This window comes from Cervus canadensis, chromosome 13 (assembly GCF_019320065.1).
Source record: "Cervus canadensis isolate Bull #8, Minnesota chromosome 13, ASM1932006v1, whole genome shotgun sequence".
NCBI lineage: Eukaryota > Metazoa > Chordata > Mammalia > Artiodactyla > Cervidae > Cervus > Cervus canadensis.
This window is the reverse complement of record NC_057398.1, coordinates 72,252,856-72,381,075: the sequence shown is the minus strand read 5'-3', so window position 1 is coordinate 72,381,075 and position 128,220 is coordinate 72,252,856. Positions and strand designations below refer to the sequence as shown.

The 128,220-nt window shown below is 40.7% G+C and overlaps 4 protein-coding genes across 16 annotated transcripts; 3 read left to right on the top strand and 1 right to left on the bottom strand.

Annotated features, from left to right (window-relative positions):
• Positions 1–20,099: 20,099 nt before the first annotated feature.
• YOD1 (YOD1 deubiquitinase) lies at positions 20,100–29,156 on the bottom strand. 2 transcript variants are annotated; one of them, XM_043484921.1, is made up of 3 exons: positions 28,742–29,156; positions 27,290–27,449; positions 20,100–26,124 (listed from the first exon to the last, which is right to left on the bottom strand). In XM_043484921.1, the coding sequence occupies exons 1-3, from the start codon at positions 28,790–28,792 to the stop codon at positions 25,421–25,423; spliced, it is 915 nt and encodes a 304-aa protein (XP_043340856.1). In that variant the 5' UTR covers positions 28,793–29,156; the 3' UTR covers positions 20,100–25,420. The 2 variants fall into 2 exon arrangements, with proteins under 2 accessions (XP_043340856.1, XP_043340855.1); XM_043484920.1 differs by lacking the exon at positions 28,742–29,156 and having other exon boundaries at positions 27,290–27,730.
• On the top strand, positions 28,795–56,085 carry PFKFB2 (6-phosphofructo-2-kinase/fructose-2,6-biphosphatase 2). Of its 9 annotated transcripts, none has more exons than XM_043484915.1 (16): positions 28,795–28,908; positions 30,688–30,795; positions 36,868–36,993; positions 37,499–37,595; positions 38,021–38,087; positions 38,219–38,293; positions 38,661–38,717; positions 39,598–39,722; positions 42,313–42,520; positions 43,057–43,203; positions 43,931–44,035; positions 45,024–45,153; positions 45,884–45,946; positions 46,194–46,258; positions 46,889–47,080; positions 54,071–56,085. In XM_043484915.1, exons 2-16 carry the CDS (start codon positions 30,708–30,710, stop codon positions 54,131–54,133), a joined length of 1,608 nt encoding a protein of 535 aa, XP_043340850.1. In that variant the 5' UTR covers positions 28,795–28,908; positions 30,688–30,707; the 3' UTR covers positions 54,134–56,085. The 9 variants fall into 9 exon arrangements, 8 of the variants coding, with proteins under 8 accessions (XP_043340850.1, XP_043340848.1, XP_043340851.1 ...); XM_043484913.1 differs by lacking the exon at positions 28,795–28,908 and adding an exon at positions 29,199–29,466; XR_006272527.1 differs by lacking the exon at positions 28,795–28,908 and adding an exon at positions 29,507–29,596 and having other exon boundaries at positions 46,889–49,431.
• Positions 56,086–66,535: 10,450 nt separating this feature from the next.
• On the top strand, positions 66,536–78,277 carry C4BPB (complement component 4 binding protein beta). 2 transcript variants are annotated; one of them, XM_043486357.1, is made up of 5 exons: positions 66,536–66,948; positions 70,525–70,610; positions 75,764–75,857; positions 77,014–77,137; positions 78,068–78,277. In XM_043486357.1, the coding sequence occupies exons 1-5, from the start codon at positions 66,812–66,814 to the stop codon at positions 78,209–78,211; spliced, it is 585 nt and encodes a 194-aa protein (XP_043342292.1). In that variant the 5' UTR covers positions 66,536–66,811; the 3' UTR covers positions 78,212–78,277. The 2 variants fall into 2 exon arrangements, with proteins under 2 accessions (XP_043342292.1, XP_043342291.1); XM_043486356.1 differs by lacking the exon at positions 66,536–66,948 and adding an exon at positions 67,273–67,601 and having other exon boundaries at positions 70,434–70,610.
• Positions 78,278–84,155: 5,878 nt separating this feature from the next.
• On the top strand, positions 84,156–127,861 carry C4BPA (complement component 4 binding protein alpha). Of its 3 annotated transcripts, none has more exons than XM_043486354.1 (12): positions 84,156–84,355; positions 92,088–92,242; positions 93,231–93,413; positions 94,066–94,165; positions 110,438–110,523; positions 110,701–110,895; positions 111,138–111,320; positions 112,797–112,997; positions 114,440–114,631; positions 125,604–125,768; positions 126,764–126,939; positions 127,454–127,861. In XM_043486354.1, the coding sequence occupies exons 1-12, from the start codon at positions 84,324–84,326 to the stop codon at positions 127,661–127,663; spliced, it is 1,878 nt and encodes a 625-aa protein (XP_043342289.1). In that variant the 5' UTR covers positions 84,156–84,323; the 3' UTR covers positions 127,664–127,861. The 3 variants fall into 3 exon arrangements, with proteins under 3 accessions (XP_043342289.1, XP_043342288.1, XP_043342290.1); XM_043486353.1 differs by having other exon boundaries at positions 92,079–92,242; XM_043486355.1 differs by having other exon boundaries at positions 84,157–84,355; positions 92,091–92,242.
• Positions 127,862–128,220: the final 359 nt, after the last annotated feature.

The window sequence follows — 128,220 nt, the reverse complement described above, 5'->3', positions numbered from 1 at the left end:
GAAGCTACCAATCAGTTCTGCAACTCGTATCTCCTTCCAATGGCAGATTTCTGGCACCTGTAGTTAAAACATCCGGAAGAAAGTAGGGCGAAGACACTAGGCGAAAGAATCCAAAGCTTTCAGGAAGGAATCTTCCTCCAGAAATGGCGATCACTTTCACCAGATATACCTTTTGCGTGCAAACTGGATTTTCCTGAATATATGTTATCTTCGATACCAAAGGGCAGGAAGAAAAATTAAAATCAACGCACATAGTAATTGCCAACATTTTGTTAAGCTCTTGCTATGCATTGGGAATTGTGCTGTGCTAAGCATTTTCATACATCATTTCATTTATTCTTTATTTGAAAAGTAGGCACTACTAATATACTAATTTTTACAAAAAGGAGAAATGACTTGCTCAAGATTATGTAGCTACGGCATGGCAGAGCACGGATTTCAACTTAGGCAGTATGGCGTCGTTTGCCTTGTATCAATACGATGCCAATCAGTCTGTATTTTGGAGAAAAATCCTAAGTAGGAAACGTGAAGTACACAGATAATGTGCAGGTCTAATTCTAATAACTAGATTCACCCTTCTTGCCTCATTTCTGTCTTGCAGCTGTTCCTGTCCTTTAGAACAAGAATGACACACGGCTTTCATCTTTTCCCTGTGTGATTTCTGCGGTTGTGATCATTGCAGAAGGGCAGTGATCATGGGGCTAACTTACAGAAAAGGCAGGCGGGACTAGTGAGGAGAAAGGAGGTTTGCGGAAGCCTGGAATAACTCAGCACCTGTCAGTGCATGTGAATAGCAGAGCTGACCGAGCATTTAGTCAGCTGACCGATGATCTCTCCTCCTGATGTGTCATTCAAATATGTATGATGTCATAATACTAACAAAACAGGAAGGACATCTCCAACTCAGAAGTTCAATGCAACCAGAGTAACACCCAAGGATTCAGTCACTGAAGCTGATCCAGCTTCATAGATGTGTGGTTTGAACATTTGCTAAAAAAAAAATGAATTGACTTATGAGCATTAACCTCAAAGATAAGAGGAGGCACAGTCTTGTTTGTGAACAGTTTTTCAGTTTATAGTAAAATTAGAATAATTAGGAAGAGCCCCTATCTTTTCCCAGGTAGAAGTAGGGACATAGACAAAGTGATCTTACTATTGCTCTCTTTCCTTTTTTAAAAAAATTTCTTTTTGAAAATTATGAAATATTTCAGATACTTTGGCATAACAGACAGCACTGTACCTAATACCCAGTTCAAGAAATAGAACATTAACATTACAGTTGAGGTTGCTTACAAACTTTGCTCCTCCTTCCTGCCTCCTCAAAACAGACATACACTCCAGCTGAAACAAATCGCTATTCTGATTGTGGTGTTTTTCATTCTCCATATCTTTAAATGTTTTCCTTGGAATCTTGCTTGATTTTTCTTTGCTTTCTTTACTTTGGTGCAGGAGAAATATCAGGTCTCTGAGTTTCCAAGAGAATGGGGAAGGAGGCCTGGACTATGGGAAAGAGAGGATTTCCAAAGTTAGAAGCACCTGAGAGACTTAAGGCTCCATGGTTGATGTAGGTCATCACTTGAGAGGAGCGCATGCTGTTTATTTGTATGTGAATTCCTGTTTGATGACCTGACTGTGGAATCTAATTACAGTCCAGCTCACCTGACTCATCGGTCTCCTCACTCCTCCGTCCTTGCGTGTTGATGCAGTACAGTCATCTTCTCGACTGTCAGAAACTTGTTTATTTCCTTTTTCAGTATAACCTCCTCTTTGAGGAAAATCACTCTTTCCTCTTTGGGCTCATTATAAAGTTGGGCTTTCTGTAAAACACAATGGACCTCCATCTAACCATTCATGATACTTACCTATTCACATTACAGCCACATCCTAGCAATGCCTTTCTTCTCCTTTTCTCTCCAAAGGAAAAAAAAAAAAATGAAGTCACTTTGAGCTTGTGTTATCACCTACCCTAGGAAACACTGGGTGCCCACTATGTTCACAGTATAGGGCACAGTACTACATGCCAGGTCTCTGAAAGAACTTCTGTTGGGGAGAGGGAAGGTTTTATTCCTCAAGTAGTAGCTAGAATTTGCTTTCAAGAGAAAATAGTTGGGAAAGGATTCAGATGAGGATGATTATAATTTGGCTATGAGCCAAGGACTTGATAGCAAATTCCATGTGGAATTAAGGGATCAAGTAGATCACCAAGTTCTCACCAAACTGATATTAGTGTTAAGCCTGAAATAATTAGATGGGAGCTAAAAGGCATAATTAAGTGGATTCGGATGAAGTTTTGAAATGACTTAGTTGTTAAGTAATTGCTCATAGTAACTTTTTTCCCGCTTGGCCCACCTACTATGAAAACTTAGAGGATTCAGTAGTCCTTTTCTTCCCAGGACTAATAAAAGTTTGGGGGCTGAGATCATCCAGTAGCATCAGTGAGTTTTGTAAGGAATGTCAAATCTTAACATGTTCGAAATGGAACCTGTCTTAGCTCTGGCCTCTCTACTCTATCCCCACGCCAGCTCATTGCCTCACCCAGACTCAGTACTTCAAACCGTCCCCCATATCTCCTGTGAGATCACTCTCATAGCTGCCTGTGGCGCTTCTCCACTCTGACCAGGACTTGGCTCTCTGTAGGATCACAGACCACTACAGATGGAGAAACTGCAGAAGCTCCTTGTTTCCTGTCTCTCATTTTATAAAGGCACATTTGAACGGTCATTCCTCTGATTAAGATACTTTGGGGTATGGTTCATAGCTTTCAGAATGAAATTCAAGGTCCCTGTTGGGCATAAAAAGACCCTCATAAGCTGGGCCTGCATGCTTTTCCCACCACATATTCATCCATTTTCTTTATTATAGTCGCATCTAATTTTTCTGAAACTGTCCTCCTTTCAAGGCTGCTGGCCTGCACCCTTTGCTTGGACGCATTCCCACCCTGTTCTCCTGGGTTACTCTCAGCCTTCCTTCAGGGTTCAGCCCAAGCACCATCTTTTGGAATAGAATGTTGGGTGCTGCTTCATTGTAATCTGTTAACAAAATGAACATTATCTCTTGATTTAACCCTCTAGGATGTAATTGTCCTCTTTCTCTCGATGAAAAATTTGAATTGATGATATTTTACATTGCAATAATTTAAAACATATCTGGCAATGGGCTGACCGATTTCCATTATCTTTCTTAAAATGCTTCTAACTTTCTTTATGTTCTTCATTTATTATTATAGATATCTATATTGAAAAATTGTTTAATAAATAAGAGATATCAGGTTTATCAGTATTTACAAAGAACTGTAGCTTAAAGCCATATTCAACCTTGGACAGTGTTAGGGAGCATAAATTGATAATATTTGGATCTCCCAGCAAGCTCTTAATAGCTCTACACAAAATCATTTGTTGAAATTGTCAATTTAAGAATTTATTTTGCTTCTCAAACTTATTATTCTTGGAATACTTTTCACAGAATTTGCATTAAGTATATTATAACTGTAATACAGTAATATTTATTTTTTTCATTGTTAGCAGTACACAGGGCCATGGAATACATACTTATATTATGGTGACAGTTATCAGACAGATAGATGGATTAGACTGTAACCATTTCCCTCTGATCTGCTAGTGTCTAGGTACTCAGAAATGTAAACTTTAACTTTCTACTCCACATGTTAGAATTTTCTGCTCTTGCTTTTTTTTTTTTTTTTTTAATCATTGGATTCCTTGAAGTCACTAACATCTCTTCACAAGAAGGTCAGCGTTGCGGATCAATCAACATGGTAGAGTAGGAGGATGGGGAACCTCCCTCCCCTTGTGAACACATCAAAAATAAATGTACATGTGAAGCACTTCTCTCTGAAAACTGACTGGGAGCTGGCAGAAAGATTTCTGTAAACCAAAGCTGTAAGAGAGATACACCCATAATCAGATAGGAAGGAAGAAAAAGTGATCATGTTGGAACTTGTGCCCCTGGAAAGGGACTCAGGGGGAGAGGGAGATTATGCAGGCAGAGACCCACCTTGGGGAGTAAGCGGTTTGGGCCACAGACTGGGCACCCCAGTCCTGGGGTCCTCCCCAGGGGAGACGAGACCCCTTGGCTGGTCATAGTAACAGTGGGACTAACAGGAGGGCTGAGGAAAGCCTGAACCCTACTCTTGAGGAGTGCATGCATGCTGGCTTGTCCTCAAGGCAGAGTTAATAGGATGGAATGAAGACTGTCCTAGTGATTGCTGGGTTTCCTCTGACCACTTCAGCACTTGCTCCAGCCTGAGTCAAGTGAATGGTTCAGTCCTGCTTACTCAATGTTGCAGCTTGGCACAGTCACAGAAAGAAGAAGAAAAGCACAAGCACATGGATACTAAATAACTTGCTACTTAAAAACTAGTGGATCAATGAATATATCAAAGAGGAATCAGAGAATCGTTTAAGATAAGTGAAAATGGAAGCAAAGCTTTCCAAGATCCATGAGATGCAGCAAAAACGTTCTAAAAGGGAGGTTTATGATGATATAGGCCTTTCTCAAGAAACAAGAGAAAATCTCAAAGAAACCTACCATCTAAAGGAATTAGAAAAAGAACAAGAAGCCCAGAGTCAACAGAAGAAAAGAAATAATACAGATTAGAGAAGAAATAAATAGAGATCCCAAAACAATCGAAAAGATCAGTGAAATTGAGCTGTTTTTTTTTTTAAGATACCATTGATAAACCTCTAGCCAGAGTCATCAATAAGAAAAGAGAGAAGACTCAAAATCAGAAATATTGGAAGACTATTGGAACAAAATGAATTGTTATATACTGATGAATTGGACAACCTAGAAGAAATGGACAAATTTCTAGAAACATATAACCTGCCATGACTGAATCAAGAAGAAACCGACAATTTGAACAGACTGATTATTAGTAGTAAAATTGAATTTGTAGCCAAAAACAAACAAGCAAACAAACAAAAACCTCCTAGCAAACAAAAGTCCAGGACTGAATGGCTTCACAGGGGGAATTCTACCAAACATATAAAGAAGAGTTAATACCTATCCTTCTCAAACTACTCAAAAAAAAAAAAAAAAAAAAAAAAAAATTTGAGGAGAATGGAACACTCCCAAATTCATTCCATGAGATCAAATCTAGTTTCTGACACCAAAACCAGACAAAGACAGTATAAAAAAGAAAATTACAGGCCAATATCTCTGATGAATATAGATGCTGAAATCATCATAAAAATATTAGCAAACCAAATCCAACAATATATGAAAGGATCATACACCCTGATCTACTGGGATTTATTCCAGGGTCACAAGAATGGACAATATTCACAAATCAATCAGTGTAATTCATTACATTAACAAAAGGAAGAATAAAAATTACATGATCATCCCAATAGATGCAGATAAAGCATTTGACAAAAGTCAACACCCATTAATGATAAAAATGCTCATCAAAGTTGGTATAGAGGGAATATAGGTCATCATCTAACACCATATTCAACAGTGAAAAGTTGACAGCTTTTCTTCTAAATTCAGGAACAAAACAAAGATGCCCATTCTCACCACTTTTATTGGAAGTCCTAGCCACAGAAATCAGACAAGAAAAAGAAATAAAAGGAATCCAAACTGGGAGGGAAGAAATAACACTGTCACTATTTGCTGGTGGCATGACACTATATATTTGAACAGTTCTGTGAAGACCTACAAGACCTCCTAGAACTAACACCAAAAAAAGATGTCTTTTCATCATAGGGGATTGGAATGCAAAAGTAGGAAGTCAAGAGATACCTGGAGTAACAGGCAAGTTTGGCGTTGAAGTACAAAATGAAGCAGGACCAAGGCTAACAGAGTTTTGCCAAGAGAATGCATTGGTCATAGCAAACACCCTCTTCCAACAACACAAGAGAAGGCTCTACACATGGACATCACCAGATGATCAATACCCAAATCAGATTGATTATATTCTTTGCAGCCAAAGATGGTGAAGCTCTATATAGTCAGCAAAAACAAGACCGAGAGCTGACTATGGCTCAGATCACGAACTCCTTATTGCTAAATTCAGACTTAAATTGAAGAAAGTAGGGAAAATAACCAGATCATACAGGTCTGACCTAAAGCAAATCTCTTATGATTATACAGTGGAAGTGACAAATAGCATCTGACAGACAGAATGCCTGAAGAACTATGGACGGAGGTTCATAACATTGTACAGGTCACAGTGATCAAAACCATCCCCAAGAAAAAAAAAAAACACGCAAAAAGGCAAAATGGTTGTCTGAGGAGGTCTTACAAATAGCTGAGAAAAGAAGAGAAGCAAAAGGCAAAGGAGAAAAGGAAAGGACACGCCCATCTGAATGCAGAGTTCCAAAGAATAGCAAGGAGAGATACGAAAGCCTTTCTCAGTGATCAATGCAAAGAAATACAGGAAAACAATAGAATGGGAAAGACTAGAGATCTCTTCAAGAAAATTCAAGATACCAAGGGAACATTTCATGCAAAGATGGGCACAATAAAAGACACAAATGGTATGGACCTAACAGAAGCGGAAGATATTAAGAACAGGTGGCAAGAATACACAGAAAAGCTGTACAAAAAAGATCTTCATGACCCAGATAATCATGATGGCGTGATCACTCACCTAGAGCCAGACATCCTGGAGTGCAAAGTCAAGTGGGCCTTAGGAAGCATCACTGTGAACAAAGCTAGCAGAGGTGATGGAATTCCAGTCGAGCTATTTCAAATCCTAAAAGATGATGCTGTGAAAGTGCTGCACTCAATATGCCAGCAAATTGGGAAAGCTCAGCAGTGGCCACAGGACTGGAAAATGTCAGTTTTCTTTCCAATTCCAAAGAAAGGCAATGCCAAAGAATGCTCAAACTACTGCACAATTGAACTCATCTCACACACTAGCAAAGTAATGCTCAAAATTCTCCAAGCTAGGCTTCAACAGTATGTGAACTGAGAACTTCCAGATATTCAAACTGGCTTGAGAAAAGGCAGAGGAACCAGAGACCAAATTGCCAACATTCATTGGGCCATAGAAGAAGAAAGAGAATTCCAGAAAAACATCTACTTCTGCTTCATTGACTGTGCTAAAGCCTTTGACTGTGTGGATCACAATAAATGGTGGAAAATTCTTAAACAGATGGAAATACCAGACCACCTTACCTGCCTCCTGAGAAGTCTGTAGGCAGGTTAAGAGGTAACAGTTAGAACTGGACATGGAACAACAGACTGGTTCCAAATTGGGAAAAGAGTATGTAAAGGCTATATATTGTCACCTTGCTTATTTAATTTATATGCACAGTACTTCATGCAAAATGCTGAGCTGGATGAAGCACTAGCTGGAATCAAGATTGCAGGGAGAAATATCAATAACCTCAGATATGTAGATGACACCACCCTTATGGCAGAAAGCAAAAAGGAACTAAAGAGCCTTTGATGAAAGTGAAAGAGGAGAGTAGAAAAGCTGGCTTATAACTTAACATTCAGAAAACCAAGATCATGGCATCTGGTCCCATCACTTCATGGCAAATAGATGGGGAAACAATGGAAACAGTGACAGACTTTATTTTCTTGGACTCCAGAATCATTGCAGATGGTCTCTGCAGCCATGAAATGAAAAGATGCTTGTTTCTTGGAAGAAAAACTATGACAAACTTAGACAGCACATTAAAAAGCAGAGACATTACTTTGCCAACAAAGTTCCATCTAGTCAAAGCTATGGTTTCTCCAGTAGTCATGTGTGAATGTGAGAGTTGGACCATAATGACTGAGAGCTGAAAAACTGGTGCTTTTGAACTGTGGTTTGGAGAAGACTCTTGAGAGTCCCTTGGACGGCTAGAAGATCCAACCAGTCCATCCTAAAGGAAATCAGTCCTGAAAATTTATTGGAAGGACTGATGCTGAAACTGAAGCTCGAATACTTCAGCCACATGATGCCAAGAAGTGACTCACTGGAAAAGACCCTGATGCTGTGAAAGGTTGAAGGCAGGAGAAGAAGGGGATGAGAGCGAATGAGATGATTGAATGGCATCACCAACTCTATGGACATGAGTTTGAGCAATCTCCAGGAGCTGGTGATGGACAGGGAAGTTTAGTGTGCTGCAGTCTATGGGGCCACAGAGTCAGACATGACTGAGTGACTGAACTGAACTGATACTATACATAGAAAACCTTAAAGAATTCACATACATAAAAACTATTAGAATTAAAAAATGAATTCAGTAAAGTTTCATGATACAAAATTAATATGCAGAAATCTGTTGCATTTCTATACCCTAACAGCAGACTATCAGAAAGAGAAATTAATAAAACAGTTCCATTTATAACTGCATCAAAAAAGAATAAAATACCAAGGAATAAATTTAACCAAGGAGTTGAAAGACCTGTGCTCTGAAAAGTGCAAAACATTGATGAAAGAAATTGAAGATGCCACAAAGAAATGGGGACATATAGTGTGCTCCTGGATTGGAAGAGTAATATTATTAATTACTATGCAAAGCAACCTACAGATTCAATGCAATCCCTATCAAAATACTCACAGCATTTTTTTCCATAGAACTAGAACAAATGCTCCTAAAATTTGTGTGAAAGCAGAAAAGACCTCAAATAGACAAAACAATTTTGAGACAGAACAAAGAAATAGTTATTGTGCTCCTTCATTTCAAATTGTCCTACAAAGCTTTAGTAATCAAAACAGCATTGTACTGGCACAAAATAGACACATAGATCAATGGAACAGAATAGAGAGATCAGAAACAAAACCAAATGTGGTCAATTATTCTAAGATAAAAGAACTAAGTGCTGGAAAAACTGGACAACTACATGTAAAAGAATAAGATTAGAACATTTCCTTACACTGTAAACAAAAATAAAATGGATTAAAGACTTAAATGTAAATCTGAACCATAGAAACCCAGAAGAGAAAATAAGTAAAACACTCTTTGGCATAAATCTCAGCAATTAAAACAAAAAATTTTGTCCTAAGCCCAAAGAAATAAAAGCAAAAAGAAGCAAATGAGACCTAAGTAAACTTAAAAACTTTTAAAAAAAGAAATTGAAATATAGTGATGTACAGTATTATATATGACAGGTATATGGCACAGTGATTCCCAATTTCTAAAGCTTCCTTAGGGTTATTAAAATATTAGCTATATTCCCTGTGTCATGCAATATACCCTCATAGCTTATTTATTTCATATGTAATAGTTTGTGCCTCTTAATCCCCAACCCCTCTTGCCCCTCCCCTCTTCTCTCTCCACTAGCTTATTTTCCATATTTGTGAATCTGTTCCTTTTAATAGCAAAGGAAACCACAGCCAAAATGAAAGACAACCTACAAGATGAGAGAAAACATTTGTAAATGATATGACTGACAAGGGGTTAATATAAAAAGAACTAGCTCATACAACTCAATATCAAAAATACAAACAACTCAATTAAAGAATGTGCAGGATCTGAAGAGATATTTTCCCAAAGAAGACATAGTGACTAACAGGCACATGAACAGATGTTCAAATCATTTATTATTAGAGAAATGCAAGTCAAAACAATGAAATACCACCTCACATCTGTTAGAATGGCTATTGTCAAAAAAACCACAAATAAGAAATATTGTCAAGGTTATAGAGAAAATGAAACCCTTGTACATTGTTGGTGGGAATGTAAATTATTGTAGCTACTGTGGGAAACGGTATGGAAATTCCTCAAAAAACTATAAATAGAATATTTTTTATGCTATGATCTGGCAATTTCTCTCTTGGGTATATATCTTGGAAAAAAAAAACAACAACACAACAGTTTGAAAAGATCATATGTACCCCAGTGTTCATATGTTCATAGTCATTTACAATTGCCAAAATATGGAAGCAACCCCAGTGTCCATCATATATATATATATATGTATACACATTTATATACCCACATTTCAAGCGGATTCTTTACCAGCTGAGCCACCTCAGCTGGTGTATATATATAGATATACACACATATATATATGAAAGGGAAAAGTGAGAGTCAGTCTTGTCCGACTCTTTGTGACCCCATGGACCATGCAGCCCATGGAATTCTCCAGGCCAGAATACTGGAGTGGGTAGCCTTTACCTTCTCCAGGGTATCTTCCCAACCCAGGGATCGAACCCAGATCTTCTGCATTGCAGGCAGATTGTTTACCAGTTGAGCCAGCAGGGAAGCCTATTATATATACTTTTATATATATAATTATATATATATTGTGTAAAATACATATTAAATATATTAATATTTTAATTTTAAATTAAAATTTAATTTAATATTAATTAATTTTTAAATTTATTAATATTAATATATATTAAATATATATTAAATTATATAAAAATATATATAATTTCATTCTCTTTTATGGCTGAGCTATAAGTGAAGAAGAACTAAAGAGCCTCCTGGTGAAAGTGAAAGAGGAGAGTGAAAACATTGGCTTAAAGCTCAACATTCAGAAAACTAAGATCATGGCATCTGGTCCCATCATTTCATGGCAAATAGATGGGGAAGGAGTGGAAACAGTGGCTGACTTTATTTTCTTGGGCTCCAAAATCACTGCAGATGATGATTGCAGCCATGAAATTAAAAGACGCTTACTCCTTGGAAGGAAAGTTATGACCAACCTAGACAGCATATTAAAAAGCAGAGACATTACTTTGTCAACAAAGGTCCGTCTAGTCAAGGCTATGGTTTTTCCAGTGGTCATGTATGGATGTGAGAGCTGGGCTGTGAAGAAAGCTGAGAGCCAAAGAATTGATGCTTTTGAACTGTGGTGTTGGAGAAGACTCTTGAGAGTCCCTTGGACTGCAAGGAGATCCAGCCAGTCCATCCTAAAGGAGATCAGTCCTGGGTGTTCATTGGAAGGACTGACGCTGAAGCTAAGACTCCAATACTTTGGCCACCTGATGCGAAGAGTTGACTCATTGGAAAAGACCCTGATGCTGGGAGGGATTGGGGGCAGGAGGAGAAGGGGATGACAGAGAATGAGATGGCTGGACGGCATCACCGACTCTATGGACATGAGTTTGAGTAAACTCCGGGAGTTGGTGATGGACAGGGAGGCCTGCCTGCTGCGGTTCATGGGGTCACAAAGAGTCGGACATGACTGAGTGACTGAACTGAACTGAACTGAATATATTTTTGGGCTTCCCTTGTGGCTCAGCTGGTAAAGAATCCGCTTGAAATGTGGGAGACCTGGGTTTGATCCATGGGTTGGGAAGATGCCCTGGAGAAGGGAAAGGCTACCCACTCCAGGATTCTGGCCTGGAGAATTCCATGGACTGTATAGTCCATGGGGTCACAAAGAGTCAGACATGACAGAGCAACTTTGAATTTCATACTTTCATATATATCATTGGTTGTTGTTTAGTCACTAAGTCGTGTCTGACTCTTTTGTGACTCCATGGACTGTAGCCCCCCAGGCTCCTCTGTCCATGGGATTTGCCTGCCCCAGGCAAGAATACTGGAGCAGGTTGTCGTTTCCTTCTCCAGGGGATCTTCCTGACCTTTGGATCAAACCCACATTTCCTGCATTGGCAGGTAGATTATTTACCACTGAGCCTACTTTTGCACCAAGGTGGATGGATCAGAGAATATCATACTTAGTAAAGTAAGTCAGACAGAGAAAAACAAATATTGTGTGATATCATTTATATTATTATTATATATCATTTATAGTATTAAATCATCATACTATATCATTTATAGTATTAAAAAATAAAACCAATGAATGTATATAGCAAAACAAAAATACACTCAGAGATATAAAAAAACAAACTTGTGGTTACTAGTGGGGAGAGGGAAGGTGGGGCAAGATAGAGGTATGGGATTAAGAGATGTATAAAATAAATAAGCAACAAGGATATATTGTACAGCACAGGGAATCATAGCCATTATTTTGTAATAACTTTTACTGGAGTAAGCCTATAGAAATACTGAATTCTATGCTGCACACTTGAAACTAATATAATATTGTAAATTATACTTCAGTTTAAAAAATGCAAAGAAAAGAGGATTGGCACTATTAGAAGATTGGTACTGCTATAAACTCAAGAATAACAACCTCAAATGGATACTCTATACTCCCAGGCAATTACCACATTTCGCTAGGAAGCTTGATTTCCCATTTTTTCCAAGGCCACTCTTTCTTCTCTTTCCTCACACTTTCTATTCTTCTTTTGTTTATGTTCAGATAACTTTGCCATGAAGTTAGAAAAATTTGGTAAGAAAACAGCAGCCAATGGGCAGGAACTCCACATTTCTATCACCAAATTTGTGAACCTACCTTCCTTTGCAACTGTTTTCTTCTTTTTTTGTTACAACCAAAGAAGTATTATTCCTATAGAATCCCATCATGTACTCTGGATCTCATCTTATGAACTCCATCCCTGTGATTCTATCTTATACATCATCATTTTGACCTTCCTACTAATATAATTCCCGTCAGCATTCAAATATATAATACTATAGTATAGCATCTCTGAAGCCAAACTGCCTAATTTTCTTCCCTGCTTTTGCATAAATAAATGCTATGGGGAGTTAATGCCTTGAAATATACTATGTTTACTCTTCCTTTTCTATACATCTTTTTTGTCGGTCCACCCCACCCATTATGTAAATCTCCTCTCAAAACATTCAGATATAGTAGTATTCTATGCATTTCATCCTTAAGAAATGTTTCCCAGGGCTTTCTGATCTACTTGTATTTGGATAGCCTGTTGCATGCCTGTCACTTTAATATCTGCCTTTATCATCCTACTGGGAAAAGTCCTTTCACCTCTTTCTTTTGTTGTATTACCTAGATCTCATATATTCCTCTTTCTTGAGTTAGCTCTCTAATTTTGGCAAAATACATTCTCCAGTATCTTCCTGAGAAAGAGTGCATAGGATCTTACATGTCTGAAGATACCTCTATTTGGTTGCTAATTTGTTTGGGTATAAATTTTAGATTGATGTCTGCTAGCTTTCAGTGTGTTGCTGTTGAAAAGCCCGAAGGATTTATGTTTCTAAATTTAGGGCTTTCTCTTTGTTTCCAGAATTCTTAAGTTTTCATGATGATGTGGTTTGGAATGGATCTACATTGTATGTTGGGTACTCAGTCAATCCTTCCAATCTAAAATCTCATGACCTGCAGTCCTGGGATATTTTGTTGAATTATTTTTCTGATGAATTCCTTCCATCCGTTTTCTCTGTTCTTTCTTTTAGGAACTTCTACTGTTTGGATGTCGAATCTCCTAGACCTCTATCTCTCTTTGCTACTGGGAGCTTTCTTAAAATTTACCTATGGCTTTTTGTTGCACTTTCTTTCCACTATTGTATTTTTATTTTCTAAGAACTATTGTTTGTTTTTGAATTTTTATCATGTTTTTCTCTATCTTCATCGATGCAAAATCTTCTTACTACTTTAAGAATTGATATGTAAATATAATGTTAGTATTTTTCTGCCTCCACAGACTCTGCTTTCTCCAAGTTACTTTTTTCCCATTTGTTTTCACTTTTGTGTTTCTTTTTAAAGAATATCTTCAGATGTCTGATGATTCTTGACTATCCAAGAAATAGATTCTTATAAAATTTAAGAATCTCGCAAAAACTGACTAAATTTTGTGGTGCAGAGAGGGCTGGTTTATTGTGAAGTTTACTATAGAGTGACCATGTAGGGCCATCTAATCGGAAAATCTTTGATGTCAATACCACTAGTCTTTTTTGTTGGTGTGGTTCCTCAGAGAAGAGTTTTCCAAAATCATGCCTGAAGGGCTTAATTCTAGCAGGTAGCATTCCTGGAGCCTAGTGGCAGAAGGTTGTCGGTCCCAACATTTACATATAATAACACTGCATCATCCTCTTCATTTTAGTACAGAGACCCCAAGGGCTTCCCTGGTGGCTCAGACCGTAAAGAGTCTGCCTGCAGTGCAGACTTCCCTGGGTTGGGAAGATCCCCTGGAGGAGGGCATGGCAACCCACTCCATTATTCTTGCCTGGAAAATCCCATGGATAGAGGAGCCTGGCGGACTACAGTCCACGGGGTCGCAAAGAGTCAGATACGACTGAGCAACTTTGCGTTACCCCAGCATCAGAGGGGATATAGCAAGCTCTTAGTTGCTCAGAGTGAAAGAGACCTGAAAGGTCTGTTTTTTAACCAGATTCTCCATTTTCACGATTTCCGCCCCCACTCCTATGTCTAGCAGTATTAGCATCACCAGTTTTTGAACTGGCTGGGGGGAGGGAGCTCTATGGGAAAAATGAGGTCTTAATATGCAATTTTTAACAATCTGCTATGTCAGTTTTGTTCAAAGAATGTTCAAACTACTGGACAATTGCACTCATTTCCCATGCCAGCAAGGGTGTGCTCAAAATCCTTCAAGCTAGGCTTTAACAGTACTTAAGCAGAGAACTTCCAGATGTACAAGCTAGGTTTAGAAAAGGCAGAGGAACCAGAGATCAAATTGCCAACATTTGTTGGATCATAGAGAATGCAAAGGAATTCCAGAAAAACATCTACTTCTGCTTCATTGGCTCTGCAAAAGCCTTTGACTATGTGGATCACAATGAACTGTGGAAAATTTTTAAAGAGATGGGAATGCCAGACTATCTTACCTGTCTCCCGAGAAACCTGTATACGGATCGGTCAAGAAGCTACAGTTAAAACCGGACATGGAACAACTGACTGGTTCAAAGTTGGGAAAAGAATACAACAAGGCTGTATATTGTCACCCTGTTTATTTAACTTATGTGCAGAGTACATCATGAGAAACGCCAGGCTGGATGAGTCACATGCTGGAATCAAGATTTCTGGGAGAAGCATCGACAAGCTCAGGTGTGCAGATCATACCACTCTAACGGCAGGAAGCAAAGAGGAACTAAAGAGCCTCTTGATGAGAGTGAAAGAGGAGAGTGGAGAAGCGGGTTTAAAACTTAACCTTCAAAAACTAAGATCATGTCATCCGGTCCCATCACTTCATGACAAATAGAAGGGGAAAAAGTGGAAGTGGTGACAGATTTTCTCTTCTTGGGCACCAAAATCACTGTAGATGGTGACTGCAGCCATGAAATCAGAAGACATTTGCTTCTTGGATGGAAAGCTATGACAAACCTCGATAGCATATGAAAAAGGTCCATCTAGTCAAAGCTATGGTCTTTGCAGTAGTCATATACAGATGTAAAGTTGGACCATAAAGAAGGCTGAGTGCTGAAGAAATTGATGCTTTTGAACTGTGGTGCTGGAGAAGATTCTTGAGAGCCCCTTGGTCAGCAAGGAGATCAAGCCAGTTCATCCTAAAGGAAACTAACCCTGAACACTCATTGGAAGGACTGATGCTGAAGCTGAAGCTCCAGTACTTTGGCCACTTGATGCAAACAGCTGACTCACTGGATAAGACCCTGATGCTGGGGAAGACTGAAGGCAAAAGGAGAAGGGGGCAGCGGAGGATGAGGTGGTTGGATGGCATCACCGACTCAATGGACGTGAACTTGGGCAAACTTCAGGAGAGTGAGGGACAGGGAGGCCTGGTGTGCTGCAGTCCATGGGGTCATGGACAGTTGGACACAACTTCATGACTGAACAGCAACAGGTCAGTTATCACTTATCCAACCTCTGGCTAGCTTCCATAATTTTGTTGCTAATATTTACTTCACCATCTGTTTGTCCTTGAGAGTTTATGTCTTTTAAAACCCCATAATTATCATTTAATGCTGTTTTGTCTTCTTTGATTTCTTTCAAAAGCATCTTATAGTTTTCAGAGTACAGGTCTATTGTCTCCTTAGATAGGTTTATTCCTAGGTATTTTATTCTTTTTGATGCAATGGTTAATGGAATTGCTTATTGAATTTCTCTTTCTGATATTTCATTGTTAGCATGTAGAAATGCAACAGACTTCTGTGTATTAATTTTGTAACCTGCAACTTTACCAAATTCATTGATGAGTTCTAGTAGTTTTCTGATAGCATCTTTAGAATCGTTTATGTATAGTATCATGTCATCTGCAAACAGCTGATAGTTTAATTTCTTTTCCAATTTGGATTCCCTTTGCTTCTTTTTCTTCGATTGCTATAGTTAGGACTTCCAAAACTATGTTGAATAAAAGTGGTGAGAGTGGACATCCTTGTCTTGTTCTTGATCCTAAAGGGAATGCTTTCAGCTTTTTGCCATTGAGTATGATGCTAGCTGTAGGTTTGTCATATACAGACTTTATTATATTGAGGTATATTCCCTCTATGCCCACTTTCTGGAGGGTTTTTTTAAAAATCATAAATGGGTGCTGATTTTGTCAAAAGCCTTTTCTGCATCTACTGAGATGATCATATGGTTTATATTCTTCAATTTGTTGATATGGTGTATCACATTGATTGATTTGTGAATATTAAAAAATACTCCCTTATTCTCTTCATAGCACCATTCCTTTATAGCATTATGTTTCCCCTACCCCCACCTCATGTATTACTAGCATCTAATGCATTTCCTAGAATATTAACATTAAAAAATGTTTATTGAATGAATGACTATCTTTGTAGTCCTAATATGAGTCAAAGTCACTCAGTCGTGTCTGACTCTTGTGACCCCGTGGATTGTAGCCCTCCAGGCTCCTCTGTCCGTAGAACTTTCCAGGCAAGAATACTGGAGTGGGTTGCCATTAGGTAGTCAATATCATATCATACAAGATGTAGAACTAGAGAAAATTGCTTAACAATTTACTTTAGGTGTTTCTTGCCAAATTTAAGATCATTTTCTCAGTCTTCATTGTTTAAGAGTAAAAAAAAAAAAAATTCGCTGAATGTTAAAGGAATGTTTAGGGGCTTCCCTGGTGGCTCAGGCAGTAAAGAATCTGCCTGCAATGCAGGAGATCTGGGTTTGATTCCTGAGTCAGGAAGACCCCTTGGAGAAGGGAATGGCAACCCACTCCAGTATGCTTGCCTGGACAATCCCATGGACAGAGAAGCCTATCCCCTCTCCTCCATTGTTGATGTTAAAATTGTTATCAAATCATTTGCCTCATATATGGTATTTTCATTTCCAACATTGTCTTTTTTTAAAACAAATTTTATGGTATTTGTTCTTTGATTATTATAAAAAGATGTTGCTGAGGACTTCCATCTCCAGTGATGTTGGACTAGGGAATTCACACAAAGCCTTCTTGCTGAAGCAGTGTGAGCCAGAGATATGGTGAAGAATTTGAAGAACTGCCAGGCCTGTATCAGGATGAGGATAGAAGTCAGGTGTGATGCAATCAACACCTGGGACCGCTTTTCTTCTGGAGACATTCCTCTATTCGAGAATGGGTGGTTGAGATGCTGAGGGATGCTTCTGTTCCACAGAAGCAAGGGATCAGAGACTGGAGTCTGGGGTCCACTAATGGTTGGGGCCAAGTGAGCCAGACTCACTGCACGTTGGGACCTCAAAGTTGTATCCTGGAAGTGAGCATGAATTCTCCCAACACTGGGATGAGGACTAGCTGCGTTGAACTTACTAAGTCATGGTTATGTCTATATACTCTACGAGCCAGTTAAGAGGTTATCAGGAGTGATTTTTCCTATGTCTTGTATTTAATCTCAGCATTGATTTTGAACTTGACTCCTGAGTAAGCTTCAACTTCAAATTAACAGCTTTCAGCCTACTGTAATTATTCCAGGGGTTTGTTAGGGTTTTAGGCCTGGCCAAGTCACTATGACACCTACTGTAATGATTAACAAGATTAAGTAATGAAGCCCTTCAATTAAATACAGAGAAATGCCATGAAAGATCAGAAAACTCTTCTTGGTGTACAGAAGAAATTTTAGGAGGATAGAATGGCAGAGAAGCAGTTATAAGGGAGGCAGTTACTAAAGCAAAGATAAAAGACTATTCTCAAAGCTGGTTCCTCACGGATTCTTGATTTTTTAAAACTCACACATATGGAAATCATGCAAGTTTTAATGAGCTTAGGAAAAGATATTCATGATACCTTGGCACTTGATTCATCTGATAAATATCATCAAAATCTATAAACACAATGGAGACAAAGACAATCCAAGTCAGAACAAATTTTAGTGAAAAGTATTTGAGAGGCTTGCTTTTTCATTCTTGAGTCTCTCATTTTATATTTAGATATAATAAGCACAATATATACTACTCCCAATTATGGAAGCCCTACTTTGTAGCCTGCATCTTATTACTGAATAAGAGTGAGAACCACTCCTTTCCAAACACTAATGGGATGGTAAAGGGAGAAAAAGAAAACATGAATGTTTTCTAGGGAAGAAGCTATTTTGCAATTCATTTCATAACTGGCATTTTCAAGATGTCATAATTTTTCAAGGAACAGAATTTTCAGGATGTCAGGGGCCTAGTGACATTTTTCACTATGCAGGCGATTGCATCCCAATTCTTGACCTTAATATCGAAGCATTCCTTTCTATTTGTGTTAGGTGTTTTTTCAATTTTTTCTTTTTTTGACGTGGACCATTTTTAAAGTCTTTATTGACTTAGTTACTATATGGCTTCTGTTTTGTTTTTATTTTTTGCCACGGGGCATGTGGGATCTTTGCTCCCCAACCAGGAATTGAACCCATACACCCTGCATTGGAAGGCAAAGTCTTAGCCACTGGACCACCAGGGAAGTCCCTTTGAGTTAGGTTTTTAAGGTAAATTTTACATTGTCATATTCACCCCTTCCTGGTCTGAGTCAGAAAATAAGTGTACTTCATTGTTAACACAGTACTTTCCCAGATTTGACGTTAGCCATCACATCAACCTGAGACACCTTTTCTCTTAAACAGGCAATCGTCTGCAGTTCTTTCAGTTATCACAAGACAGTTGTCAAACCTTGGATTTTCATGTTTTAAAGGTAAAAACCCTCGTCAAAACTAATGCAATATGACTAAAGCAGGACACATTAATACTATTGCTTCCTTTTTTCTAGATCTTTTAACTATTAAAATGCAACTATTTCTGCAACCGAAATCGTATCACCCTGTTGGGATCAGAACAATAGTTAAGTACTATTGCTGATTTTTCATCAACTCAACTATGCCAGGTTTTACTCATGCCAGACTCACATAATGGGGTGCATTAGAACTCAAGGGCTGGACTTCCCATTTAGAGTATTCAACCTTAGGATTTTTCGGCCTGTTGAGATTTTTGAATGGTCATCTATTGCACCATTTTGCTCTCTGGATTTGTATTATTTTATTTGTAACTGTATTATTTGCAACTTCATCCACTGTCTTTAGTGGATGAAGATGGTCTGCATGAAGCCAAGGATGTAGAACAGGGAAGCCTGGCATGCTGCAGTCCACGGAGTTGCAGTCAAACATGGCTGGATGACTGAACAAAAGGACGTAGGATTGACAGTCATCAGAGGTCTCTGGGAGTTGACATTGATACATTATATAACCATGGTCATAGCTGTGGTTCTCAAATTTTTATTCTCATCAAAATCACTTGGAGGGCTTGTTGAAACAGACTACTGGTCTCATTTATTTCTGACTTCTGAGAATTTGCACTTCTAAAAAGCTCCCAGGCAATGTGATGAACACACTTTGAGAAGCACTACTTTACGGGTGCAGTTGTTTTAACAAACTACCACCACGTATCCTAGGAGACTTCTCACAAACCTTTTAATATGATGCTTGGCTTGTCTTATTTTAATGTTGGATTTATGCTGACCCCCAAAGATATTTTGCCCTGGTGCACAAATTGGTAAAATTGCATTATGGTTCCACTGCCATAGTTTTTATGCTTTCAATAAAAAGTATAAAAATGCAAAGGATACACAGTCCAATTTAGAGAGATGAAACTCTGGCCAGTTCTATTTCAAGTAAATGTTTACCTGTTGACATTATCAAAGATTAAATAAGTTCTCCCCAAGAGATGCTGCAGTTTCCACACAGATCTAAGTTCACAGAGACCTCAGTCTATTATAAATGAAAGGGAACATTCAGCCTTTCCTCTTGGACAATTTGTCAGCAACAGACATTAAATTACAACTTTGAGGAGCTGATTTATTAAGACTCCACCCACAGAAAGAGATTTGGCAGACATTGGTACAGGAAGTCAAAGCAGTGATGATAAATACATAACTTGAGTGTAGCAGCTGTTCACTAGCCCTCTTTCCTCCCCCAAACATGCTCAGACAACAATATTTTCACTTCATTTATTTCTTCAAAACAAGTCATTTCATACAGCATTTAGGTATTTAAAATCATACACCTCACAAATAAAATCAATGCATCTTAATGACAATGGTAAAATCGCGTAAGTTACATAAAACAAAATTAGGCATCTCTCAGGTAGTAGCAATAGTGCATTAACTTGAAAAAATGCTGGCAAATGGACAAAATGTTTTTAAACCAAGGAAGCACTGTCCATCTTCATTAAGAAAAAAATATTTTATGCCAAGAGAAACAGAACTTTGTTCTATTTGTCCTTCTCTATTACTTTTCAAGTCATATTTTAAAGCTCTAAGTTTGACAGTTTTGTAGGTTCCTCATTGCTTCAGGAATTTCAACCTGTTGCATTAATACAGGAAATATAGGACTACTGCCATTCTCTATTCGACAAATTATATTTATTCTTTAAACTTAATACTCTTTTAAAGGAAAAATGTTACTTTTTGCTAGGGAAATTATATTTCCTGTAAACAGTTTATGTGATAAATGGCACCGAGGTAAACTGGAAAACAGACAAGATCAAGAGCCCTGGTCCTTTAAGTAACTTATGGGCAACAGCTAACTACGTCTCCTATTCCAGGCAGGCTCATGGAATCTGAGAGGAAACTGTAAACCTCTCCTAGGTTAACCTGTTTGCCCACAATGTAACTAAATCATAATTTCACTATCTCCAAACTCTTTAGATGTAGGTGTGCATTTTAAAAAACAAGTATAAAAAGGCATCATAGCAAAATGCTTATAGTCATGTTTCAATGCTTTACTGACAAGCCTTTCTTTCTGTTATGGCCTTGCTATAGTCTATGCCAAGAAACGTGAACGGGTTAAGATGACACAAAGGCATTGCCTGAAACATTTTCTGAAAAGCATAATTCAAGAGTAGGAATGCATTCATTTGAGCAGCTCTTCTGTTTATGTGGCACTTTATCTTCCTGCCCCTTTCTTCCTTTATTCTAAAGCAGCATGGGAGGGTTATTAATCTCCTCTAAATTCTACCAACCAAGACTTAAACCAGCACTCCACAATTCAGTATCAATGTGATTTTTTCAAATATTCAAAGCACTGTAAACAAAACGCAAGCTAAGTTTTGGAGATGGAAAATTAAAGAAATTTTTCCTACAATCAGGGAAGTTTTATAATCTTTTTAAGCTGGGTGAAATGTGCTAAATGCTAAATATCATAACTCCTAGTAAGAAAACATCCTTAGTTAATAAACTAGCTTATTCAAACCAAGTGTTTCACTTTAGACTTAATGATGTTGCTTATATATGACTTTTAAGGCCTCTGACTCAAAAATCAGCTCAAAATCATAAGTCTGCTTAGAAACAAATGAAGGGTTTTAAGAATCTAACATTTTCCAAAAAAAAAAAAAAAATCTAACATTTTCAAAAGTTGCAGTAGTCATCTTTGAGCTACAAGGACAAATTTGAATACTGCATTGTACAATGAATAAAGAACAATCACATTATAGAAATAAGTAACATTTTGAATGCTAGGGCACAGAGCATGCTCCTAATAGTTACTGAAACGGAGTTTTACTATTAGAGAATTACCAGAATGTTGTACCACTGGATACACTATTCACTGATGGTAACTTTTAATTAAGAAGAGCTGATTGTTGGCAGCTCAAGAACTATATTTTAATGTCTGACAAGATCGTCAGAGAGGGCTAACACGTAAACTTTTCATATTTTTAAAGTGCTGCAATAACAACAGATTTGTGTTCTCAATACATGAAAAAACATGAAAATCCTAATATATGAAAGGCCACCTGACACATAAAAGAAAAAAAAAAAAATCACTGTGCTGCTAATCTTGTATATTCCCCATTCAATTTTTTTCACCAAAGACATAGAAAAGTATGTTCAGCTAGAAGGGAACTTACAACTTTCCTGTTTTAATGCCTATACAAGATAGAAAGAGTAAGCTTAACATGCAAATTAGGCACGGGCATTTACAGGAATGTATAAATATATTAATTCATTCCTGATTAAGATTTCACTGGGACTTGAACTTCATGGAATAATCAAGTGGTATGTCAATATTTGTTTTTGCCAACAGGGTCAAGCTGACCAGCCCCCAAACTTGCAAGGCTATCACTTGACTGTGCCCATGATCCATTCATGAGAAACAAGAAAGCAGCCATGAACTACTAACAGTAGCTGTACCACATTGATGTCTTCACATGGCTATCACATCACAAATTCCCGGGACATTAATTTTAATTTCTGAAATCACTCTATCCAGAAGTGCATTCATAGCCCTACATCTAATCTTTAAATCCAAAGAAGAGTAAGGGAAAGAAGAGTCAGGAAAGGAGGAGTAGGGGACAGGAAAGCACAACCTTGGTTCATCTAACCTCATTTTAATAAAAAAAATTCTTGCAAGGCAGTCAAAACCTGAATGAATAGGAAGAAAGGTTTCGCTCTGCTCAAGTGCAAATGTAAGAAAAAGTTTCTTTTCATCTTGGTGCAATGTGTTAAATTTCTCAAGACTAGAATTTACGTACATTAACTAACTTCAAGTGTATAGTGTTAGGCGCTCAGTCATGTCCGACTCTGCGACCCCATGGGAGCCTGCCAGGCTCCCCTTTCCATGGGATTCTCTAGGCAAGAATACTGAAATGGGTTGCCATTCCCTTCTCCATTCAGAGTACAAGTGCAATTTAAAAAATCTTATAGCTTCTGTGAGGCTTACCAGCTTGAATTCTGAGTAAGTACAAGTTTAGGTTTTTAATCCTCCACAATTAAATTAAAATGTTCTGCAAACAGTGCTTCATCTTGAATATCCCATGATCAGAACATTACTTAAAAAAGTCCTATTGCTGAATTTCAGCAGCTGATTAAATAAGTCATTACTGAGAGTGACCTTTCAGTGTCCAACTGAGGAATGCACAAACTAGTTAACAGGTATAATAAAATAGAATAAGATCCCCTAAATAAATAGTTGACACTTGTTATAAAAGCATAAGCTTAAATATGCAAACAAAAACATTTAAAATAAGCTTAATTTTATAAAATATCCAGTTCTATATCCCTCCCTTGTTAAAATTAAAATCAAATGTAGATAAAAGTATACTCAATTTTAAAGCAACAAAATTTATGTTTGGAAACATCAATATACGCCTGGTATATAATAAATTACTCAATAAATATTTGTTGGATGAATAAACTTCTCTAAAATTCCAGTAAGCAAGTATCAAGTTTGGCCCTTGAAATACTTAGGAAAGGAAGGCAAGGTTTATGAATAATAATGCATAAAGCTCAACTGGATTGGTGTTACCCAGTGGTATACTCTTAACTTACAGCTTTAAATTTGTCTGGGGGAATTAAGAGATACAAAATCCTTTTAGACCAGATGACATACAGGTACAAAGAGATTTTCAATCATATTCATTTGTACACATTATGACTGCCAAACATCAAATTTCACAAGCTCATAAGCGCTATTTTAAGGCTCAGTAAAATAGAAAATTAAACACTTTTGAGTTAAACTGATGATAATAACTTATTGTTATTATCCTAAAAGTCCTATTCACACAAAACATACTCAAGAAATGTCATATAACGATTTAAAGTATATTTTGTGATTTGCTCCTTAAAGATACTTTTCTCCTAAATTGTTTACATACTCCTTAATTTTATACGATCACTTCTACCAAGCGAAAGCCCTAAGAGGAAATCTCAATTCTGAAACATTTGCCAAGAAGACATGCTAAAAAAGATATAAGTGCTTTAAGGTATACCATTAGGTTGTTTTTTTTTTTGGTCACTCCATGAAGCTTGTGGGACTTAGCTCCCCAACAAGGGAGTGAACTGTGCCCTTGGCAATGAAAGGGTAGAGTTCTTACCACTGGACTGCCAGGGAATTCCCATACCATTGGTTTTCTAAGTAAGATAATAAAAAACGAGACCAAGATAACAAAACTTCACAACATTAAGCCTCTTTACATTATGTAAGATAATGCATAACAAATTATAATTTAGCATCCCTGATCTTCAGAAGAATTAAGAGGTAGAACACTTATCTGGAAGATCTCATAGTGAAGCTAAGTTTTAGAGGGTATGCCTCGTGGATTAGCCCACCAAGCAAATGGCTACAGATCTAATACTAGTAAGAAGCAGAATTCTGAGAAGGCTGAATAAGGCAAAGATTTAAAAACTGGCATATTTTGTAAGTGAAACAAATTCATTCAATGTTATTATCCCAGTTACTTTAAAACTCTGCAAAAGTCAACGTAAAAGATGGTGAATAAACAAAGTATTAATTTTCAGAAACATGAAATCATTTAAGAGTGGTTTGACACAGCTAGCATGAAAACAAATACTGTTTAGGTAAGCAAAAGATCTCTCAAAAACCAAATGAAAGCATGCTGTTATTATTTTAGATGAAAAGTTATTTTAGGACTTGGAGGAAATGCTCTTAACAAAAAGCTGAGGAAATTAAATCCCTCCAAACAAATCTTTAGTTAAAAAGGCAAAAATTGAGCACTCAAGTTTCAAGGAAGTTCAATTAAAAAAAAAAATCCTGCTTAATTTTAACGTTTTATCCAACTTGACAGATGAATAAATGAGTTGCATTAAAACATGAGGCCCATGGTCTTTTAAAGCTTCAGTAAGCTGCTCAGGCACCTCTTCCCTTGTACATTCTCTTTTATATACTAGAAATTCTTAACTGAGCATATAAGTTCTTGATTTTAGGTAATATTCTCAAGGAGTAGACTCATCTCTGTAAAAATTGCATGTTATCTACTTATAACAACTGGTGAAGTACACATTTATAAAGTCTACCAAATTGCGATATGAAATCAGTTTTAACAATTCTGAGTATCTTCATTTGAGGAATCAATTCATAACATAGAAACTATTAATCCACTCAGAGTTTCTAAAAAGACCCAATTACTGGAGACACTGTGGTTTATGTCCAGTGGCCTCACCTGAAGCCTTCCGCATTACCCTAAATAGGAAGTTGTTTTCTTCTACAAGTTAATGCTGCTGGGTGCTAGTTTATAATACTAAAACTCAATCTTCAGGTCAGTGTCAGTAGGTAGCAAGGACTACCTATGCTGTCACCCAAGCAGGAGGAGGGCTGTATCACCGCTGTAGACACACATCTGTAAACTTGCACACTAATTTTAATCTTAACAAGGAATTCAGTGTCTTAGTGGTTTAAGGTTAAAAGGATGGTTCAAGCATTGTGTTCTTTTGTTCTTAAGGGTAACAAATAGCTTATTGGAAAACCCAGAGCCTTCTGGATCTGTGAGGTAGTAGGCTTCAATCCTCATCATGCATGGATCACACTTCTCCGAAGTTGGTATGGCCTGTCTCCTTGGCATGGTCCCTTGCTTCTGCTTGTCCAGTTAATCCCTTCTGACATACCATGCATCTCAGGGTGAAGCGGTTTACATCAGTAAACTGTCTCTTCTTTCTAGCTTCATCTGCTAATTCCAGTGCTTGCACAAGAACAATATCATCATAAGAGGAGAAAATAGTCAGAGGAGGGGTGTCTGGGTCAGGGAAGACACGCTGAAGTGGATCATAGTGGATGCCATCGTAAATGAGAAGGACCCTTTTGGTATATCCTGCATCTTCCCCAAAACGGTCAATTCGTACAGTCTGTGTATCCACTACACATATTTCACATTGGTAAAATTTAGACAAAATGGATATCTCAATGGCTCCGCCCCAAGTATCATCCCTTTTGATCCAGTCACAGTACTCTTCATTTGTTTTTCCCAGTATTGCCTCACTATAGAAGTCTGGATCACTTCCTACAATTTGTGCTATGAGGCGTCTCATCTCAGGGGCACAAGCTGGATTCAAGACTCCTCCTTCAACAACATAGTACACACTGGTAAAGAGACAAGAGTTGTCTGCTGGGACCGCCATCCTGGTAAGTACAGGCAAAGTTTCCCTGACGTAACTAGGAGCACCATATTTTGTAAATGTAGGTGACGTTTTGGGCCTACTTTGGTCTTCTTCAACGATCAGCATGTCACCTGTCAAAAACAAAGCAAATTTAGAACTGCAGAGAAAGTATAGATGAAACTGCTACTGCTACTGCTAAGTCGCTTCAGTCGTGTCTGACTCTGTGTGACCCCATAGACAGCAGCCCACCAGGCTCCCCCGTCCCTGGGATTCTCCAGGCAAGAACACTGGAGTGGGTTGCCATTTCCTTCTCCAATGCATGAAAGCGAAAACTGGGTGTTCACTAACCAAGTCTGTAAATTACAAACAGGGGGAGTTAAAGTATAAACTGGGGTTACTAGAGAGAATACAACTTTGCAAACATGTGATCAGCAATAGTTCTTGTTCCCTGAATCTTCATAAAGATGAAAACGGAACAAAGAGAAAGACATTGTACCTCATTTAGTAAAGAGGCCTGAGTTATACACTTTTATACTTACCTAAAAAGATACATTTCAAGAACAAAATTTTCTTATCCTTGCTCTCTCTGCAGTTTAAAAGCACTTCCAAAAGGTGTTTACGAAGGACTCGGCCACTAGGGGGTGCTCTCGATCTGAAATATCATATCTACCCTGTTCAAGTGTTTACAGGATCCTTGAGGCTACAGAGGAAAGCTTTTAAATACCAATATTGCTGTTCAAGTTTTAATATTGGACAGAAATAACTGCTTTCGTCTAGAACTTGAAAGCGCCTTCAGTGGATGTGTCAAAGCAAACTCTAAAATGAGTACAACTGTCAGAGAAAGTACCAATGAAGGCGATTGTAAAAATGAACCAGGAAAGAAAAAAAAAAGTATCTTACATTCTTCAGACATACTGTCTTCTTTCACTGATACAGGGAAAAAGAACAATCAGGACAGAGAAAACATCGCATTTTAAAAATACTTCTGTGGACGCAGAGGGAAACAAAATGAATGAGATGTTTTCAAGGCAGACCAGAAAGCAGCCAGGAAAGAGGACTCCACGGTTTTTGAGCTTCTCATAGAGATCAGGCCCTCCCTGTCTCTTTCAAACTATATGTGAAGTCAGGGAGTTGCTGGACACTAGTCCTGGCCTCCGTCAGAATTCTCGGTTCTTTAATTTCTCCTATTCTCGTCCCCCAAGCCGACCCCTAGAGACCTGGCCCTGACAGCGTCCGTTCTTTCTGCCCCTCTAGGTCCTCCCAGGACCTTGCCTGGCCCAGCCTCGATTCCCGTACCTGACTGGATGGGCAAATCCCCCAGTATGGTATCCCCGTTACTGAGATCCAGGCACTCGGGCGGGTATCCGACGAGGATTCGCTGACAGCCGGGGGAGATCCCGGTGATGGCGGCAATCTGGCCCTGGAGTTCCCGCACCCGGGTCCGGCTGGACAACCCCTGCAAAACATGGGTGCCCTCCTTGGCCTTGCAGCGGAGCCGCCACATCGCGTTGGTGCGGCCGCCCACAGGGCAGACACCGGTGGGGCCAGCTTTGGTCCCGGCAGCAGGCTGGCAGACGCCGCCGGGGCAACCAGCCGCCGGGTGGACTCCAAAATGGCCACCCTTTGCCGGTGTAAACATCGCGAGAAGTCGTTGGTTGTACGGTTCTCGCGATACTCTTCGGCTTCTGTTCTAGCACGCTCTTAAAGAGACAACTAACTCCTGCCACTTCCTCGTCAGGAGGCAGAGGATGAAGGTTTATCCGTATTCCCAAAGTACGACTGGTCTTGCCACCTGTAGGGCTAGTGAGGTACCCTCCGCGTCGGAAGCATATATGCTCAAGGGAAGAGGGCGGGGGAAGGAGTTCCTGAATCGAAGCCGTTGGAATGTAACCTTGCATTTAGTTCGGAAATTATTAAATTGGGGCTTCCAAACTACGCCGGGAGAAACAAGAATCATAGTTCGGAATGCAGACGAATGCCAAGAATGGCCTGTGAGTCAAATAACCAGTTAAAGACAAATAAGTACTCGTGACTATAGACTCGGCTGCAGCAAACATTGACTCATTGAGGTTAAGGGGCTTTTCCACCACCAAGAGACTGTAACTTGAAAACGTCCATTGGCCACATCAGAAAGCGCAGTATGAGGTCAGCATCTGGGCAGAGGGCAATTGCTACCTTCAGGAGGTGGTGGCGGTATAAGGAGGAGGAATGAAGACCAACGTGTGTCATTCAGATTCCGGTTCAGGCCCTAGACACACACATACCAAAAGGACTCCATTCCTGCCTTCAAAATAGCAAAGTACTCACGTAATCAGGAGAGAGGGTGGGGTGTAAAGGACACATAACCACGGAATTTCATAGCAACGTGATAATGCTAGATTATGTGACCTTTTCCAAACCTATATCCCGAGAACAAAGGACGGTGCCTCGCAAATAAGTGCTCAGTAAATACTTGCTGAATGGATGAAACAGAGCTGTATAGGCACAGAAGGGACAGCTGGGAGTTGTAAAAAGTTTCAGAGGAGATACTATTTGAGGTGTTTTGAAGGATGAATTTAATCCCCAGGTGAAAGAGGAATAAAAACATCTCTGAATTGACCTCTCTTCCAAGAAATACGTACGTATTGTTCTTTTTCCATCCTGGACGCAGAGCGGCAAAGCCTACACTGCGTAGAGGGGATTTATAACTACAGTCAAGCATCGAATGGGCCCTGGGGGCAACCGTGCACTTGAAATGTGCAAACTCACTAACACTGTGAAAGTTTCTGCCTCTGAATAAATTATATGGAAACAAAGCATCTTTTCAAACCTTTCAGGACCCAATTTTCTCCTGGAGCAATTTTCCTCTTTGGTTCTTCAAGATGATCATAACAACCGGTACAGCGTGGGTGGTAAACGGTAGAGTAAATAAGATGGTAAGTCCGCTGGAGTAGAGCACGGGTTCAGGGAAGACCCTGGTTCGGCGAGGAGAGTAGTTGATTTTCTTAGTTTACAGTGTTTGACCGAAGGGACTATGCAAACATCCTAAAATGGGATCCGCTTAAGTCCTTTGGTGGTTTACTTTAGCACGTGTTAATCGCTCAGTCGAGTCCGACTCTCTGTGACCTGAAGCAAAGCACCTTCTAAAGCGTATGCTCCAGTGCTTGGATTTAACGAGATCCCGCCGGGATTCAGGAAGAACAGCGTTAATCTTCACAGCATTTTTTTTCCAGTCAGCAAAAAGCCACACCCCCTCAAGACGTCCACTAGTTCACTCTCGCGATAGTACGGAAAAAATAGTCCGGCTTTTTATTAACCCCGCCCCCAGCCGTGCTAGTTGCCAAGCAACGGTGTAGCCAACCTCCACGGCGCCGGGAGACTCGCGAGCTCGCGCTAGTTCACCTTCACAGGTCCCTCCTCCTGACCTAGCGAGCGACTGCGAGCCCCGCCCCCCGGAGCCCGCGGGCGCTCGATTGGCCGAGGAACCTCTCCAGGTGAGGGTTGAGGCCGGGGTGGGCGGGACCAGGCTTGGTGGGCGGGGCCGGGCCGGGCACGTGACCCGCCGGCTGCTGGTGCCCCGGACCCCGGCCCCAGAGTCGGCTCACGCCTGTTAAGCCTCAAAGGGTAGGTACTGGGGCCGCAGGCGGGAGGGGTCTTTGGGTGGACGGAGGCTGTGCAGCACCTTGAAGGGGCTTGGCAGGCGACAGGAGGGTGGCTGCCTGGACCTTGATGAGGTGCGGGAAGATGAAGCCTCGCTGTTTCGGGCAAGTCCGGGTTCCCCCCGCCCCCACCCCAGGCATTACCTGGAGGGTGTACGTTTAGGGACCCAGAGCCGCAGCTGGTGGGTGAGTTCAGAGGATGTGCGTGGTCAGTGAAAGAACTGCAGGGTCCCTGCAGCACTGGGGGTCTTTCTCACGAGTCCCTTGTCTGGGATTGCGGAGTGGACTCGGGGTTCTCCCACTCCAGTTAAGAGTCAGGACTTACCCCTTATGCTGCAAGTGACCTTGGGAAAGTTATTTACCACATCTAGTTACCCGGTGATTCGACTGATTCCCAGGAGATGTATGGGGAGGGGGTGCGGACCGGGGGTTGAGAGAAAGAACACCATAAGGGAAAGTGGTGACGTCCGGGGGCTGTCCCGGGTCCAGCTGCGGTTTTTCCTTTAGGGGACATGTTTGAGATGTTCCCAATTCTCTCCTTCTCCCCCGCCCCCCCGAACTGAATCCTACCATTGGACTGCAGTTGCTTTATGTTAATGAACTTGATCTATTCACAATCCACCCCACCCTCACCTGATGCCACTACTCTCCCCAGATTTTTAACCTGGAATCTGAGGTTAGGAAGGGACTTGGATAAGCCATTTAATTTGATTAACCTCAGTTTTTCGGTCTAAAATGGGGAGAAGTAGCAATGGTAGCAAAATCTGTTTTATTACATGATTCTTGGAAGGATTGAAGGAGATAATTTATGTGAATGTAAACTCCTAAGTCAGCATTATAAATGCAAGGATCTGGTGCAACTGTTCATAGATAAGGAAACAGGGCTGGAGATATTCATGACTTATCCTAGGGCATGTAGCTATTAACTGGGAGAAGGAGGGCTGGCTTTGACACTTGATCCAGGGTTCTTTCACTTGTACCTCAGTGGTCCTCTTTTGAGTGTTCTGAGGGTTCTTTTCTTCCTTCCCTTCTTTACATTCCTTTTGTTCCTTCCAGACATCTCCTGAAGAGTTGCCATGTCTGGGAATCCTGCCTCTTCCTCAGAACAGAACAACAATAGCTATGAAACCAAAGCAAATCTCCGATTGTCAGAGAAGAAATGTTGTGAGTGTTGGGAAAGAGGAGGGGCTGCTCTGTCCCATGATTTTATTTTGGGAATATTGTTGTAATTCTAGATTTTGCTGCTGAGTGGGAGTGAGAAATAATTCTTTGACATGAGAATTTAAAACAAAGTATAGCAGGGGAATTTCCTTTCTGAAACAAGTAGACTCAGTGAAATGTCTGTCCTTGGCTAGACTGCTGGTGTAGCCCAGCATTTTCTTCCTGCTTTCTTTAACTGAATCTTTATCTCCTCCATCCTGGGAGTATTTGCCCAGTCAATTGATGCCGAAAGTTTGAGTAAGTATTGTACACGCAGTGAGTAAGGCAGAGTGGTAGGGTGCAGGAATTCCTTGGGGCTGATACTGTTAAGAGTTTCCCTTAATCTCTTGGGCTAAGTTTTGTGAGGGTGCTGCTCACAGCAGAAATTGCAGGTAGGAACCAGCTGCTCATTTCTATAGGCCTAAGGGAAATTGACCATGACATTTCACTTTTTGCCATGTCTGGGGCACTTTACTGCCTCACAAGTTTAGTCTTTATATTTTGCAAACTATTTTCCTCTGGGGATGGGTTTCACAGGAGCATTTCCATGCTCATATTTTAGACAGAGACAACAGGTGGGTTTGCAGAGAGATGAAGTGGTGTTTCCTGTCCCCGTGATCTGCATGCCTAAGCATCCTTCAGGCTGCAAGACTATATCACCCAGGTCAAAAGTTCCTGAGCAGTTGGTCCCCAGATGTTTTGGGGAAACTCAAGGAAAGCTCACTCTGTCCCTGCTTCCAAGTTCCCTTGGAACCCTACCAGGCAGTCCTGCTCACTTCAGTGGTTATATTTATCAGCAGGTGGAAATAGTCAACCAGCATGAGACTTGGGATCATCTCATGTTCCAAACTTTCCCCAGAGTCTCAACCTTGATGTCACGCCCTTGTCAGTCTCATGATTAATGATGATCATCTTTTTTCACCTATCACTGATGAGGCTTGTTGGGGTTTGGCTGCAGCAGAGGCGGCTTGTTTGGGTGTGATCCTGGGGTCGGTGCACCTGTATGATTAGGGTCTTCTTTCTCTGCCAGGGCAGGAAGCCAGGTACCGAGGGCAAGAACCTTGTGGAAGATACCTACTGTATCACAACGTTTGGGTGTAGCCTCTGGAGTCAGACTGCCTGAGTCCAAATCTTCTTGTTACTACTTCCTAGCTAGCTGCTTTTAACTAAGTTGCTTGTCTGCCCCATGCCTCAGTTTACTTTTTGATAAAATGGGGATACCAATAATAGCTATCTGAGTGATATGAGAATTGAATGCGTATATATAGGAGAGCACTTAGAAGAATGTTAGGCATATGGCTAAAATGTGTTATTTTTCACCGGTGACAATTTGCATGTTGTGTCTGTTCCTGAAGCATTATATATAGATTGAATTATGCAGTAAATGCTGTGCTGGAATCTCACTATTTAAAAGAGCCCTGTAAAGAATGATATTTTCAGTAACAAGTGTTTTCTCCTCTCGTTTGACAATATGGTAGCCCAGATTTGGGGGTATGGAATGCATATCTTAAAGAGAGGTGCCCTCATGTTGCTGGGACACTTGAGTCCAGAAAGAGCGGAGAACAGGTGGTGGTTGGGGGTGGGGAGTTGATAACTGGGGGTCACGGGCCCTGCCCAGTGCCCAGCGCCAGCCCTTCTAGCTCTGCCTTTTCTCCAAAGGACTCTCCTACCTGCCTTCCTCACTTTTTTGTAGTTTTTTTGCCTTGAGGTCTTTTGATTAGTCAAGGAAACAATAATCCCAGGTATCTTTCCATCCTCTAGACTCTAGTTCTTGATCTCTCCTTTCCAAGTTCTACCCCTGTCTTCCCCGTCAGAGGCATCTGGGTTCTCCTGAAGCTGCTGCCATTCATTTACTCCACTTTGTTCTCCTTTTGTGTTTGGACTCAGATTTTGAAAGCCACAGTCCAAGGAGAAATACAGTTGTGAGAGTATGTGTTTATTTCCCTTTTCTCGGTTACTTGTCTGTATCTTGCAACAGGCTTCCCAGACTGCTGAGTGTTCATACACAGGAGTCGCTTTATTAATAGCTCGTACATTATCCCATTACTGCTAATTACACCTGTTTGTTGGCTGACTTCGACTCTGGGAAGTGCCTGAACTGGAGGGCTGTAGAATGTCCTTAGAGAGCCAAAGCCTCCAAAAGAGCATTACTGAAATTTCAGCTGCTCCCGGGATGGGGGAGAAGGGGGGTGGTGCTGGCTGAGGTGCCCTTAAGGTGCTGAGACAGCTGGTTTCAGAGCTCAGTGAAAGCACGAATTAGGGGTAGACGGGGAGGTCCACCTGGTTTTCTTTCTTTGTTTCTTTTATTTTTTGATATTTTGAGCAGGTCTGGAACAGACAGCTTCTCATATGGAATCTTCCCCTAATTACAACACAGAAAGAAAGTGAAAAGCAAGAAGTTTCTCACCATTTCTCCTGTCCCTGTTAAGTTTGATTCTTTCTAAAATCTTATTCTGGTGTATCCTGTTAGTGAAAATAGGTTCACAGTGTACATTTTTTGTTCTGCCGCCATCTCTCCCCTGCTCCTTTTAAAAACTATATTCTGGACATTTTTTATGTGTTGACAAGTTCAAATTTACTTCATTCTTCAGTCAGCCTTGTGTGAATATTGCCTCTCGCTGATGGACATTCCCATTGTTTCCAGTTTTCCACCATCACCAACAACAGTGTAAGAAGCACCCTTGCATGTTTGTGCCAGCAGCTTTCCTGTAGAAACACTCAGAGGAAAGGCAGACACTTTGAAACACTCATCAGCATTCCTCAAAAGCTCTGTGTTGTTAGCAGTTTTTAATATTCCAAAGTACTTGATAGAAATTGGGCATTAAACTATAGCTGCACTGGTTAACTAAAACATTAACTTTCTTAGTGTTTGGCTGCAGAACTTGGATATATTAGGCTTATCAGTAAAACGGCAGGACATAATTGGCAGTTTTATGACTTCTGATGAACACAGAGAAGGTATTACTAATGAATCACATAGGGCAGTATATATTCAAAATATTTTGTTGAGAACAAAAAGTGGAAGATGACCTTGGTCCTGAGAGAGCTAGGGACTGTGGGTCTTCTAGACTACCCTTCAGTTTAGATTAGAGATCAGGGTTGTGCTGGCCGCTTGGTTCCCTCTGTCAGGTGCTGCCAAGAGCTAGTGACTGGGACTAATTGGACGGTCGTGAAACTGGGAGTCTGGTCAGGGCCCTGACCTTGACTTTCTACTGCAGGACTGTGGGCCAAGCTCTTCCCTTTTCTGGGCCGCAGGTTTTCTGTCTACAGGAGGGAAGTTTTCACACACTCATTTCCTCTAAGTGTGTTTGTGAAAGAAAAGAAGTCTAAGATTGAGAAAGTGAGTTCAACCTTGCGTACAGAAGGCAGAAGAGAATTTCAGCTTTGAAACAGCTTTCCAAACTTTGTCAAGGGATATGTTATAATATGGGCTTCCCTGGTAGCTCAGCTGGTAAAGAATCCACCTGTAATGCAGGCGACCCCAATTTGATTCCTGGGTCAGGAAGTTCCCCTGGAGAGGTGATAGGTTACCCAGTCCAGTATTCATGGGCTTCGCTGGTGGCTCAGATGGTAAAAAATCCACCTGCAATGTGGGAGACCTGGGTTTGATCCCTGGGTTGGGAAGATCCCCTGGAGGAGGGTATGGCAACCCACTGCAGTATTCTTGCCTGGAGAGTCCCCATGGACAGAGGAGCTACAGTCCGTGGGGTCAAAAAGAGTTGGACATGACTCAGTGACTAAGCACAGCACGTGTTATAATATATTGTGTCTGAAATTAATCAGCGTGAAGTGTCTACTATTCAGATTAAGGTGGTGATAGTTTTGCTTTTTAACAGGCAAGACAGAGTGTTCCCAGTACTGCCGATGGGGCAATTTGAGGTAGACAGTATGGTTTAGTTTTGTCCTCGGGTAAATGAGCAGCCCTGTTGCAGCAGGTATGTGTGGGCGTGTCGTGGGCCGACAGGGAGCTGCGCTGGGGGCCGCCAAGCCGAGTCCTTAGTGCCCCGTGCTTCCTTTTGTTCTTAGCACTCTCTGTCCTGTTTGGTAAACATGGAGCAGCTGGCTCCCTGGCTGGCTTCAGAGCATCTCCCAGGGATCATCAGTTCATTTTCAGCTTCAGGGAGGGTAAGAGGACGTTTGGGGGAAGTGCGTAATGGGCTGGAAGGTGCGGGCCGGGCAGTACTGGAGGTGCGGGTAATGAGCCAAGCCACGGGGATTGGAAAGGGAGCGGCGCTGAGCTGGAGAAAGTGAAGACTCGGGAGGATTTCACTTCTGAAACCTGAGGCAACCGATCTGCCTGTTGGCGGTCAAAAGGTCAGGGATTAACATCAGCCGAGGCTGCAGCATAGGCATTTGCTTGCCCTTGTGCTCCCCATTGGGACAGAGATGAAAATTGCTTGTGTTGCTCATCCCCTACCTTGGAGGGGCTCCTGCTCAGGCCTGGGAGTTTTCCATGTCCCCAGTGGGTGAAGGGCTAAAAGCCAACCCCTCTGACCCCAAGTCTGGGCATCCACCCCTCGCTCACTGCCAGGGCCCTGTTTGGCTACTGGGTGCTTCTTGCCAAACACTCCTAGGAAACTCTCTTCCTTCCAAGGTCCATTCTCTACCCACGCCCCTCTGCCCACTTCTCCACTGAGACCTTTTTACCTTCCCTTCTCTAACAATGAAAGATGACATTCCCATCCAGGTACCACCGGTTTGCTGAATTGTTTATTAGCCTTCCAGGGTCGCCTTGTCCCAGGGAAGTGAAGCAGCAGCTATCTGCTGGACGCCTCTGGAAGATGAAGGTGCACGTGACTATCTCCCGTGTGGTCTGTGCACAGGGCCCCCCTCGTGGGCGACGCAGAGCCTGAGTCCCTCCTGATGACCTGTGTTTGGGTCTTGGCCCCAGGGCTGTGACTGGCAGCGGGCAGGGCCCTCTTCCACCACTCCTTGGCAGTGTGGGCAGGGAGGGGCCATGAGTAAGCCGATCCTCATCATAGGCTCTTTTTATGGGGAAAAGCTGATTCTGTGACTCAGTGTCTATCCTCAGGCAAGTCACCTGGCCTCTGAGCATCTGGTTTGCCCCTGCCTGCCCAGTGAGAGCTGTCTGTGTAAATGAGCATTCTTGAAATCCGTTTTCTAAGGAAGGGCAGACCAGTGGCTCTTCTGCTTCTAAACTGTCTTGCTTTTGTCTGGGCCTTTCAGGCAGCCTGGCCGTAATGCCCTTGTGGGCCAGCTTTACCAGGACGTTTCCTGCGGTCTGGTCAGATCCTGGTCACACAGGCTTTGTGCTGTGCGTGCTGAGTTGCTTTAGTCGTGTTTCTTTGTGACCCTGTGGACCATAGCCTGCCAGGCTTCTCTGTCCATGGGATTCTGCAGGCAGGAACACTGGAGTGGGTTGCCACTGTCTTCTCCAAAGGATCTTCCTGACCCAGGGATCGAATCTGGGTCTCCTGTGTCCGCAGGCAGATTCTTTACCATCTGAGCCACCCAGGTAGGCTTTGACACCATCTAAATCATTTAGAAGTTCTGGCTTAAACTCGTGGCCTGAGCACAAACGCCCAAACAAGTTGAGGGCAGGATCTTCTTTCGATGTTCAAGGTAAGTCTTGCCTGTGGCTCTGAAGGGGTAGATGGGACCCTCAGGACAGACAGTTTGTTGGATGAGTTCTTGGAGCCAGCTCAGCGCTGCACTGGTAGAATCTCCAGGCCCAAGGCCTTCCTTCATGGCGCCGTCACTTCCGAGTTACTGAATGTTCTCAGTGCCGAGGAGGGTGCTGTGGCTACTGTCTTTCTAGTCCTGGCCACTTTTTCTTTCTCTTTCACCTTGTGCAACTCTGTGAAGACCTTGGACATGTGGGAAAGGCACATCTTAGGTTGGGTACTTTGTCTTTTAGGACGTTCACCTTGGTTTGCCTTTCCAGTCCTCTTGGACCCTGGCCTCACTGAGGTGAATGAGAATCAAACCAGGTTCTGATCATGAAGGCTTAGCCTCCTGCACACTCTTTACTTGGCCTCTCATTATTTACTTCTGTTCCGTTCCATTTCCCTTTAGCATGGGCATCTTACATGACAAACTCTCCAACCCTCATCGTTATGATTGGCTTACCAGCCCGTGGCAAAACCTACGTGTCCAAGAAGCTTACACGCTACCTCAACTGGATTGGCGTGCCCACCAAAGGTAGGTGCGGCTGTGCATTCTCTGGGAAAGCTCTGGGCCTCCCAGGCCTCTGGGAGACTTTGTGTCCCTGGCATCAAGGGTACAGGGTGCTCCTGGCAGCAACTGTGGTTTTTCCTGGTTTACCGGCTTTATTCTCTAGCTATACACTTGTTCCTCCTGGCCTTGTCTGTATTGGCCTAATTTGGGAGGAATGCCTTTGATAGGAGTATTAAGAATTAAATGAGTATAGGGCTTTACATTTCCAGAGCCCTTACGTCTGCGTTATTTAGCAGTATCCCTGTGGAACAGCCAAAGTGGCTGAGAAAATTGAAAGTCAGATAATTTAAGACTTGTCCAGAGTCTGTTAAGTCAGAGCTTGAACTTAACCTGATTCTTAGTCTTGTGTTGTGGCCAGCATACCATGGTGCTGTTTTCAGTCCCCTTGGCCACTCTGACATTAGATCGAGAAGTCCGCTTTGGGGCATTGTATTGTTTCACTGCTAAAGGTTGTGGGTGTCTTCTGCAGTGTTTAATCTTGGGGTGTATCGGCGGCAAGCAGTCAAGTCCTATAAGTCCTATGACTTCTTCCGGCACGACAACGAGGAGGCCATGAAGATTCGCAAGTGAGTCCTCTAGGCCTGACCACCAGGCCATCCCTTCCTTGGCCATCGTGAGACTGGATGTCACGGGGCTTGGTTTCCTTCTTAGTAAACACCTGGTGGGAATTTTAGTGGGAAGGTACCCACTGGGCGGATCACTGTGGACTTGGGTGGGTAGAAGAACAGGACTCAGAAAGTTGTGAGTGTTGTTGTAGGCTAAGCCTCCAGAGGGTGAGACATGTATGTGGGCAGGGGAACACAGAAGATCCAAGAAGGTAGAAGAGTAATGGGGAAGTTGAAAGGTCAGATTGGAGAAAATTTTTGATCTGCGGGGAAGCTGAACGGAAGGGACGCGACCCCTGTGGCGCCCCAGCGGTTCCCGTCTCTGACTGTGCCTGAGCTTGGCCTTCGCTCCGTCCTCTGGCTGATTTCCTCTGCTGTCTTGGCAGACAGTGTGCCCTGGTGGCGCTGGAAGACGTGAAGGCGTATCTCACGGAGGAGAGCGGGCAGATTGCGGTAAGCCTTACCTGCCTCTTCCCCGTCTCCACCCCCGAAGCAGCCTCGCTGCGCCGCTCCGCCCTGGGCCCAGCTCGGGGGGACTGTATTTCCCGGTTCCCATTCCTCTGCCCCATGGGCTCTCTTCCTAGGTGTTTGATGCCACCAATACCACTCGGGAGAGGAGGGACTTGATTTTGAACTTTGCCGAGGAGAATTCCTTCAAGGTAGGGCCTGCCTCCAAGCTGGAGGAAGAGGAGGGTCGGTGGAGGTGGGGAGTTAGGTGTCAGTGTGGACCTGCTTGACTCTGGTGGGTAAGGTCAGGACTGGATGCCCAATTCTCTCGTCTTGCTGCCTTACCCCCAAACTTGAGTGTTTTCTTTCAGGTCATTTCTCAGATCCTTAGCATGTATGTATGAGGCCCTGGGGATGTGGTAAGAGCTATTTTTAAATGAAGAGCGATCGAAGGCCACTTTCGTGAAGGAAAATCTCTGGGGGATGTGGTGGCTGGGGTGGGGCAAGTGTGAACGTGTGCTCTTAATGGGCAGCCTGGCTATTTCTGACTCATTGATCACTGCCTTCTCCCCTGGGCAGGTGTTCTTTGTGGAGTCCGTCTGCGATGATCCTGACGTCATTGCTGCTAACATCCTGGTAGGTGAGCCCCCTGCACACACCTGTCTATGCCTTGCGTGTGTTTGTGGGTGGGGGTGGGTGGAGGGTCAGCTTGGTAATGAAAGCGAGAGAGACATGTTCAGCCGCACAGGGTGAGCTCTTAGATCTGCCCGGACCGCATTTTATACTTCTAGCCTCTTTCCTTGGGAGAAGAAGCAGGCTTTGAGGAATAAAGTAAGAATTAGCTGTTGAATGTAGAGGCTCGTCTTAAACTGTAGGAGTCCTGGCTCTGTATTCTGAGTGTTAGCTAAGTGCTGAAGCCTAGGTATGTTCTTGGAATGGATCAGACTCTTCATGATCTGTCTGGGGCACCTTCCAGGAAGGTCGTCTGCCCAGCAGTTATGCGACGTTCAGGTCAGCGGTCTGGGGCCCGTGCGGCATGGTCACAGCTCATGCCTGTGCCCATTCGATGGTTGTGCCGTGCCCTGCTGGTGGACGCCCACGCATCGTGTCGTGGTGGAGGTCTCCCAGCAGTGTGGGGACTTGCCCAAGAGGTGTCTGGCCCGAGTCAGCCAGGCGTCAGATCATGCAGCTTATTCTAAGTGCCCGTGGGAGAAATTGAACCCCATTCTGTTTTCCCAGGAAGGTACATGAAGGGACCGGAGCCCGCGAGCTGCTTCGGTTGTGTGGCTGCCTCTGTCCTGCAGCCAAGGGCAGGCGCCTGACTCCCAGTTGTCTGTCCCTTCTTGGCTGCCAGGCTCCCAGGACGGGGGGCGGGCGCTGCTCAGTGAATGGGATCGCCAGTGCCCGTGAAAGGCCTCTCCTCCGGCCTGCCTTTGCCTTATTTAGCAGCGGCTGTTTGCAGGAGTACTGTTGCGGGCAGACCTGTGAGCGGGCCCTGCTCTTCCTGTGATTCCAGGAGGTGAAGGTGTCGAGTCCTGACTACCCTGAAAGGAACAGGGAGAATGTGATGGATGACTTCCTGAAGAGGATCGAGTGCTACAAAGTCACCTATCAGCCCCTCGACCCAGACAGCCATGACAAGTAAGGTCTGAGGCCAAGGTCTGAGGGTCGCAGCAGAGAGGAGCCTTTCTCACCCTGTCTGTAGACTTCCCTCTGACCATCCAGACCTGTGTTTACATCATTCCAGGGAGAAAAGATAAGGCTCTGTGGCCTCTGAATGGATTGAGTCTTATACTTGAACACTGCAGTGTTTTTTTATCATAAGTTCTTCAGTTGTGTGCTCTAGACTATCATTTCTCAATCTCAGCATGATGGATATTTTGAACTGGATAATTTCTGCCGTGGGGAGCTGTCTTGGGCACTCTAGGAGCTTTCGCAGTATTCCTGCCCTCTGCCGCTAGATACCCATAGCTGTTCCAAGCTGTGACAATCAAACAGGTTTCCAGACTTAACCAGATGTCCCCTGGGGAGCTAGCTCACCCCTGGTTGAGAACCACTGCTCTAGATCAGTAGTGTTGAATTGGGGTGTTGTACGGCACCCTTTAAGGTGTGCAGTCAGTTTTTGATCAGTTTTTAAAGTTTATTGTGTATGTGTATGTGTGTATATGTGTATGTGTGTATATATTACATATGTAAATAACATAAATGTCAATTTATTTTGCGTAAAATGTTATTATACACGTGTAGGAGGCTTCCCTGGTGGCTCAGTGGTAAAGAATCCTCCTGCCAGTGCAGGAGACCTGGGTTTGTTCCCTGGGTTGGGAAGATCCCCTGGAGGAGGGCATGGCAACCCACTTCAGTTGTCTTGCCTGGCGAATCCCATGGACAGAGGAGCCTGGCGGGCTACAGTCCATGGGGTCACAAAGACTCAGACACGACTGAGCGACTAAGCACTCCACCCCCCCCCCCCCAACACACACACATATGCATGTTGTTGTTGTCTAGTTGCTCAATTGTTTCCGACCCTTTGTGACCCCATGGGCTGTAGCCCGCCAGGTTCCTCTCCATGGAGGTTCTCCAGGTAAGAATACTGGAGTGGGTTGCCATGCCCTCCTGCAGGGGATCTCCCCGACCCAGGGATGGAACACAGGTGTCCTGCATTGCGGGTGGTTTCTTTACCATCTCAGCCACCAGGGAAGCTCAAGAACACTGGAGTGGGCAGCCTTTCCCTTCTCCAGGGGATCCTCCCGACCCGGAGTCAAAGCGGGGTCTCCTGCATTGCAGGCGCATTCTTCACCAGCTGAGCCACCAGGGAAGGCTATACATATATATATATATGGCTTTTATATATTACTTAGCATGGCAGTACCTATCGGCAGTGTGGCCTGGAATGCAGGTTAAGTTGATGTGTGAGAGCAATAAGACTTGTAGCAAAATGCCAAGTCCATGTTGAAGAATGCTATGAGCACAGGGAGACCCATGAGAAGGTGGTCTTCATAAAAGCGTGTAGTCAGAGCAGCTCTATTCAGATGAGAATACAGCTCTCCAGCCCAGCAAATGATGAGTGTGCATAGCCCACTGTTAAATTGCTTCAGCAGTCTGCTTCATGTTTTTAGTCTTTCAGTTTCTTCCAGTGTGTTGCCCACAATTTTACTGTTTGGAGATGTTACTTAATACAGAAATTGAAAACTACTGCTCTAGATATGGCATAATAGTATATTCTTTAGTTAGCCCAAAGTCCTACATTGAACAATATTCAAGAAGAATATGTGTGTGTGTTTATAGATGTTACCTCTGGTGGTAGGGTTATGGGTGATTTTTATTTGCATCTTTCTTTAAAAAAATTTTTTCTGGAATAAGCAGCTACTATTTTTTAGGTAGTTTTATTTATTTTCAACTGTGCTGGGTCTTCGTTGCAGTGCACGCTTTTTTCTGGCTGTGGCGAGCGGGGGCTACTCTAGTTTCGGTGTGTGGGCTTCTCACTGTGGCGGCTTCTCTTGTTGCCGAACACGGGCTCTGGGGGGGCGCAGGCTTCAGTGGTTGTCGTGTGAGGGCTCAGCAGCTGTGGGCTTTAAACCACAGGCTCAGTGGTTGGGGCACACAGGTTTAGCTGCTTTGAGGCTTGCGAGGTCTTCCCAGACCAGGGATCAAACCTGTGTCTCCTGGCCTGGCAGGTGGGTTCTTTAGTGCTGAGCCACAAGGGAAGCCCCACCCTTGTTGTTTCTGTTGTGAGAAAAACTCCATGATGTAGCCCCAAAGCGGGCTTTGTGAGTGCCTTTGAGAGAAGCTTGACTGACAGGTGGGCGGAGGGAGCGCGCAGAGACGTCTGTCTGTGGTTTTGCTCCCTCCTCCCTGCCCCTCCCCTCGGGGGGATGCCTACTCTGACTCCGTCTTGACCACCTGAGTTGGACGCTGTGCTTCTCAGCAAACTTCAGGGTTACCAAAATCACCAGGTCATCTAGTCTCGCCCCAGAGGGGAGGCCTGAGTTCTGCTCAGCACACTTAGCCACGGTGCCTGGCTCTGCCCGATGAGAAGCTCAGGACATTTTGCTGCACCTTGGTTCTGAGGAGTGAGCGACTCATCTCTTTCCACTTGGCTCCTTCCACGTGGGTGGGGGTATCACGGGAGAGACGGAAAAGCCTCTAGGGGCCTCACGTCACTCTGCAGTTGCCCTCCTGTTATCCTCAGATTTTCATACCCAGGGGATTTTTTCCCCCTGCTTTGTCCCAGGGATCTTTCTTTCATCAAGGTGATAAACGTGGGCCAGCGATTTCTTGTGAACAAAGTCCAGGACTACATCCAGAGCAAGATCGTCTACTACCTCATGAATATCCACGTCCACCCTCGTACCATCTACCTCTGCCGGCACGGCGAGAGCGAGTTCAACCTCATGGGGAAGATTGGGGGCGACTCAGGCCTCTCGGCGCGAGGGAAGCAGGTGAGTAGGCAGCCAGCGAGCTGGGTGTCCCAGGCTCAGGGTGAGCGGGACGTGCTGGAGGTCATCTCTTTGATCCCCTTAACTTCTTACTGAATCCTATTAGGCTTAAGTTGCGATTTCAGTGAAGAGACGTGTTCTTGTTCATGGATTCTAGCTTGGCACTGGATGGTGCATAACTTGGAACCATTTCTGCTGTGATCATTCAGCCATCAGACATTTATTGGGCTCAGCTTGTATGCCCTGCACAGTACAGGGTGCTCTGGTTGAAGTTCATTTCCTCCTGGGTCTATTATAACTATGTAGCACCTTTCAGAGTTTGATTGGGGTCATGCACATTGTCCTTTTTAGGCTGAATTAGCAGTCCTGTGTGTGTGTGTTTTCTTTTCGATTTCACCATGCCTGGCGTGCAGGATCTTAATTCCTCAACCAGGGATCAGACCTGTGCCCCGTGCAGTGGAAGCGTGGAGTCCTAACCACTGAGCACCAGGGAAGTCCGCTTCTGTGTTTTTTTTTACATCTTTTGTTTCATGCCCCAGTTTGCCCAGGCTCTAAGGAAGTTCCTGGAGGAACAGGAGATAGCAGACCTCAAAGTGTGGACAAGCCAGTTGAAGAGGACGATCCAGACCGCTGAATCTCTGGGGGTGACCTACGAGCAGTGGAAGATTCTGAACGAGATTGATGCTGTGAGTAGGAAGCTCTGATGGCTAAAACGCCAGTTAGGGCTCCTGTTCAGGCTGGAACTCTCAGAAGTCACCACGTGGGCTGTGCTATCTAGAAAACTAGAATTGCCAAGTAGAGACGTTGAGGAAGCTGAATCTGTGGCTGATCTGAGGAGGAAGTGAGGACAGCTGTGTCCCCAGTCGGGGCTTCCTGCCTGCCTGATGTACCTGTGCCAACACCCAAACCAATTTTTGACATGGCCTCTGGCACCTGGGAGCGTGAAGCTCCAGTTGCTTCCTTCATATATTTTCCTCCTAGGGAAAGGAAATAACTGACAACTCAACATCTTGTCTGATTTCTGCTTAGGTAACTTGGTCAGCTCTTCTAGAAAAGTCCTTTCCAAATTTGTTTTTGAGTTTCTCTGTCCTTGAGGTCAGAAGTAGACACTTCCTTTTCTTTCGGTTCTCTGTATCCTTTTATGCCTCCTGTAGGAATTCAGCAGGGCCTGGAGTTTCCCTCCATCCCCATCTCCCCACCTTCTTCCTGCTGACTTTTCTTGACCCCTCAGTCCCCAGCCGCAGGAGAAAGCGGCAGCTCAAGCTTGAGCCCTCGCTCTGCGCATCAGTCAGTTACAGTGTGTGAGGGAGCCGGCCCCGTGCCTGGCGCTGACGACTGACACTCCTCAGGGTCACCTCTTCCTCTGGGGGGCTGTGTGTCCGATCGCCTCTCCGAGCTGTGTGGTTCCTGCAGGGCGTGTGCGAGGAGATGACTTACGCAGAGATTCAGGAGCGGTACCCGGACGAGTTTGCGCTTCGAGATGAAGAGAAATATCTGTACCGATATCCTGGAGGGGAGGTGAGATCCCCTTCCCGTGGGCTGACTGTTCCATCCTTTGCTTGGGGTTTAGCTTTAATTTGGGGGAAGGATTGAATGTGAGTTTGGGGACCTTCCAGGGGTGCTTAAGGTATCACTTAGTTTTTCTTCCTACTTTTGGGTCCTACTGTGTTTAATTCAGCTCAGGCAGTTCAATCTGTTAAGATCCCCAGGTAAGGGATGACAAGATAGCCTCTGTTGTTGAGTACATTTTAGAATCAGCAGAATTTTTTAACTTTTTAAAAAAAAATACTTCTTTCTTATTTATTTGACGGCGTTTGGTCTCAGTCGCAGCACGTGGGATCTCACAGTGCGGCAAGCGTTGTTTGCACAGCCTTCTCTCTAGTTGTGGCCGTGAGTGTAAGCTTCCCGTGGCATGTGTGATCTTATTTCACTTCAATGACCAGCGATCAAACCTGCGTCCCCTACATTGCAAGGCTAGTTCTTAACCATTGGACCACCAGGGAAGTCCCCATCAGTTCTTTTTTTTTATTCCATCCCCACCCAAGCAGGTATAGGCACGAAGTAAATATATGGGGTATGAAGGATTTTCCTGTCATCTGCGGTGTTTACGACAGCTTGCTGGTCTAAGTGGCTTCATAGTCTGGGGATGTGTGAGGCAAAGGGAAACAAAATAAATTTACAGGGTCTAGGATATCCCTAGGAACCTCTGTTGCCTTACACTCTGCCTACACTGTAGGGAGAAAAAAAATTCAAAACACACTTTGCGTTCAGATTTTTCTTTCTTGACATACAGTTTTCTTGGTCTGCATATAGCTCTTGAAGGGTCTGAAGATTCTCAGGAGATACCGGGGATGGGGGTGGTTAGCAGGCGACACGAAGCTGCTGAACCTCCAGGAGGAAAGCCATCTGGGGAGAAAGAAGCAGCCTCTGAGCTCTGGACACGGCCACTGACTTGGCTGCCAGCTCGCGCCTGGCCTCCGACCAGCCCGCCCCGTTTCCCCCGCAGTCGTACCAGGACCTGGTGCAGCGGTTGGAGCCGGTCATCATGGAGCTGGAGCGCCAGGGCAACGTCCTCGTCATCTCCCACCAGGCTGTCATGCGCTGCCTCCTGGCCTACTTCTTGGACAAGGGCGCAGGTGCCATGGGGGGGGGTGGGGAGGCTGGACTTGGGGTGGCACTGGGATACCTGGCAGCCAGACCTCCCCCCTTGCACTGAGACTGGAGTGCATTCTTCAGTTGGCAGTGCGGGGCTCCCAGCAGCCTCGGGGCCAACCCCTCTGCTGGTGCAAAAGCCCCCAGTGGAGAGGGGCTGCTGCTGGGGCTCTGTCCTGCTTGGCTGGAGGGGCAGCATTGAGCTCACAGGCCTGGCAGCAGTAGAAAAGTGGTTGGACATTCCCGGCGTGTTACTTGAGCTCCAGGGAGGGTGGTGTCTTAGAAGCATCTTTATCCTTGGGATTCGGGGTAGACAGGTTTCTGGGGTAGCAGTAAGGAAGTGCTCCTCTGTCTTCTTTGGTACGCCCCTTCCTTCCCTTCCTGATCTTCCTACACTGCTGAGAAACCTGCACAGTGGCCTCTGGTGTACCCACCTGAGCCCCAGTCTTCCCTTCGTGGGTCCCCTGGACACAGCACTTACTCCTGTTTTGCTGCAAGGAAGGATCTGCAGTGGGCTTATTTCCTTTCTGAGACACCCAGTAGTCTGGGTGGCTTTCTTGGCGGCCGTGTTGATAATTATCGGGTTTAGAGGAGGAGTTGTCCAACTCAGGTCAGGGTAAAGAAAACTCATGAGCCCCTTAGATGCTCTCTTCCACTAACTTGACCTTGTTTCATGACACTGAGATTTCCTCCACCTGGACTTTCCACTTTCAGATGAGCTGCCGTACCTGAGGTGTCCTCTGCACACCATCTTCAGACTTACTCCTGTGGCCTACGGTAACCATGAGCCTAGGAACGGGCAGGAGGTGGGGCTTGGGGAAGGTCAGGATTTTAAATTTTCTGTAAGTTCGCCTAGAAGTTCTCCTCATCGCTTCTGTATACAGGGGAGGTTCCCTCAGTCCTTCGGTTTTTGAAAGGATGTATGTATGTATTTGGGTATATCTGTGTTCTTTAATTACCAAACTGAAACATAAGGGCTTTTTCTTGAAGCTTTTTTTTCCTGAAGTTCTCTCTGTTTTCTCAGGGTGCAAAGTGGAAACAATTAAGCTCAACGTGGAGGCTGTGAACACTCACCGTGACAAGCCAACTGTAAGTATTTTTCCATGGATGACATGCAGGTTCCCTGCCACCTTGAGTCTTGAACCTTTGACATCGAGAGACGAGGGTTTCTTTTATGTCCAGAAGGAAAAACAGATCCAGAACTCATGTCCCACATAGTCTGCTTACTTCCCAAAGGAAGAGATGTTGGAATCACTATTTTTGAAAATTAGTATCTCTTTCATGAGTCTTAACCTTGACAGTTGGCTCTTGGAAATCCAATGAAATATGGAAAGTGTTTGGCAGAAGTGAAATGCAAATATCACCTCTTCCCCCCAAGAAAGCGCTCCTTTTGGAAAGTAGGTTCCTGGAAGGTGGGGTCAGGAAGTGTAGGTTAGTTCCTAGGTCTGCCCTGGTAATCTGAGTGATCTTAAATAAGCCCATTCCTTTCTTTGAGCGTCTCTCTTGCTTCAAAGTGTGATGCTCAAGGAACTTCTCCCCCCTATAACCCTTTAGCTTCCCGGGGCTGGGGGACTAGGCCATGGCCCAGGTCTTACGAGAGAGCCTGTCTGCGGAGGAGCAGGAGTGGAGGAGGCTGTTTGGTTACAAGCGTTGTTTAACCTTGATGAGTGAGCTTTTGGCTTGGCTTTCATTTGTGTGGTGTCCCTCGTTTCCAATCAGAACAACTTTCCCAAGAGCCAAACCCCTGTAAGGATGAGAAGGAACAGCTTTACGCCTCTATCCAGTTCGAATACAATCAGGCGTCCAAGAAATTACAGTGTTGGGAGCCGGCCCCTCCAGCCCCTCAGCCCGCTCCGTGCCCTGGACACGCAAGAAGGGGCCGACCAGCCGAAGACCCAAGTCAGCATTCCGGTGGTGTAACCGTGTGTCTCCCTCCCATCCTGGCCCCCTGCCCTTGTCACTAATCTCCGAGGAGTCGTGTCACCTCCAGCCCCCATGCCCCCTCCCGGCCCCACACCGTGAATCTCAGCCAAGAACGCGAGGTCACGTGTTTCCAGACCAACCTTAGCTAGTCCGCGATGTGAGCTGTCTCCCTGCCCGGGGGCAAGCTGGCGAGCTGGGTGTTTCAGGACAGGTTGGGGCGGTTTGGAGGAGGAGGAGAAGGGCTCCCCTCTCCTGGGGTGACTGGCACAGCTGGGGCTGAGGCTGAGCATGCCATGCTCCTGTCCGTCCACGGTGTCTGTAAACTCAGTCACGTCCTTGTGCTGGTGGAGGTGGGGCGGGGTGGAGGGGACCCGGAAGCCCCTGTCCCCTCCGCCTTTGTCTCCCCGAGGTGTGCCCCCTCCCCGTCTGTGCCCGCCTGCTCTCTTCCCCGTCTCACGTCCCCTTTGGGTTGTCCGGTGTGGTGCGTTCCTCGTGTGTGTCTGCTGAGGACGGGAGGGGTGGTGGGTGCGAGGGGAGTCCGGCCCCTGTTGCGTTCTCTGCAGTGGGCCTCGGTGGATCTGGCCTGGGGGAGCCTTCCTTTTCCCTTCTCCCTTCCTCTGAAGTCAGGTCCTGCGGGGGTCAGCCCAGGCCTGACAGAACATCCACAGATTCTCTGAAGCCTGCAGGGAGACACAGGATGAGAATTCTTGTCGCCTTTCATGGGAAACAGTCTTGAAGGCTCCAGTGCCCTGAGGGAGGCTGGCTCTCAGTCTGTGAGAAGTGCCTTGGTTTGTCCTTTTCAGACGTAGGTTTCCAGGCTGCAGCGGGGTGAGGTGTGGGCGAGCAGGCTGGTCTCTAGCTCTTGTAGGGCCCTCGGAGGGCAGGCATCTCTTTTCTCCAGTGGCTCCCAGCTTCTCTGCCAACCACAGGAACTTCCCTGCCAAAGCCCGTGACCTCTGTCTGGGACTGTTCGGAAGGACAGAGTTAGATTCAGGAGTCATTGCTGAGGTTTGAATTGCTCAAGGGAAAGGCAGAGAAGGGTTCATGCTGTTTCCTAGTAACATTCAACACTATTCCTTTATTTAACTTAAAAAGGAATATTCAATATTGAATATTGGTTTTTAAGTTAAAAAATTTTTTATATGAACAAATTTTTCCCCAAATGTTGTGAAAACCTAGTGTTAAATTTAATCTCCCTCACTAAAGGTACTGTTCTATTTCATCTTGATGTCCAGAGGAGTCTTGGAATCCAGTGGGATCTAGCTCTTAACTATTTACTTGTATCATTTTATCTTCTCTGCAGAGTTAACCTGGAAATGCTTAGAGTAGCAATTCTTAGCTCCTTGGTGGCCCTCGATGGCATACCCCCCCCCCCACCAATTTTGAACACAAAATATATGAATACATGTATCTGCATTTTTCTGAGAGGCAAGTCTAGGTTTCTCATGAGATTTTTAAGAGAGAGAGGGCTCCCCACCTCAGAGTTATCAATCTGTCTCTTAGAGGTAACCAGTAGTTAGCTAGTGGTTAGTTAGTAGCTAACTAACCAAATAGTTAGCCATTTGCCAGGGATGTTTTTATTTGGTAATAGGAGACCTTTGATAGCATCACCAACTCAATAGACATGAATTTGTGCAAACTCCAGGACACGGTGAAGGACAGGGAAACCTGTTATGCTGAAGTCCCTGGGGTTGCAGTCGGACATGCCTGAGCGAGTGGACAGCAAGAGACCTTTTGTTGTGCTTCTCATCTCGGAGTATTCGTGAGAGTCCCTCACAGAACCCGTGAGACGCACTCCCACCTAGATCCACTCTAGGCTTAATTCTGACTCTGTCTCAAGGTCTAGGGTCTTTAAATAGCTTCCCTGATGATTCTGAATCACACTCCAAGTCAGAACTCCATTTTATGATGTTGGTTGGAGAAACACTGGGGCCATAGTTCCTTGGACAAAGCGTCAGCCGAGGAATTCTGAATTTCTCATAGTTCTGAAAGAACAGTTCCCTGGAGTTAGCTGTGTGAGCTGATCACAGTAATAAATGAAGTCACCCCTTCATTGTTACTTCAGGCAGCAGCCTGTTCAGCTTTTACCCTTTACATCGCAGGGCGATGTGGAACAGATCTCTGCATCATATAGGTGACCTATGATAGCAGCTGAGAGCTTTAAGCACACTGGAGAGAAGTACTGAGATGAAACGTGGGATGATAAGGCTTATCATCACAGGCAGCTGGCTTGTGACCTTGAGTCCTTTATTCCTACATCCTAAGTAGGTCGGACATCACAGCCAGTTTTCAAAGGTCACTTGCCTAGATTCTGCTCGAGATTGCCTTCCGGACATAAGGTAACCTGCTGTTCCTGTTGAGGCATTATATAATGTGTGGCTGGTGTCCGTGTTTGTGGAGCTTTGGGCTGGGTGGCTGGTGGTGGCGGAAGGAGGCGCAAACAGGAGAAAAGGTCCTTGCCCTGAAGAAGGTTGTTTTAGAGAAGGGGCATGTGATTTATAATAAACGAACAGTGGTGAAAGAGCAACACACTGCGTCTATGAACGTGGGTGTTGAAGTGGAGCAGAGAGTTCCTTCTGCCTTTTCTCTTGTCCTCCACTTATGAGACAGAGGGTTGGGAGGTGGGACTGTCCCCCAGGATGATGTGGTCTGGGAGATGCATGTGGCACTTTTGCAAGGCTGCCTTGTCTAGCTTTGCTTGGCTGGTGGCATCTTTAGCCCAAATGGGCATTCGGCCTTGTCTGTTGCTGTGAGGTGAGAGTGATTCAGAGTTAATGCGTGAGAAAGAACATTTTGATCCCCAGCTGGCTTTGGGCTGTTTGTACTCTTAATGAGAAGAGAACTCTCTAACTAACCAGCATCGTGTTACCCTGTTAAAACCCCTGCATTAGACGCAGGGCACTGGGGCGTTCACTGTGGCCCTCGGCCTGCTGATATTTCGCCACTCCCCCCATATGCCAGTTTGCTTCCGCAAGAAGAGAAGCCAGAGGTGGGCTCAATTTCATAATGGACACCAGAAATTAGATTTCTGGCACCAGAAATCTGGCAAGGATTTCAGCATCCTTTGGTTTTTAGAGCAAGATCCCTCCAGAGAAGCTTCAGCAGGAAGTCAGGAGGGCCTAGAATGGAATAGAGCTTTTACTCGACATATTAAGAGGAAATCTGTTCCCTATCTGTTCTCTCCTGTCCTCTCCCCTTCTCACCTGAGTGTGTACTATGCTGGGCTTAGTCGCTCAGTTGTGTCCGACTCTTTGTGACCCCATGGACTGTAGCCTACCAGGCTGCTCTGTCCATGGGGATTCTCCAGGCAAGAATACTGCCATGCCTTCCTCCAGGGATCTTTCCATCCCAGGGGTCGAACCCAGATCGCCCACATTGCAGGCGGATTCTTTACTGCCTGAGCCAGCAGGGAAGCCCATGTGCGCGTGTGTCGGTAATATATACACGTTACTATGATTCTGTCTCCATCACAAAGCCTAATGAAGGACAAACTCCAGAGCACCTTTTGTTGAGGCTTTCAGTTATGCTGGGCTTACCTTGTGGCTCTGCTGGTAAAGAAGCCGCCTGCCATGCGGGAGACCTGGGGTTCAGTCCCTGCGTTGGGAAGATCCCCTGGAGAAGGGAAAGGCTCCTCACTCCAGTATTCTGGCCTGGAGAATTCCGTGGACTGTATAGTCCATGGGGTCACAAAGAGTTGGACACGACTGAGTGACTTTCACTTCAGCTATGTTATGGGATAAATAGGAGAAGTCTTTAACATTTAATCTATTGTTAGAAAATGGGGAAAGGAAAAATCACTGTCTATTCAATTATCTTTTTTTCTGCTTTAAAACTGAATGAGGGATTCTGTGACAGATTTGAAGAGGAAACTAAAACAGATTAGAGAGCTTTTTTTTTTTTCCTGTATCTTAATCCTTAAATGGAATTTAGCTCTTATTTATTATTTGTATTGTCTTTGCTTTGGTTTTGATAAGGAGATTGTTTTGCATTCAATTAGAAAGTGCAGTAAGAAAATCTTTTAAAAGATACATTGTGCTAGGTGTCTGCTCCATATCCATGTCTCTGGTTTTTGTTTTTTGTGTGTTTTTTTGTCCTCCCTCCCTGGTCGGGAAGACCCCCTGGAGAAGGAAGTGGCAACCCACTCCGGTACTCTTGCCTGGGAAATCCCAAGAATGGAGGAGCGTGGTAGGCTACAGTCCATGCGGTCGCAAAGAGTTGGATATGACTGAGCGACTTCGCTTTCACTTTACGTGAACCCTCAAGAAGTTAGGGTTAGGAGAACAAAATATTTGTACTCTACTAAATGGTTGAGTGTTTCCTGTGAGGTTCTGGGTGTTCCTCATTACAACCCACATTTGATCTTCAAAGCCACTGGCAGTTTGAAGAAACAGGATGTAGCTGTTTGGAAATAAATCCACCTTACGATGTCTCTGCGGGTAGGAGCTCTGCATACCAGAGAAACTCACTGATGCTCGGCATGGCCCAGGGACAGGGGAGCCCGTGTCTCATCACTGAGGGAGCTCTGTCTGGGTTGTGTAGTCTTGTGCACGTTCCATCGTCTTTGCTAAGCCTGGAAGCCATGTTGTGTTTGTTTTCCAGAAATTTCATAACTTTACACGGGTTTTCAGTATACATTTTAAAATGTTTCAATTTGAATTAGGTATTTTAATTTTCTTGGAATTAAGTATTTTAGTTTTAATTTGATTTACAGTTGATTCAGATTGCAGCATTGGCAGGGTTGAGCTCTGACTTGCGATCGAGGTGACACAAATATCAGAAGTATGTCCAGGGGTTTAATTTAGACTCATGTTCAGAACACTGTATCTAGAAGTATTTATATGCTAACTGCCTGACAGACTGTGGTAGAGTCCCTAGCTGACTAACTAGCTCTGCTAAGATCTGTAATATGACAGTCTGACTGTTTTCTAATTGTACTGGTTGACACTGTATGCATGTTACTGTAATTCTCTATTGCACATGTCCTACAAAGAAAGGGAAGTTTCTTCAGGGGGAAGTTCTGTACTATGATTTTCAGTAGACATTTTCTTTTAGAGTAGCAGCCAAACTCTATAATCATTTTATAGAAAGTGAATGTTGAACATCACTTGTAAGGTATTTCTTAAACTGAGCTAAGGAGGTATGATCTCAAAGCCTGATATCACTGCCTTTGCTGAAGTCATCCTATCCATTCCCCCATTTCTAGGGGAAAGTTCACTTTCTGAACTTCCTGTGTCCTCAGCCTCCTTGTGATAGGCTGTAGCATTCCATTGGATAATGCTGCTGTTTTTAGTCTGCCATCCACTTGGCTCTAAATCATAATCTAATTAATAAAAATTTAAAGGAAATTTTGGCAAAAGTATTTTTTTCAGTAAGCCTTTCACTGGGGATCCATGACTCATTGATCTTTGTACATGAATTGTTTGTGTATATATGTATTTTTCTTGTGTACCAAGAAGTAACAAGATCAATTCATTCTGATATGGTGGTAGTTTTCCTGTGGCAGAAGCAAAGGCGTGGTCACCAGCTGCGCCCTCTGGAGGGGCTGGGAATGGGCTGAGCACGCCTGGGTTACGATGCTCACTGGGTTATCGGCCGGGAACGGACTGAATTGGGAACCTCACCCAGTAGAGCTGCCCTCCGGGTTTCCCAGGCAGAGCTCTGTTGAAAGAAGGAATGTAAATCCTTGGCAGCATTCTAATTTAATCTGGTGACATTGATGTTAAAATATGGCACTCAGATCCTCAGGTATATAAATGTATTTGAAATGTGTTTTTTTGGTGTGTGTGTGTGTGTGTGTGTGTGTGTAGAATGGGTAAATAAAATTGTTGAGTAACTTGAATCTCTCAGAAGCCTTCTGGGTTTTTTGTTTTATATTTTGGGTTGTGTTCTCCACCCACTCCCGGACCCCCAAAACTTTGCCTCAGACTGCTTGATGATTGAGCCTCAGACAAGCCAAAGCCAGGCCACAGTGACTGGAGTGCTTGGTGGAGGCGTGGCTCTCTTGCACCCCCTGCTGGGGAATATAAGAAGGACGTTATAGAAGGCACCTGGGCGTTGTGTGTACTTTTTGGCGCCTCTACCTGAATTAAGGAAAAATTACCTTTGATTTTTTTCAAATCATAAAAGGACTCTGTGCTGTGACTCACACTAGCAACATGGAGCTCATTGTTGGGGGGAAAAAAAACAAACTTTGGAGGTCACTTAGAATTTAGTGGACGGTTCCTTCTAAAATGTGAGCTTCCTGTTTAAAAGAGATTAAGATTTCTTTAAAAGAGATTACAGCCAGTGGAATTAAATGACATTTAACCGCTTCTGGGATAGGAAAAACAGATGGCAGTGTGCCACTATTCTCATGCTTGATTCCTTGTTATGTTAACAAGGAAATAGGAGCTCATTAGCCGTGTAGGCTCTTGGATCTCACCCCAGGCCTGTTGAGTCAGAATCTTCCTGGATGGCCAGGCAATTCAGATGCACATTTAACACTTGGGAAACACTGTTCTAGGGGGAGGAATTTCTCACAAGGTTGAATATTGGATCTCAGTTTATGGGAGAAACTTGGTTTCTGCTCCGATGACCGATATCAGGACGGACCCTCCTCAGAAGCCAAGGAGCCCCTGCCCGCCGCCGCAACATCACTGTTTTTGGCCTGGGCTTTTGGCCACTGTAGCTCTGCGTACTTTAACCACGGGGCCCTGACCGCTTTCGCCTCCTGCCTTGGGTCTGGAAGGAGTGCCTGGTCCAACGTGGTCCCAAGGGTCAGCTTCCTCAGGGGAAGAAGCCCGGGGCGAGTCCTTGCGAGTCTGCCCGATTCCCAAGAGAGAGATGCGTGCAGCCCCGTCAGCGCGTCCAGCGTGTGTGTGGGCGTGGGGGGGTGTGAGCGCCCGGGGCACCAGCAGGGCAAGGGAGGGGTTCTGCTCGACCTCCTCGTGCCTGGGCGGTGGTGTAACGCCTGTGTCTCTCTTCCTCTCCGGCTCCTAGGCAGAGACCTCGCGGGCCGCCCACAGGCTCCCATCTCCGGCGCCCCCTGCGTCGCCCTCCTGATGGTGTGGAGGCTGAGGCCAGACGGCTCCCGGAGACTGGGGTCTGCTGAAGACCTGGGCATGTCAGCTCCACTGGGGCTGGAGCAGGAAGCTCCGTGGGGCGTGGACATTCGGGGCCGCCCGAGTGAGCCTGGAAAAGCTGCCCCGCATTTCTTCCCTCATGCCTAATGGAAACGTCAGTCACCCTGAAACGCTCGGCTTCCCTATGCCTGCAAACATTCCACAGCCTGAGCTGATGCGTTTTGATCATCTCTCTGCTGGGTTTGGCCCATGTTGGCCAATCCTGTTCTGTTTCAGCAGTTTAACATCTGACCAGTGACTGTCCCCCTGGCTGGATATTCTTTGCCTAATGTACAGATGCAGCGCTTCAGATTTAGTTGTTTCCACCAGAGAGGGCTGACCCGCACACCTTTTCTGTGCTATAAGAGCTGGGCTCTGCATCCAGTCCCGGTGCACAGGCTAGAGTGTAATAGGTCGTTTATTCCGTCACATCGGAAGCAAGAGGCAAATTCACCAGGTGGATGGAGGGTATCTGAGAAATCTAGTCCCCAAAAGATCTCTTCTGTGGCGATAGAAGAGCAGCATCAGGAGCCACCTTTTCATCTAGAGAAATTGTTCTCGTTCCAGGCCCCTTGAGGGCAGGATCTGACTGCAAGACTCCCCGAAATGGGTGCCCTTCTTCTGAGTTCTGTTCTGGAGCAGTTGTGCTCTCTACCGATACTGATACTGTGTGCCTCTCGAAGTTTAAGAGGGCTGAAGTCATCTCTTTGGTGGTTAGGAATGCGGGATGGAGAGAAAAATAGGGTGCCATTTGGATCACCTGCAGAAGTAAATGAAGTTTCCTTGGGCATCACCTCTCCCAGGGAGTTGTTTCAGTGTCGAGACAGGTGCAGGGAGACCTGCCCTTTAGTGAGGTCTGCTGCCGTGATACAGTAGCTAAGAAAGCTGTGGCTGTGACTTCAAGAGCATCTGGCCTTCTAATCCCTTCCTCTTGGCTAGTTGTCACCCTTGTAGTCTACTGGTCTCTCATGTAGAACCTTGGTTGCCCACTTCCCCACCTCAGTGCATTAATCGTGTGGTTTCCCTTGAAGATCAACCAAGTAATTATTCCCTAGATCAGTGATTGTCAGATGTACAAATATGTCTCTGTAGATGAGATTTTAATCTGCCGCTGTTCCTGAAAGAGGATATGGAAGTTCCCAAGGATACTATATCATACAAGCAAAATATTTTTTTTTTTTTTGGTAAGAATAGTAGGTTTCTAGCTTTTAAAACTTTCCCCCCCTTTTCATTCAGATGGCCCACTTGCTGCGCAAGAGGGTGAGTAGCAAGAAAAGTAATGCAATACAGCTTTTCCCAAATGGTTCTTTAATACTGTGGATGATACAGGGCTCTGTTATCTAAGGTGTGATGTGCTGGGCTGCTGGCAGTTCAGCAACCAGCAACTAGGACCTTATTTTAATGCACAAGGCTGCCTTCAGAAAGGTCTCCTGACTCTGCTCTGTAGCAGGTAATTTTTATCTGTCTGCTCATAGCATGTTGTACTGTATGATTTTGTTCTGTGATGCAGATTTCTTTCTGCATCTAAATATATTGTCTTTTGATGATCTGATAATGTTATTTAGTTATTTATTCATCCACATAAGGTATTTTAAATCCCCATATTAATGTCTGCTTGTATGTACCGTTATTGTGTTCAGTTTTTTTTTTTGGTAGAAATTTAGGTAGTTTGAGTATTTAAGTTTAATGTCCATAGTATTACCTTAAATTAAAATTTCAGAATGTAGTATCTGTCTTCTGGAAAAGGATAATAAATATGTTAAGGCACAGTGGGTTTCTTTTGAATACTTTTTTTCCATTGATTTTTATTATAAGTATAAACCAAGAGATGCATTTCTCTGGAGAAAAGTTTATCTCCTGGATAAATAAAATCATGCTAAAATTTTTGAGTAATATGTATTGCTTTTGTAATAAGAAATATAATAATTTATAATGAAAAAATACAGCTAAGTTTTAAAATCACACACAGAGCAGGATAATATAGGGTATATAATACATACACAAAATAGTAACATCATGCAAAATGTATTTGAAGCTAGCTTCTTTAAAATTATTCTCAAATTATTAGACTGTGTATATATTTCCAATTGGTTTTAATTGGCAACTCATTTGTCAAGTTCCATTAGCATTTCAAAATGATAGTGGGATCATTACTGCTATGCATTATCAACATTCTAGAGCTTTATTTATTAACTTTATGTAATTGCCATGCTATGTGTAAAACAAAGTCTCTGTCCTTTTTCTAGAGTTTATTATTGGAAAGGAAACAGTTAACAGCAGGTCTGTAATCCATACCTTCTTGCTGGGAATGCCTTCCCCCTTATTAATGACCTTGACCAAGGCTATTTTTACATAACAGTTATATTTATGATAGCAAATATTAATGATAAAGGAACTTGGAACACTCTCTAGGGCCGTTAGCAATGATATAAATTGAAACGTTCATAATAACAGTAAAATTATAAATTCTATACACCCAAGAGCTCTGATAGCATTAAAATTGCTTACAAATTCTCCTAGTTTGAGAGAAAGTGCTAAATATATATAGCTTTAGCAGTCTATCTGGAGGAGAAACAATGACAAGAGTGTCAAGGGTGTACTTTCCTTGGGAAACTCTCCTGAGTCCTCTTGTGCTAGTGTTGGTCGCTCAGTCGTGTCCGACTCTTTGCGACCCCGTGGACTGTAGCCTGCCAGTCTCCTCTGTCCATGGGATTTCCCAGGCAAGGATACTGGAGTGGGTTGCCATTTCCTTCTCCAGCGGATCTTCCAGACCCAGGGGTCGAACCCGCATCTCCTGCATTGCAGGTGGATTCTTAGAGCCAGGGAAGCTCTTTTGTAAGTGTCTCTTACTCAGCAATCAAGTCATTGTAGAGGGCTGGCAGTGTCCGTGATCATTCTTGTTTTACAAACAGGTGAATGAACTCCCTTACTGAGTGGCTCACCTCAACATTGGTGGAGTTTTTGTCAAATTACAAGATTTGTGATGGTGAGGGCCCAATAAACACATAACATACTACTTTTTAAAATAGGTAGAAACGTCAGAGATTATCAGGATAAGAAAATGACTGATTGTAGAGTACTCCAGGTGTTGGGTAATGGTCATTGTTTGCTTTATTTCTGCAGCTGTAATGATTACATGTTTTGAATCTCTCCAGGTCTTCACTGGGGACTCACCATGAGGAGGGGCAGCGTTTGGTTCACTAGCTTGTCCTTGTTGGTGACGACCCTACTGGCACAACAACCTACAGTCATTGTCTAGATCATTTGACAACTTGATGAAAGCTAAGGAGTCTCTCCCCAGAAAAAGGTTCACACACATAAGTTGTGCATACTGTTTGGGGGTGGTCATGACCTCCCAAAACCTATTCTTGGACCTCAGAGTAGGAAACTAGGAAGTAGATGATAATTTCCACACATACTCATAACCCCATTTTCCTTTCTTTGACATAAAAAAAAGAGACATCTATTTGATATTAACTCATTTAAGCAGAGAACGGGAATATATGAAATTCTGAAATGCTTACTTTTTAAAAAAACTGACCTTTGTGGAATTTGAATAGATTGTAATAAGATAACATTGCTGTTCATGGAAAGTAATATTTTCTTTTTCTTAAAAACTTCAAGAAACAAAGTCTTCTTTTATTTTCATTAAGCCAGTTGCATTTTGGGCAGAATAACTCCCTTCAGAACTCTCTTCTGAGTTCCCAAAGACACTTAAGTACCCTTTTTGGTTGTCTCTGTGATACCTCACATTTGGAAACTAGGTTATATTCTATAGGTGAGTTTCTCCTTGCAATTAAGTGAAATAATTTCAGAAGCATAGGTACCCTTGGAAAGAGCGTTCCAGATCTAATGGGGCCTTGCCTCAAAAAGTGTAATGCCCTTCACCAAGCACCTAACCCGCTTTCAGGGAATAGCTTGTTTATCCATTTGGGTTTTCTTCATTAGTAATCCACTTATTTTATTGTTTTTCTTTTCTTTTTCCTTAATAGATATACTTTTATTAAAGTATAGTTGACTTACAATGTTTCAGGTGGACAGCAAGGTATTCAGTTGTACATGTATGTACACATATATTATTTTTCAGATTATTTTCCGTGATAGGTTATTACAAAATATTGACTAGTTCCCTGTGCTATACAGTAAATCTTTTTTGCTTGTTGTGTACTATTTTTTTTTAAATTAGAAATCTGGCATTCTATTCATCCTAAGTCAAATAAGTAGAATCAAAATGTCATAAATTTTTTAGCTAGGCAACAATTCAGATGTTTTCTAAAATATATATATTACACATACTATTTATATAAATGTGTACAAATGTTTTTCTATTATGCTTGATAAAGGCTTGAGAAAGAAGAGATGGAGAAATTGGAAAACAAACTAAATGAAATGGGAACACTGAATATGAAAGAGAAAAAGTGAAACAAACTAAGTAAAAGATCATCATATAGTCCAGTTTTTAAACATGGCTGCTCATTAGAAACACATCTGAAGCTTTGGAGAAAAAAAGCAATAACTGGGCATTTGTAGTTTTCAAAAAATTCCAACATAATTCTGATATGCATCTGGATTTTAAAAAGTGATTATAGGTTTTTCTATTAAATGGTTCTTTGATGATAGAATTTTATTATTTTCTGTTGCAACCATGATACATTGGTATTAAATGAATAATAATTGCATAATCACAATAGTAAAAGATGTTACGTACAGTTTGGGGAGTTGAGCAGAGTGGTGTGTTAAGTGGAAGTGCACACATGTGCATGTTTTCATCCACCCCGTCAGTCTGTGTTCTGTGGTTGGTGCATTTAATCCATACACATTTAAGGTAATTATTGTTATGTATATTACCATTTTCTTAGTTGTTTTGAGTTTATTTTGTGCAGGTCTTTCCCTTCTTTTGTGCTTTCTGCCTCGAGAAGTTTCTTTAGCATTTGTTGTAAAGCTGGTTTGATGGTGCTGAAATCACCATTTTCAGCTACATCTCTTGAAATACGTTCTCAAGTCCTCTCTTTCTTCTCCTTCTGGGACACTTATAATGCAAATGTTGGTGTGTTTAATGTTGTCCCAGAGGTCTCCTAGGTTGTTTTCACTATTTTCAGTTCTTTTTTCCATATTCTGTTCTGCAGCTGTGATTTCCACCATTCTGTCCTCCGGGTCACTTATCTGTTCTTTTGCCTCAGTTATTCTGCTATTGATTCCTTCTAGTGTATTATTCATCTCTGTTTGTTCTTTAGTTCTTCTAGGTCTTTGGTAAACACTTCTTGCACCTTTCCATTCTGTTTCTGAGCTCCTGGGTCATCTTCACTATCATTATTCTGAATTTTTTTTCTAGAAAGTTGCACATCTCCAGTTCATTTAGTTGTTTTTCTGGGGCTTTATCTTGTGCCATCATCTAGGGGCATAACTCTCTGCTTTTTCATCCTGATTAATTTTCTGTAATGTGGTTTTTATTCCAGCCACTGTGGGATTATGGTTCTTCTTGCTTCTTTTGTCTGCTCTCTGGTGGATGAGGCTAAGAGGCTTGTGTACCTTCCTGATGGGAGAGACTGTGAGAAAAACTGGGTCTTGTTTTGGTGGTCAGGGCCTTGCTCAGTAAAGCTTTAATCCAATTACCTGCTAATGGGTGGGGTTGTGCTCCCTCCCTGTTAATTGTTTGGCCTGGGGCGACCCAGCCCTGGGGTCTCCTGGGCCTTGTGGTAGGGCTAATGGTGACCTCCAAGAGGATTTACACCAAGGGGCATCTTCCAGGACTGCTGCCGCCAGTGACCACGTCCCTGAGGTGAGACCCCGCTTGACCCTCGGCTCCCCAGGAGACCCTCCAACACTATCAGGTAGATCTTGTTCAATCTCCTGGGGGGCGGGGTGGGTGGGAGTGGTCACCGCTCCTGTCCCCTGGGTCTTAGTGTGTGCAAGGTTTTGTTTGCGCCCTCCAAGAGTAAAGTCTCTGTTTCTCCCAGTCCTATGGAAGCCCTATAATCAAATCCTGCTGGCCTTCAAGGTCAGATTCCCTGGGGATTCCCAGTCCCTTTGCTGGAGCCCCAGGCTGGAAGCCTGATGTGGGGCTTAGAACCTTCACAACAGTGGGACAACTTCTTTGGTATTATTGTTCTCCAGTTTGTGGGTTGACCACCAGTGGGTATGGGATTTGATTTTATCATGATTGCACCCCTTCTAATGTCTTGTTGCGGTTTCTTCTTTGACTTTGGGTGTGGGGTGTCTTTCTTTGGTGGGTTCTAGCATCCTCCTGTCAATGGTTGTTTAATAGCTAGTTGCAACTTTTGTTCTCTCGCAGGAGAAGATGAGCACACATCCTTCTATCCCACCATCTTGAACTGGAAGCCACTTACCTTATTGTTTACAATCAGTTTTCCTTCGTAGGTTTTTTCTTTCACCCATTGCCTTTTTAGAATTTATGCATGGGGTGGAAAACAGTCTCTGGGAACAATTTGGTGGTGGTGATTTAGTCACTAAGTTGTGTCCAACTCTGGCAAACCCTTAGAACCTGCCGGGCTTCTCTGTCCATGAGGTTTCCCAGGCAAGAATACTAGAGTGGATTGCCATTCCCTTCTGCAGAGGATCTTCCCAACCTAGGGATAGAACCCACACTTGCATTGCAGGCAGATTATTTACCAACTCAGCTACCAGGGAAACCCTGGGCACAATTTAGTAAAGTTTATTATAATTTTTTTTTCCCTCCAAATTTAAATTCTAGGTCATTTCACTCAAACACCAGTTGACCCTTGTTTTCTTGTATTCATCAGTATTTCAGATGAATATTTCAGTTGATTTTAACTGGTTTTAACTGAAGGTGTCACCAAATCCAAAATAATAACACCTTAACATATGCAGAAGGTTACCCTCATCTCCAGTGTCCTGGATTCTATCTCATAGTACAGTATAGCTACTCAAACTGCCAGAATCATGTCTACATTCAGATTAGCAAAAAGGGAGCATAACTCCCTCTCATAGCTCATGGCTATATATGATTGCAAGTAGAGTGAATTGTATTTTTTTTTTTAATTTCATGTGACCTTATGTCAGCTATAATTGGGGTCTAATTACTAAAGAAGAAAGATGGAATAGATTTTAGGAATGAATAACAGTCTGCTTTGGGCTTCCTTGGTGGCTCAGTCAGTAAAGAATCTGCCTGCAATGAGGGAGACCTGGGTTCTGTCTCTGGGTTGTAAAGATCCCCTGGAAGAGGGCATGGCAACCCACTCCAGTATTCTTGCCTGGAGGATCCCCAAGGACGGAGGAGCCTGTGGTCCATGGGGTTGCAAAGAGTCGGACACGACTGAGTGACTAAGCACAGCAATCTGCTTCAGTAGGTAACAGGGACTTTGTAGCACATCTGAAGGGACAAAACAAGGTGAGCAGTAGTCTTTGAAGACTTATACTGCCATCACTAAAGGCACACTATTTGTCATTCATTGAGTGCATATCTGTCATGACTCACAAGCAAAGCTTATTCAACAGTGTTTCATGAACTGTTTGATTTTTAAAAATTTATGTATTTTATTCTCATATCATTTGCATAAAGGATGCTTTACTGACCCAGGTTTTTCTTGGAGAGGCATTCAAGAAGTATCAGCTCAATAAACAAAAAATAATTTGAAGCAATTTAGACATTTTCTGAATTGTCTTGACAAAGACCAAAGGGAATCCATTCATAACAGTGTAGACAAAAATCTTTTCCCAGTTCTCTTAAAATCTCTGTCACTCACAGACACCCATAGGGTGTGTTCCTCTTGTTTAGCTTCTCACAACTCTTCCCACAGCCTAGGCACTGAGGACTTTTGTTTTTCTACACCTTGACCCATACCTCCTGATCTCTTCCATTAATTATTGGCCACTGTCCGTTTGTAAATTAATCAAACCAGTATGAGTACAACTTCTGCACCTGATTTATTACTCCAGTTCTTCAGAAAACAATCTGGATTAGATCAAATTGTTCAACAGTCTGGAAGAGTCTGTTAATGCTCATTTATTAGTTTATTCAAACTTGGACTCTCATCATAAAACATGTAATCCTTTATATGGAATTACAATATTCAATATACTTTGACAAGTTTTTTTTTTTTTTTAACTTATTGATCATAAAACCTGACCTGAACTTTGTGAGGATATTTATAGCCTCTACATATCCTACTTAGTGTAAATATTTTTACATTTCATGGAGAAATATTAGGAAGACAATATTATAAGCAATATAGTATCTTTCTAAAGTCTTAATCATTCTGAATCTGAAATAAGCCATTGAGATGAAGATTTATTTGCAATTATTTCCTTAATAATACTCTATTTTATACCCATGCTTTTGTAGCAAAACTTCTACACTTCTGAAACTCTTTCAAAAAATTGCAGAGGAAGGAACACTTCCAAATTCATTCTACGAGGCCATCATCACCCTGATACCAAAACCAGACAAAGACAACACAAGAAAGAAAAACAGGTCAATATCACTAATGAACATAGATGCAAAAATCCTCAACAAAATTTTAGCAAACAGAATTCAGCAACATATCAAAAAGCTCATACACCTTGATGAAGTTGGGTTTATTCCAGGGATGCAAGGATTCTTCAATATACAAAAGTCAATCAATGTGATATACCATATTAACAAATTGAAAGATAAAAACCATATGATCATCTCAGTAGATGGAGAAAAAGCTTTTGACAAAATTCAGCACCCATTTATGATTAAAATGCCTCAAAAAATGGGCATAGAAGGAACCTACCTCAACATAGTAAAGACCATATATGATAAGCCTACAGCAAACATTATTCTCACTGGTGAAAAACTGAAAGCATTCCCCTAAGTCAGGAACAAGACAAGGATGTCCACTCTCAGCATTATTATTCAACATAATTCTGGAAGTCCTAGCTACAGCAATCAGAGAAGAAAAAGAAATAAAAGGAATCCAGATCATAAAAGAAGTAAAACTCTCACTGTTTGCAGATGACATGATACTGTACATAGAAAACCCTAAAGATAGTATCAGAAAATTACTAGAGCTAATCAGTGAATTTAGCAAACTTGCAGGATACAAAATCAGCACACAGAAATCACTTGCATCTCTATATACTAACAATGAAAAATCAGAAAGAGCAATTAAGGAATCAATCCCATTCACCATTGCAACCAAAAGAATTAAATATCTAGGAATAAACTTACCTAAGGAGATGAAAGATATGTACACAGAAAATTAAAAGACACTAATAAAAGAAATCAAATATGACATAAACAGATATTCCATGTTCCTGGGTAGGAAGAATCAATATGGTGAAAATGACTATACTACCAAATGCAATCTACAGATTCAATGTAATCCCTATCAAATTACCAATGGCATTTTCCACAGAACTAGAACAAAAAACTTCACAATTCATATGGGAATACAAAAGGCCCCTATTAGCCAAAGCAGTCTTGAAAAAGAAGAATGGAGCTGGAAGAATCAACCTGCCTGGCTTCAGGTTATACTACAAAGATACAGTCATCAAGACAGTATGGTACTGGCACAAAAACAGAAGCAAAGACCAATGGAACAAGACAGAAAGCCCAGAAATAAACCCACGCACCTATGGGTACTTTATTTTTAACAAAGGAGGCAAGAATATTCAATGGGGCCAAGACAGCCTCTTCAATAAATAGTGCTGGGAAAACTGGGCAGCTACATGTAAAAGAATGAAATTAGAACACTGCCTAACACCATACACAAAGATGAACTCAAAATGGATTAAGGACCTAAATATAAGATCAGAAACTGTAAAACTGTTAGAGGAAAACATAGGCAGAACACTCGATGACATAAAGCAAGATCCTCTATGACCCACCTCCTAGAGTAATGGAAATAAAAACAAAAATAAACAAGTGGGACCTGATTAAACTTAAAAGCTTTTACACAGCAAAGGAAACTATAAGCAAGGTGAAAAGACAACCCTCAGAATGGGAGAAAATAATAGCAAATGAAGCAACTGACAAAGGATTAAGTTCCAAAATATACAAGCAGCTCATACAACTCAATACTAGAAAAACAAACAATCCAATCAAAAAGTGGGGAAAAGACCTAAACAGACATTTCTTGAAAGAAGACATACAGATGGCTAACAAACACATGAAAAGATGCTCAACACCGCTCATTATTAGAGAAATGCAAATCAAAACTACAATGAGATATTTCACCTCACATTGGTCAGAATGGCCATCATCAAAAAGTCTACAAACCATAAATGCTAGAGAGGGTGTGGAGAAAAGGGAACACTCTTGCACTGTTGGTGGGAATGTAAATTGATACAGCCACTATGGAAGATGGTATGGAGATCCATTAAGAAACTAGGAGTAAAATCACCATATGACCCAGTAATCCCACTCCTAGGCATATGCCCTGAGGAAACCAAAATTGAAAGACACATGTATCCCATTGTTCATTTCAGCACTATTTACAATAGCTAGAACATGGAAGCAACCTAGATGAATAGACAGATAAATGGATAAAAAAGTTGTAGTACATATACACAATGGAACATTACTCAGCCATAAAAAGAAACACATTTGAGTCAGTTCTAACACATTTTGAGTCAGTTTCAAAAGAAACACATTTGAGTCAGAGGTGGATGAACCGAGAACCTATTATACAGCGTGAAGTTTGTAAGAAAGAGAAAGATAAATTCCGTATTCTAACACATATATGTGGAATCTAGAAAAATGGTACTGAAGAATTTATTTACAGGGCAGCAATGGAGAAAGAGACATAGAGAATAGACTTATGGACATGGGGAGAGGGGAGGAGAGGGTGAGATGTATGGAGAGAGTAACATGGAAACTTACATTACCATATGTACAATAGATAGCCAATGGGAATTTGCTGTATGTCTCAGGAAACTCAAACAGGGGCTCTGTGTCAACCTAGAGGGATAAGATGGGGAGGGAGATGGGAGGGAGTTTCAAAAGGGAGGGGATATATGTATACCTATGGCTGATTTATGTTGGGGGTTTGATGAAAACAGCAAAATTCTGTAAAGCAATTATCCTTCAATAAAAAATAAATTAATTTTAAAAATTACTGAAAACTTGGAACTAGGGGAAAAGAAATCAATGGAGACATTTTCTAATGGCTTACTGAGTATTCTCTAGCAGACAATCTCTAGCAATTATTGATTCCATAGTGCATGTAATTTTGATTGCCTTTTTTTTTTTAATTAGGCTTTTTTTTTACAACTCTCTATAAGAGTAGAGTTAATTTGTAGAAAATGGATGGGAGTGAAAATGATTCCTTTCAGAGAACTATACAAGTGATTCCTGATCACAGAAAACAAATGAATTTTGTCCAATAGAGATTCAGCTAATTGCCATCAGTTAGAAAAGCTGATTTCAAATATTACAATTTGCTGCTCAGCATATTAACCAGTTTTGCCTCTAGCAGAAAAGTCATTTTAGAATGCCTTTGACTGACTGACTATATATTTCATAACTCTGTTCCTCAAATTCTTTAAATTAGTTGTAGTATCTTAATAGTTCCTTCATTAATTAATGAATCAAATAAAATCTTTGACACATGTTCATTTTATAATTACATGAATGCCATGTATTAATTTTTTGAAAATTATACTTTAAAAGATACTTGCACTATAAGATCTCACATATTAGTTGACCAAAGATATGGAAACACCATACAAGCTGATTATCATATAATCAATGATAAGTTATCAGTATGGATTCGAGGAGCTGTGGTAGAGTTTCTGGGTGACTGTTCTTTTTATTTACCCTGCATTGCTTTTACTTCATTTAGCAGCTGATTCTACTTTGCATTAAGCAATGCAGAGGAAGGGGTTGCAAACACAGATGAGGCACCACTCCTGTTCTAGAGTTGTTGACAGTTGTTAAAGAGAGAAACACAGGTCCCAAATGGCGTCATCTCTGCTAATGTCCTGATGCCAAACCTAGATTTAATACTTGACCTAATTGCAATTTTGACCTTCCCCAGGAATATAATCATAATCGGACCACTCTGGAATTTTCTGGTCAGTACAATTGAGATAAACTGTAAGATTACATTCTCATCATTTCCCCAAAAGAAGGTGACCAACCCTGAAACAATTATTCCTTTTCTTTTGTTAATAATTTCCTTGCCCCACTCTCCTGTAAGAAAACCCTGCATTTTGTACAGCTCCTCAGAGGGCCCTTCTGTTTACTAGATGGTGTGTTGCCTCATTCATGATTTGCTGGATAAAACCAACTAGGTTTTGAAATTTACTCAGGTGAATTTTGTTTTTTAACAGTCTAGTGTGGGAGAAAAGCATTAATAAGTCATTAACAAAGTATGATAATGGGTGGGGATGAGAATCACATTTGAGACTTTACTGTATCTTTATGCTTTATATTTATTATGATGTTTTATATTATTTTATTTAAACCTAAAATTTTGAGTAATTTTATCCCAGTTTTATAATTGGTGCACAGACAACCAGTTAATGGCTGTAATCATCATGAACAAGAAACCATGGGAAACCAAAAGCAAATTTACATGCTTTCATTCCTAAGACCAAAGCGTTCCCCTCATCTCTCAGTTCATTTGGTTGACTCTGGACTCAGGTCAAATCCTGCTCTGAAGAGCATGGAATGGGAAACTGGGTGCAGACCTGGCAAACGAGGACTCTGTTGTTGCTGCAGGACTCTGGAGCCCTCCTCAAGCTTGGAATCCACCAGGACACGCTCCTTTCTGGGAAGCAATACGGTCTGGAGGCTGTCAGAGACAGGTAAGGTTAGTTGACTTCCTTGAGCTTTCGGGCTTCAGTGTTGCTTGAAGCCTTAGGATACCTGGTATTTGAGGAGGGAGGGTGGGTGGTAGCACCCAGAGTTAGGTTGTACTTGGGAAATCACCAGGAGTGCACTTCTCCTCTCACTTCCCCACCTCCACCCACTATGCTGGAGAGAGCTGCACAAGGCGGACTGCAAACACTGGCAAATATTGACAGAAGTGAAGGTCACAGTAAGACCTTTCAGCCTGAATCTGTTGAGGAATGATTGGCTTGCAGTTCAAAGGGACTGGTCAACTGGATTTGCATAAACAACACAGGCCATTTCTGAAACTGAGTTTTAAAACTAGCAATTCTTTTTATCACCTCCTTGTGTCTTTGGAAAATCTTTCCTTGTACCAACTTCCTTACAGCTATTCTTATTTCCTATCATAGAATTTTTTTTTTTCCTTCAGGGAATAAAAAACCAATACAACCCTGTCTCTAGGAAGGAGTGAGTGATCTGATCTCAAGTGGTGTGAGAAGACCTATTTTGATCCAAACCAGGGTCTTAGGCTGGGTTATTTCCAACCCTGGTCAAACAATTGATCATAAGATGTTTTTTTGGCTTATGTCCTATCTTGTGGATGTGTGGCTGATTTCTGCCTCAGATGGTATGTATGCTTTTCTTAAGTTCAGACTGTAAGGCATTTTATATCAGCATGTGGATTATGAGGCATTCTGTCTAATATTTTAATGAAATTGAAATTTATAAAACATATTTCCTTTATTGAATAATCTCAAGTTACTTGGTATTATGCTCTGTACTCAAGAGTAAATATCTAATGACCTGGCTCTAAGAAGTGAGTCATTTTTTGCTACTTCCCCTTTCTGTTTTGGAAATGAAAAATGTACCAATTTCAAAATCTTGAGAGGTCTTACTTATGATGAACTCTGGTACTACTATTTGGAAAGGGGGATTGTATTTTTAGGAGTGGATAACTAATGGCTGAATTTGAGTAAAATTCTTGTTTTTCTTTTGAAAACAAAACTTTGGCAATCCTTGGGGAGGGAAGGATGTGGATGTTCATGGACATGGGAGAATACAAGGAGTCAGAATTAATAGTCAAGCAACAAGACACTTGGATGGGGACTCCAGTAAGTGCTTCCTCAAGGCACATGACATGTCAAGTGAATTGGTTTTTTTTTTTTTCCTTTTTTTCCCTTCCAACAAAGAGCTATCCAAAACTTCCCCCAGTGAACAATAGCATATTCATTGCAAACGAGGGAAAAGGACAAATTCTGGGGACTTAATTTATGTAATGATTTTTAATGCCTCTAAGGGATGGAATGCCCTTACTCCTGAGTGCTGCTTTAAGTTTGATCTTCTGCTTCTTTGTTCATCTTGTCATCCCCCTGTATTCAACATCATACCTCCAGTAGGCCATGGTAAGACTTTATAAGAAAAAAAATTCTCAACTTTTAGGAATCCATTTTTAAAGTACTCTAGTGGCAGCCTTTCCTTTGAAGGTATGTAGTAGCTCTGGTGTGTGTGTGCGCTCAGTCACGTCCAACTCTTTGTGATCCCATGGACTGTATCCCGCCAGACTCCTCTGTTCATGGGATTTCCCAGGCAAGAATACTGGAGTGGGTTGCCATTTCCTTCTACAGCAGAGCTTCCAGAACCAGGGATCAAACCTGAGTTTCCTTCATTGGCAGGTGGATTCTTTAATGCTGCAACACCTGGGAAGCCCATTCAGCTCTTGAATGTAAAGTAAAAGTGTAAGTCGCTCCAGTCTTGCCCTACTGTTTGTGATCTCATGGACTGTAGCCCGCCAGACTCCTTTGTCCATGGGATTCTCCAGGCAAGAATACTGGAGTGGGTTGCCATTCCCTTCTCCAGAGGATCTTCCTGACCCAGGGATCAAACCTGGGTCTTCCGCATTGCAGGCAGTTTCTTTACTGTATGAACCATCAGCTTGTACTCAGAATTAACTTAGCCGAATTAGTAGACCCAGTCACCCTTACAAGAAGGAAAGGATTTCTATATATTAAAACTATGTTTTTTGGGGAACTTTAATTTATTTAATATCACACTGCTTTAAAATTTTTATGTTATGAAAAAAATTAAACATATACAAAAGACATAAGTATAAAATGAACTCATTTGTGGGACTCTTGAGGTCATCCAGTGTCTAAGACTCCATGCTTCCAATGCAAGGGGCCTGGGTTTGATCGCTGGTGAGGGAGCTAAATCCCCCAGGCTACAACTAAGATCCAGTGCAGCCAAATAATTAATTAAATATTAGGAAAATGAACTCATATGTATTATCAACACATGAGTTTTTTCATCTACAATTCTGCTTTGCATTATTATTTTGTAGTAAATATATCATACCATTTTATTTTATCCATCATTTAATTTTTGAGTTGGAAAAATTTATGTTCTCAATTTACAAATGTGACACCTGAAATCTAAGTGATTTGTTTAGGTTCATAAAACTCACTTGGGATGTCTATGAAAATGGAGAATAACTAGTCCATATTCTCTTCATTAATACTGTTTTTAGGAATGGCTAGATTAGTTTTGCTTTATACCTGGAGTGTAAAGTTCTCCTTTATACCTAGAGTAAAGCACACCTGTATATTTATCATTTATTCACATTACCAAATTCACATCCCTCTGTATTCTCCTGTTTTTCCACCTGGGGAGAACAAGAACAACAACAAAAAAAGTAAAAAAATGATGACTAATGTGTGTATCTGACAGGATGAAAGGGAAGGAAACACTTGCTTTAAACGTGGGCTCAAGAATTTTGAGCAATGCTTAACACAAGAGAATGATGAATGTGCTATTGGTAATTTCCACTTACATTCTAAATTTCAATAAGTTCTAATGTCGGTTGTAACTCTTGTGCACAATCAAGATGTATCCTCACTTAGGGCAACCCAATCTTTTCTCATCCTGCATTGATACAGTTTGGTTCCTGGTACCAGTCCATAATGGGCTTCCCCGGTGGCACTAGTGATAAAGGACCCGCCTGCCAATGCAGGAGAAGTAAGAGACGTGAGTTTGATACTTGGGTAGGGAAGATCCCCTGGAGAAGGAAATGGCAACCCACTCCAGTATTCTTGCCTGGAGAATGTAATGGACAGAGGAACCTGGGGGCTACAGTCCATGGGGTTGCAAAGAGTCAGACACCTCTGAAGTGATTTAGCAGCAGCAGTAGCAGCAACCAGTCCATAATAAAAGTTGCAGTTTTGGGAATTCCCTGGTGGTCCAGTGGTTAGAATTCTGCACTCTCACTGCTGAGGGCCTGGGTTCAATCCCTGGTTGGGGAACTAAGATCCCACAAGCTGTGAGGTGTAGAAAATAAGTAAATAAACAAAATATGCAGTTTTACTTCTCATTTTCACTCTTATTGGTGAAGCCTGAGGAGGTCTACCCTTTGCTGTGGTGGGTTTCAGCTTTGCCCTTTCAGCTCTCTGCCTGTTTTCTTGTTTAGTGGGCCACTGTCCTGACCCCTTGCTGGTGACTGATGAGTTCAGTTCCTTGGAGCCTGTCAATGTGAATGACACTATCATGTTTAAATGCAGTGAGCATTGCATCCTCAAGGGCAGCAATTGGAGCCAGTGCCGAGAAAACCACACCTGGGTGACTCACTTTCCTGTCTGCAAAAGCAGTAAGTATAAGAGAAAAGAGTGAAAATCCCAAAGACACTGATCAGCAGTGAAAATCTAGACATTTGCCACAAATCCACAGCACTATTCTCTTTCTTGTATCTGGGGGGAGGGTTTTAGGATCCAGCAGGCAATCAAGAAAGAGCCAAGCCTCAACTCAAGCAATGCATTCTAATGAAATGATTAGCACCCAACAATAATCCCCCTGAAGTAGGATTCCTGTGCTAGTAGGTCTAAAACAGGGTAGTTTGGGACATCTGACTATGTTTTTGTAAAATTTCAAGATTAAGCAATAGCTTTTCTTGAAAGATACACAAAACAGGGAAAAAACCATAATTCATTGCAAAATTACATAAAATAAATTTGAGCATATTTTCTTTGTCAGTACAAGTCATAGCTCTTAGAGATAATTGGTTGGATGTGTTTAGTGACTTTTTCTTCTGTTTACACAGATATTTAAATAAATGCACACACACATGAACAGACATTTGTTGCTGTTCAGTCGCTCAGTTGTGTCTGACTCTTTGAGACCCCATGGACTGCAGAACACCAGCCTTCCCTGCCCTTCACCATCTCCCGGAGCTTGCTCAAGCTCATGTCCATTGAGTCGGTGATGCCATCCAACCCATCTTGTCCTCTGTCATTCCCGTCTCCTCCTGCCTTCAATCTTTCCCCACATCAGGGTCTTTTCAAATGAGTCAGTTCTTCCTATCAGGTGACCAAAGTATTGGAGTTTCAACTTCAGCATCAGTCCTTCTAATGAATATTCAGGACTGATTTCCTTTAGGATGGACGGGTTGGATCTCCATGCAGTCCAAGGGACTCTCAAGAGTCTTCTCCAACACCACAGTTCAAAATCATCAATTCTTTAGCGCTCAACCTTCTTTGTGGTCCAACCCTCACGTCCATACTTGACTATTGGAAAAACCATAGCTTTGATTAGATGGACCTTTGTCTGCAGAGTAATATCTCCGCTTTTGAACATGCTGTCTCAAGGAGCAAGTGTCTTCTAATTTCATGGCTGCAGTCACCATCTGAAGTGATTTTGGAGCCTAAGAAAATTAAGTCTGTCACTGTTTCTATTGTTTCCCCATCTATTTGCCATGAAGTGATGGAACCGGATGCCATGATTTTTGTTTCTTGAATGTTGAGTTTTAAGCCAGCTTTTTCACTCTCCTCTTTCACTTTCATCAAGAGGCTCTTCAGTTCTCTTTCTGTCATAAGGGTGGTGTCATCTGCATATCTGAGGTTATTGATATTTCTCCCAGCAACCGTAATAGCCAGCTTGTGCTTCATCCAGCCCGGCATTTCTTATGATGTACTCTGCATATAAGTTAAATAAGCAGGGTGGCAGCCTTGACATACTCCTTTCCCAATTTGGGACCAGTCTGTTGTTCCATGTCTGGTTCCAACTGTTGCTTCTTGACCTACGTTGTACAGGTTTCTCAGGAGGTTGGTAAGGTGGCTTGGTATTCCCATCTGTTTAAGAATTTTCCAGTTTGTTGTGATCCACATAGTCAAAGGCTTTAGCATAGTCAATGAAGAAGAAGTAGGTGTTTTCTGGAACTCTCTTGCTTGGAATCTATGCAATCTTTCATGGAATCTATGATTCTATGGATGTTGACAATTTGATTTCTGGTTTCTCTACCTGTTCAAAATCCAGATTGAACATATGGAAGTTCTCTATTCATGTATTGTTGAAGCCTAGCTTGAATAATTTTGAGCATTACCTTGCTGGCATGTGAAATGAGTGCAACTGTGTGGTAGTTTGAACATTCTTTGGCATTGCCCTTCTTTGGGCTTGAAATGAAAACTGACCTTTTCCAGTCTTGTGGCCACTGCTGAGTTTTCCAAATTTGCTGGCATACTGAGTGCAGCACTTTCACAGCGTCGTCTTTCAGAGTTTGAAATAGCTCAACTGGAATTCCTTCAACTCCGCTAGTTTTGTTCGTAGTGATGCTTTCTAAGACCCACTTGACTTCACATTCCAGGATGTCTGGATCTAGGTGATCACACCATCATGATTATCTGAGTCATGAAGATATAGTTCATGAAGATATAGTTTTTGTATAGTTCTTCTTTGTTTTCTTGCCACTTTTTCTTAATATCTTTTGCTTCTTTTAGGTCCATACCATTTCTGTCCTTTATTTTGCCCATCTTTGCATGAAGTGTTCCCTTGGTATCTCTAATTTTCTTGAAGAGATCTCTAGTCTTTCCCATTCTGTTGTTTTCCTCTATTTCTTTGCTTTGATCACTGAGGAAGGCTTTCTTATCTCTTCTTGCTGTTCTTTGGAACTCTGCATTCAGATGGGTGTGTCTTTCCTTTTTTCCTTTGCCTTCCACTTCTCTTCTTTTCTCAGCTGTTTGTAAGGCCTCCTCAGACAACCATTTTGCCTTCTTGAATTTCTTTTTCTTGGGGATGGTTTTTATCACTGCATCTTGTACAGTGTTACAAACTACATATTTACCTACAACGATGGTATTTGGCTATATATATTTTTGAAATAGCTTTATTTTTTCATATAACAGTATATGTGGGAACTTTTTCAGATCAGTATGTAAAGCTCTGTCTCCTACTTTTTAACTGTATGTCATTATGCCATCTCTCATATTGATGAACATTTATCTTATTTCTATAGTTTTGCTTTACAGTGATGAAATGAATGTATATATGTGTGTGTATGTGTGTGTGTGTGTGTGTGTGAGTGTGTATAGACATACAACTTTATGCTATTATTTCTACAGGATAGACTCCTAGAGTGATTGGTGAGTCACATGATATCATCATTTGCTAAATATATGTAAAAAATCCAAGTAATTCTATTATTTACTAAAAACTTTATTCTTGGTTACAAAATAAATATTGAAAAATCAACAGTTTCACTTTCTGGTAATAACTATTAGATAAATATTGAAATATTTCATTATATTTAGAATAATTTAATAAATTATTCCATGTAAAAATAATTCCATTCATGAGACCTATATGAAAATTTACCAAAGAGCAGAAAAGAAGGTATGAATGAAAGAAAAGATCCCAGACACACAGACTCAGTATTACAATGCAATCCTAACCAGAATTTTCAATTTAAAAATAAGAAGCAAAAAATTAATTTAAAAATCTCATTTGGAATGGTACATATCCGACATGGCAAAATTTAATTCTTTATTTCAATACTTCATGTTTTAGAGCAGTTTTAGGTTTCTAATAAAGTTGAGAGGAAGATCCAGAGATTTCCCCTGCTGCTCCCACATCCACACATGCACAGCTTCCCACCCATTATCAACATCACTCACAGAGTGGTGCATGTGTGGTAACTGACACATCATTATCACTCAAAGTCCATAGTTTACCTAAGAGTTCACTGTCGGTATTATACATTCAATGGATTTGGACCAATGTATAATAACACATGTACATCATTATAACCTCATGTGGAGTAGTCTCACCACCCTAAAAATCTTCTGTGCTCTGCTTATTTATCACTTTACTCCCCCACCCTTCTCAACCACTGATCTTTTGTTGCTTCTCCATTTTTGCCTTTTTCAGAATGTCCTATAGTTAGGATCATACATTTGTAGCCTTTTCAGATTGGCTTCTTTCACTTAGTAACATCCATAAAGTTTCCTCCATGTTTTTCATGGCTGATAGCTCATTTCTTTTTAGTGCTGAATAATATTTCTAGATGTACCACTGTTTATTTATCCATTCACTTTCTGAAGGACATCTTGGTTTCTTCCAAGTTTGGGCAATTATGAATAAAGCTGCTAAAAATATCCATGTGAAGGTTTTTGTATGGATGTAAGTTTTCACCTCCTTTGGGAGTTGGATTGTATGATTGATCAGCATACATTTAGTTTTTTGAGAAACCACCAAAATATCTTCCAAAGTGACTCTACCATTTTGCATTCCTGTCAGCAATGTATGAAAGATACTGTTGCTCCAAATCCTTCCTAGCATTCGATGTTGTCAATGCTCCAGAATCTGACCATTCTAATAGATGTGCAATGGTGTCTTGTTTTAATTTATATTTCCCTGACATATGATGTAAAGTATCTTTTCATATGCCATCTGTACATCTTTGGTGAGGTGTCCATTCAGAACACTGCTGTTCCTCAGTCAACTCATTGCAATTCTTCTTTCTTTCTTCCACATAACTTTGAACTCAGGTTTTGATCTTTCGAAAATTATGTATTAATAGCTCAAGCAATACACCTCTGTTGTAGAAAAATATAGAAGATAAAAGAAGAAAATATTTAATTACCTACAGATCTACCACTCTAGAATAACAGAGTACTTTGGTATATAATTTTCAGACTTTGTTTTCTATATATTCATATATGTTGGTGTAATTTTTACAAAAATAGTATTATATTACACATGCTCTTTTATGCTTTGGTGTTTTAGTTAGCTTTATGTTTCAAAGACCTTTATTTTTCAATAAACATATCTACATAATTACTATTAATTTAGCCATTAATCTTGATCAACATGTTTAGACTCATGTAACCTCAGAAGTGAAAGGGACGTTAGTGATAATATTATTTAGCCTGCTCATCTTATAGATTAAGGAGGAAGCCGAGAAAGATGAAAAGGCTTGTTTCATGCTGTGTGGTTAGTGGAAGGGCCAAAAACAAAGCTCATGACATCTAGTTAGTACCTTGCCCACCTCTCTCTCCACAATTTTATAGACTCACCCTCTTTCCTCCCAGTTCTGTTCTCCTTTTTTTCTGAAGCTCTCATATGGTACAACTGTCACACAGGGGCAGTCAGTCTCCATCTGAGCTCACTCTATTTATCTACTGTTTCAAAAGTTCTTCCATCTCTACCTATAGTCTAATTTTTCTCTTCTTGTCCACTGACAGTTAGCATCTCTACAACTTAACTTTTCTTTTCTCAAATCCTGCCAGTCAGAAAGTACTTTCAGATCGCTAATGACCCAGAGAATGAGTCAGGGTGGGGAGTCTTTCCCATGGGTAAGTATAATTTCGACCAGAACGAAATAAATGGAGAACATGTCTGAGGTCCCACATGGGCTGCTCTGAAGCTGGCGGGTGCTGGCCTAGACCATTGCACTGCAGTGGCTGGTGTTGTCCTCTGAGCATTATTCCAGGAATGCTTCACAACTGTCATCCTTATAATCCTGTCTATCAGGAGACTGTGGCCCTCCTGAGACTCCAACTCATGGCTATTTTGAAGGAAGAGATTTCAAGTCAGGATCTGCCATCACTTATTACTGTGAAGCAAGGTACGTGTACTGCAGAATTTTAAATATAAGACTTTGCCCATTGACTGGTAGCCTTGCTTCAGAAATGCCCCAGTCTGTCTCAACCTTGTCTGCTGATTACCAAGCACATTCTGATTTTGAGAGCTGCTTTACCCACTGCCAGGTCTCCCCAAGTTCTAGAAGACAGCCTAACTCTCCTATTTATCCTAATTTATGTATCACTTTCTTTTCTCTTAGCTAAGACAAAATGGAATGTTTAAAATGTATGTTTTTCTAAAGAATAGCAGAACAAAAAACTAAACAACCCCTTCCCCCAGAATATATGAAAGTATAGAAATAGAATTATTTAGATCCTTGCTGTTAGTGTTTAATCTCTAAGTCATGTCCAACACTTCATGACCCCATGGACTGTAGACCACCAGGCTCCTTTCTCCACGGGACTTCCCAGGCAGGAATATTGGAGTGGGTTGCCATTTCCTGCTCCAGGGGATCTTCCTGGACCAAGGGTTGAACTCGTGTCTCCTGCATTGACAGGCGGATTCTTTACCACTGAGCTACCAGAGAAGCCCATAGGTCCTTAGGACATTATAATTAAAGTCTAACCTTAAAACTTAGACTGCCTGGTCATGCCCTTAATGATCTCCTAGGCTTTTCTTTTTCTGGCCTCAATCTTAACCCAGAGTCATGAGGCCTCACAAGCATTTCTATCTCCAGTGGATTTTGCCGTCAACTCTACTGTTTTTCTGGTTGAAAGCTGAGTCTCCTTTTAAGCCAGTTCACCAAGATTTATTTGAAGGCTGTCTCTAGCTTTCTACTGCTTTTTGGAGTATAGATGACAGTTGATTTTAAAAAATTACTGAATGATGAAGTTTCTTCCCTTACCCTCCCCACCCCAAACTGTGTGCTTAAAAACACATATTTAGAATTTTTCATTTCTCCATATCTTACACACTGATATATTTCTTGGGTCCTCTCCATCCCCAGGAGAGTGGTTTTACTTTACAATTGCTGTGTAATACTGAGATAACTTAAGAGTGCATTAGAGCTCTGGGGCAGGAAAGTAGATTTTAGTATTTCTATTTCACAAGTGTGAAATACTATTACATAAAACCAACTTTAGTTGCCCAGTTCAAGAAATGGAAGGGTAAAAGCTGTTTCCATTTCACCTTGTGTCCAGGTACCACCTGGTGGGCACACAGCACCAACAGTGTATCGATGGGGAGTGGACCAGTACCCCTCCCATCTGTGAGTTGATCCAAGAAGCTCCCAAACCAGCTGAGTTAGAGTTGGAGAAGGCATTTGTAAGTAGTGGGCTCTTTTCTGTCTTATTCACATTGGTGTCTCCAGGGTTCATTGGCAATGCCTTTGAATGGGCTGATCTTGGCCTGTTTGTAGAGTGGAACTCATAAACTATTAACTCATAATTTTGTGTATGAGTTCCCATTCTCCACCATCACCATGAATGTCTCATGAAGCTCTGTTGGTAAGAGTTGTTGTCTCATGTGCTTTAAAGAGCAAGATACATAATTTCATGTCTTAGGTTTGGAAGTATTGCTATGAAAAGTCTCTAAAATTTTTCCAGACTTTAAGAAAAATCACAAAAACACTGAAAGATCTGTTTTCATTGAGACGCCTCTCTTTCTGTTGTTGTTGGTTAGTTGTCAAGTCACATCCAACTCTTTGAGACCCCACGGACTATGTAGCCCACTAAGGTCCTCAGTCCATGGGATTTCCCAGACAATAATACTGGAGTTGGCTGCCATTTCCTTCTCCAGGGGATCTTTTCAACCCAGGGATCAAACCGACATCTCTTGTGTTTCCCATTGGCAGGTGAATTCTTTACCACTGAGCCACCAGGGAAGCCCATCTCCTCTCTTAGTCTATATTTATTACTGGGATGATGAGTAAACTTAAATCTCTAAATTTTACTTTCTGAAAATAAAAAATGACCCTAAGGGCAGACAGTGGTACCTTTCCCCCAAGGTGCACCTAATTACAAGGTTTTGTATATATCTCTGTGTCCCTGTGGGAGGAGAGTGACACTTGGCAGCATTGTGGAAGGGGCTTAGGCAGTCCACAGCCATCCTGAAAATTTAGATGATTCAGCATATTGAAGACCCAGATTCCCACTGAAGCCTTCATTTGGGACCTAAACACCAGTCATTAGCTTCTGAGGGTAGCACTGGGTCTCAGTTCTTAAACTGTAACTTAAAAAGGTGTTTTTTCTTCAGCTTGCCTTTCAGGAGAGTAAGGAACTTTGCAAAGCCATAAAGAAATTTACACAAAGATTAAAGAAAAGTGATTTAACAATGGAGAAAGTAAAATATTTTCTGGAAAGAAAGAAGGCCAAGTTGAAGGCAAAAATGTTGCCCTGACATTGTAGCTGAGCAGACTGGGTAATAGAAATACTCCCATGAATAAAATTTTCTCTTGGTTCTGAACTTGGTTTCAGATTTTTCTCTCTTTGGACTGAAATGCAAATTCATAGTAACCAGCTACAGTTGTATAATACACTGTGTGTGTGTGTGTGTGTGTGTGTGTGTGTGTGTGCACGTATGTGTGTGGAAGGTAGAATGACCAAGTGTGGTGGTTGTTTAAGACCAGAATTAGCAATGTATTAATGGGATGTAAAGCCACAAGGCTTCCCTGGTGGCTCATATGGTAAAAAATCTGCCTGTAATGCAGGAGACCTGGGTTCGATCCCTGGGTCAGGAAGATCCCTTGGAGAAGGGAATGGCTATCCACTCCAGTATTTTTGCCTGGAGAATTCCATGGACAGAGAATACCATGGGCAGAGGAGCCTGGCAGGCTACAGTCCTTGGGATTGCAGAGTTGGACACGACTGAGTGACTGACACTTTCACTTCAAAGAAGAGGGAAGGGTTTAATTTTCTGTCTAAGAGAGGATGGAAAGCTTAGATCACAGCTAAGGTATAAGGTATTTATTTTTTTGGCTGCACTGCATAACTTGTGGGATCTTAGTTCCTTGAATAAGAGTTGAACCCTGGCCCTCCACAATGGAAGTGTGGAGTCCTAACTGCTGAACTGCTAGGGAATTCCCACCTCATGTTTCAATATGAAAGGCAAATGATGAGGCAAAAATTAACCTCAAATTAATCAAAACTTATGAGGCAAAAATTAATGTCTTATTTTAGGAAAATAGGTTCAGCATAGTTGTATCTTATCAAAACAAAAGAATTAGAACCCAAACTCTTGCCTGGGTCTCCCCAACATCCTGTTTATAAAACCAGGCTTCCAAACCTTCTGCAGTAACATTGCTTACTGCCTTTTGGATGAAACTTAGATGTATATGGTCAATTTGAGATGCTGCAAAACATATGAAAATATTATTCTTTTTTCAGAGGGTGGAAGAAATAGGAATCCTAAGGTTTTCTTGCCAACATTTTATACTGATCTGGTATGACCAGCTTTTTCCATCTCTCACTCTGATCTCTGTAGGAAACATGTAGGAACTCTGGTTAGGATACAAACAAAATACAGAAGAGAGTTGGTAACCACTAGTTTGTTCTCTATAACTGAATTTATTTCTGTTTTATTGTCTTCATTCATTTGTTTTAGTTTTTAGATTCCATATACAAGTAATAAGATAGAGCATTTGTCTTTCTCTGACTAATTTCACTAAAGCATAATACCCTAGGATTAATACAACTAGGATTAATATAACTTGACCAAAATTATTTTAAATTTTAAGTTGTTCATTATATTATTGCCTATATTGTCTACGTAGCAACTAGCAAGACCTTGTGACCTTTAGAAATGTCCAATCTAAGGAAAATTTTTAATGAATTAGGATACATCAAATGTAATGCAGTCTTTTGCAGTGATAATTATGGACAGAAAATTTTAAAAATATAATCTTATAAAATAAAATAAAAATAAAATACAGAAGAGCAAGTACTTATAATTGCATTTATATAAAACCTTTATTCTTACAGAAAAGGACCAAGCAATAATAAGTGCAGATGAAAACAGTTGTCTTAGAATGGTGAAATTCTCTTCAAGTTCTTTAATGTTTTATATTTAATTTTAATATTAATTTTTAAAAAAGGTGGTGCAATGAGGCAAGAAGGGTGGAGCATGTTAGGGTAATCTGCATAGCCTCAATAAAGCGTGAGAGGTAAAGAGAGAGAGGGAAAGACACATTAAAGCCAGTTTATGGAGAATTTTAAAGGTCAAGTTAGAAAATTTGAACTTTATTTTGTAGATAGTGAGTAGAGATGGAAAACTGTCAAGCAAGGAAATGCTAAGGACAGAACATAGATTTCTCTCCCAACAGTACGTTGTGGAGGTACAGCAGGAAAAGGATTGAGACGGAGAAGCCAAAGAAAAGGCCACAGCAGTAGTCCACCGAAGAGGTAGTGAAAACCCGAGCCAGTTTTGGCATTAGAAATAGAAAAGAAACAGCAGATTTGAGAGACATTGTGAAATCAAAACAACTTGTCAACTCACGAACATTGGAGGATGAGGGGAGGAAGGGTTTAAAGGTGAGTCTGAAATTTCATTCCGGGAAGCCTGAATTAATCTTGTGGTCAGAAGGTGAAGTTTCTGGGCAGGAAATGAGAAGTTCTTCCTTGTTGAGTATAAAGGTGCTTATAAGATTCCTAATGGGCAATAAGAAATATCAGTTTGAGTTTCAAAGAGAAATGAAAGATAAAGGTGTATTATGGGGTAGTCCCTACAGGGAACAGTTAAAGCCATGAGAACAGGAAAGTTAAAAAGATGTAAAGAGTCCAAAAGTCTGTTCTATACATCTGTGTCTAAAGAGAAACATTTTTAAAAAGAAGAACTTGGGATGTATCTGCATTTGGGGGTGAAAAGTAGGAAGAGGAGGTAATAACAAACAGGAAAGGACAGTTAATAAGATAGGGAAATCAGGAAAGTTTAGGGTAATGGCAGGCGAAGGAGAAGCTTCAGAAAGGAGATGATCCACAGTGTTAGAGGCTGCTGAGAAGCCAAAGTGGATGAGTTAAAGAAATTTTGGATTTGGAGACAAGGGCACATGTCACAGAGGTGTGTCGGTAGAGTGGGTGGAAGCCAGATTGGAGACCACAATGGGGGGGATGAAGGGGGATTGTAGAGAAAAAGTGGGCTTGAAAATAGGAGATTCTTTTGAGAAGTTCAATATCTCACAACAGAAGAAAACTTGAATTTGAGGCTAGGTAAGACTGAGGGAACATTTCAGGATGACACACAGTGAAAATAAGGAAGGAAAGAAAATAAATCTCTTTTGACACAAGAGTAAATAGGAAAGACAATTTGAGGAAGAGAGAAGCTAACGTGCAATGATTTCTTAGTAAAGTAGAAGGCAAGATTATCTGCTGAGGGTAAGACAATTTGATGAACTGGAGAGAAAAATTTGAAACAGTCACAGTGGAAAGTAAAGAAAAGGACTCAGATTGAGAAATGGAATTTGATGACCCAGCTTTAAAGGTTATATTTCCTCTAACTTCATTGTCAAGACTGCATAATTTTGGATCCTTTTTTTTTTTAATTTGTTTTTATTAGTTGGAGGCTAATTACAATATTGTAGTGGTTTTTGCCATACATTGACATGAATCAGCCATGGATTTACATGTATTTCCCATCCTGATCCCCCCTCCCACCTCCCTCCCCACCCCATCCCTCTGGGTCTTCCTAGTGTACCACTTTTATTCTCAGTTCAGATCAGTCGCTCAGTCGGGTCTGACTCTTTGCGATCCCATGGACTGCAGTACACCAGGCTCATTTTTGTTAAATCAGCAAATCAGCTTCACTTTTGTGACTTGGCCCGTGTTCTCTCTCTCTCTTTCTGTTTTTGGCCCCACCAGGATGGCTTGCGGGATCTTAGTTCTCTGACCAAGGATTGAACCTGGGCCCTGGCAGTCAAAGTGCTGAAACCTAACCTCTGGTTGCTGTTATTCAGTCACCCAGTTGTGTCTGACTCTTTGCAACCCCGTGGACTGCAACCTCACTACCCCTCAGGCCTCCCTGTCCCTCTCTGGGAGTTTGCCCAAGTTCATTGCATCGGTGATGCTGCCCAGCCATCTCATCCTCTGATGCCCTCTTTTCCTTCTGCCCTCAATCTTTCCCAGCATCACAGACTTTTCCAATGAGTCATCTATTCACATCCAGTGACCAAAATACTGGAGCTTCAGCTTCAGCATTAGTCTTTCCAGTGAATATTCAGGGTTGATCTTCCATAACATCGACTGGTTCGATTTCCTTGCTGTCCAGGAGACTTTCAGAAATCTTCTCCAGCACCATAGTTCAAAGGCATCAATTCTTTGGCGCTCTGCCTTCTTTATGGTTCAACTCTCACAACCATACATGACCACTGGAAAGACCATAGCCTTGACTATATGGACCTTTGTCAGCAATGTCTCTGCTTTTCAACACACTGTCTAGGTTTATCATCATTTTCCTTCCAAGAAGCATTTATCTTCTGATTTCATGGCTGCAGTCACCATCCACAGTGATTTTGGAGACCAGGAAGAGGAAATCTGTGACTACTTCCAACTTTCCCCTTCTATTTGCCATGCAGTAATGGGGCTGGATGCTATGATCTTAGGTTTTTTTTTTTTTTAATATTTAGTCTTAAGCCGGCTCTTTCACTCTCCTTCTTCACCCTCATCAGGAGGTTCTTTGGTTCCTCTTTGCTTTCTGCTGTTACAGTGATAACATCCGCATATCTGAGGTTGTTTACGATTCTCCCGCCTATCTTAATTCTGGCTTGTAACTCACCCAGTGCACATTTCTCCTGATGTGCTCAGTGTATAGGTTAAACAAACAGGGTGACAGCAGACAGCCCTGTCATACTCCTTTCTCGATCTTAAACCAATCAGTTGTTCCATACTAACTGTTGCTTCTTGGCCCACAAACAGGTTTCTCAGGAGACAGGTAAGATGGTCTGGTATTCCCATCTCTCTAAGAGCTTTCCGCAGTTTGTCATGATCCACACAGTCAAAGGATTTGGCATAGTTGACGAAACAGAGATAGATGTTTTTCTGAAATTCCGTTGTTTTCTCTATAATCCAGCAAATGTTGGCAATTTGGTCTTTGGTTCCTCTTCCTTTTCTAAACCCAGCTTGGACATCTGGAAGTTCTTGATTCACATAATGCTGAGCCTAGCATGCAAGATTTTAAGCATGACCCTATTAGCATGGGAGATGAGTGCAACTGTCCGATGGCTAGCACATTCTTTAGTACTTCCCTTCTTGGGAATTGGGATGAGGATTGACCTTTTCCAGTCCTGCTGCCACTGCTGCTAAGCTCTGGACCACCGGGGAATTCCTCATTTATGTTCTCTTTACTTCTAGTATCTTTCTTATTTTCATCTAATAATTTCCACTTTTCATTCAATGCCTTGCTCAGATTTCCTATATTTTGCCAAAACCTCTTCTGTGGTTCAACTCCTTTTCTGAAAATTTTATGAGATTTTGGGCACTAGTGGTAAAGAACCTGCCTGCCAATGCAGGAGGCCTAAGAGACCCAGGTTCAGATCCCTGTGTTTGGAAGCTCCCCTGGAGGAGAAAACGGCAACTCACTCCAGTATGGTTGCCTGGTGAATCCCACGGACAGAAGAGCATGGTGGGCTATAGTCCACAGGGTTGCAAAGAGTCAGCCATAACTGAAGTGGCTTAGCATGCACGCATGCACAGAAAACGTGAAATGGTCACGAGAAATTTCCCTTAAGTAGCAGTCCCCTGAGCACACAAACCTTAATCCTGAGGATTAAGACCTTAACTGGATAAGGTCGGAGTGCATTCTTAGGACCACACGTGATAACAAACATGGCTGACCCTTCATTGCATCCTTCTGAGCAGTGCTCAATGGTAGACCAACTTCTGGAGGTCATGCAATTTTGAAGTACTAATTAGGTTCCAAGCAACTCTGCACATTGCTGGGAACTCAGTAAGTGCGTTAAGCGCCTCACCTTCTGTACTTTTCTTGGAGTGGGTTGGAGACCATTTCAGGGGAAGGCCAGCCATCCTATGAACCCCAGGAAAGCCTGCTGGACCTAGAATCTTGGAAAGTGTATCACTTTTGTGGACCTAGTCTGAACCCTGCACTATCCAAACTTTCCAGGATAGCTGGTTTGCATATTGTATAACCCTCTTTTGTTTATGGGGAAAAAAAAAAAAGAATTCTGGCATCAAATTTATATTACCCTTCTACTTAGGGGAAATGGCTGGCAGAGAAGAAAATAAACAATTGCAACATATTATCAAGAAAGGGCTAGTGAAGAAGAAGGAGATTAGATAAACACTACTGCTTTAGTTATGCTGTTAATCATTCACTGGGTCACTAGAGATTGTCTGCCCATCCATTTCTATCTGGCTGTCCCTGAACAGTCAACCACATGGCTGGCAGTGAGGGAATTTTTGGTGGGGCCAACTCCAGGGTGTTCTTGTAAACTCTTAGCTGGGGAGGAACTAATGCTATTTCAGATCAAAGCAGTCTTCTGCCTTAAGAAACTACCCAAGGAACGATGATAGAGTCTTCTTCCTCGGCTGTCTGCAGGTCAGTGGATGATTTGGGGTACCTTGGGGAAAGGCTGGTGGTTTGGCCCTTTAAAGAGAACATGATTATATGATATAAAGACAAAATTTGGAGTGTTTTCAACAGAAATGTTTTTAGGGGTACTGCATTAGGAGACAATGTGACTTGAGAAGTACTTGTAATCCCTACTGAGCTTTGATTTTCTATTATAAGTGGGGGAATAATAATGCATACTAATAAACTGAAGCGAGAAAGATGTAAAAAGTTATTATTGCACCTAAAAGTTGAGGGTGTTGGTTGATAAATCCTTTACCACCTCTCCACGTGGGGGAGTTGAGACAGGAGATAAGTCAGATGTCCCAAAGAGAGACACAGGAGACCGGTTTCCAAAGTCTACATTCTGAAAATTGGTGCAATTTCCTTTAAAGATTTTATGAACCCCTTATCTCCTCCACCACTGACAGCAAAGACCTTTAGATTTACTCAGAAGGAGGATATTGGTCAGCGTCCAGTTAGTGTCTGAAGCTAGAGGTCTGAATTGTCCCGATTTCTTTTCTCTCCCTCAGTTTTTGAATCTGGTTGTTGATTAGCTTTCCTTCTTGAAATTTCCTTCTCTTTTCACTGGGCAAGACATAGTACTCCTCTGGTTTGAGTTTTAATTCTTCAACCACCCTTCTCTTTGCTGACTCTTGTTCTGTCCCTAAATGTAGTAGTAAACGAGAATACAAAGTAGAGTGCCCAAAAGGGAAAGAAACATCGAAGAAGGTTTATGTTAAGTTTAGAGATATGTTATAATATAGTGCAGAAGGAAGGAGCTGATGAGATTTAAAGAAATTATAGGAAAGAAGAGAAAATTGTGGAAGCAAGTTCTTTCTGGAGTCTGCAAGGAATGTGATTGAGAGTGCAGGTGTGAGCCAGGAGACACTCACTTGAGACTGGAGAAAAAAAAGTTTTTTTTTCCAGAGGTATCTGAATTTTTAAAAAGGGAATTTTAAATAACTAAATTTTAATATTTAATAATTAAATAAACTAATATTTAATACTTAAATAAATAAGTTAACTTAAAAAAGTCATCTCTAACGAGAGGGGAAATTTGGAGGCTGAGGATTTTCCCGGAGCCTCTCAAATTGTACTGCCTTGGCAAATGCCAATGGTATTTTTCACAAGAGACCCTCCATGGTGGCTATAGTTCTTGAGTTGGTTTCATTTCTATAGGACTTTAAAAGGTGATAGTGAAGTGTCAGGGCATTTGCTAAGGAAGTCTTAGCTTTTCAGTGGGCAGTTCTATAATTCTAAGGTTTGTAGGGAAGAGAAGGATAATCTAAGTTTAATGTCATCATTTTAAGGATGAGAAACTGAGATCAGGGAGCTGATATAGCTTCTTCAAGATCACAGAAATTGACTGGCATTGCTGGGACTCAAATCGGGTCTCCTCAGCTCGTAAGTCCGCGCCTCCACCTCCACACTCTGTGGTTTGCTGAGTCCTGTGCAGGCTCTGCTGAGGGACCCCAGTGAGTCTCGGTGATGGACTGGGAATGCTCCACCCGGCCCAATGAGCCACCACACACCCTGGGAACCAGTAAGGGGAGATGAATCACGGACTCATCTCTTCAAAATTTACAAGGCACTTCCCACAGATTATTTCATTTGGTCTTCAGTAGGTGATTAGTCATTCTCACTCTGAGGATAAAACTAATTTTCATTTCATTTGTTTCACACTTATTGGATAACTATTATTATGCCAGTTAATATTAGGTTAGAAACTGGAAGGTTGAATAAACACCTTCTTTGCCTTCAAGGGTCCTACAATCTATCACAAGGGGCAAAAGCAAATAAATAGTTACAATACAATGTCGTGTTACAATTAAGATGTCAGCCAGGTAATTAGGGAAGCATAGCAAAGATTGATATTTCTTGGGTGTAGGGGTTGGGTAATTCTTCATCCATGAGGTGGCATTTGATCTGGGTAAGTGCATCATGGAGAGGCTGGGAGTTAAGAACGTTCATACACTAGAGACATCATATGAAAATGCTTGCAGGTGTTTAGAAAGTTCTAGGATGCATTTTGGGAAAGATAAGCACATGTGTGTGGCTGAAGCACAGTGTTTTAAGCGAGCAGTAGAGGGAGAGTTGGGAGACTTATGGGACTCTAGAGAACCAGGACCGTGGGTGTTTTTAAATTGCTAACAGTTTAGCAATTTCTAAATTGCTTTTTAGGAATATAACAGCATCAATGTGAAAGCTGGCTTGCAGTTGTTTGGAGGCTTTTGCTGTAGGGTGGGTGGTATAAGGCTTCCCAGGTGGCGCTAGTGGTAAAGAATCTGCCTGCCAATGCAGGAGACCTGAGAGACTTTGGTTTGATCCCTGGGTCAGGAAGATCCCCTGGAGGATGGCCTGGCAACCCACTCCAGTATTCTTGCCTGGAGAATCCCATGGACAGAGGAGCATGGAGGGCTGCAGTCCATAGCATTGCAAAGAATCAGACACGACTGAAACAACTTAGCACTCACAACACACAGGGTAGAGTGAAGGAAACTCTGAGAACATAAACCCTGACCACGGAAGTGGGTAGAAGAGAGAATGACAGATTCTTAGTGTTTCTGCAGCCAACGTGACAAGACTTGGTGACTTTGCATATGGAAAGGTGACAAGAAAGAGGAAGCTAGGCTTCCCAGGTTTCTAGTCTGGAAGACTGAGTGGTGATTATTGCTTTAGTTGAGACAGAAAGCAAAGGTCAAGCAGTGTTGGGAGGAAGATGCTATGTTTAGTTTTGGATATGTTAGACTCAAGATATCTGGGAGACATGAATAAAGCAGCAGGAAATACTGAGCTGAACCTTGAGATTTATTACAACAAATTGTAAAAGCATTTTTGTTCTCAAGTAAGAAATCTAAGAAGTGGTTGCCAGGGGCTGGGGGATGGGAGAAACAAGGAGAGGTTGGTAAAAGGGTATACATTTTTAGCTATAAGATGAATATTTAAGGATTTAATGTAAAACGGGGTGGTAATACTATAATGTACAATTGAAATTTGCCAAGACAATATAGAACTTAAATGTCATTTCCAAAAAGAAAAGGTATACTTCTATGTGGAATCTAAAACAAAACAAAAAACCAAACCCCTCCAAAACAAATTTATAGAAAAAGAGATTAGACTTGTGGTTACCAGAGGTGGAGGGCATGAGTTAGGTTGGGGGGAGGAGTTGGAAGAATGTGGTTAAAAGGTATGAACTTCTATTTATGAGATAAATAAGTGCTAGGCATGTAATGTACAGCACGATGACCATGACTAACTGCTTCATGATATATTGGAAAGTTGTTGAGGATTCATTATGAGTTCTCACCACTAGGAAAAATTTTGTCTTTTTTTTTTTTTTTCCTATTTATTGTATCTATATGAGAAGATGAATGTTGCCTGGACCTATTATGGTAATTATTTCACAATTTATGTAAATCAAATCATCATGCTGTATACCTTAAACTTATGTGATGATGTATGTCAATTATTTTTTAATTACACTGTGGGGAAAAGTCAAATATGTGATATAATGGATATGTTAATTAATTAGAAGGGGAGCAGGGAGAAATCCTTTCATAATGTATACCTTTGTCAAATCACCATGATGTACACTTTAAGTATCTAACAATTTAATCACCAATGCCTCATTAAAGCTGAAATTTAAAGAAAAGAAATCCAACATTCAAAAGTTTTAATTTATGTTCAGGATTGCAAGTGAAGAAAGTGTAACAACTTATTTTTGGACTTGCTAAGAAGTTCACAACTATTTATAACTTTCAAAACCAGAATAATTAATTTAAATATTATCAAAGACAAAAAATAATTTTCTAAGATAACCAGTTAGAATTATAGACTTTTCAAAGGTTAAAAGTTATGTTCAAGTGTTGGAAACAATCCCTTTGTTAGATATAACATTTGCAGGTCAATTTATGATGTAGGTATCTGCTATTCTGTAATTTCAAGGGAAGAGAAAATAATTCCTCCTTATTTTGCAGAGATTTCTTTCAGACTTTTATAAAAATTCAGTCATAAGGCTCGGCACAGGAATTTTCTAGTTAGCAACAAGAATAAAGGAGGCAGGCCTGAAAGGCTCAGAATTGACATGTGGTAAGTAGTAGTGCAGACTAAGATTTTTTAAAATTAATAATTGAATTTATGGCACAAATAAATTTTTGTACCCATAGGAGAATATTGGGCCCAGAGGTCTGTGAGTGATTCATAGGTGATGGTCATAGTGTGAATGAGTTCCTTCCAAGAAGACAGTTAAGATGAGGGAAGCAGAAGTCCAGGAGGGACCCCTGGGGGTGCCATTGATATTACTCTGGGTGTGGTCCTGGGTCTCATTTCCCAGGTGGCTCTAGTGGTAAAGAACCCGCTGGGCAGTGCAGGAAATGTAAGAGACAAAAGTTCGATCCCTGGGTGGGGAAGATTCCCTGGAGAAGGAAATGCCAACCCACTCCAGTATTCTTGCCTGGAGAATCCCATGGACAGAGAAGCCTGGTGGGCTATGGTCCACAGTGTTGCTGACTTGGGCAGGACTGAAGCGACTTAGCATATAGCATGCAGCATGCACTGGGCCTCACTATTACCATGGGCCACAGCGAAAACCTGTCCAAGACTTCTGACCCAAGTCCAGAGTGTTTTCCTCTTTACCAGGGCTTAGCTAAAGTCTCCTGGAAATTGTAGCCATTATGATTTTATGTCATTATCGTGATGATGTTTTGACTCTAGGAGTTCTGGTTCTGTTAGAATCACATTCCAACACCAATGCTGTTATGCTCTTCCTTAACATTTCTCATGGATATTTAGTATGTGCTGTCCATGCACCAAACCAAACCCTCTCAGCAATTTTGGGAGACATGTATAGTTATTCTCAGTTTATAAATACGGAGATTGAGAGCTTAGAGAGCTGGCTGTCTTGTGCACGGGCACCCAGTTCCCACGTGGGGGAGCCAGGACTGCATCCCCATGGCCTAGGTCTGTCTTCAGCGCTCACACCCCAGGGCCTGGCCACATGCTGTGCTGCTGTGCCCCCAGCACTGTGTCTGTGGCCATGATGTTAATCTCTCACCACAGCAAGGGGTCTGGACGTGCGTGTGGCTGCCTGTTAGCTCCTGTCATGGACTGTGGTATTTGTTTATTCTTTCCTTCACCACTATCCTATGTTTTATGGTTGATGGTATGGTATCTTTGGGTTAAGGATGGGGAACAGCCTAGAGTAAAATCACTAGGATCTGTTCTCATTAAGATAGCAGATGTGCCTTGTTTTAAAATCAGCTAAAATCCGACCTTGACAAAGCAAGCAGTTTAAGAGTAGACATGGAATGGTATTATTGTTCTTAAAAACATACTTTTAGCATTTTAGCACTAGGTACTTTTGAAAGTAAATTCAACCAACATTTCTTGAGCACGTTGAGTGAGGCACAGTGCTTGGTATCTTGGAGGGCAAAGATGACTAACAGCCCACCTTCTGACTTCAAGGAACTTGTGGTCTGATGGGGAAGGCAGACCTCAGCTGTCAGTTAAGCCAAGTCAGAATCAGAATTATAAACACTCAGTTGTAATTGGAAACTGGAGACTGGTCTGGAGGATAGGAGGGGACCCTGGAGAAGGGACTGCTGGAATGAGTAGGAACTAAAGAGGAAATGGTGAGAGGGAAGATGATATGGGCAGGGGTAGAAGGTAAGAACATGTTTAGAAATGTCAGGGATCTGGGTTGTCCAGATCAGCTGAATTATGACTAAAAAGTTAGTCATCAGAAACCAGTTTGATGAATGCCCATTCCTGAAGGATCAATTCACTGAAATCAATTTGCTGAACTTCTCACATTATCAGTTTAGTTAATATCATTCTAAGAAGTATTCATTTTGAATGTATTCAATGGTTATAAATATTCTTTTTGAACATAACTAATGAATATTATCTTTGAAATAGTATTTTAAGTATTGTTCAATTTCCTGAAACTAAGGATTCAATCTATGGCTGTATCTTTATAAATATACTCACAAATATTTTTCTCATTATGTTCTATGTATACAATTTTCTTGTGAATATTGTAAAAACTGCAGAAATTCATGGGGAAAAACTTTATACTGTTATCCTCTTGATTACAGTCAAATTCCATTTTGCCAACATACTGATATTTTTAAATCTCTTTAATTTCACTGAAATTGAATAAACATGACACATTTACTGACATCAAAAATGAAAGAAACTGATTCCTATGGTTTTTATAGTTTATAACAGCTTTAATTGGGTGGGAGATATTTGTGATATTTTGTAAATTTTGCAGATGATTTAGCGGACTGGTTTTCATCATGTGGACCCTGCTGTATCCGCAACTGTCTCCAGTCTCATCAGATTGCTAGGAGTAGAGACTAGAGATCAGGAGGGAAGTATTGAGAAAACAGAAGGGAAAACAAGAAAAAAAGGGGCTCAGAACTCTGGTCCTGACTCTTTTCAATTTTTCCAGTACAAATTCTGCAAGCACATTGTAAATAACTAAAGATATTTGATAAATTCTTCAACAGGTTTTTTTTTTTTTTTGCAGAATTTTCCTAGTGGCCAAGTCCGGAGCTCATTGGGTGGGGGTGGAGTTACCCACAGCTGACAGCAGGTCTGACAGAGGCCTGAGTGTCAGAACTTAGTTTTGCAAAGATAAGATTAGATGAGTCTTTGCTCAGTGAAGAAATTGAAGCCCTCCGGGTTGCGAGAAGGGCCACTATGAACCTTTTCCCCCTAAATGTGGGACAGAAACATCTCTGAGGCAAATATTGAGGGGACCCCCTTTATCTAAATGGATATTCAATTAATATGAATTATGGACATATGGGAAGAGTTAGAATCGTGTGGATCTAACAGACATATCAGAATAAAAGGTGAAATTCAGTATTTCATTGGGGCTTAACTTCGTGTGTTCCTTTGAAGACAAAGACTAATTCTAACGTAAATTTAAGATACACTGTTTTTTTTTCACAATGGGAACAGGAGTGTGGTGAAGAGAAAATGTTCTTCACGATTTAGCTTTAAATAAGTCTTTAAATAGTCTTATTAAATAATGAAAGTACATTTGTCACATATATTTTTATTTATATACCTATATACATATATCTACATTTATCTGTGTTGTTATCGTCTAGTTGCTAAGTCATGTCCAACTCTTTGCGATGCCTGTTTCTCCTCTGTTCATTTCAATCTGTCATGTATATTTAATACATCCACTCTAGTGATATTAAGGTATAATAATGTATCACTCTAAGGACATATTAAAAACAGACACACCAAAACCAAATCAAAACAAAACCGAAAAACAATGGCTCTTTACTCTCTAAAGAGTAACATCCGTAAATTCCTAACCTTGGCTCTTAGGTCCCATTCAGACACACCCGAGAGCTGCCTCCTGCTTGACAACCATCTGCAACACCTTACTTTCCAGCCGCACTGTAGTCCTATGTTCTGTTCCCCAATATGCCCTGCCTACCTTTTCTAACTTTTACAGAATACCTAACTCAGATTAAGCTACCTCCCATCTCTCCACTTGGAATGAATCTCTTTCATGAGCAGAGTGCTTCTTCAGAGGCTAACACCTACTGTTTCATGTTGCAACATTTGTGCACCTGTCTTTTCTTCCAACTCTAGGCTGTAATTTCTTCAAGACATGGATCCCATAGCATGATCCTAGTGCTTTATGACAAGTAGGAATTCAATGATTGTTTTTTAAATTGAGTTCTTTCAGCAGAAAGGTGTCAATGAAGCATCAGAGAGTTCCAGTTGTGATCCGTCATAGCAAGGGGACAATGGCATCCTGGCCCTTCTCTAGGCTGTGGAGTATCTCTGATCCAATTCTGTTCCAAGTGACCTTGGTTGCTACTCTGTTGGCCACTGTTCTTGGTGAGTAATAGGGAGAGAAGTTCAAATTGTCAGCAAAGTTTCAAGATCATTTGCTCCTTCACTTTCAAGACTAACAAAGAGCTGATTAAGCTTTTAGCAGAAATTCAGCTTTAGCAACAAAGGGTTTATTTGATGGAGTTTGGAATTTATGCAGAATTTGGAACTTAAGGGGATTTGGTATAATTTGGAATGTAGGGGTCATTTGCTTTACACATAGTCAGTTTTGTAGACATTTCCTCCTAGAATTTCTTCTTCAGGGATTTCCAAAACTATCCCCAACCATGACTTGAAACAAATCTGTATTATCTATTAGCCTGACTAAACAATCTTCACTTCCTGTGGGTTTATCCAGAATGGACAGGAAAAGTATAAATTTCTAGTGTGGCTCCTAAAAGGTAAATCAGCCCTATATTTTGTTCTTGCAAGTAAAGCAGGATTAAGATTGTTATGCATCAAGGGCTCCATGTTTCTTCCTTCAGACCACACAAAATACAGGATGCAAAAAGGACAAATTAGAAATGTTATAGTCATCCTTCTCCTAGCCACCAAGTTTCTGTTCTCTGAACCAACCAATGCTATGTAATGTTACTATTAATTAAATGGTAAGTTTCTGTTATTATTAATGAAATGATATACTTCTGTTGAAGAAACTGTTGGACTTCTGGATTTGCATGGATGCATATGAGTCAGCAGATATGGGCAATCTGATAGGCTGATGAAATCTTGTCTGCCATCTTTTTAAGATAAATCATTTATAGGAGAAGAGAAATGAAAAATTTATGCCTTTTATCTTTTTCATTGTCGTTAATCAACAAACATGTATTACTAATTACTATCTGGACTCATCGAACAGTGGGGATAATAGGAGTTATTATTTTTCTTGATTAGAGGAGAAAAGAATGGTTCCTGCCCTAAAGTAATGCCACTGAAACTTCAGGATGCTGTGTCTCAAGCTCTAACTTGAGTGTTTTCTCATTTTGGTATTCAGGCAGTTGTGGTATTCCACCCTATTTAGACTTTGCTTATCCAATAAATGAGTTGAATGAGACAACGTTTGAAACTGGAACTACTCTGAGATACAACTGTCGTCCTGGCTACAGGATAAGTTCAAAAAGTTACTCTCTTACCTGTGAAGCAACAGGCAGTTGGAAATACAGAGAGTTTTGTGTCAGTAAGTATGAACATTCATTTCTCTTATTTGTGCTTTGTCTTTCTTCTCAAAGTTGCCTCAGGAACTAAGCTTTATAAATGCAAATGAGTATCTTTGATCACTAAGGAACAATCCAGTTTGTCAGTTACTGATTTCAATGTACACATGTGTGCCATTTTTTGAAAAAACAAACAAATGAATAAAACAAAAAAACATTAGGAGACACCTAGTTGCACTGAAAAATAAATCTATCACTTACAATCTTCATTTTAATACACTGAAAACTAGATTCACTGTATAAAATTATTAAAATTATGTGTCTGGACAATGACAATACAGTTTTCAAAGAAACCTCATCCCAAATACTGTTTTTGGAAGATGCTGTTATTCACTCTTAATTGAGAATAAATTCTGTGATGCTTTTCTAGTATTATGGGTATACACATGCAATCTATACTTTTTTTTTGTACCTTTTGTGATCAAGGACATGTATTTTGAGTGGCTTAAGTTCAAAGTACACACTGGCGATGTAGAAAGGAGCTTAGCTCCCTGGTCAGTATGTTAAATTCCAGACCATAGACTTCATTACCACAATGATCCATCAGTTCTCTTTTCTAATGCCATATACTTGAGTACATGGAATCACTAATCATCATTTTAATTTTTCTCACAGAAAAACGATGTGGAAATCCAGGAGAATTACTTAATGGGCAAGTGATAGTTAAGACAGATTACTCTTTTGGATCAGAAATAGAATTCAGCTGTTCAGAAGGGTGAGTGTGAGGCAATCTAGAGATACTTTTCTTTTAAATTAAAATTTTAAGATAGCTAATGTATAATATAATATATATTTCAAAACTAAACATGATATAAAAGGTATCCACTGAGAATTCTCACTTTCATTCTATTGCCATCCCACATTCCTTTCTATCTTTAAACAGGGATACACTTATATTGGTTTCTCATGTATTTTTCTAGTGTTTAGTTTTACAAATACAAGTTAAGAAATTAGTATGTATTTTTATTTGACAACTTTCCAATAGGAGAAGTAGTCTTAAATCTCTTAAATCTTGCTTTATATTTTATTTATCAATATAAACAGAAGGTATCTCTATGTTTGTGCATAGAGAGGTTTCTCATTAATTCCCTTTTATGCCTGCCCAGGATTTTATTGTGTAATGTATTGTGGACTGATAATCTCTTTGATGGATCCATGAATTTTCCAATCTTTTTCTGTTCTGAACTATGCTCTAATGCATTACCTTGTATATATAGATTATATCTGTAGGGTAAATTTCCATGGTAGGAATCCTGGGTCAAAGAGTATATATATTTGAAAATATTTTCCAAATTGCTCTCTATAGGAGTTACATGGTTTTGCAGAGTATACAAATGTCTATCTCACCATAAACTTTTCAACTAAGTTTGCTGTCAAACCTTCAATGCTTGTAAAAATTTTGAAAATTTTCCAATTTAAGAGGTAAAAATGAAATCTTACTATACTTTAACTGTATATTTCTCTTATTCTGAGTAAAATTCAGCATGTTTTAATAAGAAGTGTTTGTATTTATTCAATATTTGTGAGTTATTTGGCATATCCTTTGCCTATTTTTACTATTAACTAGTTGGGCATTTTATTCTTAATTTTTAAGGTATATGGATACACATATTCACATGGATTTGTGTCTATTAGGAAACACCTTGTTTCTGATGTGAGCTGCAACTTTGTCTTCAAAGTCTTTCTTTTGACTTGGCTTTGGTGCATACACGCATGTGTGCTAAGTTGCTTCAATCATGTTTGACTCTTTTTGACCCTCTGGACTGTAGCTTGCCGGGTTCTTCTGTCCATGGGATTCTCCAGGCAAGAATACTGACTGGATCTCCTCTTCCAGGGGATCTTCCTGACCCAGGGATCAAACCCGCATCTCTTGTGTCTTCTGCATTGCAGTCAAATTCTTTACCCACTGAACCAACTGGGAAGCCCTTGGCTTTGGTATATGTTGTCAAATTTATCAGTCTTCCTTTTAAAATGGCTTCTGAATTTTAAGTCTTAATTTGAAAGTCCTTCCCAAATACAAGGTTTTGAACTATTTGCCTAGCTTTCTTCTACACTTTTATGTTTTCATATTTTTTAATGTTAAAAGCTTTGATCCATTTGGAGTCAATATATACTATACAGTACGAGGTACATATCCCAGTCCATATTTTTCCATATGACTTTCCTGTTATCACATCATTTATTAAAAAGTCCATCTTCAACTTACTGATTTGAGATTGTTTTTGGTACTATATGAAATTCTCATATATATCTGGGTCTATTTCTAGACTTTCTATTCAATCATTGTTTTGTCTATATATTTATATACACATTGCACAGTCATCTAATTATTGATGTTTTATAATATGTTTTAATAGTAATATGGGTAGTTCTATGTAATTAGTTTTCTTTTCTAGAATTTTCCTAACAAAACTTGTTTATCTTTCTACATGAACTTTAAAGTTAGGCATATTTTAAAATCATGTTGAATTAGCTTTTAACTTTATTTTAGGAGAATGGATTTAAAAAAAAATTCCGAGTCTCTCTAGACAAGAATATGTTACTGTAGGGAAGGCAAAACTTTACCTTTACCCTCTTAGGGTCTCTGACTGGGCCTGAAAATTAAGTTGACATAACACAGATTAATAGGAGAAAAGTATACCAATCTAATTTTTACATGTACATGGGAACCTGCACAGGAAAATGAAGACCTCCAAAATGATTAGGCCTATGTGCTTATATGTTAATTTTTTTTTTTTTTTTTTTTTTACTGGAATATAATTGCTTTCCTATGGCTTCCCTGGTGGCTTACATGATAAAGAATCTACCTGCAATGCAGGAGACCCAGGTTTGATCCCTGGGTGGGGAAGATCCCCTGGAGAAGGAAATGGCAACCTACTCCAGTATTCTTGCCTGGAGAATCCCATGGACAAAGAAGCCTGGTAAGCTAATATCCATGGGGTCGCAAAGAGTCAGATGTGACTGAGCAACTAATGCATGTGTTAGTTTCTGCTGTACAAAAAGTGAATCAGTTATATGTATACATATATTGCCTCCTTTTTAGATCTCTCCCTACCATCCCACCCATCTAGGTTATCACAGAGTATTGAGCTGAGCCCCCTGTGCTTTACTATAGGTTCCCACTAGCTATCTATCTTACACATGGCAGTGTATATATGTCAACCTAATCTCTTAATCATTCCACTCTCCTTTTCCTGCTGTGTCATATGCCCATTCTGTATGTCTGTGTCTCTATTCCTGCCCTGAAACTAGGTTCATCTGTACCATTTTTCTAGATTCCACATTCATGCACTAATATACCATGCTCGTTTTTTTCTTTCTGACTTACTTCACTCTGTATGACAGATGATAGGTCCATCCACATGGACCAATTTTGTTCCCTTTTATGGTGAAAAATATTCCATTGTATATATGTACCACATCTTCTTTATCTATTTGTCTGTTGATGGACACAGGTTGTTTCCATGTCCTGGCCATTGTAATTAGTGCTGCAATGAACACTGTGGTACCTTGTCTTTTTGAATTATGGTTTTCTCAGGATGTATGCCCAGCGGTGGGATTGCTGGGTCATAAGGTAGTTCTATGTTTATTTTTTCAAGGAACCTCCACACATTTCACCATAGTGGCTGTATCAGTTTACATTCCCAGCAATAGTGCAAGAGGGTTCCCATTTCCCCACACCCTCTCCAGCATTTATTGCTTGTAGATTTTTGATGATGGCCACTATCATCAGAGTGAGGTGATACCTCATTGTAATTTTGATTCACATTTATCTAATAATTAGTGATGTTGAGTATATTTTCATGTGCCTTTTGGCCATCTGTATGTCTTCTTTGAAGAAATGTCTATTTAGATCTTATGCCCATTTTCTGTTGGGTTTTTTCTTTGATATTGAGCTCTGTGGGCTGTTTATACAATTTGGAGATTAATCTTTTGTCTGTTGCTTTGTTTGCAAATATTTTTTCTCATTCTGAGGGTTTTTTTTTTTGTCTTATTTATGGTTTCCTTTGCTATGAAAAAGTTTTTTAAGTTTAATTAAATTCCAGTTGTTTATTTTTGTTTTTATTTTCATTACTCTAGGAGGTGTGTCCAAAAAGATCTTGCTGTGATTTCTGCTGGAAAAAAGTGTCTTTCCTATGTTTTCCTCTAAGAATAAATGTCCAGTCTTGCAGTAGGTCTTTAATCCATTTTGAGTTTATTTTTGTGTATGGAGTTAGGTAGTGTTCTAATTTCATTCTTTAACACACATCAATACCTGTCCAGTTCTCCCAGCACCACTTATTGAAGTGACTGTCTTTTCTCCTGTGTATGCTCTTGCCTCCTTTACCATAGATTTGGTGACTATAGATGCTTGGGTTTATCTCTGAGCTTTCTATCCTGCTCTGTTGATCTATATTTCTGTTTTTGTGCCTATACTATACTATCTTGATTACTGTAGCTTTGTAATATAGTCAGGGAGCCTGATTCTTCCAGCTCTCTTTTTCAAGATTGCTTTGATTATTCAGGATAGTTTGTATTTTCATGCAAATTATAAAATTTTTTGTTCTAATTGTGTGAAAAATGCCATCGTTAATTTGATAGGGATTGCATTGAATCTGTAGATTGCTTTGGGTAGCATATTCATTTTCATGATATTGATTCTTCCCATCCAAGAACATGGTATATCTCTTCAACTATTTGTGTCATCTTTGACTTCTTTCATCAGTGTTTTATAGTTTGCTGAGTACACATCTTTTGTCTCCTTCAGTTCAGTTCAATTCAGTTCAGTCGCTCAGTCGTGTCCAACTCTTTGTGGTCCCATGAATCGCAGCACACCAGGCCTCCGTCTCCATCACCAACTCCCGGAGTCTACCCAAACCCATGCCCATCAAGTCGGTGATGCCATCCAGCCATCTCATCTTCGTCGTCCCCTTCTCCTCCTGCCCCCAATACCTTCCAGCATCAGGGTCTTTTCCAATGAGTCAACTCTTCGCATGAGGTGGCCAAAGTACTGGAGTTTCAGCTTCAGCATCAGCCCTTCCCAATGAACACTCAGGACTGATCTCCTTTAGGATGGACTGGTTGGACATCCTTGCAGTTCAAGGGACTCTCAAGAGTCTTCTCCAACACCACAGTTCAAAAGCATCAACTTTTCAGCGCTCAGATTTCTTCACAGTCCAACTCTCACATCCATACATGACCACTGGAAAAACCATAGCCGTGACTAGATGGACCTTTGTTGGCAAAGTAATGTCTCTGCTTTTTAATATGCTATCTAGGTTGGTCATAACTTTCCTTCCAAGGAGTAAGGGTCTTTTAATTTCATGGCTGCAGTCACCATTTGCAGTGATTTTGGAGCCCAAAAAATAAAGTCTATCACTGTTTCCACTGTCTCCCCATCTATTTCCCATGAGAGGATGGGACCAGATACCATGATCTTAGTTTTCTGAATGTTAAGCTTTAAGCCAACTTTTTCACTCTCCTCTTTGACTTTCAAGAGGCTTTTTAGTTGTCTCCTTAGGTAGGTTTATTCCTAGGTATTTTATTCTTTTTGCTGTAAATGGGATTGTTTCCTTAATTTCTCTTTCTAATGTTTTGCTCTTAGTGTATAGGAATGCAAGAGAGTTCTTTGCATTAATATTGTATCCTGAAACTTTATCAAGTTCATTGATTAGCTCTAGTATTTTCCTGGCGGCATCTTTAGGATTTTCTATGTATAGTATCATGTCATCTGCAAACAATGATAACCTGGATTCCTTTTTTTTTTTTTCGTTTTTCTTCTCTGGGTTCTTTTTCCAATCTGTATTCCACTTTTTTTTTTCTTTTTCTTCTCTGATTGCCATGACTAGGACTTCCAAACTAGTTGAATAATAGTGGTGAGAGTAGACATCTTTGTCTTGGTCCTGATTAGAGGAAATGTTTCCAGTTTTTTTGCCACTGAGAATGATGTTTGCTGTGGGTTTGTCATATATGGCCTTTATTATGTTGAGGTAGATTCCCTCTATGTCCACTTTCAGGAGAATTTTTTTTTTCCTTCACAAATGGGTGTTGAATTTTGTCAAAAACTTTTTCTGCATCTATTGAGATGATCATACTGTTTACATTCTTCATTTTGTTAATGTAGTGTGTAATACACTATATATAAACTTATGTAAACTATATGTAAACTATATATATAAACTTATGTAATATAAGTTGATTTGCATGTATAGAAGAATCCTTGTATCCTTGAGATAAATCTCACTTGACCATGGTTTATGAGCCTTTTTGCATATTATTGGATTCTATTTGCTAATATTTTGTTAAGGATTTTTGAGTCTATTTTTATCAGTGATATTGGTGTATAATCCTTTTTGTGATTTCTTAGTCTGGTTTTGATATCAGGGTGGTGGTAGCCTCATAGAACAAGTCTGGGAGTGTTCCTCCTTCTGCATTTTTTTAGGGGAAGTTTGAGGATAGGCATTAGATGCTTTCTAAATATTTGATAAAATTTGCCATGAAACCATCTGGTCTTGGAGGATTTTTAATTACAGTTTCCATTTGGTTACTTGTGATTGGTCTGTTTATATTTTCTAATTCCTCCTGGTTCAGTCTTGGAAAGTTGTCCTTTTCATCCAGGTTGTCTACTTTGTTGGCATATAGTTGTTTCTAGCAGTCTCTTGTGGTCCTTTGATTTTCTATGGTATAAATTATCATTTCTCCTTTTCCATTTCTAATTTTATTGATTTGAGTCCTCTCCCTTTTTTTCTTGATGATTCTGGATAAGGGTTTATATGTTTTATTTATCTTCTCCAAGAACCAACTTTTAGTTATATAGATTTTTGTTACTGTTTTATTCATTTCTATTTCATTTATTTCTGCTCTGACCTCTTCTTTCCTTCTACTAACTTTGGTTTGTTGTTGTTGTTGTTCTTTCTTTAGTTTCTTTAGATGTAAGATTAGATTGCTTATTTGAGACTATTCTTGTTTCTTGAGTTGAGGTTGAATTGCTATAACTTCCCTTTTAGAATTACTTTTGCTTCACCCCATAGGTTTTGGATTGTCCTGTTTTTGTTGTCATTCATTTCTGCGTATAAAATATTTTTCTCCTTTGATTTCTTCAATGATCTCTTGCTTATTAAGAAGGGCACTGTTCAACCTCCATATGTTTATGTTTTAGTTTTTTTCCTTGTAATTAATTTCTAATCTCATACTGTTGTGGTCAGAAAAGATCCCTGATACAATTTCAATTTTCTTAAATGTCCCAAGGCTTGGTTTGTGACCAAAGATGTGATCTATCCTGGAGAATATTCCATGTGCACATGAGAAGAAATTGTATTTTGCAACTTTCAAGTGAATGTCCTATAAATATACATCAAATCTATCTAGTCTATCATGTCATTTAAAGCTGTATTTCTTTATTTATTTTCTGTCTGGATGATCTGCCTATTGGAGTAAGTGGGGTGTTAATGTCCCCCACTATTATTGTGTTACTATCAATTTGCCCTTTTATGGTGGTTAGCATTTGCCTTATATATTGAGGTGCTCCTATGCTGGCTGCATAAATACTTAAAATTGTTACATTTTCTCCTTGGATTGATTCCATGATCAATATGTAGTGTCCTCCCTTATCTCTTGTAGCTCTATTTACTTTAAAGTCTATCTTGTCTGATATGAGAATTGCTGCTACCACTTTCTTTTTATTTCAATTTGCATGGAATATCTTTTTCCATCCTCTCACTTTATGTCTGTATATGTCCCTAAGTCTGAAGTGGGTTTCTTATAGACAGCATATGTATGGGTCTTGTTTTTGTATTCATTCAGCCAGTCTGTGCCTTTTGATTGGAACACTTAATCCATTTACTTTCAAGGTAATTATTGATATGTATGTTCCTATTACCATTTTCTTGGCTCCATTTTCGTGGCTCAGACGGTAAAGTGTCTGCCCACAATGTGGGAGACCCGGGTTCAATCCCCGGGTTGGGAAGATCCCCTGGAGAAGGGAACGGCAACCCACTCCAGTACTCTTGCCTAGAAAACTCCATGAATGGAGGAGCCTTGTGGGCTACAGTCCATGGGGTCACAAAGAGTCGGACAAGACTGAGTGACTTCACTTCACTATTACCATTTTCTTAATTGTTTTTGGTTGTTTTTGTTGTTCTTTCTTTTCTCTTGTACTTCATACCTAGAGAATTTGTTGTAAACCTAGTTTGGTGGTGCTGAATTCTTTTAGTTTTGCTTTTCTCCACCAAATCTGAATGAGATCCTTGCTGGGTAAATCTTGGTTGTAGGTTTTTCCCTTTCATCACTTATATCCTGCCATTCCCTTCTGAGTTGTAGAGTTTCTGCTGAAAAATCAGCTGACAACTTTACGGGGATTCCCTTGTATGTTATTTCTTACTTTTCACTTTCTACTTTTAACATCTTTTCTTTGAATTTACTTTTTGTTCATTTGATTGATACGTGCTTTTTTCTTGGGTTTATCCTATATGAGACTCTCTGTGCTTCCTGGACATGGGTGGATATTTACTTTCCCATGTTAGGGAAGTTTTCAACTATAATCTCTTCAAATGTTTTCTCAAACCCTTTCTCCTTCTCTTCTCCTGGGACTCCTACAATTTGAATTGTTGGTTCATTTAATGTTGTCCCAGAGGTCTCTGAGACTGTCCTCAATTTCTTTCATTCTTTTTTGTTTATTCTTTTCCTTGGCAGTTATTTTCACTCTTCTATTTTCCAGCTCACAAATTGATTCTTCTGGTTCTGTTATTGTTATTGATTCCTTCTAATGGATTTTTCATTTCACTTATTGTATTGTTCACCACTGTTTGTTTAGTCCTTTAGGTCTTCTAGGTCCTTGTTAAATATTTGTTGTATTTTCTGGATCTATGCCTCTATTCTTTTTCCAAGGTTTTGATCATTTCTACTATCATTACTCTGAACTCTTTTTTCAGATAGGTTGCCTATTTCCTCTTCATTTATTTGGTCTTGTAGGGTTTTTTGTTTTTTTTTCTTGTAGGTTTTTTACCTTGTAACATATGTTATTGTGGTCTCATTTTTTTTTTTTTTTTTAATGGGTGGGGCTATATCCCTGTCTTACTTGTTGTTTGGCCTGAGGTTTCCAGCACTGGAGTTAGCAGGCAGTTGGGCAGAGTCAGGTTTTGGTGCTGAGATGAGGCCCTCCAGGATGACTCACTCTGAATTAATATTCCCTTTGGTCCGAGGTTCTCTGTCAGTCTAGTAGTTTGGATGCAACTCTCCCACTACATGGAGCTCACTCCTAAACCCCAGGGCAAAGAAAAAAAAAGTAAGAAGGAAAAAGAAAAATATGACAATAACAAAGAATAAAAGGTAAAATTAGAAAATTAAAAATATATTAGAAAAATAAAAACATAAATGAAACAAAAATACAGCAAAACAGAAGCACAACAGCAAAAAATGAAAAAAGAAGGACAAGGGTTCTGGAAAAGGCCTTGGCTGTAGGTGGGCAGGTCTTAGGAGAGAATGGGGCTTAGGCAGGTTTGGGGCGTAAGCTCAGGACCAGTCTTGAGAAGTGACGGAGGCAGGACTTAGGGCTCAGCAGAGCTGGAGGGTACCTCAGTGGTCCAAGGTTCAGGCAACAGGACTGCAACAGGCTCTCCAGGGTCCAAATTGGAGGGGGAAACAGTGGTCCCATTCCCTTCCAATCCAATCCCTGGAATGTTTCTCCTCATCTCTGCTGAACCCCTCACTGGATGGTCCTCACTTGAGCGTGAAAACCCTTCTCCTCCCCCAGCTGCATCTCAGGAGCACTAGGTCTGCTGGCGTCTCTCTTCCTCCCTCCTTCCCTCCGTCACTCTCTTGCCCCCAGGAACCCTGCAGCTAGAGGGGGCCTCAGAGGGTGAAGGTTCAGGTCTGAGATCCCAGCAGGCCTCCTAGGGTTTGAGTGGGCAGGGGAAGTGCTGGCTGTGTTGCCTTTTGATCCTGTGATTCCCCCAAGATCTCTCCACATCCCCATTGTCGGCGGCCCACTCCCAGCTTGTGAATCCCCTGTCTGCCCCCAGCTGAGCCTCAGGGTGCCAGTTCCTCCCGCTTCCCTTCCCCCTACGTCCTACCTGGTCACACAGGCATTCCTCCCAGCCTTAGGTGTCTGAGGTCCCCCACCAGTGCCTGACAGATGCCCTAGCTGTGAGGAGACGTGAACTCCATGTCCTCCTACTCTGCCACATTTACCCCACCCTTTATATATTAGACTGAGCAAAGAATAGTATTTGTGGATCACCTGGAGAAGGAAATGGTAACCTGCTCCAGTATTCCTGCCTGGAAAATCCCATGGACAGAGGAGTCTGGTGGGGTACAGTCCATGGGGTCACAAAAGAGTTGGACACAACTTAGCGACTAAACAACAATGACAGCAATGAAAATATGTATGGTGGCTAAAGAGAGATAAGCATTATTTTTAACATGATCTTTCAGTACAGATTTCTCTTGGCCTCAATACTCTTATTTCAAGTGATAAAAATGTTCTTTCCTCCTGGTATAGAAAAGTGATCTTTCACCTGGGAATTTGGTCTGCTTTGAGGAAGAAAAGGGGAGGTCAGAAGTTTCTTGCATCTGCTAATTTTCAGGTACATTTAGCTGAAAATAATACTGATGCCAAAGTGGCCTGTTTTGGAGTGCTATACCCTATTCATTTTAGTGTTTTTCTCTTGTTTCTTCAGAAGTGTTTCAATATTTTCTTTCTGCACTTCTTGAAGTGATTAAACCTAGGTATTTTAGTTTTGCTATTTTATTTATTTTTAATTTTTTACTTATTTTATTTAATTTTTGGCTGTGGTGGGTCTTTGTTACTGCAAGGGACTTACTGTAGTTGTGGCGAGTAGGGCTACTCTCTGATTGTGGTGCTCACTGGCTTCTCATTGTGGTGGCTCCTCTTGTTGCAGAGCACAGGGTGTGTGGGCTTTGGTAATTGTTGTGGCCCCTGGGCTCAGAGTAAAGGCTCAATTGTTGTGGTGTACAGGCTTAGTTGCTCTTCAGTATGTGGGATCTTCCTGGATCAGGGATCAAACTCATATCTCCTGCATTAGCAGGTGGATTCTTTACCCCTGAGCCACCAAGGAAACCCTTATTTTTGCTACTTTAAATGGATCATTTCTTCCATTAAATACTGTAACATTATATGTGTATTTGTATTTAAATATGCTTGATTTCTGTATGTAAACTTGATATCTAAGCTAACTTTCTGAATTCTTTTATTATTTATATTAGTTTTTCAGTTTAATTCTCTTGGGATTACCCAGTTTGTAATCATATCCTCTGCAAAGAGTGATTATTTTACCTCTTAATTTCCATTTTCATACTTTTTTTTATTGCAGTTTATTTTATTTATTTATTTATTTTTGGTCTAATCGGTTATATTAGTTGGGACTAACTCAGGTGTATATATATGGATTTGCTATAGGAATCTGACTTGATAACAGTCTGGCAGCTGGTGAAAGTGTACAGGAGGCTGTTTCTTCTACATTTGCTACTGTGACCTGAGGTCAGCAGGGCAGGCAGTCAAAAAGGGAAGGTGGATTTGAAGTGGGAGATGCAAAACCAAAAGAGGAACTACATGGCTGAGTGGAGTATAGACTGGAAGTCATAGTATGCACTAGAGTATACCCATGAGTATAGACTGGGACTCATATTCTTTCATTACCTCTTAGCCTTTGCCTTCAAAGATGAGAATGTTTTGTAGAAGTTGTTGCCCTTCTCCACGGTGCTGATGTGCTTGGATCAGAAGTTGGATGATGTGAAGGAGGACATCCTCCAGGAGCTGGGTTTGCTGTAATCCTGGCTGTGTGCTATGGCACCCGGGTGATGGAGCAGAGAAGCAACAATATGTGTTCTGTAGGCACATCTTGTGCTGTGATCTGACCTTTTAAACATATATAGAACTTGGCTACTAATTCACTTATAGACCACAATAACTTGACATTATGCATGAAAGAAAATTCTGGAAAAAATTCTCTTTAGGTTAAGTTGATGCAATTCAAACCTACTAGGGTCCACCCACTCCTTTTCAAATTTGGCATTTATATGCACTTGTTTTAACCATATTTAGTTTAACTTACAGATAAAGGCAATAGCAAAATTGTGCTTCCAACTTACATGATGCAACTATCTCTCATACAACTGAAAACATGCTAACTTTCTCTCCCAAAGACAATCTTCTTTAAGCAAAATCATACCTCTCCTTTGATATCCTACAATTTAAATACTGAGCTATATAAGATAAACTACTATATCTTGTTTAGATGGTAGAGGGATGAAAAAAGAAAAGAGAAACATTTAATTTAGACCAAATCTATTCATATGTAAAGAAGAAAGAAATATTTATAACTACTAGGATTCTTATTTCTACAATGATCATGTGGTTGTAGTTGGTATTTGTAACTACTTGCTTCTATTACCCTTTCCATATCCTCTTTGTCCTCAGCAAACACTTCATCTGATCCTGAATCCTTGCCTAGGGGGATCACCTGAACATTTATCCTTGTATTTTAAAATTAAATTTATTTATTTTTAATTGAAGGATAATTGCTTTACAATATTGTATTGTTTTCTGCCAAACATCAACATGAATCAGTCATAGGTATACTATATCCCTTCCCTCTTGAAACTCCCTCCCACCTCCCTCTGCATCCCACCCCTCTAGATTGTTAATAGAGCCCCAGTTTGAGTTCCCTGAGTCATAGAGCAAATTTCTACTGGCTATATATTTTACATATGGTAGTGTGTATGTTTCCATGTTACTCTCTCTGTACATCCCACCCTCTCCTTCCTCCCCCACCATGTTATAAGTCTGTTCTCTATGCCTGCATCTCCCATGCTGCCCTGCAAATAGGTCAATCAGTACTGTCTTTCCAGATTCCATATATATATGCATTAATATACGATACTTGTTTTTCTCTTTCTGATTTACTTCACTCTGTTTAATAGGCTCTACATTCATTCACTTCATCAGAACTGACTCAAACACATTCCTTTTATATGACTGAATAATATTCCATTGTATATACATAACATAGCTTCTTTATCCATTCATCTGCCAATGGACATTTAGGTTGCTTCCATGTCCTAGCTATTGTAAATAGTGTTGCAATGAACATGTAACTATTTCAATTTTGGTTTCCTCAGGGTATATGCCTAGGAGTGGGATTGCTGGGTTATATGGTGGTTTTAGTCGTAGTTTCTTTTTGTATTAGTTAATTTATTTTAATTGGAGCATAATTACTTTACAATATCATGGTGGTTTTGGCCATACATCGACATGAATCAGCCATGAGTACATATGTGTCCCCGGCATACTGAAACCCCCTCCCAGTTCCTTCCCAACCCCATCCCTCTGGGTTGTCCCAGAGCACTGGCTTTGAGTGCCCTGCTTCATGCATCAAACTTGCACTGGTCATCTGTTTTATATATGGTAATATACATGTTTCAATGCTATTCTCTCAGATCATCCCACCTCGCCTTCTCCCACATGTTCCAAAAGTCTGTTCTTTATGTCTGTGTCTCTTTTGCTGTCTTGCATATAGGATTGCCATTACCATCTTTTTAAATTCCATATATATGTAATAATATACTGTATTGGTGTTTCTGACTTCACTCTGTATAATAGGCTTCAGTTTCATCTACCTCATTAGGACTGACTCAGATGTGTTCTTTTTTATAGCTGAGTAACATTCCATTGTGTATATGTACCACAACTCTTCATGTGCTTATTAGCCATCTGTATGTCTTCTTCAGAAGAATGCCTGTTTAGGTGTTTTGCCCACTTTTTTGATTGGGCTGTTTGCTTTTCTGGTATTGAGTGTATGAGCTGCTTGTATATTTTGTAGATTAATCCTTTGTCAGTTGTTTCATTTACTATTATTTTCTCGCATTCTGAGGGTTGTCTTTTCACTATGTTTATAGTTTCCTTTGCTGTGCAAAAGTCCTAAAGTTTATTAGGTCCCACTTGTTTATTTTTCTTTTTCATTACTCTAGCTATGATTTATGTCATACAGTGTTCTGCCTATGTTTCCTCTATGAGTTTTATAGTTTCTGGCCTTAAATTTAAATCTTTAATCCATTTTGAGTTTATCTTTGTGTATGGTGTTAGGATGTGTTCTAATTTCATTCTTTGTCCAGTTTTCCCAGCACCACTTATTGAAGAGACTATCTTTGCCCCATTGTATACTCTTGCCTCCTTTGTCAAACGTAAGTTGCCAATAGGTGTGTGGGTTTATCTCTGGCTTTCTGTCTTGTTCCATTGGTCTATATTTCTATTTTTTGTGCCAATACCATACTGTCTTGATGACTGTAATTTTGTAATGTAGTCTGAAGTCAGGGTGGTTGATTCCTCCAGCTCCATTCTTCTTTCTCAAGATTGCTGTGACACTTCTTGACTTTTTGTGTTTCCATATGAATCATGAGGTTTTTTGTTCTAGTTCTGTGAAAAATGCCATTGTTCATTTGATAGGGATCACGTTGAATCTGTAGATTGCATTTGGTAGTATAGTCATTTTCACAATATTGATTCTTCCAACCTAAGAACATGGAAAATCTCTCCATTTGATTATGTTGTCTTTGATTTCTTTCATCATTGCTTTATAGTTTTCTGTATACACTTCTTATCTCCTTAGGTAGGTTTATTTCTAGGTATTTTATTCTTTGTTTTACAATGGTAAATGGGATTTATTCCTTAATTTCTCTTTCTGATTTTTCTTTGCTTTAGTGTATAGGAATGTAAGTGATTTCTGTGTATTGATTTTGTATCCTGTAACTTTACTAAATTCAACTGATTAGCTCTAGTAATTTTCTGATAGTATCCTTAGGGTTTTCTGTATATAGTATCATGTTGTCTGCAGACAGTGAGAGTTTTATTTCTGCTTTGCTAATCTGTATTCCTTTTATTTCTTTTTATTCTCTGCCATAGCTAGGACTTACAAAACTATGTCAAATAACAGTGGTGTGAATGGGCACCCTTGTCTTGTTCCTGATCTTAGAGGGAATGCTTTCAGTTTTTCACCACTGAGAATAATGTTTGCTGTGGGTTTATCATATATGCCCTTTATTATGTTGAGGTAGATTCCTTCTATGCCCACTTTTTTGAAGAGTCTTTATCATAAATGGGTGCTGAATTTTGTCAAAAGCTTTTCCTGCATCTATTGAAATTATCATATCATTTTTATCTTTCAATTTATTAATATGGTGTATCACACTGATTGATTTGTGTATATTGAAGAATCCTTGCATCCCTGAAATAAACATGACTTGATCATGGTGTATGATCTTCGTAATGCATTGTTGAATTCTGTTAGAATTTTCTTGAGTAGTTTTACATCTATATTCACCAATGATATTAGCCTGCAATTTTCCTTTTTGTGGTTTGTCTTTGTCTGGTTTTGCTCTCAGGGTGATTGTGCCCCTGTAGCATGAGTTTGGAATTGTTCCTTCAACTACAATGTTTTGAAAGAGTTTTAGAAGTGTAGGCATTAATTCTTCTAATGTTTGATAGAATTCACCTGTGAAGCCATCTGGCCCTGGGTTTCTGCTTTTTGGGAGTTTTCCTTTTTTTTCAATCACATTTTTAAATTTCACTGCTTGTAATTGGCTTGTTCATATATTCTATTTCTTTCTGTTCACTCTTGGAAGTTTGAACTTTTCTAAAAATCTGTCCATTTCTTCTGGGTTGTCCATTTTATTTACATATAGTTGCTTATAATAGTCTCTTAAAATCCTTTGTATTTTTGCATTGTCTTTTGTAACTTATCCTTTTTCATTCCTAATTTTGTTGATTTGATTCTTCTCCCTTTTTTCTTGATGAGTCTGGCTAATGGTTTGTTAATATTATTTATTTTCTCAAAGAACCATCTTTTAGTTGTATTAATCTTTATTATTGTTCCATTTATTTCTTTTTCATTTATTTCTGCTCTGATCTTCATGATATCTTTGCTTTTAGTGACTTTGGGATCTTTTTGTTCTTCTTTTTGTTATTTTAGTTGTAAAGTTAAGTTTTCTATTTGATTTTTTCTTGTTTCTTGTGGTAGGATTGTATTGCTACAAACTTCCCTTTTAGAACTGCTTTTGATGAATCCCATAGGTTTTGGGTTGTTGTGTTTTCATCGTCATTTGTTTCTAAAGATTTTTTCATTTCCCGTTTTATTTCTTCAACAACATGTTCATTACTTAGAATGTATTATTTAATCTCCATGTGTTTATATGTATATTTTTTTACAGTCCCCCCCCCCATAACTAATATCTAGTCTCATAGTATTGTGGCTAGAAAAGATGCTTGATATGATTTCAATTTTCTTAAGTTTACTGAGACTTGATTTCTGACCCAAGATGTATGAACCTTTATTCTTTAATGACGATTAGCAGTCCTGAATGTATTGGGTTGTTATAGTTTTCATTGACTTTAATTAGAGGCCATGGAAGTAGTACAAGGTGGTGTCCAGGAAATCTCCCTACTTTTCAGATATAAACATCATCACCACTGTTGCTTTTAAGCAATCCAATTTCCCATAGCTAATCAAGATTAATCACTTCACTCAGGAAAGTAACATTCTTCTTTGTCTGTTTATTCATTTACTTGTGCACCCAGATTTGATGAGGCCAAGTTTCAAGTTTAATTTTCCAGGACAGTAATAGATTATAGAATAAAAGAACAAATTAAAAAAAATAAAAGAACAAATTAACAGATACACATCTAATTGCAGTGATACAATTTTACAAAATGGAGTTTTGTAAAAGTTTTACAAAACTTTCTCAGTGGAAAGTGTTATCTGATAAAATATTATTTCTTCATTTTTAATATAGAATAAGTCTATTTATTCAGACTCCTTTATTCAACTTAATTTATACTAGAAATAATTCCATTAAAATCTTCAATCCTAAATGTAATCCCATTGTATATCCTAATTTGTGAATGTCTTCTCTCTGTCAGCATAATACATATGAGAGTCATCTTTTTTGTTGTAAAAAAAATAAAATAAAATAAAATCTTCAATCCTGTCTTATTCAGGTATATCTTAACTGGCTCAGCCAATAGTTATTGTGAGATCCAAGATAAAGGAGTTGGCTGGAGTGATCCTCTCCCACAATGTATAAGTAAGCAAAGATTCTTTTTGACTTGACTATAAACTTAAACTTTATTGCAAGTTAGGTAATAATACAACTCATGTCCCTCATTGTTGCTTCTTATACACTTCATTAGAATTTGCATTATGAATGTTAGATTTGTAAGTATGCCTTCCCTCATTATTTCTTCCTCTTCACTCATCTCAGTTGCCAAGTGTGAACCTCCTCCAACCATTAGTAATGGGAGACACAATGGTGGAGATGAAGACTTCTACACATATGGCTCTTCCGTCACCTACAGCTGTGACCCTGACTTCTCAATGTTAGGCCAAGCCTCCATTTCTTGCAGAGTGGAAAATAAGACAATAGGGGTCTGGAGTCCAAGTCCTCCTTCTTGTAAAAGTAAGTCATAATGATGAATTTTGGTTTGAATTATTACTTTAAAATGAAAAGGAAGGTAAAGATATTGGGGGAGGTGAAATTTTTCAAAGAAAAACCAATTATTTCAATGATGCAGTCATTAATTTGGTAAACTGATACTTAGGCTATACCAGTATGTGGTAACAAATAGCACTGATATGATGGAATCTCATTTTACTGAAGCTTTTAAAAGTTGAAATTTGTCTTTTCTTGTGGATTTTTAGAAGTCATTTGTGTTCAACCAGTGGTTAAAGATGGAAAAATAACCTCTGGGTTTGGACCCACCTATACTTATCAACAGTCTATTGTATATGCCTGTGATAAAGGTTTTCGGCTTGAAGGCGACAGTTTAATCCGTTGTGAAGCTGATAATAGCTGGAATCCTCCTCCTCCCACTTGTGAACTCAGTAAGTATGGACCATGAAAGAGTTTCAATGTTTGGCATCTAAAAATATCCAGAAATATTATTGGGAGCATACTTACATGCCTAAGCCCATTTGAATCACACTAGAAGTTTAAATTTGGATCAATCTTTTTTTTTTCTTGTTGAAAAAAGGAAGAATTACAGTATATTGTGCAAGGTCATATAACATCACAAAAAGCTGTCACACACAGTTGTAAAGGTTGTGCATACTCCACCCCTAAAGATAGAGGTTAGCATTGTAGAGGTTGCTCTACAGTAAACTGTTTATTGTATGTTTATTTCAACAATTTTCTTGCATTCGATAGAAAATTGCTTTGTCCTAACAAAGATCATATGATAAATGTTTTAAAGATAAACAGTAAAGAGTCCTTAGGGGAAAAGATCTTTTTCTAACTTACACAAAATTTTATATGGATTAACTATCAATGTAATTCTCATACTCTGAAGTTATAAACTCATGTGGATCCCTGAAAATTATCTTAATAGTAGCAATAATAACTTGATGCTAGTATAGGTTTATAGCAAGAATTAATTCAATGAATTCTGTCCAGAATTGTGGGCACTAGTATTATCCTCATTTTACGAATCAGACATCCATTATTTGAAATGTCCAGGTTAGGCAAATCCATATAGAGAGAAAGTCTTTTAGTGGTCTCTAGGACCTGGGAGAAGACAAGACTGGGGGGTAACTGCTAACAAGTACTGAGTTTATTTTTGGTTGGTAAAAATATCCAAAAATTGGATAGTGGTGATGGTTGGAGAACTCTGTGAATATACTGAAAACCACTGGATTGTGTACTTTAAATGGATGAATTTTATGTTACGTGACTTGTCTCTCAATAAAACTGTTTAAAAAGACCCTTACCTTGAAAATGAAAATATAATAAATGTCCAAATTGACATGTTTATATTATATTTCCATATTGTGAACCTGTATTATCAGGAAAGAGTGAAGATGACAAGACACATACTTAGGCTCAAAAGTCACTTGGTATTTAATTTGTTCTTGACAAATCCTTCAATGATAATGTTCCTGAAATCATCTGGATAAGATGAATGGCTCTTGTTTATTTTCTTCTATCAGTCAGGAAACAAGAAAGTTCGATGTGTTTGCCTGGAACATTTCTCCAGCCATACCTGCCTAGCAAGCCCAATGCTTCAATTCAAAGACTAAAATTTGTGATGTAAAATGAAGACGAAAAAGAATTCACATTTTAAAAAGTTGGCACAACACACAGAAATCACTTGTCAGTGCCCCTAGTAAGAACCTCTCTGATGCCTTGCACATTTGGATGCTTGTCCTTGTGTGTTTTCTGATGAGGCTGATTCATCAGCCATGGTAGGCTGGTTCCTGGCTGAACGAGGACTTGCCACCCTTTTATATGATAGACTCGTTGATCACTGTTTCATCCCTAGTGAGAGTGAGTGTACTTTCCCCTTGTTCTTTCTTTATGAGCAGATGGTTGTGTTGGCTTACCACACATCCCTCATGCTTCGTGGGGAAGATATGGCTACCGGGCACAAACAAAGCAGGAAGTGCATGATATTGGGACTGTACTGAACTACAACTGCAATTTGGGCTACAAGCCAAAGGCAGATGGACCTACAACTGTGACTTGTCAGAGCGATTTGAAGTGGAGCCCATACATAGAATGTGAGGGTGAGTTTCTTTTTTTGTAAATCTTTTTGTATATTAAATATTCAGTATGAGCTTGATTTTTCATCTTATAATGGATATAATTTTTTCCTCAAGATAAATTTAAAATTATATTAATTGAACTGTATATTGAACTATTATTGCCAGAAGGGACCATAAATTTCTCGGAGTTTGAGCTGAGACATTATAATCTTATCCTGATTCAGAATCAAATGAGGTACAAACACAGAAGTCAAATATTATACAGATTAAGTATTAGCGCCAATATTGGTAAAGGTAGAATGTGGAATACAACTCAACCATTGCTTGAGTCAGACCTCCATCACAGCCCTTTCCTCCCCAGTGTAGACTCTGGGGTGCTTGGCAGAGGAAAGTCTGTGAAGCAGTCATGAACTCAACCAACTGCAAGGTGACTTGTGTCTCCTGTCTCTTGAATGGTGGGACTATGGGCTGAGTGACCTGCCTCTAAAAGACAGACTCTGATCCCTGACTCAGTGTTTTTACCTCAATAGGATAGGAAGGAGACTGTCTCTTGTCTCACTTGAGAGTAAGTGAGGGGCTGAGAGACATGGATGCAATTTTATGGGACTCTGCAATTGACAACATGCATTTTTATACCCATCTATGATGTCTAAGGGGTCGCACAGAGTTGGACACGACTGAAGTTACTTAGCTTAGCTTAGCTTATGAGACTCTTGCCATTTTAGAGGTGAAGACACTGAGGTGCAGAATACAGGGAACTTTATTCTGTAGACTGGAATTGGAAAAATATGTGAAATGCACAAATAATGATAGCTCAGTTGGTAAAGAAGTCACCTGCAATGCAGGAGACCCCAGTTCGATTCCTGGGCTGGGAAGATCTGCTGGAGAAGGGATAGACTACCCACTCCAGTACTCTTGGGCTTCCCTTGTGGCTCCGTTGGTAAAGAATCTGCCTGCAATGCAGGAGACCTGGGTTCGATCCCTGAGTTGGGGATGACCCCCTGGAGAAGGGGAAAGGCTACCTGCTCCAGTATTCTGGCTTAGAGAATTCCATGGACTATATAGTCCACGGGATCGCAAAGAGTCAGACATGACTAAGTGACTTTCACTTGCACGAATAATGAAAAATGGTAGTTCACTTACTGAAAGATTATTTGTTTCACATTAGGAGTTAAAGTTTAATTGCAGTCATTCAGACTCATTTTGTGGAAATGAAATGAAAGACCTTAATATCACTGGATTAAAATATCATTAATAAAATCTTTTACCACCACTTAAATAAAGTATTGGAAACAAATGAGCTGGAGTGCTTTAGCAAATCAGGGGCTGGGAGAACAGACTTGGCGTCCCTGTTACCCCCATCTCTCTTCAGTGATGAGACCTTCTAAAGGGGGAAATGAGATTTAGCTATAGGAGCCTCCTCATAGTGATTTTACTATTAGCCTTCTTTTATATTTTTTTAGAGGTATGTTGCCCAGTACCAAACCTGAATAACAATGGCAGAATCACTCTACTTGGAAGACATAGCGATGGAACTCACTGTACCTATTTCAGTGGAGATGAGATTTCATATAAATGTCATAATAAATATACGTCTTATGCTACATGCACAAAACATGGCACTTGGAGTCCTAGAACACCAGAATGCAGCCCAGGTAAGATCTTATGGAAACACATTTTTTAAAAGAACTTTTTCATATCAAATTGATGGAGATTATAATTTTTTTGCATTCTATTTACCAACTTTTTAGTGAATATATTTAAGTTTTGCTATCTATAGTAAAAATCAAATTTTGTTTTTTTTTTTTTTTTAAACTTTTATTTTGTTAACTGTGTAACCAATTAACAATGTGGTGATAGTTTCAGGTGAACAGCAAAGGGACTCATGTATGTATATCCATGCTCCCCAAACACACTTCCCATCCAGGCTGCCACATAACATTGAGCAGAGTTCCATGTGCTATACAGTAGGTCCTTGTTGGTTATCCATTATGAATGTAGTTTTGTGTCCATGTCCATTCCAAACTCCTTAACTGTCCCTTCCCCCATGGTTCCCCCTGGCAACCACAAGATCATTCTCTAAGTCTGTTGGTCTGTTTCTGCTTTGTAAGTTCGTTTGTATCATTTCCTTTTAATTCCACATGTAGGTGATATTATGTGATATTTCTCTTTCTCTGTGTGACTTACTCCACTCAGCATGACAATCTCTAGGTCCATCCATGTTCATTCTTTGTAATGGCTGAGTATTATTTCATTGTATATATGTACCACATCTTCTTTATCCATTCCTAAGTCAATAGACATTTAGGTTGCTTCCATTTCTTGGCTATTGTAAACAGTGCTACAATGAACATTGGGGTGCATGTATCCTTTCAGTCCATGTATTCTACAGATATATGCACAGGAATGGGGTAGCAGGGTCATATAGTAGTTCTATTCTTAGTTTTTTAAGGAACCTCCATACTGTTCTTCATAGTGGCTGTACTAATTTACATTCCCACAACAGTGTGGGAAAGTTCCCTTCTCTCCACATCCTCTATAGCACTCACTGTGGAGTTTTTGATAATGGCCATTGTGATTGCTGTAAGGTGATATTGTAGTTTTGATGTGCATTTCTTTAATAATTAGTGATTCTGAGCATCTTTTCATTTGCCTTTTGTCCATCTGTATGTCTTTGGAGAAATGTCAATATTTGGGACTTCTGCCCATTTTTGGTTAGGCTGTTTGTTTTGATACTGTTAAACATCATGGGCTTTTCATAAATTTTGGAGACTAATCCCTTGTCAGTCACATAAATAGCAAATATTTTCTCCCAAGCTGTGGATTGTCTTTTTTTGTTGTTATTTTTCATTTACTTATTGTTTCTTTTGCTGTGCAAAAGCTTTTGAGTTTAAGTAGAGCTCATTTGTTTATTTTTGTTTTTATTTCCATTATTATGGGAGATGAATTGAAAAAGATATTGGTGCAATTTATGTCAGAGAGTGTTCTGCCTATGTTTCCCTCTTGAGCTTTATAGATTCTGGTCTCACATTTAGGTCTTTAATCCATTTTGAGCTTATTTTTTGTCTATGGTGTTAAAGAATGATCTAATTTTATTTTTTAATATGTAGCTCTATATGATTTTTCTCAGCATCACTTGAAGAGATTGTTTTTCCAACTTTGTGTAGTCTTGCTTCGTTTGTGCCTAGGTTTTATCTGGGGTTTTTATCCTGTTCCATTGATCTATATTTCTACTTTTGTATGAATATCATACTTTCTTGATGACTGTAGCTTTGCAGTGTAGTCTGAGGTCAGGGAGGCTAATTCCTCCAGCTTTGCTTTTTTCCCTTAAGATTTCTTTGGCTAATCAGGATCTTTGTGTCTCCATGACAAATTTTGAGACTTTTTGCTCAAGTTCTGTGAAAAATTCCATTGGTAGTTTGATAGGGATTGCATTGAATCTGCCTTGGGTAGTATAGCCATTTTAGCCATAGTGATTCTTTTAATCTACAAACATGGTATTTTTTCATCTGTTTGTGTCTTCTTTGATTTCTGTCATCAGCATCTTATGGTTTTGGGGGTGCAGGTCTTTTGTCTCATTGTTGTTTAGTTGCTCAGTCATGTCTGGCTCTTTGCAACCCCATGGACTGCAGCATACAAGACTTCCCCGTCCTTCACTATCTCTCAGAGTTTGATCAAACTCAAGTCAGTGATGCCATCCAACCATCTCATCTTCTGTTTCCCCCTTCTCCCCCTGACCTCAATCTTTCCCAGCATCAGGGTCTTTTCCACTGAATCAACTCTTTGAATCATGTATCCAGAGTATTGGAGTTTCACCTTCAGCATCAGTCCTTCCAATGAATATTCAGGGTTGATTTCCTTTAGGTTTGACTTGTTTGATCTCCTTGCTGTCCAAAGTGCTCTCAAAAGTCTTCTCTAGCACCATAGTTTGAAAGCATCAGTTCTTCAGAACTCAGCCTTCTTCAAGGTCCAAATCTCACAGCTGTACATGACTACTGGAAAAACCATAGTTTTGACTAGACAGACCTTTGTCAGCAAAGTAATGTCTCTGCTTTTTAATATATTGTTTAGGTTGGTCATAGCTTTTCTTCCAAGGAACAAGCATCTTTTAATTTCATGGCTGCAGTCACCATCTGCAGTGATTTTGGAGCCCCCCCAAATAAAGTCTCTCACTGTTTCCATTGTTTCTCCATCTACTTGCCATGAAGGGAGGGGACCGGATGCGATGATATTCATTTTTTGAATGTAGAATTTTTTTTTTTGAATGCAGAATTTTAAGCCAGCTTTTTCAGTCTTTTCTTTAATTTGTCAGAGGTTCTTTAGTTCTTCTTCACTTTCTGCCATTATGGTGGTGTCATCTGTACATCTGAGGTTATTGATATATCTCCCCGCAATCTTGTTTACAGCTTGTGAGTCATCCAGTTCAGCATTTCACATGAAGCAGTCTGCATAAAAGTTAAATAATCAGGGTGACATATAAATATACAGCTTTGACATACTCCTTTCCCAATTTGGAACCAGTCCGTTGTTCCATGTCCAGTTCTAACTGTTGCTTCTTGACCTGCATACAGGTTTCTCAGGAGATAGGTAAGGTCGTCTGGTATTCTCATCTGTTTAAGAATTTTCCACTTTGTTGTGATCAAAAGCTTTAGTGTAGCAAGTGAAGCAGAGTATATGGTTTTCTGGAATTCCCTTCTTTTTCTATATCCAACGGATGTTGGCAATTTGACCTCTGGTTCCTCTGCCTTTTCTAAATCCAGCTTGAACATCTGGAAGTTCTCAGTTCATGCGCTGTTGAATCCTAGCTTGAAGGATTTTGAGCACTACCTTGCTGCCATGTAAGATGAGTGCAATTGTGCAGTAGCTTGAACATTCTTTGGCATTGTCCCTCTTTGGGATTGAAATGAAAACTGACCTTTTCCAGCCCTGTGGTCAGTGTTGAATTTTTAAAATTTGCTGACATATTGAGCCCAGCACTTTCGCTGCATCATCTTTTAGGATTTGAAATAGCTCTGCTGGGATTCCATCACCTCCACTAGCTTTGTTTATAGTAATGGTCCCTAAACCCACTTGACTTTACACTCCAGGATGTCTTCTTAGGTAGGTTTATTCCTATATATTTTATCCTTTTTAATGCAATGGTAATGAATTGTTACTTGAATTTCTCTTTCTGTTCTTTTGTTGTTAATGTATAGTGAAAACAGAGTGTTTGTCTTTCTCTGTTTGCCTTATTTGAGTCAGCTTACTACTCTCCAGGTTCATCCAGGTTGTTTCAAATGGAAAACAATTTTTTTATGGCTGAGTAATATATATATATATTATAGTGATTATATATATATAGTGATATTATATATATATATATATATATATGTATCTATCTTATTTTTCCATTCATCTGTTGATTGCTTGCTTCTGTATCTTAGCTATTGTAAATAAGACTTCCATGAACATTGAAAATGATGGTGATTATTAAGGGAAAGTTTCAAATTAGGTAAAAAGCCTTGGACTGGTTGGCCTTGAGCACATGGTAAGCCCTCACTTGGAGTCCTGGAGAAACTGGTTGCTAGGGGAATCAGCCCAGGATCATTTCTTGTTTCAAGCAATGGGGATTCTGAGATGGTGGAGTCTGTGAGGGTCAAATATAGCTGTCTTGAGCCAAGGTCATATTCAAGGTAGAGCTAAGAGTTTTCATTCTTTAGCCTTTCTACAGAATGGGGAAACACACACACACACACACACACACACACACACAAAACCCAAAAATCATCAGTAAATTTGCCTCTAGCCTTGGGAACAGAATGACAATTTGGGTGTGAAACCACTGTTCTAGTTCAACTTCAAGAAGATTGTTGACACACAAGTTGGAATGGTTCCAATAGATTACCTTGCAAAAAAAACTTCAGATTTATAGTTTCCTTTGTAAAAACAAGGGAGGTATTGGAGTTTACCTCAAGACCAGTTAGGCTCTGGCAAGACACACAGGAGGCACACTGTCTTTAGAGGCAGGGAGAGGAGTGTAAGCCTGTGAATGCTTAGATAGGTGCAGAGATGTTTCTGATGCCTGCAAGAGGCAGAGAGCCTCTACCTTACTTTGTTTAATATACATCCTCTTAGAATTCCACGGTGGCTTGTGTTCTATCCTTGACCATTTGCCATCTTTTTATCTTCAGACGCAACTTCAGAGATGACAGCATGATACCTAGAGCAGAGAGAACCACAGAGAATGAAAGACCTCATTCAAGAATTTTAAGATGTATGAGTGCTATTAGCTTTTACTGATAGCTTAATAATCATTAAAAATGCCATACCCAGTTAGCCCAGCAGTTTCTTCAGCTCAGAGTTTTCAGCACTGATGGATTGTGGAAGAACGCTGTGATTTCAATCTAACTCTCCTGAGTTCCTGTAAAGCTTTGCTGTTTCTATTCCAACCCACTGTGCATCAGCCATTTGTGAATTCAAGCAGAAAAATTGTCTGTTTTCTTGTACTTTTTCCCATTTTGTTATTTTGTACAGACTTTCACAAAGTAGTATTCTCAGATAATAATCAAAGTCATAGTTTCATGTTAAAAACACAAATTATTATATGGTTTCTTATTGATTAAAATTTTGTGGAAGTTTTATTAATTGGTAATGCAAAAAGACCAGAAGTGGCTTTTTATAGACCACTTTTAGGCTTCATGAAACCATTATGTGATAGAAATAGGACTATGGTTAAATTTTGAATGAAAATAGCACAGTTTCCCTTTTTGCTATTTGTATTTCATATCTCCACCACTCCAGATAAAGGATTTAAAACTCTACATGATGCCAAAAGCTCAGGCTCTGTGTACTGGTGCAAATTGGATCTTGGAGACAGAGTGTTGGGTGAAGTAGAAAAGAAAAATTTCATTGCTTTGCCAGGTAAAGGGAGACACAGCAGGTTTGTGCCTCTCAAAATTGTGTGTCCCAACCTGACAGGATTTGAGGAGGAGTTTTATAGCAATGGTTCAGGGTGTGCTTGCTGATAAGATTAGAGTGAATTCAGGGCCTCTACTCCCTCATCTGGTCTTAGGTGATCCTTTTATTTATTTTTTTTTTTACTAACTTTTTATTTATTTGTGGGTTTGGCTAATTAACAATGTTGTGATAATTTCAGGTGAAAAACAAAGGGACTCAGGCATACATATACATGATTGCATTCTCCCCCAAACTCCCTTCCCATCCAGGCTGCCACATAATATTGAGCAGATTTCCATGTGCTATACAGTCAATCCTTATAGGTTATCCATTTTGAATATAGCAGTGTATACATGTCCATCCCAAACCTCCTAACTATCCTCCCATCCCTAGCCTGATGAGCTTCTTTGGTTCCTTTAATGTAGCCTCTGGTGGTCTTTCTCTGGTAAGAAGAATGCTATCATCTTGTTCTTGTTGTTCAGTAATCAAGTCATGTCCAATTCTTCCTGACCCCATGGACTGCAGCATGCCAGACTTCTTCCCTGTCCTTCGGCATCTGCTGGAGTTTGGCCAAGTTTGTATCCGTTGAATTGGTGATGCCATTCAGCCATCTGTTGCCCTCTTCTCCTTCTGCCTTCAGTCTTTCCCAGCATCAGGGTCTTTTCCAATGAGTCAGCTCTTTGCATCAAATGTCCAGAGTATTGGAGTTTCAGCTTCAGTCTCTACAAAGAGTATTGAGGATTGATTTCATTTAAGATTGACTGATTTGATTTCCTTGCTGTCCAAAGGACTCTCTCTCTAGAGTCTTCTCCAGGACCACAGTGCAAAACCATCAATTCTTCAGTGCTCTGCCTTCTTTACTGTCCAGCTATCACATCCATACATGACTACTGTAAAGACCATAGCCTTGACTATATGGGCCTTTCTTGGCAAAGTGATGCCTTTGCTTTTTAACACACTGTCTAGGTTTGTCATAGATTTCCTGCCAAGAAGCAATCATCTTCTAATGTCATGGCTCAGTCCCCATCCACAGTGATTTTAGGGCCTGAGAAGGGAAATCTGTCATTGCTTCCTTATTTTCACCTTCTATTTGCCATGAGGTGATGGGACCAGGTGTCATGATCTTATTTTTCAATACTGAGTTTTAAGCTGACTTTTTCACTCTCCTCCTTCACCCTTATTGAGAGGTTCTTTAGTTTCTCTTCTCTTTCTTCCTTTAGGGTGGTTCTTGCACATATTTGAGGTTGTTGCTATTTCTCCTGGTAATCTTGATTCCAGCTTATAACTCATCCAGTCTGGCATTTCACCGGATGTGTTCTGTGTATAAGTTAATAAAGATGGTGACAATAAACCACCTCATCATACTCCTTTCTCAATTCTGAACCAGTCAGTTGTTCCGTATGGGGTTCTAACTGTTGCTTCTTGACCCGCATACAGGTTTCTCAGGAGACAGATAACATGGTCTGGTATCCCATCTCTTTAAGAGTTTTCCACAGTTTGTTATGATCCACACAGTCAAGGGTTTAGTGTAGTCAGTGAAGTAGAGGTAGATGTTTGCTGGAATTTCCCATGCTTTCTTTATGATCCAGCAAATGAAGGCAATTTGATCTCTGGTTCCTCTGCCTTTTCTAAACCCAACTTGAAATCTAGAAGTTCTCCGTTCACAAATGCTGAAGCCTAGCTTGGAGGATTTTGAGCAAAACCTTACTAGCATGGGAGATGAGTGCAACTGTCCGGTGGTTTGAACATTCTTTAGTACTGCCCTTCTTGGGAAGTGGGATGATATTGACTTTTTCTAATCCTGTGGCCACTGCTGGGTTTTCCAAATTTGCTGACATATTGAGTACAGTACTTTAATAGTGTCATCTTTTAGGATTTTAAATATCTGCTGGAATTCCATCACCTCTGCTAGCTTTATTGGCAGCAATGCTTCCTAAGACCCACTAGACTTCACATTCCAGGATATCTGGTTCTAGGTGAGTGATCACACCATTGTGGTTATCTGGGTCATGAATATCTTTTTTGTATAGTTCTTCTGTGTATTCTTGCCACCTCTTAATATCTTCTGCTTCTATTAGATGTCAGTGGAAAGCTGACATCTTAAATAGTTTAAAGACATTGTTATGTATCCTTGAGGCAGACCAAGGCTGCCTCAAGGCTCTATTGTTTCCTGGCTGCCCCTCCCTTGTCTTTTCATCCCTTCCTTTCCCAAATTAATACTTGTTAGAATCTGCCCTTTGGAACTCGGGGAATGTCATGGAGGTTGGAGGTGTGTTCCTTATAAGAAACCAGGGACAGAAGGGCTTCTGTGCCCAGGAGCCCCACAGGATCCTGATCAATTTCATGCAGAAGAAAAAAATGCTTATAACTGTGCAATCATATGGTCAGATCTGAATCCACACTTTAAAAAAGAAAATGTTGAATAAAGCTGGCACAAATTCTATAGCTCCTGACTTATTCTCACTAAAGCCAACTGCTGACTTCTTAAAGACAAGGAGGGGTGCAAAGCTCAGCACCCAGTAGCTTTCAGTCTCTCTCTGCTAAAAATGAAAAGATAGAAAATCAGATCTTGAGATAAGGGTCATTCTTCCCCTCCTTACATTTTTGCAGTTTAAGTGTTGGAACTAAAGTGTTACTAAAGAAGAACAATCTAGAGGCAGATGAAATTATTAAATTTAACTTTGATTTCTCCTCTTGGAAATCTACTTAGTTCTTCTGAAGTGTGTGTGAACTGAGAAAAGTTTCCAATACCAGAAATTTCTCTTATTCTTTGGCACTTTTTAACCTAGAAGTTCCCATACCTTGCTCAGTTGTGAGTATGTTGGTCTCAGGAACCCCTGGTTGAAACACATGGGCCCCCTCCCAGGACATCTGGTACTAGGGAAATGACCCTATTATTGTGCTGTGTGTGGATCAATCACTGGATCAGAGAACAAGCTTGGCTTTTGTCCCAGTATCAAGGATGCTTCTAATATCATAGCATAATAAGGTTTTGGATATCCTCAAGGACAGATTTCCTCCTTGGATAATGGAAATTAGAACAATGAACTTCACAGGGGAATAAATATTAGTAACTGTTGTGACTTCCATCAAGAAAGAGGAAATATACCATTGTTCTTTCCCTACCATGCATGTCTTTTTCATAATTTGCTTTTACAATGTAAGTTTAGAATTTAAGAAATGTGTAATGGTGGTGATTTGTCTGATCTGATGTTTTTATGTGTTGTATTTTTTTTTTTTTAACCTAGCTTCATTTGTACAATTTGAACACAGGAAATGAACTTGCAGTGAAAATCCTTTCCTGCAGCATCATTCAGTTGGAAAAATGAAACAAAACACACACACCCCAACAAAAAACACACTAGGTTAAAAGCTTGTATACACTGAATGTTTTTTAAGTGGATAAGTTTGTTAAAAAATACTGCTCCTTAGTCCAACTTTCTCTTTATCCCCCATTATTTGATCCCATTCTTTGACTTTGCTGGTTTCCCTTCCTTTTCTGAATCAATGAAAATGCGTCACATCTAATAGATAAGCTAGGCATTTCAATTTTTACCTTTTGTTTCTTGGTATTTATCCCTTGGACCGCAAGGAGATCCAACCAGTCCATCCTAAAGGAGATCAGTCCTGAGTGTTCATTGGAAGGTCTGATGTTGAAGCTGAAACTCCAATACTTTGGCCACCTCATGTGAAGAGTTGACTCATTGGAAAAGACCCTGATGCTGGGAGGGGTTGGGGGCAGGAGGAGAAGGGGATGACAGAGGATGAGATGGCTGGATGGCATCACCTACTCGATGGACATGAGTTTGAGTAAACTCTGGGAGTTGGTGATGGACAGGGAGGCCTGGTGTGCTGCGATTCATGGGGTCGCAAAGAGTCGGACACAACTGAGAGACTGAACTGAACTGATTTATTCTTTTTTCTTCCTTTCTTTCTGGTCCATGTGCCTTCACCTACTACAGTATAAACCCACTCAAATCTATTTGAACCTGCCTTTCAGAGTTTACTTCTTTTCTTCCTTCTCTACCTTCTATACTCTGGAACATCATCATGCCATCTAGTCTTGCTTATTCAGTAGAATTAACATGATGCCACTGATGTTCTGTATCAAAGTGCTGTTCTATGGATGTCTGCATGGTCATGATATCTTCAGAGTCTATTATGACAGGGACAGAAGTGTTATCACACCCAAGGACTAAAAATGCAGATAGATGATCTTGACCTTTCCATATGTATGCAAACTGCTTGTGATGCTCTTTTCTGACAGGGCTGGAAAAGAAGGCCAGTGCTGAATCAGTGGCATCACTTATCAGAAGACATGTTAATCTGCTCTAGCAAAGATACCACGTGTGGTACAGTGGCTGCAATGCTGTTGTGTTTTTAGTAGTCTACTGTAATTCTCCAGAATCCTAATTTTTTGTAGTAGACAGACTCATGAAGTACATGGGGATACGATGACCACTCTTGCAACTTTAATTATTTAAGAGTGACAGATATTTCTCCATTTTCTCTACACATTGGTAAATGATGTTTAAAAGAACTTATCTTCTTTGCCTCTAAGGGAAGGGTATAGGTCATATTAATGACTTCTACTTGGTTTTCTTGGATAGGACAGTCTTACCCCATAGGCCAAGGACCACTATGGGGATTAACGTAATCACGTGGTGGAGTTTCCTGCATGTGTGTGGCACATCTACTTCAGCTTACTCACTCTTCTGAATCACTTAATCACTCTCTCTACCACTTGCCACAGCAGCTCCAGCATTTGAACCTCATTGTTGGCATCACATTTTCCATGCCTCAAGGAGGCATCTTAGGATAGTACTATAGATACTATCATCCATCAGTTTAATATTTTACTGACATTTCCAAAAGTGTCAAGTGTTGCTCAGTCGTGACTGACTCTCTGTGACCCCACCAGGCAGCCCACCAGGCTTCTTTATCCATGGAATTCTCCAGGCAAGAATGCTGGGGTGTGTTGCCATTCCACTCCCCAGAGAATCTTCCCGATCCAGGGTTCAAACCTGGGTCTCCCTCACTGCAGGCAGATTCTTTACAGTCTGAACCACCAGGGAAGGCATTTCCAATGACCTGTTTTATCTAAACTTCTCATGCAGTGTGTGTGGGTCCTGACAGTGTTCCCTTTCACACAGGTGCCCAGCACCGTGTCATGTCTATTTTCCAGCATGCAAGCCATCATTTTTATTCCTTCTATAAGCTCTTTCTGAACTATTTTAGAGGACAGTGAGTATATTCTTGGGAGGATGGGTGGACTGGTTTTATTGGGAGCAATGAGTCAGAGATTGTGGATTTATCTTGCATCTTTAGTTTCTCCCAGATACACATCTCTGCATTTAGCATGAAAGCAGTGGAGTGTGATACCGGTACAGTGTGGCTTTGACTGAATTCTGTCTTCCTGCCAAAATGGCTCCTAAATAGTGTCAAGTTTAGTGAATTTTCAAAAAAAGGAAGCAAATCCTAAGTGCTTGTCAGTCCACTGTAACCTTTCCATGGTTCCCGAGCCTCAGGCCTTCATGAAGGCAGCTGGAGTCCTGCATTTGGCTAAGTGATTGGATGGGCCGAGAAGACAGAAGGACAGACGGAAGCCTCCTTTGCTACACAGGTTCTAGGAAGTGTTATTATATGCATTCTACATGCCGACCTCTTTTCACTTTTGTGTCTCACCTCAAGATTGCGAATCCCCTCCTGGCATTGCCCATGGACAACATAAAATAGTCTCTAAATACTTTGAACGTGAAGCTGAATATAAATGTGATGAAGGGTACACCCTGGTTGGAGCGAACAGACTCTCCTGCACTTATTCAGGCTGGTCACCTGCAACCCCTCAGTGTAAAGGTAACTCTGGCTCCCTCTTCATTTTAGGGGTGGGGGTGGGGCTATCATCAAAGGATTGAGAGCACAGTTTTTTCCCTGTGAGAGGCAGCAAAAAAAAACCCCATTTGATTTGACTTATTTAAAATAATCACTATAGTCTGATGGTATCCAAAGCAAAAAGCTCAGAGGGCACACAGAACATTAATCTCCCCTTCTTTCTCCCAGGTACAAAATTCAGCCTTTGTGAGGCAGCCCCATCTCCCAGTTTCTTGTGTAATTCCAGAAATAGTCTACAGATGGTACATTCTATCTGAGTGTAGCTGTGGCCTGCAGCAAAACTTTCATGAGAAGTTGGTCTAGAATGTAAGCCCCAGTGGGCTGATGCCAAGCATTGTGAAATCACAAGCATTTCCGTCAGAGCCAGTGCAGGGCACCAGCTGCTCACGGTGTAGCTGTGTGGTGAGGGACTCCTCATTTTCCAGCAGTTACAGGGACAAGAGGTCAAAATCAGGTCTGATTATTGCAGGCACACAGGTTTAATATCACTTCGTCATCAACAACTTTAGGGATGATTTGCCACCATTATCTCCTTTACACACAGGAGAATAATAAGCAAGAGGGAAAATTTTTTATCTATTGTCTTACAGGAAACAAGATACAAGAGACAGCTGATTTGATAGTTGAAGATTTAGGGTCACATACCCTTTTTACATTCTGTCATGCTATTTAAAATTGTTATATCCTTCAGCAAGTCACTTAACCTCTCTGTATCTCACTTTCTCTTAGATAAAATAGTGAGACTTTAATAAGATAATCACATAAAGATCTACCCCAAAGTCTGATAAAGTACTATCCCAATGCTCAATAAATATGCTAATGAATATTATTTTTCTTCTCAAGATTAAGAAAAAGGTAAAACAATTAGCAACACTTAAATACAGTTCATTCTTAGTACCCTAGGTTTGTATGTTTTTTCTTAGGTCTGTAACTTGCTTAAAATTGTGATTCCATTGCAGCATTGTGTCTGAAACCAACGATAGAACATGGAAGGTTATCTGTGGAGAAGGTTAGATATGTTGAACCTGAAAGAATTACTATCCAGTGTGAGTCTGGCTATCGTTTGGTTGGTTCAGAAAATATCACTTGCTCAGAGGACAGAACCTGGTCTCCAGTGGCACCCAAGTGTGAGTGGGTAAGTCACACAGTTTGAGGTAGTTTTTGTGTTATTAAACCCCGAAGCACTGTCCTGCCAGCAAAGGAGATATCTGGCTTGTCAAGATTCAGTCATTCAGAGGAACTCTCAATTTTGCTTTGAAGCCTTCTGGTCAGATAGGAGATGCAGTTTTCCTGTTCTCACTTGTGATCAGGGAAAACTGAGCCCCTTTGGAGTGGAGGTCTCAGACCTGGTAGTACTGACTCCCGACTTTTCTAGAGGATTTGATATACTCTTGTCCCATTTCCGGATGGTCAGAAGTAGTGTTTGATCCCCCAGAAGCTTTCTGGGAGGCTGCCTCAGAGCAGATTTATATTCCTCTCAGGAAGATGATGGTGGGAAACAAGGTGTGTCTGGTTTTCCTGCCCACCCACCAGTCCTGGGGTGTGTCTTGGTCCTGAATCTGTAACCCTGCCAGTTTCCACATGAACTATGCCCCCTACAATCAGGAGAGAAGTCTTTCAAGCATACTCATCATGTGTTTCTCCTCTAGGAGTATCCTGAAGGCTGTGAGCAAGTAATCGCAGGCAAGAAACTCTTGCAGTGCCTCTCAAGTCCAGTGGAGGTGAAATTGGCCCTGGAAGTGTACAAGCTGTCCCTGGAGATTGCACTCCTGGAGCTTCAGATAGATAAGCCAAAGGATGCCTCTCTGGAAGCATCAGAGAGGGAGTACAATGTGCCTGCTGCCTTTAATCCAATATAGATCACTTCAGTTAATCACCTTTACCATCTGTTTATGCCATCAATTGTGGTAATAGTTAGCTAGAAAGAATAATTTGTTAACATTTAGTTCTTTGAGATTGTAGAATTATTCACCATTTTCTGACTCATTGTTTTTGCTTTTCTGGCTACATTGTACATATTTTTTTTTTCCCATTAAAAATTAACATATCCAACCGCATTTTGTCTTCAGGGTTATTATGACTCTGTGAAATGAGGTCTGAGAATAAACCCATGCATAAAGTTGATACATTTATTTTACTGTAGAGACCCTGGACATAGGGCCTTGGGTTTACACCAATACATTTTTCTGCATTGCCTTTACTCAACAGTTCTGCATATATAGGTCACTCAGGTGCTCAGTATTTAAACATCAACACACCTCAAACGCTTTGTTCATTGTTGCCCTTTTGAAGCAGTCATGCCCTTTTTTAAGCTCCATGCACTTGGCCTCTGCCCCAGTAATGCATGGGGCATTGCCTTACGAGAAGGGCATTCTTGTCTGTGTCGGTCTCCTGATTCCATCCTCAGCAACAAACT

Bases quoted from the DNA above. Each gene is read 5' to 3' on its own strand.
- YOD1 (XM_043484920.1), bottom strand. From the start codon at position 27,632: ATGTTTACACCGGCAAAGGGTGGCCATTTTGGAGTCCACCCGGCGGCT. The intron at 26,125-27,289 runs GTACGGGAATCG...TGTTTTTGACAG, and splicing joins GGATTTGCCCATCCAGTCAG to GTGACATGCTGATCGTTGAA.
- PFKFB2 (XM_043484915.1), top strand. From the start codon at position 30,708: ATGTCTGGGAATCCTGCCTCTTCCTCAGAACAGAACAACAATAGCTAT. The intron at 38,088-38,218 runs GTAAGCCTTACC...CTCTCTTCCTAG, and splicing joins AGGAGAGCGGGCAGATTGCG to GTGTTTGATGCCACCAATAC. The intron at 42,521-43,056 runs GTGAGTAGGCAG...TTCATGCCCCAG, and splicing joins TCTCGGCGCGAGGGAAGCAG to TTTGCCCAGGCTCTAAGGAA.
- C4BPB (XM_043486356.1), top strand. From the start codon at position 67,544: ATGTTTTTTTGGCTTATGTCCTATCTTGTGGATGTGTGGCTGATTTCT. The intron at 67,602-70,433 runs GTATGTATGCTT...TTTCTTGTTTAG, and splicing joins GCTGATTTCTGCCTCAGATG to TGGGCCACTGTCCTGACCCC. The intron at 70,611-75,763 runs GTAAGTATAAGA...CCTGTCTATCAG, and splicing joins CTTTCCTGTCTGCAAAAGCA to GAGACTGTGGCCCTCCTGAG.
- C4BPA (XM_043486353.1), top strand. From the start codon at position 84,324: ATGATAGAGTCTTCTTCCTCGGCTGTCTGCAG. The intron at 93,414-94,065 runs GTAAGTATGAAC...TTTTTCTCACAG, and splicing joins ATACAGAGAGTTTTGTGTCA to AAAAACGATGTGGAAATCCA. The intron at 111,321-112,796 runs GTAAGTATGGAC...CTTTATGAGCAG, and splicing joins TCCTCCCACTTGTGAACTCA to ATGGTTGTGTTGGCTTACCA.